Below are 143,687 nucleotides of genomic sequence, written 5' to 3'. Positions count from 1 at the left end.
ACGTATTAATAAAGAATGTGACGTGGGGTATTTTTATTGATATTGAATCATATTTTCACTTGAAAAAGTAAATTTAGATGCAGTGTTATAAAGCATATTTCAGACAAACTGAAAAAAACCTATTCAGTGTATAACATGATTGAAATCTGATTAGATGTAATATAAATGTGTTGCTCTGGAGCAAATGACTTTAATGTTATCAATGGAAAAGGCAAAAATGCTCATTAAATATAATTGAATGTTCATTTCTTCTCTGGTGGGTTTTCCTGATTAACTTACAATGATCATGTATTTTTACCTCTGTTCAGAAACTTGCTTAGAAGAACCTAAAAGAAGGCTAATCTGAAAAAAAAAACATGTCAAAAATGTATTAACTTGATTTTTGGGGGGTTCAATATGATGTACAGTGTTTGTATGAAATATGTAAATTTCTGTCAAGAAGAACCAGGGTGACTCGTGAGCCATGGTCACATGCAGTCGCAGTCTCACTGTTATATTCTGCCCGTCGAATACCTTGATCCAAAGGGGGTCAGATGGGGCTTGAGGAGTGGTTCAGGTCAAATGCGAGGGATATCCGAGTTAGAGGTTGCGCCAGTAACTGCAGATTTATCTCAAAATAGAGTATCGCCAGCACTGGTGTAAACTTAAAGAACATAAATAAAGGCATCTAAAGGCCTATACTGACACAGTGTCACCCTCAAAACTGTCCTCTGAGGCGCCTGAAGAAACCATCTAGCTGTCTCCCGACTCAGAATACAGGGGAGATACATGGCCAGGGTAAGCTCAGGCTGATATTGCTTCTTCCTCTATGGCTCCTCAATCTTCATGACAGCGAGTCGGATCTATATGGGTCTCGAACATTTGATGCATTCCTTAAGCAAAATATTTACGCTTGAACGCAATTGCCCTGTGCTTCACTGGTGCTATGCAGTGAAAATTCAGAATCGCAGGTGAAAGGATGTTTTCCTAAAGCATCAGCCACTGATGCAATGTTTAGTGAAGCATACTTGCAAGGGAACTGAAAATGCATCTAACCACCATCTACATATAAATTAATTCTTCCCAATGGCACACAAAAGTAGTGCAAAAATGTCAACAAAACTATGTAGCCTACCTAGTGATCTGTTAAATTACACATCCTTTTTAGCCCAACAAAGTGCAATTAATTTTGGCTTAAGATGTCACTGTCAATTAAAAAAAATCTGTAATTATTTCTACAAGTCCATTTGGTGACATTTTGCAACCTCTTACAAAATATATTGACAGTTCCTAAAATCCACATGCCAAAAACTATTTGAAGCATCATAAAAATGTTTATGATCAACACAAAGAGTATTACATATTACATTACACATGCATGAAATAGCATGTTTGAGCAGGACAAACAATAAAATGACAAACAAATATTTAGCAAATTACAGACACAAATAATGAATTGGCTAACATGCTTAAAGCATTATCTGCATACCTACTTCAACTATTAGCGGCAGTCCTAACGTAGGTGGCAAATAAAAATTAATATTTCAGATTATAAAGATTTTTTGTCAAAGCCCTTCACCATCCCCAGGCTTTAATATTGTGATCATCATTAACATATTATGTAAATATTCAAAGTCCATGCAACACTAAGATCATTTCTGAAGAGTGGGAAAAATATAGGAAAAAAATATAGGACAATTAACTTATGTTTCAAAAGCCTGATTTCTGACAAATGGAATGGTACTTCACTGATGCTAGGTACCCCAATATTTATTATTGTTAATAAATGTATTAAGGCTTACAAAATCATCATACATTAACAAATAAAAGCATATAAAGGTTTGTTTACTAAAAAACTTGTTTGGCTCTTTTTATTTAAGAGTGACAAATCCTGTTGGTTGAACAAAATTTTGAGTAAAACCATTCCTATCAATGGCATCATATAGATTCGCATATTGGGACATAAACAAACTTTTTTTTTATTACATCATGAATTTGCAACATAAGAGTGATTGTCCTAGGGAGAAAGTGGATCTAAAACCATAACTATATATTTAAAAATAAAAAAAAATCTCTAAGTGCCTTCTACAATTGCCCATATCTTTCCAGATTCATATAGGTTACATGATTATGAACATTCTCAATGAAAACAAAAACAACATATCTTCAAGCTCTGCATGCATAGTGACAAATTTATGAGTCCAATGTAGAACAAAACGCAGTTTCCTAAGCTTTCCAATCTGCAATTATTGTTGGCTCATTGACATAATGTTAAGATCTCTGATTTGCAATATGCTTTGGATAAAAGCATCTGCAAAATGACTGAATGTAAACATATTTTTTTTTACCATAGCAAGAAATAAAAACACCATTAAATAGATTTTTTATCATACATTAAAATTAATGGTCAAGGAATAAAGATGGATGATTTAACATACTTTGGTATATTAGAAAGGGATCTCGCTGTTGTGAGAATATTCACAATAATAAACAAAAACACATTTATGTCTTTGATGCTCAATCTTTTAGCTTACTCTCCAAGAAATCCTGGATTTTGTTGATTTTTTCTTCTTGTTGATCCAAGAGATCCATTATGACTCCCATTGGTGTCTTCTTTAGGCCGACAACCTCAATTTTGTTCTCCAACTTGTTCTTCATGCTGCGAAGTCTCAGAGAAGCATGGATGAGAATCACTGAAGAAGTAAAAGACAACAGTAAGGCACCAGCAACAACTCTCTGAAAAATGACTGCATTAAAGTCAACTTGGACCACACTGAGGGACTGAGGTATTTTCGTATTAAAATTAGATATTTTTTAATACGTTTTTATTCCAGCGTAACTCTGCAAAACAAATAGGCACTTTCTAATCATAAAGACTACTTATCATTAAAATATATGTTTCTGTATGACCTTTTCTGAGGACATACTGTGTATTACCCACTTAATATCTCTACCAGCCCAGAAGGCAGTGCAAATAAGGTAGTAAAACTCCTGAATGGGTTTGATCCTGAATTCATAAAATTTATTCAATCCAATGTCACAAAGCTGTGTTATGAAGAGGTATAAACCCTGAATTTAATTCCATTAAAAGAGCTTACGTTTGGTGAAGGCTCTTCACAAAACAGAGAAAACTAGATTATGCTCAGTTCGAACAGGCCAAACTAACTGTTAACATATGAAGAGGTCATGTCAACCGCTACAGAAATTGCTTTTTTGTAGAGATTACCTCTATAGATTATGCAACACATTTTTTGTTTAAGGGGGCCATAATTTTGAAATGATCCTGTTGAAAAATCTTAATTATTAATGTCTTTCTCTGTATCAGTGGTACTCAAATTTGGCTCGCTATATCAATATTCACGTGAAATTTAGCCCTAACCCAGAAAAAAAAACTGAACAAGCTAATCAATGTTTTCAGGAACAAAAGCTGCAGATTGTTTGGCTCATCAAATTACAATAATGGTTTATCCAACGCGATTTACAAATAAATAAGGTAAACAATGGAAGCAATTTGAACAACATAAGGACATCAAAAAGCATAAGAGCAGTAAAACTGGTCTCATGTAGCCTACCACAGCATACAGAGCAACGTTTCTTTTTTTTAAAGATAGAAGTATGGTGAGATATGGCTGAAACGATTTGTCTAATAAGTCGAATAATTAGAATACGAAAAATCATTGAGGCAACAATAATTGCTAATAAAAGCTTTGTTTAAACCATTTAACTAGAGTACACACAGAGCACCGCGTTTCCCCACGTAACGTTATTACTAACGCACAGCCCGCTAAACTCCATACATGTTACAGGGCTCTAAAGTCCATTCACCATTTTAGTCTGTTCACATGGTTGCACATACTTTCATGCTGATAAATAAGTGATAGCTTATTGAATCGGTGGACTGCTATTTTAATTAATCTGCTCCCCACTGATTCCACTACCCCTCATAACTTTAACTGTAATGCTGCTATTACATTGTTTACATTGCACTACAGGGCTGCCATGCATGACTGAACTGTACACACCAGTACTTCATGTTATCTGCTCTACCTGACTGTTTACACACACATAGCATCATTTGCACTCTATACTGCTCACTTGCACACCAGTAATTACACTGAATGCTCATTTGCACTAATGGACTACTCTCATAACTGCATTACCTCGTCTACTGCACTGTAACTTCAATAACTGCACCAACTTCTCTACTGTACTGTAACTCATCTATTGCATTACTGCATCTATTGCATAACTAACTGCATCTACTCATCTACTGCACTGTAACTTTAATAACCGCATTAACGCATCTACTGCACTGTAACCTTAATAACCGCATTAACGCATCTACTGCACTGTAACTTCAATAACTGCACTAACTCATCTACTGCACTGTAACCTTAATAACCGCATTAACGCATCTACTGCACTGTAACTTCAATAACTGCACTAACTCATCTACTGCACTGTAACCTTAATAACCGCATTAACGCATCTACTGCACTGTAACTTCCATAACTGCATTAAGGCATCTACTGCACTGTAACTTCAATAACTGCACTAACTAGAGGTCGACCGATATGCATTTTTCAGGCCGATACCGATACCGATTATTTCCATGCAAATTAGACCGATAGCCGATATTTTGAACCGATATATATATGGTGTAAAAACGTAAATTTATATAGAAATTAAGAACACATGCTCTGAAACATTTTAAATATTTTTAATTCTGACTGAGAAATCTTAATCATAACACTTATATTAATACTAATAAAAGAAAGAAGGGAGCACCCAGCAGAATTCTGTGAACATTTTGTAAACCACAAGCAACACAGTAAAAAACAACAAGCAACAAATGAAAAAATGAATTGAATGTAACAAATTATATTTATTTATGGAAATAAATATGTTCTGATGACTTTAACATTGCATACAATACTTTTCAATTAATCATTATGCTAATCATTGGATTAACTAGCACAATTTGAATTTATATATTAAGTGTAAATAATTGAATTGCCTTCATAGCTTTATTGTGTATGTTGTTGAAAAGACCGCAATATTTTCATGAAGCTATAACATGAGCATGAGAGCGCTCTGACTGAAGACCGACGATTCAAGTTCTTTATGCTTTAAAATGTCTTGTATTTTTGAAATGGCGTCATTTTAAGTGACGTGCAAAACGGCAGCTATTACATTACAAGAAACGCGTGTGCAGTGTGCTGCTCGCTTGCAGCGCAAATCATTGTTATACTGAGGATGTGAATTATATCTACATGATAATAATGCGTAAATCCCGCGGAACCTACAGGAAACCCGCAAAGCTGCTCCGAAATTCAGGCACTTATTATATTGAAGTGTTTTGCATCTTCAGTGCAGTGGATTGAGATTTATTTCAACGTCTGATGCTGCTTTACCTCATAGAGCATGAACCCGAAGCAGCGCTTTCGGTGTGACAGTGAAAAAAGACTTTCTGTTCAGCAGCCTCCCGTGTTGATTGGCCGGACTCGTGACTTAGTCCCAACAAATCAGAGGGGCAGTGGGCGGGCATTACTCTAGGCAAACCCCTAGAGTGACGTGTTCCGACTGCTCTCGCTAAATCCTTGGCTGCGTCAGAGCCAAAAAGCGCATTTCAAAATTAAATGACTTTATCGGCAAATCGGCTTTGAAAATGATCGATATCGATTATCGGCTAAATCCTTAATATCGACGCCGATAATCGGCCAATTCGATAATCGGTCGACCACTAGCACTAACTCATCTACTGCACTGTAACCGTATAACTGCATCTACTCATGTATTGCACTATAAATTCAATAACTGCATTAACTCATGTACTGCACCGTACCTTTAATAACCGCATCAACTCATCTACTGCACTGTAACTTTAATAGCTAATGTCTGTAACTTATGCACACTCAAGTCCCTTGCACTATTGTATAATCTATATTGTTATCTGTTCATAACCACCCGTACATTAATGTTCACAGTATATAGCCTTCTGTTTATATTGTTCATAGTACATACCGACTGTCATATTTTCACAGTACATGCCCATTGTATAGTATTTTCCTAATATTGTATTCTGTATTTATTCACACTGTATATCCTGCACTTGCTAATTGCACTTCTGGTTAGACCTAAACTACATTTCGTTACACTGTACTTGTATATGTGTTATGACAATAAAGTTGAATCTAATCTAATCTAATTAGTTTTAGTCTTTTTTGTGAGTGAAACTTGTTTTCCGGCTGCATTGAGTCCATAAAACGAGATGAAGACTAGTGGATGCCGAATCCTGTTATTTAAACATGTGATCTGGCTGTTCTGCATGTCTGAATGAATGAACTGCACAGTTTAACGTGCTATACGTGTGATGCTCATGAATTTGTATGCCTCTGTGCTAAATATATTACCATTTATTTAATAGTAAAAAAAAAGAAACAAACTAATTTAGATAAACTAAATGCATCATGCATAAACTGAAGTTAGTTGTTTACCTTTGTAATTACACTTTCTATTTTATTAATGTTTTCTTATTTATACATTTGTATTATATTGCATTTTGATTATTAAATTGAGTATTAAATGGGTTTACTTTTCACAGATTTTAATGTATACAATTTCAGCAATAAAATTATGTTCTTTCTTAAAAGGAAACAAAATAGTTGTTCCATTTTAAAAGACCTGTCTTATGTTATCTTGTAGAGTTGAGCCGGATACTCGGCTGAAACGAGTATCCGGTACGGATAAAGCACTTTTGCCGAGTACGAGTATTATACGAGTCAATATCTGTGCTCGGATTGAATAAAAATCCTCATTGGGTAGCTGACTGTGTCTGCGATCTGTGATAGTCACAGCGCCACACCCCTACACACATACAGATGTATTGTGTTGCTGACTGTGTCTGCAGCTCTCCCTCTCCGTCTCTCCCTCAGTCACTCAGGTTCGCGGGTCTTTTCCGTTAACGTTTAGGGTTTCTTCAGCTTCAGGTTTGTTTTTTATTTCGGTTTGTGGTACTTAATTATTAACCAGTAGAGTTTGGTAAACGTGGGGTTTGTTCAGACGTGGTGCTTGGTAGAATGCGACTCGCGTTGCGTCTCTGCCTGTCTTTTTTAAACCGTCAGCTGGCTCTAACCAGTTTTTAATTAAAAGTTAAAAAAATAAAGTTATGTTGAGATGAAAACTCTTGTTCATTAGATTTTACTTCATAATTGCAACCGCATTTGTTGTATTCATTGTTGCAAAACTTATTCTGTATATAGTTTGTTTGTCATCGTGATCAAAACCATTGATCTGAAGCTCAATGCTGATGCTGTCATGTAAATATTTTTCTAATCAGCATTAAATATAACAATTTCTGATCAACCCATATCAATTGCATGCTTAAAATAACATACCGGTTAAAACGGGGCGGGGCGCCCATCTCAAGACAACCCGACCCAATTTCCGGGTTAAATTCCGCCCACTTCCTGGTTAGGCCCCGCCCAGTCCGAGTACAGATACGGATACAGATAATTCATATGGTTATCAGATACAGATACAGATAATTCTGTACTCGCTCATCCCTATTATCTTGTATGTTTAGTACTTCTCTTTAATAAAGAAAAAGTATTTATTATCCGAACACCCAATTAATCGATGGAAAAATCTGTAGAATTCTCGATTACTAAAATAATCCCTATTGTGTCCCTAATAAAGCCCTATTGTGAGAGCGTGACTGCTTCATGCTTTTGAATTGCTCCTGCTGTTAATGTGATGCGCCAAACAATCTGCATAGCCCTGCATTAAGTCTAACGCAACCGTTCCTGAATCATATTTAATCAAATGTCAAGAAAGAAATTTTGGTTTTTGGCATAAGGTAAAATTAAGTAAACCTCAACAATAAACCAGGGCTGGGCCAGAGCAGTAGTGGGGGAGAGGCATTCGATACTCCGGTTTGAATATAGTTTTTATACCATCCATTGAAATTAATTAGATCACATTGCTTTGTTACTGAAAGTGGCCGTTGTTGTGAAATTCCTCTAGCAAAATTAAAAAGCCGTTTTCTTTTTTGATTGCAATTGCTGGTTAAAGGGGCATAACCTGTTTTTCACTTTCACAAATGAATAGTACTTTTGGCGCTACTTTCATCAGATCAGTGTCCTGTTGTATTTTTCCTGATGGTGCTTACTATGTTCAAACAAACACATTCTATCTTGCTGTTCCACTAAATACTTTCAAGGATAAATGTGATGATAATCATAAGCAGAATAGAAGGATCTGGTACTCACATAGCATGGGAAATGTAATACCAAAGAGAAAAACCATCACCCCTCCACACAAGGATAGCAGGAAGTAGCTGATTCCCATAACAGCAACCACAAACAGAGTCGGATTCTTCCTCTTAAAGTTCTTGATCACAGTCTGGTTCTCTCCAGCCCACACAGAACCCATGAAGACCAGAGCTACAACAGCGCCACCAAGAAACATGCCCAAGGGGTTCAGAACACTGCAGAATTAAAAAAAAATCATTAGGTAATTTAATGCACAATAGTGAAAAACACTATTTAGATATCAACCTGTATGGTCATTTAGCCTGCTTATTGACTGGTTAACAAAAAATATACAGCGGGGAAAATAAGTATTTGACACATCAGCATTAGTAAGGGGATTTCTAGGTGGGCTATTGACACAAAATTTCCATTAGTTCTCTGCATAGATTTTCTATGGGATTTAGGTCAGGTGATTGACTGGCCATTCAAGCAGCTTGATTTTCTTTTTGAAACCACTTCATTATGTCCTTGGCCTTGTGTTTGGGATCATTGTCTTGCTGAAATGTCCGCCCTCTTTTCATTTTCTGCTTTCTGGTAGATGGCAGCAGATTTTTATACAGAATGTCCTGGTACAGTTCTCCATTCATCCTGCCTTCAATAATATGAAGTCTGCCAGTACCCCTTTATGAAAAGCAGCCCCAAACCCTGATGCTTCCACCCCCAAACTTAACTGGTATGGTGTTCTTGGGGTGGTGGGCAGTGCCATTTCTTTTCCAAACATGGTGTGTAGAATGACTGCCAAAAAGTTCAATTTTGCTTTCATCTGACCATACTATAGTCTCACAATAATCCACAGGCTTCTCAAATGCTCTTTCGCAAACTTTAACCGAGCCTCAACATGCTTTTTGTTCAGCGATGGAGTCTTGCCTGGTGAGCGTGCATGGATGCCATGGCGGTTCAGTGCATTGCTTAAAGTTTTCTTTGAAACAACAGTACCTGCTGATGCAAGGTCTTCCTGAAGTGCTGCCCGAGTGGTTCTTGGCTCTTGGAGAACTCTCCTGATTATTCTTTGGACTCCTCGGACAGGGATCTTACATGGAGCACCTGATCGTGGCCGGTTTATGGTGAACTGATGCTCTTTCCATTTCCGGATAATGACTCCCACAGTGCTCACAGGAACATTCAGCATTCTGGAAATGCGCCTATAACCATTACGATCACAATGCTTTTCAACAATAAGATTACGAAGATCTACAGAGATATCTTTGCTTTTACCCATCATGAAGTCTTTCCTGTGTGCCTCCTAGGTAATGAGAAGCCTTTATAGCCCATCAATTAGGACTAAAGCAGCTGATATGAATTAGTACTGATATGGGGAAGGGGTTCTCTCTCAATACTGACAGATTTCAGGTGATCTCCTGGCTTTCTATGCCATTTTGCACCTTGTTACCTTCATGTGTTCAATACTTATTCCGTGTCATTTCACTTTATTTATTATGACTGAACTTGTATACTCAAATGTTCTGATTTCTTTGCATGAATTCAATATTTGGCTTGATGGCTACATCTGGTGGAAATTTTGTGTCAATAGCCCACTTAGAAATCCCCTTACTGATAAAAATGCTGATGTGTCAAATACTTATTTTCCCCGCTGTATATATTTGTGAACACAGTCACATAACAACCATGTTTTGTCATAATATCATATTAATTTGTGTTCCTATACTTTAACTATATCATGGTTAAACCGATTTACACTAATGAAACTATGGTGAATTTGTGGTTACTGCAAAAACTATAGTTAAACTATGCTTACTAAAGTAAAGATATATTTAATTTTCATAAGGGCTTTTATTGAGATACCAGCATATCACAAATTAACACATGTGCATTTCTTAAAATTATGCACACAGGAATTGATCAGAACAGAAGAATTCCGATTCCTATTCTTATCGATTCCAGTCCAATTCCTAGCCTTTCAATTCCCAACCCTAGTCCATAGCCATGGTCTACTTACAAAAAGGACAGAACCTTTTCACAAAGCTACTATTTGTATGAACAGGACCAACGCTGAAATGCTGTGCGTTGTGTAGAATGAATCTAAACTGTTCCCTTTATTTCAATTATTTGTATTATTGTTATTATACTATTCACCTTAATGCACCATTATACTAAATCTAGTAGCCAACTAGTAACAGTGTAGCAAATGTGAACTACAAAGGTTTTGTTTTGTACTAGCAGCATTACATTAAAATATTAAAAGTACGATATATAAAAGTTCTTTGATTTTTATGAGGTGGTAGCAACAGAGCTTCATTCAATACTGTCTTAAAACTAAAATAGTCAACAGAATACTCAGATTAAATTGAGAGACAGAGTTGCATCAACTCCGTTGACTACAATGGAACAGTTTTTTCATAGCAATGCTTTTCATCTCAATAGTTCCTGCAAGTTACTACTACCGCATGGAGCTGTGGCTGAAGAAATTTAATGAATAAAAATGTAAAGAAATAAAGAATCAAAGGAAAAAACATAACTTACTGGAACTATCTGAAGGCTCCATAAATCACGTGATGCTCGAAAAACGTAAACTTCAGTTGCAACTTCTTGTCGCTGGTTCTGGGAATACTGAAATGTGGATGTTTGCAAGCCATTTCATATTAGACTTAGGCAAGTTGTTTTGGTTGACCCATACCAAACTAGTGTTATACCGATTTTCTAAACATTTACATGTAACGCATGGCTCCAGACTGCGACTAAAACGGTCGCATTTGCGACAAAAGTGATTTTTTGCAGAGATCGCAACTGGTGACCATGCAAATTTACTCATCTTTAAATTGTTCCAATTGAAGCGCCGTACTTAAAAAAATCCAGTGTACCGAATGCCTAAGGAAGAGAGAGCTGTGCATGTTAACCTCACTCCCGACCCCAAGAGGTGCTCTAGCGACAGACACAAGAGGCTGCGTTCCACAGAAAACTCCATGAAATTCTGTGGATTTCAGCGATTGTCATTGACAAATATACAAACACAACATGACAAATTGCTATGATGCTCTGTTTGTCGTGACAGATTTTTAGCCTGAGAACGAACAATGTGATATTTGAGATGTTATAAACGAAATGCTGCTCATAGTTAAATACAATACTGGCTTTCTGTTGCAATCGTTCACTTACTGCTATTAGCAAAACATGGTTGATGTACATACAGTATTGTAGATACAGTATTTATGAATGTGTAAATTATAGAAACAAAAGCTTATTGTTTGATTCAGACTGCTGTCTGTATGCTTTCTGTCTTGAGACCTGTTAGACATGTGGCTATGAAGAAAACTTTTCTGGGTTGCTCTGGAAGAACATCTATTATTTGTTTATTAAGAAATTGAAGGTTTAAGAATTGTTAACTAGTGTAAAGCAGGCTTGGTACATGATTTTCAGGGGATAAAAGAGAACTAATGGTTACCTTGTTTTCTGCAGTGAATGTTTTCAAATAAATGCAGTTGTCCACATTTTTGCCTTTTGTTTCAGAATTAGGGAATTTTATATTAACATTTAGATACATTGGTTATTGGCTTCCAGTGTAAAAGAATTATCAGTTATCGGCCAAAATTTACACATCGGTGCATCCCTGAAACAAAGGTTATGTGAACAAAACCTATGAGAGGGAAGATATACATACAACACAATAACTAAAAGTTTGTCATTTAAAAATGTAAATTCATGTTCATGTGGCTCTTATAAAAAATATTTGGTGCTTGTGTTTTTTCTCTATTGGAGCCAATGGCTCCTTAACTGATTTGTCTGGAGCCCTGTTATGTAAATGTTAAGTTTCCCCAGCGTTTTGTAACCTTATTTCTTTAAACATTCTACGCAGATGTATTTGAAACAAATTTATAGATTAAAGTATTGTTAACACTGTAAACATTTAGAAAAGCAATGTAAAATTTTGTTTGTTAAACCACTAAACGTTTTTTGCATGAGAAGAAAATGTTTACTTACGGCTTTGCTATGTGTATTTCTCCCGGCCTGAAATCAGCTACAAAATAAATATCAGTAGCCGTAATTCCACGAAATATCAATGTCAAGTTCAAATGTTTTAGTCCTAAAAGGTTTAAAAGTACCCTTTAACAGACAGATTTGGTCAGCGTTCCAGAGAGACAACAACAGATCAACCAATTTCTGAGTCTCCAGCAGGGGACTGCAACCGATCGACCAGAGTATTGTATAACTTTTTGACTATTAGTGCATTTTGATCAGATATTTGACCCTGGACAACAAAACCAGTCTCATGGGTCAAATTTTCGAAATTGAGCTTTTGACATAATCTGAAAGCTGAAAGCTGTCTATTGGTGTATGAGATTATTAGAATTGGTCGATATCTGGTTGAGATACAACCGTTTAAAACTCAGGAATCTGAGAGTGCAAAGAACTAAATGTTGAGAAAATTGCCTTGAAAGTTTTTAATCAGGGACACTGTGGCAGGCCATCCACTCACAAAAATAAAAAAAAAAATTATATTTACGGTAGGAAATTTACAAAATATCTTCATGGAACATGATCTTTACTTAATATCCTAATGATTTTAGGCATAAAAGAAAATTCTATAATTTTGACCCATACAATGTATTTTTTTTAGTCTTTTACTTAAAATGTTCCCGTGCTACTTAGGACTGGTTTAATACCTGGATCAAGGGTTGCTGTTATATCTCTTTCTGTTCAATGGATTATGCAGATTTGATATGTACAGTTTGTAATTTTTCATAATTTCACTTTGCTAATTTTAAATTAGGGACGAGTGCACGAATGTTTGAATATTTGACCCGCAAAAACTATTCGAATATTAAAAATACTATTTGAATATTCATACTTTTAATAAGAATAAATCTTCTTTAAAAAACACAAGGATAAATTACCGCTACAGAAGACCTTAGAATTGTCACGTCTTATTTATCACTTCTTCACATAATCTGTAATGATTTTATAATATAAAGAAAGAAAATATAATTTGTATATGTTCCTTAGTGCACTCAGATCACAGGCTAGTTTAAATATTTTAAATTACACATCAGGTAGCTTACAGTTGTCTGTCCAACTCCATTCTAATTAGGGATGCACCGATCCGATACTCTGGATCGGAATTGGGGCCGATACGGGTCATTTTTGCTGGATCGGGTAACAGACTGACGGTTCCCTTCAATCTGATCCGTAGCGACACCCGTGGATGTCACTCTAAGCTTCAAAAAGGACTAACTATCATGAAATTACCATAAAAGTTGTCATGCACTGTATTCGATGTCATGTATTTTGATAGCTTTATGTGAGGAATAAACCAATATAGCATATTTAAAAAACTCTGACCTCAGCTGGTGCGGTCTTCTGTCAATCTCAATCCATCATGCGTGTGTCCGGGAACAGTCAGGACATTACTCGTTCCAAAGTTTTCAATATTTATATTTATCAATATAGATCATAGACTTTGGTTTTGTTTAAAATGCATTTTGCCGGAGACTGTACTCGCTGAGTGTAACGTTATTAGATTCAAGCACTGGAAGCCGTCTATGCGTCATTCATACACAATAACTATTTTTTTAACTTTAGGATGGATGCAATGTACTATGATTTAAACACATAACATATCTCTTCTCTTTGTGTTATAACTAATTTGAACTATCAGGGATGCTCGTGAGTGAAGCGGGTGCATTAAGCGTGTCATTATGCGTCTTATGCGCATGACTTTTAATAACGTAGAAGCGAATGTATTAAGCGCATCATTTTGGTTCCAGGATGTGCATGAGCGAGTTTGGAGACTTTTATACTGTGATAGTTTTGTGTAATAAACAGAGATTTATTTGTTAAATGATTAACAATAATTACTTTAATCGTGGCCTATTGGTAAGAGAGTCGACTGGTGATTCTCAGGAATGGCTGGTAATGATTGAGGTCCCCTTGAGCAAGGCACCCTACCCCTACTTGCTCCCCGGGCGCTGCAGTGATGGCTGGCTGCCCACTGCTCCGGGTGTACGTGTGCTCACCACTTGCTGTGCGTGTGTTCACTACTATCTGGATATGTTAAAAGCAGAGGTCACATTTCGGGTACAGGTCACGATATCTGACAAATAGGTCACTTTCGTTTCACTTTCATTTTATTACATAACTTGTTCGGAGTGAGGGTCAAGCCTGTTTACTTTATTTATTATTAACATCATAAACAATCAAGCCAGATATTCTTGTTAGATCTGTGTTTTGTTACTGGGAGCTGGAGAATAGCAACGATTTTTCTTATTGAATTCAGTCTCAGAAGGTTTAATGTTAGCATGCTAACTTGCAAAACATGATAAAACACAAAGTATAGAGGGAGAGCATAGCATACTCTCTATTGCAGTGCATACTCTCTATTGACTCTATGCATGATCAATTCCATAGTTTGTCTCAGCCAGCTCAGTTACCAGTGCAATTAGCACCCATAGTGAACAATGAAGCTTTTCACTAAATCGTTTAAAGATTCACCTAGGATTACGGTCAACAACGTGTGTCAAATTATCCAAACACTACATCATACATCGACAACCAAAAAGGGGAAAGGCTTCAAACTAGGTCTGGGCGATATATCGTGCGATTCTTCTTATGTTTTAAGTTTCTCAATGACTTACGGTTAAATGCCGCCACATCCGAACGCCAGAGGGGGCTCTTGCGCAGAAATTCCGAATATGAGAAACAGAAGAAGAACAATTAATTGCAGGAAATGCCAGTGGACATATTTTATCGCTGTTCTTCAAACCTTTTCAAGCCACCGAAGTTCGCGTTGTATGTGCGCGGCTAGCCTGCTACAACTCCTGATCCCGCTCCCGGGGTCCTATGTCGAGCTTTTAGCTGCATCAATTTTGCCTGTAGTAGAGGTAGTGATCATTTGCCATCGTCTACTGAGCATTTGCCATCGTCTACTGAGCTGGTGATTTTGATGAGTTGGTGAACAGAAATAAATGGACTGCATAACTGTCAGGCAATAAGGCAATGAAGAAAAAAACGCTATAGCTTGGTGTCATTCTATCTATAGGCTTTGATATCTTAGCAGTTTTTTTTGTAATTGCTCGGAATACAATGTGTGCACAACCGTAGGCATTTTTGTTACTTTAGTGATTCACCTTTTGTTCTTCTGAACCTTTCCTCATACATGCTGCAGCTTCTGTGCTTTGGCCTATACCTGCTGCTAGTTTATGGTTATATATGATTTCAATGTTGTTGTTATAAATATTTTTATTAGTGCTCACTTTTATTGTAGTATTTAAAATTGTATTGTGTGTTTGCAGTGTGACAAATATACTTTTATATAATATTTTTGTTATTTTAGCTATTAGTCCAGATATTTAAAAGGTTTTTATTTTAATGTAACAAGTAAGTTTCCACGCTGTCTGCGCGAAAAGGCCTGTGACTTTACATGACTGGAAACACCCAGCTGAAAAAGGGTGGGTCCGTTTTAAAAAACATTCCACATATCAACGACTTTTACAAGAGAATTTCACACGTCATGGTTAACAAAACACAAAGTAATTTGATCAAATTCTGCTTTGAAATACTGCATCGGACTAAAGGGCGTCCTTAATGGTAGCTCGACAAGCTAGATATACACAAATATATTCAATACCAACAACTTTGTAAAATGCTTTAGCAATCCACCAGTAGACAATAAAGCTAACTTGTTATATAGCTATTCAATCTTAACTTACCCGACAATCAAAATCACGACGATGGCAGCAGCAAAATAATTCGTCTGATAATAGAGCAGATTACTGATCACTCTATTATTCCATTTGCTCAAATCAGATACATCAGGTTTAGAGAATCTGTCAACACCCGGAAAAAAATCCTCCCAGGGTCTCAGCGGTCCGATTTCCATCCCTGACATGATGCTACCGGATGCTACCCAAACACTGACACTGTCATTCACACAGCAATGCTCTGACACGCACCATCAAGTGGGTGGAGCTTAAGGTCACGAAAATTGTATCTGATTTATATTTCACTTTATCTTGTCATTTTCTTGTCTGTACACGTTTCTCAGTGCCATTAATATGGTGATTATTTTTTATAAAATCCTGTTCCGACTGTTGCTAAAGTAATAGCGATGATATGTTGCCATGTGGTATCTGTTACATATCTCCACGCTTTCTGGAATGGACGAATCACAGTCGTCTATTAGTACTTCGTCGCATACGTCATAAATATTTTTTTATTTCTGAATATTAACGTCTATATGTGACCATTAGTTTAGATAAGCAAAAGTTGTTGTGATATATAACACATAAAGTATATTTTGGTTGAACAGCGAGAAAAAAAGTACAAAATCCTTAAATTGAATGTACGTCATGTTCATTTCATGAATGTTGTCACCAGTTTTTCACATAATGCGTATTCAGGCCCTGTGAGTTAAATATAAGGATTGATATATAAGATCATTGAGATTTGGTCAACTTTATGATGATTTTGAAATGATGAGCAACTTTCGGGAGCGACTACCAATAGGAGTACAGCTGCGGAGCTCACATCATCCGTATCTCCTCTGTTACTGCAAGTTTGTTTATGAATACTTCTAGGACAACCAAAGCTAGCAACGCCTTCCACAGACCTTGTAGCGAGAGACTGGCAAAACAGTCACTGGTGGTCTGAATCATAGACGGTATCCGCTTCCTTCCATTGTAACGAACATATCGTTAAATGTCTGACGATGGGCGCTTACTTAGCCAGGGCATGCACAGTAGTGGGCACGAAGTGCAGTCCGGTTTCAAGGTCCTGCCCATATTCCCTAGGGACTCAATCTTAAATGAATAAATCATGTTACTGCACAGATTTTTTATAACATTTTATAACATCTTATAACTGAACAGAGCCCCCTGCCCAGCCGCCAGTGCCCGCTCCCCAGGCGCCAGAGCCCGCTGCCCAGCAGGTCCCATCCGACCTCCCTATGATCACCTAGATTCAGCCCAAATCTTTTTGGGGGGACACCAAAAGGGAGGGTTAGCCTGATCGGCTAGATCGGTCGTCGGGCTCTCGGTGCGGCCGGGGCCCTCCAGGCCTCCCGAGCGGCCGGCACCCTTCAGGCTCTCGAGCAGCCGGCGCACTCCCGGCCTCCCGAAAGGCCGGCGCCCTCTGGATCTCCCGAGCTGGGTGTGTCGTCCTGGGGGCCTCCCGTCCCCACACCTGTGTTCCCTGCAACGGCTTCCACGGGGCCCACCCCCACTTGAACCTTTTTAGGCGCGAGGACGTGCCTTTTAGAGGGGGGGGTAATGTCACAGTTGTTTTATGTTTTGGTTGTTTTTTTCCTTCTGTGTCTGATTTCATTATTACTTAATTAGTCCCTCACCTGTTTCAGTTTCCCTCGATTAAGTTTACCCTTGTATTTAAGCCCTGTGTTTTCCTCAGTTTGTTGTCTGCTATTGTTTAACGTTACTGTGTGTGTTGTTCCTGGTTTCATGTAAACCGTTGGTTTGTTTTATTAAAAGTTCTTTATTTTGATTTATCCTTTGGAGTACGCTTTCTTCTACCAGCGCACTTGACACTTATCACTATTACTTTTATTGTTGTTTATGTTGTTAAAGGTGCTGTGTGTAATTTTTAGCGGCATCTGGCAGTGAGGTTCCGAAATGCAACCAAACGTTCACTCCACCCCTCCCTTTCGAAGCTCTACGGAGGCCGATTGAGGATTAAGATGTTGTCACGTTTTCGTTTCTTTCCCGAATTAGATAAAGTATTTAAAAAACAAGTTCTGTAGAGCAGTTTGTCTGTTTAGGGCTACCTTGGAAACAGCATGTAAACAACATGCCATGCAAGGGGACAAACGCTGTATGTAGGTAAAAAATAGCTTCATTATGTAAGGTTTTATACACATGTGAACACATAGTTAGGTATATTATATTGCATTTCTGTCAAGAGATCATCCAGAAAAATACACACTGGTCATTTAAATAACATCAACAACAACTCGTAAAGTTTCGTACAGAACTTGCCAGATCTGACTCCTTTAATAACCTTGCCAATAAATACAGAATCGCTCGATGACATGACCAGCAACATTGGCACTATTTTCTCGAAATACAATAGAAGCAGTCGCACCTATGAAGTCAAATAAGATTAATGAAAAGATCATAGCACCATGGTACAATAGCACAATTTGCGCCCTAAAAAGAGAAACGCGTAAACTGGAGCGCAAATGGAAACAAACCCAATTAGAGGTCTTTAAAATTGAATGGAAACAGAGTGCAAACTGTTATAAAAAGGCACTAAAAGCAGCAAAAGCTGAGCACCTCCGTAACCGTATGGAAACTAACAAAAAATTTTAAGGTTTTTATTTAGCACAATTGCTAAACTAACAAACAAACAGACTTCACCTGACCTGGCAATTTCGTCGCACCTTGGTAGCAATGAATTCATGATTTTTTTTACAGAGAAAAAAAAAAAAGGAGACAACTTAGTTAAAACCCAACCTCCAAGTGTGTCTGATGAATTAGTATCAACAATCGCAACAAAAGAAAAGCCACAGTGTTTTTCACCTATAAAACAGGAAGATTTAATTAAACTTATTGCAACATCCAAACCGACAACATGCTTATTAGACCCCATTCCAACTAAATTATTAAAAGAGTTGTAAATTGTAAAAGACCTGTTGCAATTGAGCCCATTTATAACTGTAACAAAGTTCGCTTGTAAGGAAGAAAGGAGGTGGGGTCGGCGTGGCTGGGAAACGTAAGATTCTTTTTATTACAATCACTTCCGGGTTTACAACTTCTCGTATACACAATCACTTCATACAACTCTTTGTCGAGCACGATTCCTTCATATAATCCTGGTCGCAACGTCTCGAGGCTTCTTTCGTGGTCCGTTTCCCAGCCGGTCTCTCTCTCCTCTTCCTTCTTCTCCGCTGGCTTTTAAAGCGTCTCCTTGCCAATTAATACAATGAGAAGCAGGTGTTTTCAATATGCCATTGATCTGCTTACTCACCGTTCTTCTCCCGTCTCTCTCTCTCTCCGCACAGATCGTGCTGAACCACGTCCCCCTTGCCACAATAACATTATCAACTCAATTAATTAATCTAGGCCATGTCCCAGGACCTTTTCAACTGGCAGTAATTAAGCCTCTTATCAAAAAACAAACTTAGACCCCAATGAACTTGGAAGCTATAGACTGATTTTAAATCTCCCGTACATGTCTTAAATACTCGAAAAAGTAGTGTCCACTCAGTTGTGCTCTTTCCTACAAAATAATGACATACACGAAAAGTTTCAGTCTGGCTTTAGACCGCATCATAGCACTGAAACTGCGCTCGTTAAAATTACAAATGACCTTCTTATTGCATCAGATAAAGGTACCTGTCACGATTCCACCATCATGTCATGTTTATTCTTGGTCTTGTGGTTGAGTCATAGCATTGCCTTGGGTTTTGTGTGAGAAAGACACGGCTTTGTTTATATATTGGCTTTCCATTTGCTTTCTCGTGTCTCGTCGGTGTTACCCGTCCTTTTGTCTCGTAAGCCTTCCCTTAACACCCGTCACCTGCTCCCTATTAATCATCCTGTGTTTGTTCCCCATAAATACTCCCCTTGTATGTACTTGTATGTGCCTGTGTGTGTTTGATTGCCACTGCACATTGTACTGCTATGTATTAGATTCACTCCTTGTCAAGTAAGTCCAGTTTATTGTTAGTTTACCGTGGTCTTGTCAAGTTTATATTTAGTGTCTGTTAGTTTAGCACAGTCTGACTCCGTTCCAGTTTTTGCCTGTTTTTCCTGTTTTACCCCATTGTGGGTCTTTGTTTTGTGTTTTATTGTTTAATAAAAATTGTTAACCCAGTTTTCCCCGCTGCCTGCATTTGGGACCTCCCCACCACGTTTCATGACAGTAACATCTCACTCTTACTCATGCTTGACCTTATTGCTGCTTTCGATACTGTAGACCAGGGGTGTCAAACTTCCTGGAGGGCCGCAGCTCTGCATAGTTTAGCTCCAACCAGTTCTAAACCACACCTGGTTGGAAGTTTCTAGTATTCCTGAAGATGTTGATTAGTTGAATCAAGTGTGTTTGATTAGGGTTGGAACTAAACTGTGCAGAGCTGCGGCCCTCCAGGAACTGAGTTTGACACCTGTGCTGTAGACCATGAAATACTATTAGATCGTTTGCACAATTATACCGGTATTCAGGGACAGACACTACAATGGTTCAGATCTTACTTATCAGACAGATATCAATATGTCCATTTAAATGGGGAATTGTCAAATCTAAGGCAAGTAAATTATGGATTTCCTCAGGGATCGGTTTTCGGACCCTTGCTTTTCTCCATATACATGCTGCCCTTTGGCAACATTATTAGAAAACATGGAATTAGCTTCCACTGTTATGCATATGAAACTCAGCTATATAGCTCATCAAGACCAGATGATTCCTTCAAGCTATCCAAACTGGCAGAGTGCATTGGTGATATAAAACAATAGATGACTACTAATTTCCTTCTTTTAAACTCTTACAAAACAGAAATATTACTTATAGCACCAAAAACGCGTAAACAGAATATCTTAGATTATAACCTGCAAATGGAAGGCTGCACTGTTACTCCAACAAATATAGTTAAAGACCTTGGCGTTATATTAGACAGCAACCTTTCATTTAAAAATCATGTCACAGGTCGGGGCGGGCCAATCAGGCTACGCCCACCCCTGAGACCCGTACCACCCTTGGGGAGTCGGACAGAGGCCAGGCAAAGAAGACAGACAACAAGACTTCAAGTAACGGTACTTTATTGAGTATAAAAATGGATTAGAGATTTAAGAGGATGAGTCTTCTGGGCAGGGTCGTTCCGTCCTGCGGATCTGCCGAAGGCCCACAGAGTGCAGTGTAGGGGGGTGTTCTGGTGAGTGGCTTCGCGGTCTTCCAATGGAAGGGGCCAGTCGGGTATGCAATCCTCTTCTTCTAGCGGCGACAGACAGAGAGTTTACGGCTGGGGAGCTTCAGGCTGGGGAGCTTCGCTGCAAACAGTCAGGTGAGTATACAGGCACGTAATCCTCTTCTTCTACAGGTGACAGACAGTGATCTTACGGCTGGGGAGCTTCACTGCAAAGCAGTCAGGTGCGTATACAGACACATAATCCTCTTCTTGGCTGGGGAGTTTCACTGCAAAGCAGACGGTTAAGCATTCGCCTCATGTGTCCCCTTCCCAATGGGCTGTCAGACAGTACACTCAAATATAGTCTCTCACAAACGATCTCACTGTCCAGCGATTTCCTCCTTCCGGTTGAGTCGGCATGCTCCTTCTCCCAACACCCGCAGCGCAGCGCCGCGCCGCCTGCCAGCCCCACTTCCTCTTCTCCTCTGCTCACGCTTCCTCCGCGATACACAATCCCCAAAACCAACGCCTCGTTGGTCTGTACACTCTCCTTTTATCCTGGCCTTATCACAACGTGTCCCAATTGCGGGGCTTCAATCCCCTCGTGCACAGCTGTCGGCGATTTTGGCTGATTACCCCATTCGCGGGGATTTTGCGCTAACCCGGAACTAGCCCGGTGTTCCATTGTTATGTATATTTTATGTGTTGCTGACGCAGAAAAGCTTATTCATGTATTTGTGACCTCAAGACTTGACTATTGAAATTCCTCTACATAGTGGTCGTCCTGTATCATCAATAAACAAACTACAGTTAGTTCAGAATGCAGCTGCAAGAGTCAAGAAAATACGATCACATAACCCCAGTTTTATCACAGCTTCACTGGCTACCCATTAAGTATCGTATTGATTAAAAAAAAATACTTACAATTTAGCCCCTACCAATTTAACAGAGCTTCTATCACATTACAACCCACCACACTCTCTTAGATCTCAAAGCTCAGGACTTTTGATAACACCTAGAAATAATCCACCAGGGGGTCAAGCTTTCTCATGAATTGAGAGCACCTAAACTCTGAAATAACCTTCCCAATACTATTCAAGGGTCAGACACACCCTCCCAATTTAAATCTAGATTAAAGATACATCTTTTCAGCCAAGCTTTCACGTAATGCATAGTTAATGAACAGCAGCTACGCTAATTATTCTCTTTCTGCCTCCGCCTCGGGATGCCCATCCCGAGGTAGGAAGAAAATTCCGCCAGGTCCAGATGATCGACATATGCCCATCCCCAACTAGAGATTACGCCAGCTACAGCCTTGGACTGACTGACCATCCCAGCTCCATCTAAGGCAATTCCACCACCACCCTGGTTTGGTCTTGTTTTGTGGTCAATGTCGGACAACAGAGGAATAAAGTTACAACATGCCATTTTCCCTGGTTGTTTTCTGGTGTTAACCGTGGAATGGGACCGGGTTGGACCTGCACGGTTTTCGGCGAGTGGGATTTTCTGGGTCGCATATGTTGGGCTCTCCCTCTTCCTCGTGGATATTTGCTCGGTGGCTTTTGGTCGGGGTCACTGAGTGCAGCTATGACACGTCAGAGGGGATCTGGCCCTCCCGGCTGAGCCTGGTTTAAATTAAAAATTGGAAAAGTGAGAATAGAGAGGAAAATAGCAGATTACAGTAAACATAACCATAAGCAATCTCTATTGTACAAGCAGTGATTTATCCATATTATGCATTTAAAAAAACACACATTTAAAGGTTTGACCTTAAAGGTTCTGTAAGTTTCAGAGGCCACTATTGGCGATGTAGGAAATTGCAACCTACAGCTCCGCTACCCCCCTCTCCCTCCCATTAGAGAAGCTACGGTTGCCGTCACAGGACAAAAGGGTTCCGTAAATGATAGCGCCCTTTATCGGTGGTGTTGATAATTGCAATCTACGTCTCACATGCGAACAACAGACTGGAGTTACGGACACAGGACAGAGATGTCGTCGTCTGAGATAGCAGAGAGTAACCTTTGCAAGTCAAGTGACAAGGTTTATTTACAAAGAAATATAAATAAATTAAATTTACTCTAATCGTTATAGTGAATATTATTTTTACTTTATTAACATTGTGTCAGTGATTTATTCGCTTATTTTGCATAGCATTTTTTGGCAAGGTAACTTGGTTCGTAATTTAAAGCCTATTGAAACGGCTTGCTAATGCTAAAGGCGTGTAATCTAACCGCGAAAGTTTTAGCAGATGTTATTCTCATCATCAAAGAGTCAATCAGAGGATTTAACACAGGTAGTAAGAGGGAGAGGAAGAGGGCGGAGAGGTAGGGGTGTTGGAGATGCAGGCAGGGCGAGGAGAGGCAGAGGAGCTAACGTTACCTGCGAGGACCCCACAAGAGAGGATGTGGAAGCTAAGCAGTATTATAATAGAACTTACACCCGATTTATGCAAATTATGATTGTAAACATGATTTCTAACTTGATTTGCACACGGCCATGCAACAAGGACTTATGATACAATTACAAAGTGCTAAAAATTTACAATGAAAAACGCTTCTTTACTTGATGATCAGCTCATCTATTAGCTAAAGCTATCAAACAAACAGTTCACCTATATTACGGAAATTAGACAAACTTTCAGGTCCAGCAGAAAGCTGGCAACTTCGGCGTCGCTTAGCAAACCTGTTTCCTGCTTCAGTGCCCTCCTTTTGAAAAGAACCACACCGATGTTTATTTAGGTTTTCTGCCGTTTTTGTCTTGACTTGGCCTTGTTGCATAGTATTTTCTATTTTTTGACTACACAGATTGACGCTCTGTCAGTGTGCAGAGTATGTGTGGTCCGCGGTCCGCCATTAGCGCAAATTTCACTTCTTACTGCAACAAATAACCGTTTCTATTTCTAATAAAACACACGACAAGTAAATTATGTTATTGTTCTTCCTCTTCTTCTGCTAATCCTTCTATGTAGTGGCTTTGCAAGCTGCCTCCAAAACACAGCCAAAGAAGAAGAACATAGTCCCGTGCATCCTTCCTTTTACGAAACGCCCACAGTTTGTCCGTGTAGTGCTACTACAGAAACATGGCTGTGCAATTTGATAAATTACATGTAAGGGTGTGCCCGCGGTGTATATACATATAATGGCTCATTGTAAGTTAATATAAACGTTTCGGTTCGTTTGTAAGGTATTTCTTCACCACTCACAACATAGTTTTGTATTATATATTACATTTTGGTAAATAAATCCTTCAAAATGCTACACATTGTACCTTTATTATCTTTTACAAATGAAATGTCTTTGTAGTCAGCAGTAAAATCTGCACCTACAGCACCCCTTTACTTGCGGGTTAGTGTCTTGCTTAAAGGCACAATGTAAGTAGATTTATATGCGCAGTATTTTTTAAGGTCTATGGTCATAACACCTTTACCAAAGAGTATAGAATACCAAGAGGCGAAACTCAATAGAACGCTCCATTGCAACATTTCTCGCCCAGTAGCAGCCATGCGTTTCCACCATTTTGGAGTGAAAGCTACTCCAGTGAAAACAAGTCCAATGGCTTTTTGCTGCCGTGACGGCAATATCAGCTGATTTAGTTGATAAAAAATAATAATAAAGCTGAAATCCAACCTGAATTATGAAAATACACAATGACAAAACCTTTAATCTCTAGAAACCATGCGAGTTATCAAGTATTAGCATTATAAACTCTTTAATAATACCAACCAATTAAGGACATGCTTCAGAAAAATGAACGATAAATGGCTTCATGGCTGATAAATGGCTGAATAAATTGTGTCCTACGGTGTGTCATATAAAAATTTAGAAAATAAACAGTTCATATTATATTTTATATTAATAAAATTCATGTTTATATTATAAAACACTATAAGAAAGATCTTTCTCCATTGTTTTTTCCTACATTTTTGCTGTCACACCATAGGACAAATTTAAATATTAATCAGTAAAATTCCCAAATTGTAATGGAAAAATGTAATGGTTCATAATTGTATTTTAATGGAAACCATTAGAATTGGGTTTTCTATAGTTTTTTTCAGAAATGCATCCTTGCTAGAAAAACAATAGTAACCATCACAGAAATTCTAATGATTATTACAAACCATTAGCTCTTTCCACTACAGTACATGAAACATAAGAATACAAAGTAATAAATTCAAGGGATACTTTTTCACGCTGCAATGTCAATGACTACACAAATGTTTGTGTTGTTTTGTTGTTTGTGTTCTATTAGTTTTGTCAGGTTGCGTTTTTGCCTATGATGATTGTAACAGATAAAGAACTAACCACATTGTATGAGTCATCAGTGTAGAAATCCAACTGTAAATTGAGATCAGTATTATTCCCTAATATATCTCCAGCCTTTGTAACATACTTCAAAGCTGGATTTAAAGTGTTACATTGTTAAGAAAAAATATGAACGTTTGTACATTGCCTTATCTCATTAATGCAACAAAATATTTAATGTGTACTCATTACTTAAAACAAACACCTGAAAGACACAGGTGTTAAACTGACTTCCTCCGTAAGCGTGACAGCTCTTTGAAGCTCTGCCCAAGAGAAAGTGTACTACACGGAGAGGAAAGGCCTGTATTGTCCCTGGTTGAGGAGCCACCTTTCATCCTGTATGAAATAGAGTTGTAGTAAACAGCATTCATTTGGCAATCAAGACACTTTTGTTGAGATGCGACAGGGCGGTCACAGTGGCCCAAGCAGCAGCAAACATAAGAACACACCAAACACAGTTGTGACTGGGATTGACATTGATTTGGGCTCAAAGGTATTATCAGACCGGGCTCGTCTGCTGGGGACAAGATGAGGTTTGTGCAGCTGGTGCCCTCCTCCATGGACATAAAGAGGTTGCTATGGTTGTGCCTGTTAGGTCCAGCGTTCATGGCTGTGAGGTTGCGACCCCTCTTTAACGAGGCCCGCTCCTGGGCATCCCGCTTCTCATCCTCGCTGTTCATTGTGAGAAACCTTAACACCACCAAGTTGAGGAAAGCTCCAATGACTGTCAACCCCACAAGGATATACATGAAACTAAATACCACATAAAGTGTCTTTTCTTGAAGGTCCTCCTTCTTTTGAAGAGCTACAAGATCCCCGAACCCAATTGTGGTAAGAGTGATGAAACAGTAGTAGTATGCATGGAAGAATGTCCAGCCTTCAAAGTGTGAGAAAGCTGCTGCACCAACACATAGAGTTCCAAGGCAAGACAAGAAACCCACCAAAACCATGTTCTCCATGGAAACTTCAGTGTGACGAAAGCCTAAGCATCTCTTGACACGGCTTAGCAGGTAACGGACAAAGGTATTCATCCTCTCACCTAGACTCTGGAACATCACCAGTGTGAGCGGGATTCCCAAGGCGGCGTAAAACATGCAGAAGACCTTTCCAGAGTCTGTACCAGGTGCCGCATGTCCATAACCTGCATGATTGCCAAGTCAATCAATTTATTTTGATTAGTCTTACTACAAAAACTAGTGAATGAAATTTACCAAAAAAATGCTAGTAAAAATGTAAGGTTTAAAAATTGTAAAAACTTCATGCATTTTGAGAACTAATAATTACAGAGCCACTGCTAGGCAGTTCCCAAGATGACCTAAGTGGTTGCTAGGTTATTGCTCTTTTCGTAACTATCATGCCATCATAAATTGGGTTGAGTTCTTAAGGGAATAGTCTGCACAATTTAAAAATTCTTACATCACTCACTCACCCTCATGTTTTTACAAACCTGTATGATTTACTTCTGCAGAAATGAATATTGACAACAAAAATGTGTTCCACAGAAGAAAGAGACATGCAGGTTTGCAATGACATGAGGGTGAATAAATAATGACAGAAGTTTTAATTTTTGTCTGATTAATTTGTTACAATAATGACATAATACGAAAAACTATCCTCCATTCAAATCTTTCACGTCAAGGATGAGAAGCGCAATAGTTACAAACGTCTGATTTCTACCGCTTTTGGATTATTCACAAGGCCAAAACTATGAAACTCACCAATCGTTGTGATGACTGTTATGGCAAAGTAAAAAGATCCAGCGAATTTCCATTGTCTGCCTGCGCGATGAGGTTCAGCCTGCAGCACAACTCTCTCGATCTCCCGATAGTCATCTTCGGAAAAGCGATACTTTCTTTTCATGTCGCCGCGTTTCTGCTCTAAGATGCGTCGTCTTGCGCTCTCAGTCTCGGACTCCAAAGCGTCAAAAACCGCGGCGCCGACCAGCAGGTAAGAGAACATGCAGAGGATAAGAGAAAGTGTCCGCACGTTCTGTTTCTTCATTTTTACAGGACCTCAAACAGGTTGTGCATTTCAATTCATCTGTATTTAACCCTAAGTGTTATGTACGTACCTATAACATGGAAGAATAAGAACCCCAGTGTTAAGTCAGATACGTAACCGAGACGGAATAAGCACATCGCTTTCTTGATGGTTGTTTTTTCTTTCAGCCTTAAATGTGCGTCACATATTTGTTTTGCTGTACTAAAACAGATTTGGTATGCTTCGTTTCTGAGAGATCCAACCAAGATAGATAAAAATACCTTTCGTATCTAGCGACCAATTAAAATCTCCTAAAGTCCTTGAGTCAGTCACAACAAGAAATCATCATGCGCTATTTGAGTGTAGCTCGCGTTACTGTAGGCTATGTGATCATACCACGCGCGCTAAAGCATCGGATTACGCCCCGAGAAACCAAAACCCAGACGTTTCGCGTCGCTGTCTGAGGTGCTGAACTTCATATGTGATTAATTTAGTTAAAAAATCGCATAAATGTATGAGGTGGCGAGTGTGAGCCTTTTACCCCACATTGGGGGTAAAAAGCTCACCAGCATGGGAGAAAAGGCACATAGCATTGATATTTTAGATAAATTAATAATGGTTTTAATTGTGTTAAAATAAGTACTTGTTCGAAACAATCATTTTAGCAAAGTTTGTACTTTTTTATTTATATTGATAAATAAAATAATTCATTTTTTATATACTGTCATTAAGATATGTTAATATAACAATATATAAAAAGTAAAGATTTTGAAAGCTTTGGAGATCTCTTTACATTAATATAGATTTAAAGTAGTAACAATTAATTATATTAAATTAGATTGATTAATAAAATTAACATCTGCACTATACAAAATATTGAGCACTGGCTTTTATACTAAACTAAGACTTGAAATAATGGACATGAAGTGAACATAGACAGCATTAAATGTAACTTTTTATACATGTCAACACATTATTACAAATTTTAAAACCAATTATAAGTACACTGTTTGTGTTGCTTAAAAAATATTGCTTCAGTAAATTTAGAAGATTCAATGATTCAAAGTGTTCATTGTCATATGCCCAGTGAGGAAACAAGTTTCCCTAAACAATGCAATTCTTACTTTGCTGTCCACAATGAATGCCAAGACAGTGCAAAGCTATGCACACACATACACAAACTATACATACATACGCACAATGTAAGAAACATATAATAAGAACTGTGCTGAAACATAATAATAAAAACTAAACATAGACTATGTATATGATATCTAGTCATATCTACCTGGTCAAGACACTCTCAACAACACAGCTGTAGAAGTTTTTGAGGATCTAAGGTGACATGCCAAACTTCCTCAGCCTCCTCAGGAACTACAGCCGCTGTTGTGCCTTCTTAACCAGCTGGTTGGTGTTGAGTGTCCAGGTGAGGTCTTCGCTGATGGGGTTCCCCTTGTATTTAAAGATGCTCACCATCTACACTTCAAGCTCTCAGACAAACAGTGGTTGGTGAGTTTTTTCTCTTTTTCCTTAAGTCCACTATCATCTCCTTTGTCTTGTCAGTGTTCATGGTGAGGTTGTTGTCTTTACACCATGACACATGACTGGCCACCTCCCTCCTCCCATCCTTCCTATCACTGCGGTGTCATCAGCAAACTTCCAAATGATGTTGTCCTTGTGGGAGGCAACACAATCATGTGTAAATAGTCTGTAGAGGATTGTTTTGCGTGTGTAAATGTTTTGCAAGACAGAACCTTATTAATTCCAAAGTGATGAAGTAACAGTATACTGATATGCAACCAAAATTACAATTTCACTCTAAAAGAAAATGGTTCTCTATAGCTCTAATGGTAGTTATTGGCTCGTGATCATATGGGCACCACTTTAAGTGCTATATAGAACCATATCTTGGTGCTTCTGTGTATCTTCAGTGGATCTTCAAAGGTTCTTCAGAAGTTCTTCAGCGATTCTTTGGGATGACTGAAGTGCTATATTGCACCGCTTCTGTATAAAGAACTTATTAAGCCCATGTATGGTTCTTTAGCTATTCTATATAGCACCTTAATCATCCCAAAGAAATGCTGAAGAACCTCTGAAGAACCACGGAAACACCAACATATGGTTCTATATAGCACTTAAAGTGGTTCCCCTATGACTTCAAGCCAAGAATCATTTTTAGTGCTATATGTCAATATTGTTTTTAATGGGGTACTGCACAGTGAAACAAACAATAGCTAGAAATCATAGCTTTATCCTTATGAAATTGCAGCTATTGACCAGTTAGTCAGGCTCTTCATGTTGTGTACAGAGATAATTATGTTATCAGATCTCTTTGTGATTTAAAGCAGCTCAGACTAAATCAATTAGATTTAAGGCAATAAGACCACCAGTGATTTATCATACGTTTTCCCCTTCTTTTATTTCATCCTCTGGGGAGTAAGTAAGTTTAAAGCCTGGAAATAAACTGTCATGATCCTGCCCTTCTTGTGGTTGTTTTTCTAGTTTGGAGTGACAGGGTCATGACACTCCCATGTCTTGTGTTTGTGTTTGAAAGCACATGGCCATTGTATGATTCTTTGTGCCATGTGCTTTCCTGTCTTCCGCGCCCCTTGTTTCCTTATTCATTATCACTTCACACCCTTCACCTGTTGCTCTCGTTATCAGTGTTGGGAGTAACACATTACAAAAGTAACGATATGACAGTAATATATTAGTTTTTGCTGTAACGCAGTAATATAACGTATAACTGATACAATTTGTTTACAATGTCAGTAATTCGCGTTACAACAATGTATTTTCTGTTGTGGGTTGTAAGGGCAGGAGTCACAAAGAGTAACACCAGCACAAGAAAGTTATGGGACAGGCTCGAGTGCTTGGCCGTGAAATTATCTGGCAGCTGGTCAAAATTAAAAAAATTCTTAGACTCTTATACATGTTCTGTGCAAACAACCCCGAAGGGAGAGTCCTTGACACGTTCCATGCAGATGACCCCGAAGGGAGAATCCTCTAATCGACTGGGTCTAACTTGCTTAATTCCGAGAGGTCACTGCACTGAATCTTAAATACGTTCCATGCAACAACCCCAGAATTTGAATTTAATCGTGACAATGCCGAAGATGGATGGTAATCCGATCGAATAGGTTGCAAAGAGTGAGTCGGATTCTCCGTGAGAGTGTCTCCAGTAGGGGGATGAACAATGGTTCTGGCAGCAAGGAGATGGGGAGCGGTAACCTCAGGCCGCTAAGGGAAATTCCCCCATACAGCCAGCCAGAAGGAGAACCAAACTTGCCAGGTCAGCACCGGTGTGAGGGAACAGAGGGACACCAAGCAGGGTGCAAAGAGCTCTGAAGCTTGGACATAAAAGAATAGTTAGAAACTCGAAAAGTGGAGAGGTTGTGGAGACCAGTGTGATGTGTTTAACGGGAGTGAATTCAGGTGCGCCATGATGAGGATAATGAGGAGAACAGGGTATACACACAAACTCCAAGCATAAAGAGCTGTCAAACCTTCATGTTCTCGACAAACACTAACATGTGAAAGACAAAACAAAACAAACAGGTGATCAGACCCGGGACCAGACAATTTTCCCACTGAAATTCTTTTTTCCACATTCCATTCCCAGAAAAAAAACAATTCTCTGATTAAAATATAATGATTGTAATACTTTTTCCTGTTACTGAAATCTAATGGTTAAAATGAATGCAACGGATTCTAAACAATATTAGAAACAAAACGAAAGTAAGTAGAAAGAGGTTTTGTGTTTTACCCTGTCATTTGGCTACAGGTTGCGTTATAGTGGCCTGTACCTCTACCATAATTCACCAGATGGCCGTTTGTCTAATTTTGCGATTCTGACAGCAATTATTTGTTGAATTGTGCCATGAGGCTTCTCAGCGCCTCTTATATTTGAGGCTCCATATATTTCACTCGAGTATTGGGCGCTGTGGGGAACGGATTTTTGCACATTGTTTGCCTTGATACGGAATGTCGCTTAATAGTTGTCATACTAGTATTACTTTCGCAGAAAGTCTGTTTAATTAACTTTTTTTTATACTGTAGTATTCCATGGATATAACCCGATAAAGACATTGACACTCGAATCCTAAAGTATTCAGGCCTGCATTGTTTAATGTATTGTAGACAGACATAAGGTTGTAGCGCTCTGATTGGATAGCGGAGTAAAAAACTACATAGATAAGCATAATCATTTTTTATTAAGACATCGCTCTCTACTGGATGTACAATGAGCAGTGATAAACTATATTTTAGCATTTTAGCAGTGACGTGCGGTCAGGGGAGGTTGGGGAGGCAGAGCCTGTCATCATGAAAAAAGTAATAATAATGATAACATAAAATAAAATTTAATAAATTAAACCTATTCTGTTCTATAAATTTGTTTTCTCTATGATTCCAATAACTGATCATTTTTATAGTAAAAATGGTAGAATTTGCACATTTCCTGCTCAGATAAATGGGAGAAATGCGTTGTGCGCCATCGACAACGATGGGTATCACTCACACACTGGGTTGATGTGTGCAATTTGCGCTTGCCTGTTGCTGTTTATTATACACCATGACTTTCAACAGAATGGCAAATATCTTTCATAAATGTGTGTGACATAGAATCAGACATTTATACGAATTTAAAGAATTCTTCTTCTACATTGTCGGATCTACGACGTATGGCAGCGGATCAGACCGACCTGCAGCGACCTTCCCCTGGGCGGTTCCAGAGGTGTTAGAGCATTCTCCAGCGTGGCATGTCCCGCTGTTCTCTTGGGTGCGGAACCCTCATTGAGGAAGGGGACCGACACGATAGCTGCATCAAGTGTCTGGGCGTCCAGCACGCTGAGGCAGCTTTCGTAGACACATCTTGCCCGCAATGCGGGCAGATGGTCATCCAGAAGTTGCGGTCACGGTGGCTGTCTGGCGCCCACTTACTCACAAAGAGAGTTTCCGTTATGCCTGGATGTCCCTTGCAGCCGCTCTCACACTCCATTGGACTGTGTTCGGCAACCCAACCTCACGTCTTGGCGAGGTGTAAGGTCGTACACACACGACAGCCGTCACCACTCTCAAACCGAAAGTTGCTTGCAGCTATTCCGCCAGGCAGGTATGTAAGCGGAGCCAACCTTCCCTCCAGGGTCCCCCCGCGAGATGTGGTTAGCTAAGCCGCCACGGCGGCATACTGATCATAAGATCTCCCGTGCCTATTGGCAGTAAGGGCTCACTCCACACGGGTATAGCCACCTCCTGGGCACTGGCGAGAGGTGCCTCTCTGGCAGACATTTGTAGAGCTGCGGGTTGGGCTATGCCCAACACCTTCGCAAGGTTTTTCAAACTTTGCATAAACCCGGTGTCAGCCCACGTCCTGCGTGGCAACATGTAGGACTGGCATCTGGCGGGGCGTATGCCTGCGAAAGCACCTCCCCACCCTCCAGCAGGTTGGCACAACCAGTGTGCTATCTACCTCCATTCTTACCCAACCATATGGTTAAGAATAGTCATTCCATCCACCTCCCTTCTTACCCAACCACATGGTTAAGAACAGGCATTCTATCCATCAGTAAGCAAGCACCCGCTGGGGGTCAGCTGGGCAGAGCAGCCTTCCCCCTTAGGAACATATGAAATATTACAGATAGCTCTAACCGGACCTAGTGCTACTGGACTTCTGTAACACCCCCTCCGTGGGCTGTTCTGTCTGATGAATCCTCATGAGATGGTTCCCACTCCTGGTAACCCATGACCTCCCCCGGGTGGACCTCCACCTCGCGGTTAACTACTCACTATGCATGTCCCATGCGATGTCCCCTAAGGGCGAGCCCATATCTTTATCCACTGTATTCCTCCCCCCGGGTAGGAAGTGGCCTCTGCAGCGCATCCCTAATCATGGAAGTCGCGTTCACCCTGTGTAAACCCGATCCAGATGGCCTCTCGCCGGTAGAGAGCTAAGGCATCCGTCCGTCCATCTGTAGTGGAGTAGGCAGGGCGAGACCGTGGTTCGAGACTGGTGAGTAATTGTTAATGAGAGCCAGCTGTGTGCGCACCGGTCTCGCATCACGTAGGAGATCGGGAGCATATAAGAGAACGAGCGATCAGACCGTCGTGGAGAGAGGAACAGGGCCTAAACATGTTTGTATTTGTATTTATGTTTTGTTCGCCGGCGGTCGGCCGTGAGGGGCCGGCGGCTGTTATTACTTTATTAAATGTTAAAATATCTTCCGGTTCCCGTCTCCTTCCTTCCCTACTTTGAATCGTTATACATTGGTGCCGAAACCCGGGAGGAAGGAGAGACATGCTGTCGGAGAGTCCTAGCCGCTGAGTGGCCTTGCGGAGCCGGAGAGTTCGGGCTCTGGGGAAACGGAAGTGCACAGTGCGGCCCCCGCCATAGCTTTGGTGCAACGGCGATCTTTGCTGCCGTGCCCCTGGGTCGAGGTGGGGTGGCTTTCGTCCGAGCGGGAGCGGGGGAGTTGCCACCGTCCGCCAGAGGCCGGAGCCTGCGTCTGTCCGCCCAAGGGGGAGGAGCAGGGGACGGGGATCTCGCCCCGACTCCCCGATAAAGGAGGAGCCACCGCCGGCCGCCAGGGGGCGGACGGTCGAGCCGTCCACCGAAGCCCCAGGGCCACCGCAAGGCATTTTTTTCTCTCTCCCCTCTCTCTTTCTGGTCGCTCCGAGGGCTCCCGTCTCCGTTGTCACGTCTCGTCGCTGCATAGCCCCCAACCCCACCCTAAGGGAGGGGGAGGGGGAGGGAGCATGTACAGTCTCGGGGGAACACCCCGGCCTGTGAGGGGTTATGGGGGTATGTATTGGAGTAAGCGGGTCGAGACCGTGGTTCGAGACCGGTGAGTAATTGTTAATGAGCGCCAGCTGTGCGCGCACCAGTCTCGAATCACGTAGGAGATCGGGAGCATATATAAGAAAGAGCGACCGGACCGTCGAGGAGAGAGGACCAAGCCCGAAGATGTTTGTATTTGTATTTATGTTGAAAAACACAAGAGCACTGGGAATGGAAAGTTCGACAGTAGATCGGGTATCCACAGTAAGCAGGAGGACTGTTGGCGTGTGGTTCGGGTTCAAGGATGGTAGGAGTGTGCTGGAGCTCTCCATGGTGAGCTGTGAGTTCTGCCACATGAGCGTTGAGGACTCCGATCTCTTGGGTGGCCGAATTGAGTCGGGTGGTCTGTTGCCCTAATAGTTTTCCCTGCTGGGTGAGGGCTGCGTGTAGAGGGTTGGACCCTGCTGACTCCATGTTGGTCAGATCGTTCTGTTAGGGTTCTGTAGGGAAACTCGGGAGGCAGGGTTAAGGGGCAACTTGATTAATAGCCTCTCAGCAATACAGGACAGGAAAATTACACAAATTAAAGCCGTCACGCGGCAACACTTTAACACATAGAGCCTGTGGGGCACGAGAGTCAATCATAGAGTCCGGGAACTCAAAGGGCAAAAAAGGGTTAGAGCGCTCGGTAGTGTTGCTTTCGTGGGACGAGAAGCAACATAAATGCTGGTCATGTGACAATGAATATTGTAACACGTTTTAATATACAGAAGGAAGGAGACAGGGTCGGATGTGGCTGGGACTCATAAGATTCCTTGTGATCTTTGCGCCAGTGCGCTAACATTCAACAAAACAGAATTCCCTCTTGATGCTTCGGTCTCATGTCCCGCTGGATTGTGAGCTTCCTCGAGTCCTCAGCAGTTCTCTCTCCTCCTTGTTTCACATCAAGGGGGTTTATAACCGTCTCCTCACAGGTGTTTCCAGGCCCCTGTCTGATGCCTCTGTCTGCAACAAAAAGGGGAGAGTAAAGTCAGGAGAGTGCAATAACGGCCCGCCACATAGAGCATCCTTCACCTGGGTAAAAGCCTACTGGCACGGCTCTGTCCACTTTTTAGTGAGGTCAATCAGCGGGCTGGTGAGGTCCTAATAATTAGGTACAAACCTTCTGTAATATCCCGCCAGCCCCAGGAACTGACTCACCACCTTTTTGGTCTTAGGTCTCGGCGAGGTTGCAGCCGCTGCCGTCTTGTCACTTTGGGGACGCACCTGGCCGTGACCCAAGTGGAAGCCCAGATACCTTACCTCCACACGCCAAAATGCTCACTTCTTCAGGTTGGCCTTCAGCCCAGCTTCTCCAGGGAGTGCATAACCGCCCTCAGATGCTGCATATGCTGCTGCCAGTCATTACTATAGATGATCATATCGTCCAAGTAAGCAGCGACATATGCCTTGTGCGGCCGCAGTAGGTGGTCCATGAGACGCTGAAAGGTGGCCGGAGCTCTGAACAATCCGAACGGTAACGGTGTAAACCGAACAGTGTAGTGAAAGCTGTTTTTTCTTTCGATAAGGTAGATAAGGGGATCTGCCAATATCCTTTAGTCAAATAAAGTGTCAAATAAAATGAGCCGCACCATTGGATATGCATCAAACTTCGACACACCATTTACTTTTCCATAGTCCACGCACTGAGACGTCTGTTTTTGGAACTAAAGCTATCGGGCTCGCCCAATCACTGCTGGACTCTTCTATTACCCCTATCTCAAGCATAAAGCCTTATTTCGTTTGAACAACCATTTTCTTGTGTTCAGGTAACCTATATGGCCGGCTGCGAACTACCACGCCTGGCTTAGTCTCAATATGGTGCTCGATGAGGTTAATGCGGCCAGGCAGGGGCGGGAATACCTCCGCAAATTCCGCTTGCAACCTGGCAACGTCAGTGACCTGGGAGGGTGAATAATACAAGTACTTTCTCTCCCGGTCTAAATTTACGTAATCTGGTTCCCTTGTAATATGGCTGGCTTTGTCTGTCCTGGGCCGGTAACAAATTCTCCATTGAGCCGCCCCACAGTGTGTAGCTTTGTTCTCAGGTCCAGGACATACTGAATTTGTTTTTTAACTATGCGAAGGTCCATCCTCTCAAGCTTCCCTCAGGACGTCTAAGACCCCACAGGGCTCACGATCATAAAGTAGCTCGAAGGGGGAAAACCCCGTCGAGGCTTGAGGAACCTCACGCACAGCAAACAGCAACGGCTCGAGCCATCGTTTCCAATTTTTGGTGTCTTCGTGAACAAACTTTCGGATCATTGTTTTTAATGTGCGGTTAAAACGTCGACCAGACCATCCGTTTGTGGGTGATAAGACGCTGGTACGGACCGATTTAATCCCAAATAACCCGTAAAGTTCACGGAGGGTCCGTGACATAAACGCCGTCCCTTGATGTGCGAGAACCTCCTTGGGGATTCCCACACGGGAGATTAATCGAAACAAGGTGTTATAACATCATTTCGTATGATGCTTTAACCTAGACACCGTGTGCGCCATATATTGGACCATATGCAGAGTTTATACATTTTGAAGAAGCCGCACGTGTTACATCCATCCACGTGTTCGCATCCATTGCTCTCTGACCCACAGTACTTCTCTCCCTCTCTTAGTCATGTAACGCATTACGCATTATTATAGGAACATTACATACAGAAAAGCTTTTCCTTTTTAAACACAATATAAACTATTTATAATCAACAATTCTCTCTAAACATTGTATTTTAACCACGTTTCAAAAAACCTCAATGAACTTTACAAATGATAGTAATAGGCATTACAATATGTCTTCCGAAATTTACACTCCCATCAAATTACTATGATTTATGATGAACTTCAATAAATGTTTGAATAAATCTAGTAATTTTCAAAACCAAACATCAGAATTCAATTGCTTGTGTTTTGTACTTATCCATGTCCATGTTAAATTAATACTTCAAATTCCTTGCATTATTGCATTTAGAGATTACCACCACAATTTAGTTGTTTTCTACAAGCACAACTAATTTATGAATTGGACGTTCAAGAATAGAAAAATTATTGTTTTTGCTTTTGCCCTCTTTACTCAGCTTTCTATCTCCTAATTGAATTGTGACCTTTCGCACCAATCCATCTTCATCTGTACAGACATCAAGCACTCTACCTAGTCTCAAGCCATTGCGTGGAATTCCGTCCTCTTGGAGAATGACAACATCTCAGATTTTTACATTTCATTTTGCAGAATGCCAGCGCTGTCTGCGTGCTATGCTATCTACCCCAGAATTGCTCTGTCAAGTACTGGACTCTACGCCACCTTTTTTTGGAATAAAGGTCTTCTGCTTCAAATTTTCCTGGTGGTGGCAGCGGTACAGGAGCTTTCATGGTGAGCAAGTGGTTTGGGGTAAGAGGCTCTAGGCTCTTTGGGTCATTAATGGTATCAGTGGTGAGTGGACGGCAAGTTATGATAGACATGGCTTCATAAAGGAATGTTCTTAAGGAAGCATCATCTAATCTAACAGCACTTTGAAAGAGGACCCAATTTAAGACACTCCTAATTGCTTGATCTGCCTTTCCAAAATACCCCCCATCTGACTGGCATCAGGTACATTGAATGTAAAGGCACATTGTTTTTGGACTAAGTATGCAGTTAGTCTCTCTTTGTCCAACTCGTTTAGTGCCTTCGTCAGTTCATTCTTTGCCCCAATGAAATTTGTGCCTTGATCTGATCGGATCTCTCTTACAGCACCACGGATTGCTATAAAACATCGCAGAGCATTTATGAAAGCATCAGTAGTAAGGTCTTCCAGCATTTCCACGTGAATTGCTCTAGAAGAGAGACAGGTGAATATGAGGCCATATCTCTTGTACTCTTTACAGCTTTGCTTGGTGTGAAATGGCCCGAAACAATCCATGCCACAGTAGGAAAACGGTGGCGAGGGATTAACACGGTTAGCAGGTAGGTCTGCCATCTTCTGTGTTTCTGTAGGCCTACGAGCTCTTCTGCATGTAACGAACTGCTTAATGTAGTTGGCTACAACTTTACTGCCACTAACAAACCAGTAACCGTTAGCTCTCAGTTCGTTAAGGGTTTGCCCTCTGCCTTGGTGTTGAGTTTTCTCATGGCAGTGACCCAAAATTAGACGTGTCACCGCACCATTCTTTGGCAGGATTATTGGATGCTTCAAATCCACCTTTGGTTAAACGTCCCCCTACTCTGAGAACGCCATCGTGCATACTGGATCAAGCTGGAAAAATTGATTGTTATTTGGAAGTTTGCCATGACTTAGTGTTTCCTTTTCTCTTTCGAATGCATCCTTTTGTGCCAATTTTATAAGCATGACACCAGCTTCCTTAAAGTCCTCGACATTTATGGGCTCTGGGGATTTGTTTCCATTAGCTAGTTGATGGATTCGAGCGACCACTTTCAATACTGTATGCAATTTTGAGAACCGACTGAATCTGTCCAAAAATTGTTCTTCCTTTTCTAGCTTGGTTTGTAGTACCTGTGTCACTTTTACTTCAGGATCACCCACCAAGAGCTCTTGAGCGGACTCTGACATGACAATCTCTCTTTCCCAAAAAACTTGGGTCCAGTAAACCAATTTGAACTGAGCAACTCTGACACGCTGAGGCCTCTGGAGGCATGGTCTGATGGATTACTGTCACTATCAACTGTACCACTGTGCGGGGTCTGATGTTTCTCTGATTCTTTGAACTCTATTGTCTACAAAGACGTGAAACCTTCTAGCTTCATTATTGATATACCCCAAGACTACTTTTGAGTCTGTCCAAAAATATTCTTGGTCTATTTTGAGTTCTAGTTCTTCCTTTAACATACTGCTGACTGCTGAAGAAACTACTGCAGCTGATAACTCAAGCCTGGGTATTGTCACAACTTTAGTGGGTGCAACCCTTGCTTTCCCAATGACTACAGTGTACTTTGTCTTCACTCAGCAATCGTATGTATGAGCACTGACCATACCCTTGACTACTCGCATCAGAAAAATGATTAAATTCATTAGGATTTAATCAAGGGTCGTTTCCATTTTTCCAGATGTGATGCATCTTGGAATCTGAAGACCCTGGAGATTCTTTAGATCATTTAGCCAGCTTTCCCATTGTGGCTTTAATTCCTCTGGCAGTGGTTCATCCCATTCAATGCCCTTTCGGCACATCTCCTGTAGTATTTCCTTTCCCAGGAGGAGGAAAGGAGCTAGAAAGACCAGTGGGTCAAACACAGAAGCTATAGTTGAGAGAATTCCCCGCCTCGTTGCTGGTTTCTCATCCAAAATAACTTTAAAGGAGAAGGTGTCACTATTTGCACTCCACTTCACCCCTAACACAGTTTGGACTGCGAGGTCATCATGCCTGAGATCCACGTCATGCACTTCAGTTGCTCGTTCATGGTCAGGTATTGACTCCAAAACTTCTCTGTTATTGGAGATGAATTTATGAAGATGCAGTCTTCCTTTGGCACACACAGTTTGTGCTTCTCTCACTAGGTTTATGGCAGTGTCCACATCTTCTACACTGACGAGGCCATCGTCAACATAGAATTTTTTTTCTTATGAAGTTGGCTGCTGCAGGATAGTCTTTCTCATTTTTGTTCGCAAGATACTTCATTCCATAATTTGCGCAGCCAGGTGAGGATGCCGCTCCGAATAGATGGACTTTCATACGATATTCCTTTGGCTCAGAATTCGTATCCCCGTTCTCCCACCACAAGAAACGTAAATAATCTCTGTCCTCCTGGTTTACATGGAACCTGTGGAACATCTACTCCACATCACAGATGACTGCTATAGGGTTTTTGCGAAACCTGCAGAGCACTCCAGTCAGTCCATTTGTAAGATCTGGTCCAACAAGCAGATGATCATTTAGTGCAGTGCCATCATACTTGGCTGAACAGTTGAACACTACCCTAATCTTGTTTGGCTTTCTAGGGTGGTAAACACCTTGGTGAGGGATATACCACACATTTCCTGCTTCAGGTTGTTGTTCAGCTCTCTCAGCATCACCATCCTTGAATACACCTTCCATGAATTTGACATAGTCTTCCTTGAACTTTAGATTTTTCTCAAGCTTCCCTTTTAACCGCTTCAGCCGTGCTAAATCCAACCGCTTATTTTCTGGTAGGTGTGGGGTGTCTTAAAGGGTAGGGGCATTTCCAGGTGACCATCCGCATTGTAATTTGTTTTCTCATTTAATAGTTGCATGAAATGTATGTCATCTTGTGATATGCTCCTTTCTCCAGGGTTGGTATCCTTGAAGTCTGATTCAAGAGCTCTGATGATGGTGGCTGGTGTCAATGGCGGAACTTCCTTGACGTGTACACAATGGCACTGACCTATTACTTCTGTAAACTCTGCAACCTTTGGTGAGCTACCGACAACACTCCAACCTAAATCTGTCTTAATGGTTTAGGGCTCATCTTCACCTCCTGTGATGACTTGTCGTGGTGCCAGTGCTCTTGAGCAGTTGTAATCTATCAACAGTCCGACTTTGCAATCCAACAGCTTTGGCATTTCCTGCACTATACTGTTTAGATGGTTCCACCTTTTTGCAGTCTGAGAGGTAGGTATGTGTGAACGTTCAAGAGGAATTAAATCTCTGGTATAGGCGGGTGGCAAGTTGACAAGACTTTGAGAGAAAAACCCTTTAAATCTAAGCCCATTGACTCTCTCACTCTGAATAATGGAATCTTTTCCCATCATTTTGGTAAGCTTTAACTTAACTGGCCCTAGACTCGCACCTATCTTTTCACATACTTCTTTGTCTTCAAAGGTGTTGCTGCTTTGGGTATCCAGTAAGGCATACACCAGGATCTGCTTTTCTGGATTTGTAGATGAAGAAATCCACACAGGAACTATCATGGATGTACTCCCACCACAACCTCTGTCAACACAACAAGATAGGAAAGAAGTTGTTTCTTCTGTTTCGATAGCATGAGAGGATGTGTCTGCTGCAGCAGAAGAGCGTTCTTCATGAAGTGGGGATGGATGACGTTTCTTACAAATGCTACAAATTGTCTTGCTTCTACACTCTCTCGAATTATCTCCTCTTCTAAGACAGCCAAAGCAGAGGTTGTTATCAAATATAAGCCTTTTCTTCTCTTCCACTGGCTTATTGGCAAACGTCTGACATTTGTGGATGGAGTGGCTTTCTCCACAACACAGGCATGGAACTGGCTTTGAAAATGGCGATGAGACATTTACCTTATTTGATATCTGCACTGTTCGACCTCATCACTGCACAGAACTTATCAGGTGCCTTTACATTTGTTATAAACGCATTGGCCCTTTGGCGCTTTACGTCTCTGAAGGGCCTTTCTTCTGTTGACTTCAAAGCATTAAAGGAAGTTACAGGGTTGCATGCCACTTCTGCCTCATGCGCCACAAATTCAGCAAACTCTCTGAACTAAGGGTATTCCTCCGTTTCTTTAAAGTGCTTTGTGACATGACGATTCCATTGAGAGGTTACCCAATCAGGGAGTTTTTGTACCATTCTCTGATTCTCTTCACAGTCATTTAACACCTGAAGTCCTTTGATGTGTGGCATAGCATTGTTGCAAGATATCAGGAAATCACTAAATTGTCTCAATTTAACTGACTCCCTAGAACTAATCTTGGTCCAGTTATTAAATTTTTCTCTGAATGCCCGCTGTATTAAAAAGGGATGACCATATCTAGAATTCAATAGCTCCCATGCCTGTTCATAGGCTTTATCATCCTTTCTGAAAAAGCTTCCCTCCAGTACACATTTTGCTTTACCACTGATGTATTTCTTTAGATAGAATAACCTATCAACTGGATTTGTGCATCGTCTTTCAATCAAAGCTTTAAAACTTGAACTCCACTCTAAGAATGTAGGTGGATCTCCTGTAAAGACTGAGGGTTCGGGTGCTGGAAGTCTGGTAAGAACCATTGTGTCATGCAAGGCTTCTGCTAATGATGCATCATTATTAGATTGATTTGGTTGCACTTTGTCAATGTTCATGAAAGTCTGTTCCTTTTTTATTTCTTTAGGAGAAACAATGGGACTATTGGTGTTGTTCTACTTTCGTCACTAGAATCAGCTTCAGAGTATGCTTTAAGCTTTGCCGCTATTACTTGTAGATCTCTTTGGTTTTCCAGTCTCTTTAGCTCCTGTTTTTGTGAAGCTATATCTTCTTCCATCTTAATTTCAGCCTGTTTTGCTGCGAGTTGTGCTGCACACTCTGCTCTTTTTGCTGCGATGCTTAGCTGTTCGGACATACTTTTTAAATGGTTACTTTGAACAGTGGATTTTGTTTTTGTACTCCCAAATATTGAGTTGGCGTACTCTTTATCCAGCACCATATGAATTCTTGCATTTTCTCCTGTAGCATCAAATTCCTCTAACCCGACTTCATAAATTTTTCCTTTATTAGCCTCATTAGGTCTGCTGTTTCTGCTGTACAGGAATCCATCTTCCTTCTAATTTCGGTAGAAGGTGCTGTTTGAGATCGAATTTTTTCATACATTTCTTTTACTTGTGTCTCCAGTCCTTTTACGGCATCCATCATTTTACCGAAGTCTTCATCGTTTGATCTCTCCAGCTTTCATACTGCTTGATCCACTTAATCTCCTTTTGAGAAATTTCTTGCTGCTTAAGCTCCAGCATTTTTTCAGTTAGTTTTCTTTCCCTTGAAGACTTTCTTGGTTCTTTTTTAGAAGGGGCAGAAGTAGAACCTTTCTCAACTTGTTGTATTGTTTCTAACTCTGTCTGACTGGTCTCCATTTGCTCACCTTGCAACGACTTTTCATTATTTGACATTGTGCCTAGCACTTTATCTTTTTCTTGTTAAATTATTTTTAGCTCTACTTTATATACCCTTTGAGACCAAGACAGTGTTTAACTGAAAAATCCCAGTAACACTTAAAATTCCATTTAAGAACTCAAATCATATGGCAGAGCGAGAACATGTACAACAATTGAATTGTACGATGTTGATAATAATAGTAAGTGTAAATGTAATGACAATCAAATCAATGTCCTTTTTAATTGTCCAGAAATTTTAAAGTTAACAGTCAAACCTGATGTTTGTATGATCACACTCTTCTGCCCTTATTGTAACGTAACACAGTAACGCTGGACTCTGAAGTCTTTCCCGAAGATTTTGCGGCACTGTAGTCAACACAGGTAATTCCCGCCCTCTCCTGGTAAGACGCGGTATCTCTAAAGATGCCAGAAACCAACACTCCCGGTTATCTGTCGATCAGCAAACCGAAGCTCCGCCCACCCCAGCGATTTCGTCTTTTCTCTTAGAACTGCCGTCGTTCTTTACTCTGTACTCTCGTCGACATCGGCGGTACGTTTTCACTGTAACTGCACTGATCCAATAAATAACGGCCACGAATCATACAGATGTCTTCTAGACTTTTATTTTGCTCTCTGTTTCCTGTGTCGATCCGAAGATGTCACGGTCTAAGAATGCCACCGTGAAAACTACAAAATAAAGACATATACAACTTAAACCACACCTCTTTTACAAACACAATCCCTTAACAAATAGTCCAATTTGCCTCATTGTTACAATACAGAACACGTTACATTAAAAGCATGAAAGCACATAAACTCAAACTCAAACACAAAAATTATAACAAGAAAAAAATATAAACAAAAACCGTGTGCGCCTCTTGGACCATATGCAGAGTTTATACATTTTTAAGAAGCCGCACGTGTTACGTGTTTCTTTTACGAATGTTTACTGTTTGAGTGAAGCTATCGGCTAACAGAAAAACTGAAGCATCTTCCAAAAGACCCGTCAAAATAAATGTCCATTTAAATTGAATACTTTAGTGGACTATAGTATTTGCTATTGAACATTGTAGTTCCCTTGAAGTAAATAGATAAACACTGTGTACTATAGTAAAGTTCAAAACTCCATAGTATCTAACAATTTTACTGCAGTTTACTGTAGTACATCCTTATGTAACCTGAATGTTTTTTGTCAGTAACCTGCCTTTTCATGAACTGCTCTTGCATAAATATTTTTAATGACAACCAACAATTTATTCTTCTGCTCCCACCGTTTGGCCCGTGCTACCAAACTTTAAACCTTTCTACCTCCAGTGCTATGTGCAAAATATCTTCATTAATTTACAGCATTATGTATGCTACTACAGGGCACTGAGGGCAGTCACTCTTTTCCTGTTGGTTCTTTGCGATGCTGGTAAATGTAACCTTCCAGTTGACTTGCGAAATCACATCCATTTGTTTTATTTAAAAAAAAGGATATTGGAAGTAAATTGGTCTGGGTTATGACAAATACTGTATTTTAATAGTCAGACAGCAAGAAAAAAATATTGTATAGGGAAAAGATGCATCGAGAATTGTTTTATCACCACATCACAGCCCTCGGAATCGTAATCGAATCTCATCATGCCTAGAGATAACCACCCCTACCGATGTCTTCCATGTCTGGAGTGGATGTATACTGAAAGTCATCAGTTGTCGACTAAAACTAGACGAAAATAGTCATGGATAATTCTGACTAAAATGCATAGACTTTGTCGACTGAAACTTGACTATAAAAAGAGTATGAACGTGACTAACACTAATACGACAGCTTGACACAAAGACAAATTAAAACAGGTCGCCAAAAACACCACTAGAGCTCGGCCACAAAAATATGGATAAAGCACAGATGGTTGTGTCCAGCGGGGAAAAGGCGACAGAGCGTGAGGTGCAGAGTTTCGTCCATTTCCTGTGGGAATCAGAAGGCAGGGCCAGAGAAATCTCGGTGGTAAATATCCAGTGAATGAAACAGATCACACCATACAGGTCAGTTCAATAATCCACTTTGAGAACCGGGTTGACCGACAGGAGAATTATCTCCCAATGAGAAACCACTAGACCGACAGGACAAAGATACTTGAATGTAATCCACTTTGATCGACAGAAGCACACAGGGGCCAGTCTCCAAGCAGTTCCTTGAGAGACTGGGAACATGGTAGACGGGAAATCCCTCCAGAGCCTTCTGACCAACCAGCCAGCCAGATGAACAGGACCCGTCCAGCGAGTCCGACGCTGCAGGCAAACAAGAAGACAACATGTGGCAAACATAGCTCAGGAACCTGGACGAAAAAGGGGTGATTAGCATGATACCCAAGACAAGACTAAGCGACCAGTAAGTCTGCAGAAATAACAATGACAACCTGACAAAGAACTGTAGAACAGAAGGGAATATGAAGGGAAGGAAATCAAAACCCAAACAGGAAACAGGAGGGGAGAGAGAGAAGACAACGAGTAAGCCAGGTGAGAGTCATAAAGAAAACGAGACAGGAGAGAAAAGACACTGATTAGCACAGGTGAGAAGACTGAAACAATAACGAGGAGACAACAGGGTAATGAGGGGGCGGAGTTACACCAGACTTAAGGGAAAGCACATGGCAGGCTGTAATCCATAACATGTGCTCAACAAGAGATAAACCATTGACACAAGAGAAAATGAAGACACACTAGACAGGAACCCTGAGAGCCACCTTGTTGTACCATGACACTTTCAGAGTCAGCGCTTTACAGTTGCTTGGCTTCTCTGGGTGGTAGACAAGGCAGACTTATAAATCCCTTATTGACCTTCTCAATCTGATATGATCCCCCAAGGGATAGTTCGATCAAGAATAAACAATTTCATTATTTTCATGATGATGATGTACTTGTTGCATCAAAGAGTGCAGAACAGAACTCTACTCTCAGCCAGTCTTGTCTTTTTGTTCCAAGGTTACTGCAGGATGCAGTTCATGCCCAGACCTGATGGCAAAGCTGAGAATGGGAAGCGATGACCTAACAAGAGCTGAGATGATAGATCTGGATAAAGGACGCGGCAACTTGACACGATTTTTCTACAACATTTCAAATGCTACTAGATTGTTAATGATAATCTTTAATCTATAATTTACCTTATTCGTAAATGTATTTATTTTTTATTTAGCCTTGTTGTGCAAGCACTGTTGAGCTTGTGCAGAGGCAGCAGCTTTTGCCAGAGGGGAACTGGAATCCCCTGGTTGGGCCTGGGTTCTCCTGAGTTTTTTTTTCTCGATTGGAGTTTTGGGTTCCTCGCCACCGTTTGCATATGGTTTTGCACTATTTGCCTGGCCGGGGGGCTGCTTTAGAATTTAGACATAATTAATATTGCATATAAGAATTTATAGTCCGTTTAATATTTGACCTGTGGTTCTGTCTCCTATGTGTGCTTTCACTGTGCGTGTGTGCGAGTGTGTTTGCATGTGTGCGTCTATGTCAATGTGTGTAAGTACGAATGCATATTGTGTGTGTGGAGCATTTGTATGTCTGTCTTTTGTTGTTTTCACCTTTTTCTTGTTTGCACAGGTATATACCTTGAGTTGTTATTCTTGTATTCAATATGTCTCATGTACAGCTGCTTTGTAACAATGAAAATTGTAAAAAGCGCTATATTAATAAAGTTGAGTTGACAGTAATTTGCGTATAGCAGAGATTATGGCTTTTCCATTTAAGAATCTTGTTCTTGGGGAATATAGTTGAATACATAATCTATACTAATAAATTATTTATATATTTAGTTTAGGATGTCATTAAAGATATATATATATATATATATATATATATATATATAAAACATATTTGATGACATCCTAAACGAAATATATAAATAATATATGTACATATTATTTTAGTTTACCAGCAAAGGAAAAAGTTTAAAATAAAATACTAGATCCTAAATGTATTTTCATCTTGAAAGGATGTCATTAAAGATGGCTGACTGCAGTATTGCACTTGTTAAATGAACATTATCTGACTATCATCTTCTCTTCATTTCAGCTGTTGCCATGGTTACCTTTTTCCTCAATAGCAGTCCAATGCTGGGGCTATAGTCTGTACGGTCTCTGGATGGTACTGTAGATGATGCCATTTATAGCCACTATGGTGAGAGGAATGCTAATATGCAGAGATGTGTTAGATATCCTATATGTCAGCAGAGAACACTTGAAGTGTTTAGAAAAGCTAACTATATTCTCATATTAAACTGAAATGTATATATGTAGACCAGACCTGAAAAAAATAACACTAAAACAAATCAAAGGAGTTGTGTATCATTCACATAGCACTGGTAGGAAAAGCCATGTTTCCAAATGACAGAGCCAAGGGATGTCATGTATACAGAAAAGAGCAACGGCCCTATCTACACATATAATATACATGACATCCAACCACATGTAAACCGTAATCCTGTAATGATGGTAGGCGTTCACTTTGCGACAAATGATGAACGCGTTTGACCAATCACAACAGACTACACCATCTGACCAATCACATGACACGAGGTTACCGGGTAGGAGGGGCCTAGACGGGTGAATCGCGTAACGAATCATTTGAGAATCAGTCAAGAAGTAAGGTACGAATAACTGCATATAATTACGAGATTAAAGTGTTTTTACACATTGTATGTAGATAAACTTGTTGTTGGACACTCCATTACCCAAAGTAGGGCCTAAAAAAACATATGTTACCTACTCTTTAATACACAAGTCTTACAATTTGAGTTGAGTTACTTAAATAAATGAACTTTTCCACGACATTCTAATTAATTGAGATGCACCTGTAATTACAAAATAAGCCTGTTATCCGGAAAGGTGTCTGTGGTGCATGATTGGTGTGTGTGGTGCCTGTAGTCATCCTCATCGCTCTGGTTGTAATAGTTCACTATACTCTTCTGAGTCTGACAGAACCATGTGCAATCTTTCTTTAATCAACCTTGTTAATATAGACAACCAGACTAAAAGCTATTAGCAAGATGCTATAAATTTGACTTCATGTCATGGCACGCAGACCGATGAATGTTTGACATCAAAGTACCACGAGAGCCAATCTCCGTGCTTCGATTCACATCATACAATATTCGACCTAACACACACCTAATGTCCAGCCAGCAGACACATTACTTTGTGTAGTTTGTGTACTTTTTCATTGATGTAGGGCCTATGTATTAACGTTTAATTTCTTGGAGGCCTGATATAAACCTGTTCATTTTTTATAAGTACCGGTACTGGAAGTTATTTTAATAAAAATGTATCTACTGTCATTTGTTCTCTCTCTCTCTCTCTCTCTCTCTCTCTCTCTCTCTCTCTCTCTCTCTCTCTCTCTCTCTCTCTCTCACACACACACACACATCAACAAACAGAACACTAAAGTGGTTTCATGTTGCACATAAAAATTCTAGTTTACTGAAATGTCATGTTTTTATAATCGTGAAACAGTAGTTTTGGCTCATTTGCAGAATTAATAAACCAAAACTGAAAATATTCCTCTTTGGTCAAAAAACTTTCAGACCCCTGACTCACATGCACTGTAAGCTGCCTTATATTGAATATTTAAAAAAAATATATAGCACATCTATTTATTTGTTAAGCCATATCAACTGGTCTAGAATAATCACATCAAAGCCTGGTTATGATAAAAAGGAACCATAGAAATATTAGTGAAAAAGGCAATACCAGTCCTACTTTCGCAGTGTTTTTTTTATAATGTCTATAGCGTCTGTAAAATAGCAAATTAGTAGCGTATACATAGATATTATATAAGGCAGCAGTGATGACGGGAGTCCATTCATTCATTGATGAGTGATGATGCTGGGTGCAGTCAGTGAGGTGCTGCGGGCGCGCGGACATCTGCACACCTAATGGAGCTGTGCGGATGCTTTTCAAAATCCATTTTATCGATTACATTTATTAACACCTATTTGAGCTTTCGGGATGGACGACGACCTGGTGTGTGAATACGACTCCACCTGGGATACGGAGAGCGACGGAGACGAACTGGAGAACACCGGTCGCAACAAGAAAACACGGCCCGCATTTGTATGTTGTTTCCTCTCATTGATTACCAAACTGGCGCAGGATGTTGTTTTTATTTTAAACAAATATTAAGACATGAATCTTTAATTTTCCTTCCGGCCAAATATTTTTCTTAGCGTTGCATTTAATGTTTGCGTGACTCTAAGTTAGTTAATAAACGGATAGATTGGCACTTAGCCAACTCCGCATGCGTCTTCTCAGATAACGTTACCTCACTTGAGCTTCACCAGACTATTGGCGACTAAATACATTTCAGGGGCTATCTCACTATAACGTGGTGGTTTTATTTCATTTTTACATTGTATCATTTTAGTGCGTTTTCGCGTTTTAGCACGTTAGCCCGTTATTTAACAGACTAGCTGACCGGAAGTGGATCATTTCCGTATGATCTTCACATCATCTCCTGCCTGCCGCGGGGCCGTGGATGATGTGTAAATTGCGTGAAAAATCTTAAATTTGCATTACATGCAACAATTTATCAGGATTTAACCTTAGTGATATAAATGTTCGGATAGATATTGTAGTTTACCTGTCGGGTTATCTGTTTTGTTGTGAATATTGGTTGCGTTTTATTGCTTAATATCTTCTTTCTGTGTCACGGACTTTGCACGACTGCCTACTAGTGGCGGAGGCGATGAGCGTCCTATCCCTTTTTCATTCCCAAACATGCTGTTGCTGCAAGAAAACAAAAAGTAGAAGAATTAATAATAGTAACATTTATTCTATTAATATGAAAGATTAAAATATTTTAAAATATGAGAAAAATAGACGATTATAAAGGATTTTTTTTATCGCGCGATAAGAGTCTACGCCGTTAACGGCCCACCACTTTTATATTATAATATTGATTTATTTAACATTTGATAAATTATATATTTTTTTCGCAAAATATGAATCAATAAGAGGCTCTGCAGCTAGAAGTAAAGAAATAATAAAGGAACTAGGACAAACTTTTTTGTACCTCTCAGTCAAAAAGCATTTCATAATTGGAAAACAAGCAAAAACCGAATTGCCAATGGTCACAGTGAAAAAAATCACATTTCATGTACATTAAAGGCAAAGCATATTACTTTAAGGTGATTTATTCAGTAAATTGAGTAAAATCCTTTTTCATACAATCTTAACATGTCTGTTTTTGAGTTGCAATATATATTCATAATCATGACACAGTTTGTTGTAAAAATTTATCTGTGTACAGGCCTACATTTTATTCCTAGACATCCCCTGTCTACCGGACAATCAGCATATTTTGGTTTAGTTAGTTCGTTAGTTTGTACTTTATGATCCAGCCTTGGCTGAAAATTGGTCTTTGGTCTTGCTATACAATCAACGATACAATTAACAACACAGCATCACAATACATAACAAAACAATACACAGCATCCACCTCAACATAATAAATTAAATTAAAATGTAAAACGTTAACCTACTAAGCCTTATTCAAAAGACCTTCTGCATTTGGTACAAATGTTTGTTTATACATTGCTGTCGTTTAAGAACCGTGCAAGAAGCTGGAATTTAAGGTTGTGCCTTTATTTTTCCCAGTGGTCCAACTCTTCTTCCAGAAACCTCAGAGCAGCCAAGGACATGCAAAACTACAGACACGGATATCCGGTAAGAGTTTAGATTTTTCACTTTCAGTAATATGAACTAAAAAAGCATGTTGAAGACCACCTGTTTCCTAATTATTAGGCCATGTTGGTCTGATTATCTCCCAGAATATCAATGAAGAAGAATGCCCAGAAGAAAGAATGATTAATTTAAAGTTCTATCTCAATGAAATTAAGTCTTCACCTGACGGTACGGTCCTAAAATTCTCTTGTTGCTTAATAATCCTGAATTTGAACTTTATCAGACTCTGAGCTCATATTTTGTTACGCACTGTATTCTTTAGATGTGTCTATTGAGACATTTCACACAGAGTGGAAAACTGATTATAAAAGGCTGGAGAGAGTTCATTCTTATATTCAGTGGTAAGAATTATGTACATGTTACATATTTTTGTCTTTAGTAATGATTAATCTTTAGTTGGATTTTATATACGAATGAATACATTACTTTTGAAACCCTTAAAGAGTTCTGCTGCTCCTACTGTAGGTTGTTTCCTTTGCGGGAGCCCGGGGTAAACTACATGGCTGCAGAGCTCACAAAGAAGGAAATCCAGGTGAGTCTGTGATAAAATTGGTGAAATGACCTTGAAGTCATGAGGCACAGACTTCTACTATACACTCTCAGATAGGGAATCGGGTGCGGGTATCGTTAAGATTTAACGGTACAACTACTCTTCCAGATACTGCTTATCGGTCCAGTACTTTAACAGTTTTCTTAACTGTTCTTTAATATTTTTTTTATAAAAGTACAGAAATTAAGAATAAAATTAAAGGTCTCATGAAGTGTGCTTGTTTATTGTTTTATACTGTTATATGAGGTCTAATTATGACGTTTGCATGGTTTTCACATTAAAAAATATCAAAATCAATAAGTAATAGGCTATTTTCCAAACTGGTTTTGAGGCCAGGACTGAAAATGCTCTGTTTTATTGGACCACAATACTACTGCTTTGATTGGCAGTTTGCCTAGTTTTAGCCTTTGGGAATATGATTAGAGACGTAATGTTAGGTTACACATTAGGACCATTCGCAGTATTCGCATGGCGTCAGTATTATCTGGAGACCTTCTGTGATTCATAAATTACCTCCCTACATCAGTATTTCATGTGACGCAATCGCACGGCATTATTTTACTCAAAATGACAGATTTTTTTCACGAATGTGATGGCAAGGCTTTGCTTGTAGTTGCTTACCGGAAAAAAAGATAACCGCGTCACGGGTCTCAAATGTTACGAGAGTTTCCATGATAAATAAACAAATGGGAGACTCCCTGTAACTTATAGATATCACCCAGCACCCAAAATAATAACAAAACACTTCAAAACAGCCTCCATTATTCGCAAACGGTGGATAAAACCTTGAAAAATTATATATGAGCACACCAAATCACAGAGATGGCGATTCGCACAGGCTTAAGGTCACAGACAACCTCTGCAAGTATTACAATTCACTAGAGGTCCCCAGGTAATGCTAATCTCGTGCGATAGTGCTCAGGGCACATCAAGCGATCTCTAACAAAGCAAAAGTGATGCATAGTACAAAAATGTTTTACTTGCATAAGATTGCTGCTCCATTCCTATCGGATCCAATATTCACAACATAGCACTGTTTTAAAAAAATTTTTTGTTAATGGCTTGCTCGCTCTATCAAGTTCTACACTAGGGCTGAAACGATTAGTCGACAATGTCGGCAATAAAAAATGTCTACAAATATTCTTGTTGTCGAGTGGTCGTTTGATTACGTGACTTAATTTAAGGGCCTCCAATCTCACAATTTGACCGCTACGGCACTGTAGCGCTAGACTGTAATGCAGTCTTCCCGAATGCTGTCGCAGTAGCTTTCCTGTAGCTCAGTGGTAAGAGCATTGGTTGTGGGTTCGAACCCAGGGGATTGCAAATGCCTATGTAAAATGTACAGGATAAATGTAAGTCACTTTGGATAAAAGCGTCTACCAAATGCATAAATGTAAATGTAGAAGGACACACCACGAGAATTATGGCGGAGTACAAATGAATGCGAACAAGTAAAGTGTGGGAAAGCTTTACCAAATTGAAAACAAAAAATGCGGTTGTGTGCAATGCATGCAAGGCGGAACTTGCCTTTCACGGCAGCACAACCTGCATGCTGGAGCATTTAAAAAGGAAACACCCCGGAGCAGGAGCAGGAGAGAGGTGACTGTACTCCATCTAGAGCTAACTAACTTAGCGGTAAATCTTTTTATGAGAGAATGCAATAATAATAGTAATGATAATAACAACTATAATCATATAATGACAGTAATGTTATTATTTGTTATGCAAAGTATAAAGCTTTGATCAAGCTTAGGAGTCAAGCCTGTTTTGATTATTATAACACTATTAGGTATTACATGAGAGGAAAATGATAGACGTTAAGAGAGGGAGGTTAAGCGAGTTTTATATCTTGCCTTTATCTTTGAAATATTTTCTTCTGTAACTTTCTCTTTTTCATGAATTCTTTCACCACCATTGACAAGTTATCTCGTCATTAAAGCCGAGTTATTACGGCAATCAGTGCTTGTATTGTTATACAGCAGGTGGCACTGTTACACACCTTTGGGAAATAGTACAGAATCCCAGAACCTAGAACGTATATTTCTTATTGGTTTTTAATGATTGTTCTGAGTGTAATCTGGCCGGAATCTTTGACAAAAAAAGTGAATTATCTCAGCTGTTTAATCAAAGTGATGCATTTTTGAAGAAACGTATCCACATCTAAGGAGTGATAAAAAATAACTAATGAAGATATAAGAATACGGCTTCCTTTGTTTAAAAGCAAAGACTGTTCTTTCATTGGACATATTGTTTGTCCATATATTCTTTACAGAAAATGTACTGTGAGCCATTTAAGTTTGGTGAAAATGTTAAAAAAACGCTGGCGTAGGCTGGCAACTTTTTTAAAAAAAGGCTGGCGGGGAAAGAGTTAATCTGAACTGTTGTCATAGAAATGCTGCTTAATGCTTCTGTCAAGAAATTTGTTTACATTTAAAAATGTAAACAAATTTGGTCTGTAATGTACCCGATTTATTTATTTGTATTTAAAAGTTTGTAGAGAGTATTTGTGTGATTCGAGTTGGACTAAATCAGCAAAATTAAAGAGAGTAACCAGTTGGTTCAAGTTCATTAAAACAAATTTCAAAAGCTGAATTGATTTAATTCATTACGTTAATTATGTATAACTCGATGTTTTAACTAGTTGCAAAAGATGAATAATCATTAAAAACGTACTGATAATTCATTGAAATAATAGACGATTAGTCTATTAATCTGTCTAATAATCGTTAGATTAATTGACTATGAAAATAATCGTTTGTTGCAGCCCTATTCCGCACCACTTCAGAATTGTCATGCTCGAACCAGTTGGCGGGGCTAGAGAAGTAGTCGTTTATAATTTTTTTGTGGAGGCGGTGTTGAACCTGTCATAGTTAGGGGCATTGCAGAACCTGCCGTTCGCTGGGCCTGGTGTCAATTAGGGATGCACCAATCCGATACTCTGGATCGGAATTGGGGCCGATACGGGTCTTTTTTGCTGGATCAGGTATCGGACTGATGGGTTCCCTTCAATCCAATCTGTTGCCATACCCGTGGATGTTACTCTAAAGCTTCAAAAAGGACTAACTATCAGGAAATTACCATAAAAGCTGTCATGCACTGTATTCGATGTCATGTATTTTGATAGCTTTATGCATAGAATAAACCAATATAGCATAATTAAAAAACTCTGACCTCCGCTGGTGCGGTCATCTGTCAATCTCAATCCAGCATGCGTGTGTCCGGGATCAGTCAGGATGTTACACGTTCAAAAGTTTTCAATATTCTTCATAATCATTAGATTATAGACTGTGGTTTTGTTTAAAATTTATTTTGCCGGAGACGGTACTCGATGAGTGTAACGTTATTAGATTCAAGCCCTGGAAGCGGTCTATGTTATGCGTCATTCATACACAATAACTCATTGTGCGTCCAAATCTAAACAGAGATTTATTTGTTAAACATTTTGTAAGTAACTGTGCTTTATGAGACCACATTTTTGTTTTGTATGTTTTTTTAAGTTTAAAACAGCACTTAATTACATTTAAAAAATCATTATTTTAAAAGTAAAAATACTTAAGTAAAGGAAAGAGGTAGATTTTAATGTACTCATGGATTAAAAGTTTAAAAACAACATTTATGTATGGACTGTAGTGGAGTAATTATGATGTGCTTCATAAGTAGGGAAGTATTTTTTTGTCCAAAGTACTCTGATAAAGTACAGATATTTTAAAATGTAATTGAAAGTAAACATGCTTAAGAACTATCCACCTCTGGCAATAAAAGTTAAAATATGCAACAGTACTTTGATCAAGAAAAACAGTGCTAGTATCAGATCAGATCGGATCAGGATTGGTATCGACCGATGCACAGAATTTGTGTATCTGAATCGGATCGGCAAGGAAAAAGTACTATCGGTCCATCCATAGTGTCAATAACAGATGTAATCTCAGTAACAAGGGGGTTTTCAGTTATAACACTTACAAGATGTTTGCGTGAATACGATTCCCTCTTATATATCAAAAGCTCGGGTTAACATTGTGATTTTAATTCATCACTCCTTTAACACTTTTTATTTTGTGCAATGCAAAAACATTGTCTTTAGCTTGGACCAGCAGTATTAAACGAACTTTAACAAAAAAGTTTTTAAATATTTGAAAGTGTGACTCAACACACAGCCATTGAAAAACACAGTTGTGACACAATTTGATCTCCTTGCCGCGTGGTCATGTGGTTCATGGCGCTCTCAATAGTTCCAAACTGTCAGTCTGTTTGAATGGGTTTTAGCGTGAGAGAAAGTGAAAGCAGCTGTGTTTGCAGCAAAATACCACATAACACATATGCACGTGTAAGAGAGACAGCATTAATCATTTTTGTGTGTTTAATTTGACTAGGAAGAATGTGTTATAGGAATGCAACAATACAATACAAACAATACAGTTAACCCACGGTTCAATATGTACCTTGGTTTTTACCCACTGGTTTTGGTTCGTTTCGGTTCTGAATGGGTATGGGGTTTTAGACGCTCTCCCTGCATGTGCTGGGTGAGCATTGCGAACATGTTGCTTTCGTATGAAGTGTAAAACAGATTAAATACTCAATTTAATTCTTTATTTTCCAAATTCGGACATTATCACTTTGGTATTAATGGGCATACGATAAAGCTGCTAGTTTTCGGTTCCATTTGTCAGCATTATACTCAACATCTAATTGCATCAACTTACCATATATTTTATCAACTTAACAGCGAATGTGTTTGGGGAAACACTGAAATACCCCTACAGGGTATTTACTTTTAACCCAAAGACCTCTTGTGTACCTCTAACTCTTTCGCCGCCAGCCTTTTTTTAAAAACGTTGCCAGCCTACGCCAGCGTTATTTAACATTTTCACCAAATTTTCGTAAAGAATATATGGACAAACAATATGTCCAATGAAAGAACAGAGTCTCTGGTTTTAAACAAAAAAAACCGTATTCTTCATTTTTTTTTTTTTTATCACTCCTTAGATGTGGGTAGGCTTCTTCAAAAATGCATCACTTTGATTATTAAACAGAGATAATTAACGTTTTTTGTCAAAGATTCAGGCCAGATTACACTGTACTTTTTCCCAAAGGTGTGTAACAGCGCCACCTGCTGTACAACAGTACAAACACTGATTGCTGTAATAACTCGTCTTTGGTGTGGAACCGTTTTTTTAAATGACGAGAACTTGTCAATGGCGGTGAAAGAGTTAAAGGTTCAATTAAATATTAAGGCAGTTAAAAGCATACTCCACCACAAAATTTATATTCTGTCATGAATTATGCACCCCGAAGTCGTACGAGCATCTCAGCATCTCTTCATGACGTTATTCGTAAAAAGGGTTTGACTATACTGACTGTCCAATGGGTACCGGGGGGTGTTTCAGGCCAACTAACAATGATTCAATCAAGTAGAGGAGGACGATATGAAGTCCTGCCCTAAGTTTTTTTTACTTTTCAGAAGCTGTTTCACTCGAAAATACGTCACAATAGGGAAAATAAAACAACTATAAAAGCGATAAGGAAACTTTTTGTGTGCAAACAAATATATAATATTTTTATTTAACAATTTCATGACTTCCGCATCTGTCTCCAACCCGCATCAGGAAGACCACGCAATGGTTACGTTGCTGTCTATGGGGGAGTCCGAAAGCTTAATCTTAATTTGTGTTCCGAATGATGAACCTCATAGGATTATCGTATCATTTCTGAGTAATTTATGACAGAACAAGGATCCCTTTAACTGTACTTTTAAAGCTACACGATTGGTTTAAGATATAATTGGCATATTAAAGAGATCCAATTTTCCATGAGTTGTGCTGTTTTCTGCAGGCATTTAGAGAAAATGAAGAGGCGAAGAGTCGTCTTGTCGATTCTTACGAGCTCATGCTTGGTTTCTATGGAATCCACCTGCTAAACAGAGAAACTGGGGAGGTGAAGCGAGCTGAGAACTGGAGAGAGAGATTCGCCAATCTAGAGAGGTGAGTCACAAAAGTTCATTCGACTGAAGATGTAAGTCATATGAAACATAATATGAAAAAATATTAATTCACTGTAGATTTTCGTTCAGTTATCTCTACACAAAAAGCAAACCTGTGTAAAGTAACATAAAAATAAGTACTCTGATACCTTAAACCTTTAGATTCATTCACACAGAGCAGTAATGCCTATGCCCAACCCACAAAACGAAAATTACTGCAGGCAACCTGGCTTTTATATGAGCCTAAATGTGGCTTATAACAATAACATAATGGATCATATTTACTAATTGTAGTAGAGTAGGCGGGGCGAGACCGTGGTTCGAGTCCGGTGAGTAATTGTGAATTAGCGCCAGCTGTGCGCACACCGGGCTCGAATCACGTAGGAGATTGGGAGCATATAAAAGGAACGAGCGACCGGACCGTCGAAGAGAGAGGACCGGGCCCAAACATATGTTAAGTTTGTATTTGTATTTATGTTTTGTTCGCCGGCGGTCGTCCGTGAGGGGCCGCCGGCTGTTATATTACTTGATTTAAATGTTTAAATGTTTGCCGGTTCCCGCCTCCTTCCTTCCATTTTATGGAGATGTATTACATTCCTCTTCGACGGTCCGGTCGCTCGTTCCTTTTATATGCTCCCAATCTCCTACGTGATTCGAGCCCGGTGTGCGCACAGCTGGCGCTAATTCACAATTACTCACCGGACTCGAACCACGGTCTCGACCCGCCTACTCTACTACACTAATCAATATTGAAATAATGTTGTCTTATAATAATACATGTCTTGGTTCAGGTAACATTCAGGAACTGTGAAATTCAACAAAATGGTTTTCAGGTTAGTGATGAACAGTCAGCCAATAACAGTGAAGCAAACCCCAGTTACAATATATATTTATTTTTGTACTGCTCTTTTACGTCACCGTTTTATTTTGATTGGTGTCTCCAGTCTTTTTGCATCATCTTTGGATTGTTACCTATTCTCAGCCTTTTGGCTTTTAACACAGAAATTAAATGGCCCTATTGGACATCTAAGTTTTAGCCTCTTATGTATGGGTAGTTTTCCCACTTTGCAGTTTGAACAGAGTGGGTGGGTTGGATTCTGTAAGTCCCTTTTGCTTGCACATCAATTTGGTCAGTCCGTGACAACTTGGCCAGAGGTCCCTTGCAAAACGCACAGATTTTTGTCATTGTTTTTTTTGGAGAAACAAAACCATAAATGATGAAAACATTTATATATATATATATATATAATGTTATTTTATTACAAGGCTCCATGGCATGCTTGATTCTAATTGGCCAGTTGCGACGTTTGCAGGTTTGTTATTCCCAGATAACAACCTCATAAAACTAATAACACACGTTAACCCCATGCAGCAAATCATTGACAGTTTTTTTTTTTACAATTTAAGCATAATAATAATTGTGAATTGTGTTAATCCAAAGAGTTTTTATCGTGGGGGGGTTTAGGCATCTACTCTTGAGCGTCTGAAACGTTTTTGGTCCAGCACCTGGATTCGTTTGGCCAACCAGAATCAAGACAACAGCTAAAAGTGTCTCCTTTTTGGTCCTTGGGCCAACCAGAATGAAAATAAAAGAATCATCTTTTTTTGTCCTTGGGCCAACCAGAATCTAGATAACCACATCCTTTCTTTTGGTCCTTGGGCCAACCAGAATCACGCGTTCTAAACATCAACGCAACGTGTAGTCTCTGATAAAGAGAGAATGGCGTTGATATTTATAATTCATTTTGCCCTTGTGTTCGAAACTGCTATGTTATGAGATACAGTTCCCAGCAGAGGTGTAAATTACTCGAGTAATTTTACTTGATTACTCTACTCAAGTATTATTTTGAGGGATTTGTACTTTACTTGAGTACAATTAAAAATGAATACTTGTACTTTTACTTAATTACAACCTTTAAGGGAAAAAAAGTACTTTTTACACCTTACAATTTATTTATACTAAAAAAGTACTAGTTTTTGTAGTCTCACTTTCCTCTATCTTCCCTTACTACTAGTGAATCAACTGAATTGAGCTGATAACCAGTTTAATTTAAATGCTATTTATTAAGCCATTGAAATTCGTTTTAACATTCAATGACAGACATGTCATTGGTCCTTCTAAAGTGACATTATATCACATCAATTACCACAATGCACAGCACCTTGCTTGACCTGGACCTGAGAGAAATAATCGTTGGAAGAAAATGGAGAAATACGATTTAGCTGCTAATACAGCTCAAAATCTGCCACAGGATCAAGAACACCGTGGCATTCTTGTAATGGAATGAATAAGGATTCGTATAAGATGAAGTGTGTTCTTTGTCTCCCTCTCACCAAGGAAATATCTGCCTCTCTGATCTTGACTCTTAACAATTTTGAAAATCAGCTTCTGCTGAAGTTAAAGCAGAGGTTTTACAACCTTGAGGATGTTGGGTGTTGGGGTATGGGGATTTGCGCATCATTTTCCAGGTGGCCAACTAGATCCTTACTCTGCTCTCCACATGCGCATGCTTAATGCGCAGAGTGACCGCTTTATTCAGAAGTTCAGAACAATTCTGCAAGATATCTTTAAAGGGGTCAAATGACACGGCTAAAACTAAAATTATAGTTTGTTTTAGATCTAATGCAAGGTTTATACGTGATTTAAGGTTAAAAAACACTGTATTTTTCACATACTGCGTATGTTTGTATCTCCTCTTTGCCCCGCCTCCCTGAAATGCGTGGATTTTTAACAAAGCTCATCGTTCTGAAAACCGAGGTGTGCTATGATTGGCCAGTTAACCAGTGCGTAGTGATTGGTCGAATACTGCAAGCTGTGACAGAAATTGAATGCCTCTTTCCATATTCGGAACATCATGTTCCCAAGGAATTGTTCTGACAGGTGATAAAATGTCATCTGTTCTTTCCTTTTCAATTCGAGCCCAGTGTTACGTAATGTAGCGTGGCGACCCAACAAAGACAATAAACCCCAATATAAACACATTTGTTGCCTCAAGTTGGAACATAATTATTTGAACTTATGTTGTTTTTTATCACGTGTCTGCTTTTGCAGATCACACTAAGAAACAAAATGCGTACAAACTCTCTTTAGTCCCTAACAAAGTCTTTTTACAATCTAAAACGCCAGACTGTCCTTGCGAAGTTATAATGGTTGGAATTGCCTCACTTTTTAACAAAAGCTTTCATGCACAGCCGGCCTCGATCTCTCCCAGGTTCATGAAGCAATCATCTATGAAATGCGCTGCACACACTTGAATATTCAGATTGTACTGTTCTGGAACAGTATTGTCAATAAAATGTAAAAATTAGTTTTTAGCTGTCTCATCTTTCGGGAGGGCGGAGATGATCCAATACAATTTACAAGTATGCAAACTTTACTAGTGTATAGATATGGGCATTCTTAGTCAAATCATACCATAAAATGATGTAGATTCGTGGGGGTGTGGTTACACGAGGCTTTTCAGACAGGTCTGGGTTAGCATACTCAAATGGTGTAATTTTTATTACCGGTCATTTTTAATCATGTGAGGATTTAAACTGGGTCTTATAATGTTTACAGAAAATTCTGAGTCGTCTATATGTATCCCTTTAAGCCACATTATCTATATGCAGAGTCTAAAATCCAAGATCTAATGACTTGAACAATACAAATGGTTCATCTAGTCCTTGTCTATGGGGTAAAAGCTGTACTAAATACATACATTTAAATGAACCAAAACTGCAACATACTGCGTTTTGAATTACCTATGAATTAACGTATTTTTCCATTTTTGTTTTCAATTATTGTTTAATGAATTATTGTTGATGACAATACAATTAAAAGTAATGAAAACTTCTCAAGGGTTGCCATTTGTAATGCCAGCTTATTTGATATTGGCATAAGATATTTGCACAAAGCATCAACCTATTGGAATAAACATTGTTTAGGTGACTAAACTGCTAAACTTTTAAATTGATAACATCAAAATTTCCAGAATTGTCAGAATTGGTCAGAATTGGGTAGTGGTTGTTTTAGTGTTGCTTAGTGAAAAATGCTTATTCTTGGAAAATTGTTTTAAATGATGTAACACTTAACATTAATGCTTTACAAACAGAAAGGTTCTTAGGATGTTAAAGGTTCCTTGTGGAACCATTTAGACAAAAAAAGGTTATTCTATGGAATCGTGAAGCACCTTTATTTTAAAGAGTGTAATCTTTTCTTTGATAAAAACAAAGGTCTTGGTCTACAAAAGAGAAATGTAGCATAGAAATTTTTCTTTTTTGCCTCAACTTGAAAAAAAAGTTTAAATTTTGTTCTTAACTGTTTTTTTTCATGGTTCAGAAATAACATGATTTTTGACTTCTCTTCTGGTTTAAGGAACATGCACAATAACCTCCGGATTACCAGGATACTTAAGAGCCTGGGAGAACTGGGATTTGAGCATTTCCAGGCACCTCTCGTTCGCTTTTTCCTTGAGGAGACACTTGTTAAAAAGACCCTTAGCAGTGTTAAACGCAGTGTGCTTGACTACTTCCTGTTTGCCGTGCGTGACAAACGTGAGCGCAGGAAGCTGGTCCGCTTCGCATTTCAGCACTTTGAGCCCAAAGACAAATTTGTTTGGTGCCCCAGGAAAATTCAGAAACGCTTCAAGAAAAAGTCAGAGAAGCGGCAAAACTCAATAGTCCCCAACGGAGAGAGTCTGACAAATGATGAAGCTCATGTACAGCATAAAACCACGGTTGAGCAAAAATGTATCCCAGCTGATGTTATAGAAACTATGAAGCATGTTGAAGATGACTCTGGGATGAATGTTGACTCAGAAAAACAGTCTGAATACACCTTTGAAGATCTCGAGAAGACAGACCTAGATGGTTCCTCTGTAGATTTACCTCTAAATAATGAAACCAACATGGACAATGGTGAGATAGACCATTCTAAACCAAGTAGCATTGAAGACCAGTGTTGTGCAGATTCTAAAATCGAGCTGACTGAAGTCACTGAAGCACCTAAACAAATACTCAGGCTTGAATCTGATCAGGAGGCCTCCAAGACAAAGTGGGAGTGTGTAGCAGGTTCTAGCACAGGTTCGGTAGAATGCATCGAGTCTCAGGATGAGATGGGCAGTTGGATCTGTCCAACCCCATGCCAGTTAGACCAAAAGGAACTTCATGAAGTAGCCTCAGGCACAAATAAAGAGAGTACAGTGACTGACAGCCCTGAGAACATCCCAAGGCCAGATTTGAAGAACAGATCTGGAGGTCCTGCCCAGAAAGAGACCTCTGCTGAAATTATGAACGTGAGATCAGGCAAGAGCTGCGAGTACAATAACATTAACTGCAACCAATCACATGTACCAGACAAGGACGAACCAATGGACATGTTGGAATTCAGACCTCACAGTGAATGATTCCAGAATGTGACGAAACCAAGAACTCTGAATCTCTCAGCACTAAAAAGATCTCTAATCAGATATGAATTCACTCTTGTATAGTTTTTTCACCATTAATTTAAGGTGCATTGTGGAATCTTGGCCTTTTTATTGGCATCTATGGTTTAAACATAAAATTGCTAGTTACTTGCCGAGTCCAAACAAAATACGAAATATTATCAATTCACATTTATCTGTAGGTATAGCGCCTTTCAGGATTTAGCTTTATACAAACCTTACAATAATTAATTTATTGTAGGCTTAAGGTGAATCATAGTGAACTGAATTAAGACTTTAAACAGTTTTGGACCCTGCATTTTAATGTACTCTTAAAAAATATACATTTTATGGAAAATCTTCCATGCTTCACCTTTAAAATACTGTATGGTTTTCTGTATGTATCTGTTTAATGGAAATGCTATTGTCACTTGCATTGGCAGGGCCAAATATACACCTCTTTTTTTCTTTTGTAACACGTTTATTCTAGTCTGAGGGTTTATTTGTCCAAATTGTTTTCTGAATTATTAATAATATTTTCATACCTTGTACAGTTTGAAAAAAGAAGACAAATTTAACAACTAAAAAGTCAAAGTCAGGGATGATGAAGGTCATGTATGGCATAAAAACAAAGACTACAAGCGAGCAAAAATATAATGAACCAGTTGATTTTAAAGAAAACGAAATACCATATCTAAAAGCTAAGTCAGGCAGAATCTGATATCAAAATAAGTCAGAAACTTCAAATTTAAACAGTCAGAAAATGCAATAGCATCTGAAAACAATAAATATTGGCAAATGGCAATTGTCAGGGTCCAGGCATTTCTGCACAAAATGGGGAACAGGGTTTTTACTGGATAATAGAAAAAGATCCTGTGATGCAGATATAGTTACATGTGAACACAATTTCCCTTTCTGTCGGTCTCTCGACGTTGTGTCGAGAACGACAGATGGGGATTCGCCCTTGAGAACCAATCAACTCTGACTACTATAGAAAAGGCCAATGAAATTTGGCGAATGAAATTTGCATGCCGGGCTCCGCCCCCCGGATATCCGTTATAAAAGGAAGCCGGCGTGCAGCATTCACTTACCTTATGTTCTTCAGAGCCTTCGCTCATGACTACGAACAGAACGAATTCAATGAATTCCTCTTCTTCTACATTGCCGGATCTACGACGTGTTGCAGCGGATCGTCCTTACCTGCAGCGACCTTCCCCTTGCCGTCTCTGCGATTCCGGAGGTGTTAGAGATTTTTTCTAAAAAAGTCCTTTTCAGGACTGACTGAGCAATCTCCAGCGCGGCATGTCCCGCTGTTCTCTTGGGTCCGGCACCCTCATCGAGGAGGGGGATGGACACGATCGCTGCGTTAGGCGTCTGGGCGTCCAGTACGCTGATGCAGCGTTCGTTGACACATCTGCCCGCACTGTCTTCCTACGGGAAACAGCCAACATTTCGTCTGCTACCTGGGCTGTGACATCTGTGGCTACGGCCCTGATGACCACCCACGTAGCAGCGTTAGTGATATAGGGAACTCTGCGAACGTAAACCCGCCAGCCAAGTGCTCACGGGCAGATCGCACCCTGATTCGCTCTTCTAAACGTTCCCCAACCGGCGGTGGCATACCGTCCGGATCCTCACGCACACACTCGGAAACGATGTGTGACGTAGATGAGATGTCGCTCGCAGCATCGGAGGGAGACTGGCATCCGACTCTGACGAATCCAAGCTCCACCCCCAGCGGTCGAGCTCAGGAGGAAGCAGAAGTGATGTCATCCATGCTAACCCGGGGATGCGTGGTTCCTGAGGTCAGAGCGCGGTGCCATGTTTTTCCCGGAGGTGCATGAGGAGCTGTGTAAAACTTGGAGCGCTCCACTCACGGACCGTTCCAGTGAAACCAGCTCCGGCTCCCTTACTTCCCTCGTTGGTTGGTCAGCCAAAGGCTACGTCGAGATCCCCCGGGTGGAACGGGCGCCTGCGGTGCACGGTAGTGGTCCAGGAGAGACACCCCCGGCTATACCTTGTGCAGAAGAGTGACACCAAGGAAGTCCGCTTTCTTGATGCACTCATCTCGCAGGGTGGGTTGTTGATAACACCGTCGAGGACTGCGCTCAGCAGTTTTTGACGGTGAAGCAGACCGTGGCAATTAGCCAAATTTTTTCACGCCGCGACTCGGCCGCCTACAGGCCTCCGAGATCTCACGTGACATCTGCTTCCCTGCAACCCAGGACCCCTTCGACATCGGCTCCGGTTCCTTTGCACCCACAGGCGGCACCCCGGAAGCAGAGGTGGAGTGGGAAACCTCCACCCCGTCAACAACCTTCTTCCGAGAAGGGGCACTGACGCGATGACCCAAGGGAGATAAACATCGGGCCCTAACCTTCACAGCCACGGCTCTGATCAGTCGGACTCCACTGGACTGTGCACGGCGAACCGACCTCACACCCTGGCGAGGCGTGAGGTCATACACATACGACGGCTGTCACCACTCTCAAACCTACAGTGCGTGCCATCGTCCCGCCAGGCAGGTAAAAAGACGGAGCCAACCTTCCCTCCGGGGAGACCCGCAACATGGTTAGCTCCGCCAGCCGACGAACCCCCCGTTGGAATGATGAAGCAGACCGTCCCCTTGGTCACCCTGTCACAGTCCCTGGGAGCTCGAGAGCTGCCCACACTGTCTCGCTGGCTAATGAGGGCGGTCCGTCTTGGTTACTCGATCCAGTTGACCGGAGACTCTCCCAAGTTTTGGGGCATCATCTCTCCCTCTGTCAGAGGCAGGGACGCCTCTGTACTTCGGGTGGAGGTCACCACCCTTCTGGCAAAACAGGCATCGAGGTCGTCCCTCAAAACCAAGATGTTCAGTGGGTCACAACCATTCCCAAGAAAGACGGCGGGTTGCCCCCAAAGGTCTGCGTACCCTGAACAGAGCAACAGGATTTGTTCGTGGCAATCAACCGGAAGGACGCTTACTTTCATGTCTCGATCCTCCTCGACAACGGCCGTTCCCACGGTTCGCGTGCGAGAGGCGGGCATATTAGTACAGAATCCTCCCTTTCGGTCTGTCCCTGTCTCCACGAAGATCGTGGAAACCGGCCTTTTATCCCGGAGGGGAGGAAGGCGAGCGGGTACTAAACTATCTCAGCCTATCTGGCCTATCTTGGCACACTCGTGAGATCTGTTATGTACACAAAGGGACCTGATGCCCCGGCACCAAGATCGATTGGGACTCCAGGTCAACCAAGAGAGGGGCAAGCTCTCCCCAGTGCAGAGCATCCTCTTTCTTGGTATGGAACTGAACTCTGTCACCATGTCGGCGCACCTGTCCGCAGTATGAGCCCAACCAGTGTTGAACTGTCTGAAATGAACATTTAAGGCAGACAGCGGTCCCCCTCAAATAATTCAGAGGCTCCTGGGACACATGGCGTCCTCGCGGGTTAATACCCCTCGGGTTGATGCACATGAGACCGCTCCAACACTGGTTTCAGAGTCGAGTTCCGAGGAGAGCGTGGCACACCGGCAGCAGGCGCATGGTGATGACTTTGCTTCCGACGCACCATAACCCCTAGTCTTTAATGACTTTTTCGACGGACTCCGGTCCCTCTGGCAGCTAACACAACTTGCTCGACGCCTCCTCCGATGGAGTCAACAGGTGACCCGTTCCCTGCGGGCCACACACACCCCGGGCAAAACTGAACTAGACAGCCGACGTGCTTTCACGCAAGTTTATGCCTCGTGGAAAGTGGCGACTCCAACCCCGCGCAGTCCAGCTCATTTGGAAGCTGTTCGGGTAGGCCCAGGTAAACCTGTTCGCCTCCCTTAACACCACCATATGCCCGCTTGGTATTCCATGCTCTCGGCACGGATATCCTGGCGCACAGCTGACCGCGGGATGGGCGGAAGCACACCTTCCCCCCCCCAGGAGCCTCCACAGATGCTGTGCAAGGTCAGGGAGCAGGAGCACCAAGTGTTATTGGTTACACCACACCGGTCTAACCGCACTTGGCCTCAGAGCCGATGCTCTGGACAGCGACTCCCCCTGAACCATTCCCCTGACAGAGGACCTGCTCTCTCAGGGGAAGGACACGTTCTGGCATCCAAGATCAGTCCTTTGGAACACCCATGTCTGGTCTCTAGACGGGACGAGAAGATCCTGAGATGGCTACTCCCCCTCTATGGCAGAGACCATCACCCAGGCTAGGGCCCCATCTACTAGGCGGTTACACGCCTCTAGACGGCGCCTCTTCTCGTCCTGGTGGCTCTCTCAATGAGAAAGACTTACTGAGGTGCTCGATCAGGATTGTGTTTTCCTTCTTACGAGACTGGAGACTAACATCTCCCCTCCACACTGAATGTGTATGTAGTCGCTATTGCTACTCATCACGACTCAGTCGGTGGAAAGTTTCTAGGGCAACACGACCTGGTCACCAGGTCCCTGCAGGGCCAAGTGGTGGACTTACAGGCGCTCCCCATACGGGAGGAAGACCTAACCCGATCAATGTTGTGTCCAGTACGTGCTGGACCGCACGCAGAGCTCTGAAGCTCTGACCAGCTCCGTGTCTGTTGGAGGACAGCAGAAGGGGAAGGCTGTCTCCAAACAGAGGCTGGCGCACTGGGTTGTGGACGCCGTTACGACGGCATTCAGATCTCAGAATCTCCCATGCCCATTGGCTGTGAGGGCTCACTCCACACGGAGTTTAGCCACCTCCTGGGCACTGGCAGAAGCGCCTCTCTAGCAGACATCTGTAGAGCTGCGGGTTGGGCTACGCCCAAACACCTTCGCATGGGTTAAAAACCTTCGCGTAAACCCGGTGTCAGCCCACGTCCTACGTGGCGACATGTAGGACTGGCATCCGGGGAGGCGTATACCTGCGAAAGCACCTTTCCACCCTCTAACAGGTTGGGTCAGTGTGCTATCTACCTTTTCTTCTTACCCAAACACATGGCTAAGAAACTGGTACCTCACCAACCTCCCTTCTTACCCAGACACTGGTTAAGAATAGGCATTCCATCCATCACTAAGCAAGCACCCCCGGGGGGCTGGCTGGGCAGAGCAGCCTTCCCCCTTAGGCCGGGATACCATGTGAGCTATCACAGATAGCTCTAACCGGACCTAGTGCTACCGGACGTCTGTAACACCCCCTTTATGGGCTGTTCCGTCTGCTATACCCTCATGAGAATGGTTCCCACTCCTGGTAACCCATGAGCTTCCCCAGGTGGACCTCCACCTCGCGGTTAACTACACAGTCCGCACATTCCATGTGTTCTCCTCCAAGGAAGAGACCATTCCTATATCCACCATATTCCTCCCCACGGGTAGGAGGTGGCCTCTGCAGCGCTTCTCTGATTAAGAGTTGCGCTCACCCGGTGTAAACCCGAGCCGGACGGCCTCTCGCCAGTAGACTACTGTTTTAACTACTTTAATCCTTAATTTTTATATTTTTATTAAGCCTTGTTGTGCAAGCACTGTTGAGCTTGTGCAGAGGCAGCAGCTTTTGCCAGAGGGGAACTGGAATCCCCTGGTTGGGCCTGGGTTCCCCTGAGGTTTTTTTTCTCGATGGGAGTTTTGGGTTCCTCACCACCGTTTTCATATTGTTTTGCATCTGCCTGGCCGGGGGGGCTGCTTTAGAATTCATACTTGTATTAAATGTGTCTCATGTACAGCTGCTTTGTAACAATGAAAATTGTAAAAAGCGCTATATAAATAAAGTTGAGTTGAGTTGAGTTGAGAGAGCTAAGGCCTTGTCCGTGAAAGGTTACCGGTCAGGGCTGCACCCATCTTTCTCCAAGAAAGCTCTGGAACCCCCCGACCACCACACTGCAAGGTTACAGTTTCGCGAAAGCATCAAGCTGACACTGCCAGGCTTGTTACCGTCGCTTCGCTAGAGATTGTGACGCGATACAGCGTTGTGGCGTTTTCCATAGGCAACCCCATCTGTCGTTCTCGACACAATGTCGAGAGACCGACAGAAAGGGAACGTCTTGGTTACGTATGTAACCTCAGTTCCCTGATGGAGGGAATGATGTCCCTTATGCCACAAACACGTATCGTATTCTGCTGCAGCCGTGAGAGGCTCTCAGGCTCTTCAGAACAAAAGGTAAGTGAATGCTGCACGCCGGCTTCCTTTTATACCGGATATCCGGGGGCGGAGCCCGGCATGCAAATTTCATTCGCCAAATTTCATTGGCCTTTTCTATAGTAGTCAGAGTTGATTGGTTCTCAAGGGCGAACCCCCATCTGTCGTTCTCGACACAACGTCTCGTTCCCTCCATCAGGGAACTGAGGTTACATACGTTACCAAGACGTTTTCATGAGATGTTAGCTTTGCATGTTAGTAGACCTATACAGCCAATACCTCTTTAGCTGAATCTTGGATCACTTTATGATCCCACTACTACTTTTGCAAATTAAATTGGTCAGTAAAAATTTCAATAACTTGGATAGAATATCTTTCAGACTCCTTAAATGCATATTGTCTATACTGTATGCAGCACCATTTAAACTTGAGTAAAGCTTTTCATTTGACATTTAAAAGCTTGATCTGAATTTGTATGCTTAAGCATACACTGCTTGGTTTTGTAGACAAATTATAATTATGCAAAATTTGTTGTTTCTGTCATTATAAAAAGTATATTTTACCTAACCAAAATGTTTTTGAAAGGGATGACTTGGGTTAAATAATGACAAAGAAATTTTGTGTGATAGGTAGTGAAACCAATAAGAGGCCAGCTAGATGTGAAGTCTTTCAATATTGTTTAAGACGCTGATAGTGCATATGCCAAGACAACATATTGCAAATTCTAGGTAAAGGGTGACTACACTATAGATAAAATGTTATAAAAAGGTTTGATTTCAGTTTTTGCATCACATCAAACTTGCATATTGTAGTTCCCGCATATATGTTTTTATAAATATTAAATAATCCTGGGTTCCAGCAGTGATAAAGGGTGTTTTGTTTTTGCAAAAATCCTTGTCTGGGGATGATGCAGTCCAGGTTTGTGTGAATTGGATGAGTGACCTCGGACAAGTAAAAAATCTTGAAATCTGCAAATTCAATTCAAGTTTATTTATATAGCGCTTTTCACAATGTGCATTGTTCCAAAGCAGCTTTACAGGGGCAAACAGGAAAAACAGAAAAGATAAAACACAGCACAGTGCATGGTGTTTATAGAACAACCAAGATCATTTTTATAAATAATATCTAATTAATAAATAAATAAATAAATGCAGTCTCCCGGTGAGCAAGCCAACACTGCCCTGCTGTGGCAGTGGAATTCATTGAGGAAATCAATAGAAATCGCGGATAGAATTTATTTGCCGGAGAATGAACTAAACAAAATAATAGCATTTCTAACCATACTGTAGGAGGTTAAGGTTAATTGAAGAGAGATTGCTCATGATTGTTGTTGTACAGTCTGGTCTGGTATTCTGTCTGTTGAAACAGTTGATGGTATGCAGACCAAATGATGGAATGGCAATCAGAGCGATAATGATGACTGTAGTCCAAACATCCACTACAGATACCTTACTATAACAGATGCGTCTTGAAGTTGCATGTTGTACTTTTCTTACAGGTTTTCACAAACAAATTGAATGACAATGGGAACCATTCAGTGGTAAGTAGCACATAAGCTCTATTTGGACGGTAATTGTTTTTCATAGGGGCATAAGATATTTTCACCAAGTCAGTAATTTAATTGCCATCTGAAGCGTAAAAATCCACGGTTGAATTAACAGATGACCCATCCAGAATGTTTGAAGATTGCAGATTGATTGAACCATGCAGATTTCTTTTTACAGACGTCCTCTTAAAAATACAATTACCACCTGAAAGCTGTGATGTAATAATAACTAAATGCTCCTTATACAGTGGTTCTCAACAGGGGTCCCAGCTGACTTTCAAGAGAGCCACAAGTTGACTTTTTTCTAACAAAATAAGCATTGAAATACATTTACGAAAACTAAAAAACAAGATATTTCTTATTATTTGGCCATTTTTCTGATTCATAATTTTTTTTTGTTATTTAATTGGGTAGAAATTTAGAGTTTTTGTGAGTGATGAGGGGGCCTTTGAATATTCTTGAATATTTGGGGAGCTTGGAGTCAAAAAGGTTGAGAACCCCAGTCCTAATCCATCTGCATGATTCAAGCTTGTATGATCCTTTGTTGTTCTTTTGTTTCGTTGTTCCACGAATGCAAGACAATGGATTTTTCCTGTTCATAATAAAGACAATTTTTTACATTGAGTGAGAACTGATCCAGTTTCGAGGAATTTCACTGGGGAAAAAAATCAAGCAATTACTGGGGGAAAAATGTTCACTATTAGACATAATGGATTTAGTGTTTCATAGCTCATGCAGGAAAAGTGATGGACTGTCCAGTGAGTTCTATGTCATAATATTTCATCATAAAAAGGACATGTACACTTTGCTTGCAAATGAATAGAAACAGAAAATCAAGCAATTGTGGAAACACATGGCTGCATAATCTTTTTTACTATGACAAAATCTGGAACTGGCTGTGATGTGTTTCTTTCCCAGGACCTTTTCAAAGATTTCTTTCCTCATTAGTCTTTGAGGATGTAGTGGAATTCTGAGCATGTTCTGCAGTGAAACTAGTCTCTCTTGAGTTCATTCCCACCCCCTCTGCTTGACTGAGCTCTGCCCCTTCAGATGCAGCCTGGGCTTTATCTTCATGCTGAGAGTCATTCAGCAGCGGTAACCCAGCGCAGGGCACAGGATTGTGAGGGGAACAGTAGCCATGGCCGTGTTGTCAGCTCTTCAGCTTCTATTTCTGTGCCAGCTGTTAACATCATCTTTTGCCCAGGTAAGACACTCAATGAAGGATGATTTTGGTTGCAGGATTTAAGACTCTTGCTGTTGCTTTAGCTCAAAGTTTGACTTCTATCATGCACTGAGCTTGTTTGCTTGTTCACTTTTGTATGTCTGATGTGCTTGCTGTATGAAACTATATCCCGCCAGTGAGAAATTAAATGACAGTAATATCTATATACATCTGATATGCGAAGGGTCTGGAAACTCCCTAAAGATATATTGTTTAATAATTTATTTTCATTTATATTTATTTTGCTGCAAATGCTTCCGGCTTAATACAGTGTTGTTTTACACTTTCACAATGTACGCTCTTTCATAGCAGATTGAGACATTGCAGTTCAGTCTTAAGTTTAAAAGGTTCGTACTGATCAGTGCCATTTCAAGCATGGAGAAAATTTTGCTTTATGTATATTTGTCTGTAACCACTGCCATCTGCATCAAGAAGAAAATATTTTAAAACAAACAAAAATAAGTGAAATATGTGGAGCTATATAAGTGCTAGTTGTGAATGAATTTGATAAGATATGCTTGATAAAACCATGTTTAACATTGAAGGATATCAGGTTCACATTATGAACTTTAACATGGTTAAGTAAACTTGTCACTGTCCTATATTAAATTTGTTACAATTTTTCGGGATTGTTTGTGTTACAACAGAGGCCAGGTCCGCGTGGTTCACCTGGACTGCCAGGGCCACCTGGACCCCCAGGGAAAGATGGCATTGATGTGAGTTCACATATAGATGTTTAAATTGAAAAACAAATTTGTTTGAGAAGATTGGAAAATAATTAGCTATTTTCCTTTTTCCTCAAGAGGATGTTTTGCTTGGTACACTTTCTGACCTAAGAGCTACTGCAAGTTTAAACATCTAAAGCGGAAATGGGAAATTGTATTATCTTTTGATACGCTTCTACCACAAACATGGTGAATTTTAATGCAAAGCCTTCTTACAACTGACCTTTAACATTAGCTATATTAAGATAAAAATAGAATAAACATAATGTTTTATATGTATTATTAATTTCTTTATTACAATAAATGATTAATTAATATATTCATATATATATATATATATATATATACATACTTTTATATTAATATATATATATATATATATATATATATATATACACATACTTTTATATTAATATATATATTTAAATGTATATAGTTATAAGTTGTTCTATTGTTCTTAATGGGGTGTGTTTTGTTGTCTGAGGAGAAACACACTTTCAGGAATTTACGAAGGTAAACTTTGAATAAAAGGGAATGTTTCCTTAGTAAATGACACCCTGTTTAGCTCAGCCTGTAAAAGTTCAGTGACAGAGGGACCATTCATTCAGCCTTCTGAAATCAAACACAACCCTCCCCCCCAACAACCCTCCACTCCCTGTTTACCCCTCAGTTTTATTCAGGTCTGACTATATCTGTTCTTCTCAAAAAAGTACTAAAATTATCAGTATGTTAATATAAATCTGCATTAGTCTTATTGTCCTTTTTGTAGTGTTTTTATGTAATCCTAAATTAAATAAATCAACAGAAGCTCAGTTGGTATTTTTCTCTGCAGGGTAAGGATGGTCCTGCTGGACTTGCTGGAAAGCCTGTAAGTGTCACTGCTTTTTTACTTCATAATCCAATGCCTTCCAATCATTTATATATTTTTGGACTGAAAGCTAACCTTGAGTCTATCATGTTCGTTTGCATTTGTCACTTCTAGGCGTTACTTGAAGAACCATGTCAACTAATAATTAAGGCACAAATCATATGGTCCAAGACTCACTTTTGCTGTTTTTCATTGCAGGGGCCAAAGGGAAAAGCTGGTAAACCAGGGGCCGCTGGAAGCCCAGGAATACCCGGCCTCCCTGGAGTGGATGTAAGTCCATAGGTTATAAATCCATAGTCTTTTAATTTTTTAATTAAAGGAATATAGAATGTGAAATGTTCTTTTTCGATTTATCAATGTGAATGTTTTATAGGGTTTGACAGGTCCTGATGGTCCCGCTGGAAAGGATGGACCACCAGGAGCAATAGTAAGTGACCTGTTGTCTTAAATTAGTCTCTTCTTTAGTCTCTCTCTAAAACGATCCTCCCACAAACCCCTAAAACACTCAAATATGACATAATGACATCACTAAGAGTATGTTTGAAAAACTAAGCACAATGCCTTCATTTACCTGTAATGCTTTACTCCAGAAGGGAATCTGCCATACGATCTTAAAGCTCGATCTTAAACCTCTTTTCACTTCTTTTTGTAAATGGGTTTGATTCTTGTGACTCTTAACTGGCGCAGGCTTGTACACTCACTAGCGGTTTTAATGAGCATCATGTGACTTTGGTTTTTTAGGGCTGTTATTTTTCTTCATCATAAATTGGTGGAATGTGTAATCTTTCGACCACAGGTTTTCTGTTAATCCTTTTTGTAAATCAGGAAAAATCCTGATTATTCTGTGTGACTGATGTCAGTAAACTGGACATTGGACTGCTTATTCAAGTGTGATCTGTACATTAGATATGATAGGGATAAACCTTATTTGATATTTTAACATTGGGCAATGTTACCTTATTTTATTTAGACACGGCATTGTATTTGGTCTTGGCAGAAGTAGATCTGCTTGGCGAATATGAAGACTTGCTACTGCTAATACATACATCCTGCAGTGAGCGTAGAAGTGATGCAGCAGCAATGTTAGGCACAACATCCCTTAAAGGCTGTGTAGGCAATCCTGTCAAGAAATGTTTTTTGTCATGCTGGCTGGAAGTCTCTAAACATCCTGATAGCAATCAATAAGTAAAGTATTGGTATTTTTATAATTATATATCTTCTGTGAAAGGCGTAGGGTCAAACATGTTGGACCAATTACTGCCCTCGGTTTTAAGGGAATGACACGTCGTGTGTACATTTTCAGTCACCGTATTTTGCATCCCACTGCGCACCCTGTTTATGCAGACACCATACATCATCAGCACCGTCTGGACTTGTTGGAGAAAGTCTCTGCCAGTCTGCAGATTTGAAAAAGTCTGCAAGTGTTTGATGTCTAGTTAGAAAAAATCTGTTCAGATTTTAAAAGTCTTATAGTGTATTTCAGCCATTAGTGGTGAGGGTGTGAATTCCCTTTCAAAGCACTTCGGCGGCTGACACAAGGCTAAGATGTCTTCACGTTTTCGCTTCTTTGCTGATGGAGATAACATATTTACCAAATTAGAGATTAAATTCAAACATTCAAATAAAAGTTTCTCTGGCATCTCCTCCTGCTTGTTGAGGCACCAATTTGAGGAAAGTGACAAACGACTGTCATATGGTTTGGAGAATATGTTCAAAATGATTTAGCTGGCAGATTGAAGGAACATAGGAACTATCAGCCTGCTCCTCTAGAGTTTGGGCAATTCTAGCATTATGGATGTGACATTGGAGTGAATTTGATACCAGTGTACTGAACCATTTGTTAATATTTTACTAAACCCTTGTCGATAGAGTTTAAACATAAAAAAATATAATTCCATGTATGAGTTTTCTATTTTAAACAAGAGAAATAAACATGTGACAAAAAAGGACACAGTTTTGTAGGACACTTTGTAGGATTTCTGTGAGTATAAATGCACAAACCTGAAGCAATAATACCCAACAAATGGAGATGCCTCTTCACAGAACACAAAATATTTACTTTATTTTTATTTTCATGTGCCCTTTTATGAGGAATATGTATCGTTATGGAAGTGACAACCTGAAAATGGAAAACTTGAATAGAGACCTCACATGGGTATTTGAACCACCAAATGTTGACATCTGTGCTGTTAGTCTAGTAAAAACCTTTGATAAAAACTTTAATGTTTCATGGTAAGGTTGAGATTTTCACAGAATTGCCCCTTTATTTTTAATCAAAGCTGTTTAAAAGTGTATTTTATTTAGGTGAATTTAGTTAATTTAGGTTGTATTATCATTAGCTATTGGCATTTAAGGTTAAATGAAGGTAGGTCTTAGAGGTTTTACATTTTACAATACACTGTCATGTAAAGGTATTTTTGTTAGTTTCAGTGAAGAATGATTTAAATATTTTGTTTTGTTTGCAGGGCGAACGGGGACCTCTCGGACCACCAGGACCCCCTGTAAGTGCTCTTAGTAAACCTGGTCCTACTTTTTAACCTGTCTGCAACAGCACAGTACCAAATAATGTTGCAGAGACATAATACAAAGTTTTCTGGTTTACATGCCAGTCTAACCTATCTAATGACTTTGTGAGACCTCAAGTCTCACAAACATGTTAAATTCCAGCATTCACACTAACCATTGATTCAGACCACCACATGAACTCCCACCCTTACGCACGTTTAATCTTCTGTTTACTTCAGGGCAGAGGGAGGCCAGGAGCTGCAGTGAGTACAATCTATCCAAAATAGTAATTTTATCAAGGATTAGCTATGTGTGCACATAATATTCATGTGATAGAATTTTTTTGAAAGATTGACAGTGCATTTAAAGGTCCAGTATATTAAATATAGTGGCATCGTAAGGCTGAAATACACGATAAGACTTGCTCAGATTTTGCCCAGATTTTTAGTCTGGACTTGTTGGAGAAAGTCTCTGCCAGTCTGCAGATTTGATAAGTCTGCAAGTGTTTGATGTCTAGTTAGAAAAAATCTGTTCAGATTTTAAAAGTATTATAGTGTATTCCAGCCATTAGTGGTGGGGGTGTGAATTCCCTTTCAAAGCACTTCGGCGGCTGACACAAGGCTAAGATGTCTTCACGTTTTCGCTTTTTTGCTGATGGAGATAACATATTTACGAAACGCCCTATGTAGAGCAGTTTGTCCGTTTACACTTACTTTTTTTTACTTACAGTCATGCATTCTAAGGTAATAAAAACATAACCCTTCATTATGTGAGGTCTTTATACACCTCTGAAGACATAGTAATGTACATTAGATAGCATTTCTGTCGATATATCCTCCTTAAATTACACACAGAACCTTTAAAAGACACATTTTACCATAGTATGCATTTCTTCGAAAACCAGACCTCAGCAACCTCAGCATTGTTAGTGCCAAACTCTATAGTTAGCTATGAATGACATGAAAATTGTGCTTAGTCAATGTTATTGTTTAGAGATGACAGTTGAGCGGTATGTTTGTTCAAGATATAGTTTTTGCAAATATATTTTGAAAAATAAATACATACATACATACATTAAACATGTCAACTAGCCCCTTTTGTTCTGTACTTATAATTTCCATTTGATTTAAGGGTCTTTCTGGAGCTGATGGTCTTCCAGGTGGACCAGGACCTCAGGGTCCGCCTGTAAGTGTCTGTTTAAAGATTACATTCACACTCTAAGAACCGTATTTTGAAATTGAAAGCAGTTTTAAGCATTTTAAGGGCCAAAGGATTTTCAATGATAACTGTTTTTCATATTTTTAAACATATCAGCATGTTGTGACAAATGTTGTGATTGGTGACACAAGTTTGTGTGATGGGTTGTAGGGACCTGAGGGTCTTCCAGGACTTTCTGGTCAGCCAGGCAAAGACGGACCACCTGTAAGTACCACATACAAAGGCATGTCAGAAGAGGACATAAAACATGCTTTTAAAATATGACAAACTAGCTATATAGCGGGTTGCTTAAAGTCCCGGTGAATTAAAAAATGATAAATCCTAATGCAGTGTTTATTCTTAATAGCTTATCATTGTGGATCTTTCTCTCACAATCTTCGATCAAAATAAAAAGAAATTGTACTTCTGCTCTCTTGTGGCTATCCATCTCTGATGACATCAGTTACAAGGCTTGGGCGAATCATCCGTTAACTCCTCCCCTTCAACTGTCAGTTTGCTGCCAGTAGGGCCGGCCCAAGGCACAGGCGACATAAGCAGTTGCCTAGGGCACAAAATGCTTGTAGGGGCGCCATACAAGAGCACAAAAAGAGGCAGCATGTGAACAGCTTCCTTTATCACGATGAAACTATAATTTTTCATCTTAATGCGTTAGTTATGCATGTGCAACGGAGAATAGCTAGTGTGAGTTGTGTAGGTAAACCTCACTCCCGACTTCAAGAGTTGCTCAAGCGACTGATGCTTGTGTCCGTGGCATTTAGCCTCGTTGTTAGTGCGCCTGTTTCCCAGCAGATTCAGGTGGGGCCGGTGACACATATCGACACAGTTAGTAAATGTATTAGCTTTGCCACATGTGCAAACACAACCATCCATTTTATACAAGATGTGAGTTAAAATAAAAAAAATATCAGATGAGAAAGATTGGAAACAAAATATAGCAATATAGAGGTACGAATTATACGTTTATGTCAGCCATTTTTGAAAACATGCCATATTAAAATAGCTAATTTAGAACCAAATGTTTAAAAAAACTTCAACTTAAACATTATGTAAATAATAATAGTACTTATCATATATGAGTTTTATAACGGCTAATATTAAAATACTGTATTATTGAGGAAACAATCAGTTTAAATAACAAGTTCAAAACATTATTTTCAAACAATGAGAAGGTAATTAGAAACTTTTACTACAAAGAGTTTTTTATTTGTTATTTATTTCCTTCCTTTGTTAATCACGATTCATGTTATAATAAAATAATCATAAATTAAGCTTTTAAACATGTTATTTTTTCAGATATTTAAATTAATTCATTTATTTTGTATTGAAGGGGCAGAAAATATAATCTTGAATAGGGCACCAACAGAGGATGTGCCGGCACTGGCCGCCAGTTCCATGATACAATGCCTGCTGTTCCATATCCAATTATTCTGCAATTGGAAATACAAGCCACAGCCACAGTTTTTTCTCATTTCTCAATATGGCAGAATATGAAATAAAAACAGGCAACATCCGGTTCACGGGGACTTTAAGAGATAGGTCACCCCAAAAATATGTCATCAATTACTCATCCTCAGGTTGTTCCAAACCTGCTTAAATGTCATTGTTCTGCTAGACACAAAGATATTTGGAAGAAAGTTTGTAACCAAACAGTTTTTGAGCACTATTGGCTACAGTAGATCCCACAAACTGTCTTTCACATTCTTCAAAATATCTTCATTTGTGTCCAGCTTAACAAAGAATTGTACACAGGGTTGGAATCAACCTAATGATGAGTAAATGAGGACATAATTTACACTTTTTATAGACCTATCCCTTTAGTTTAAATGATATGTTTGATATGCGAATGAGTGAGTTCAAAAACAGCAAACATAAAAGGCTGGATGGATAGATGATTTATGTAAAAATGTTTAAACATATAATCTGCTTTCTTCTCCATCTTTTTAGGGGCTTCCAGGAACTCTTCCTGAAGGTAGTGGAGACCTGCTGGTATGTTAAGATGATCGCCACTTTTTGCTTTAAAAAACTGCCATGCAGTAACAATGCATTTTAAAGTATGCTGCTTATTTTCACAAGCAGGGGAAAGCAGGGCACAACCAATCACTTTTGGGATTAAGCTCACCCACTCAAAAAATATTTAAGCTTGATTAATCAGATCTGTACACAAACAACACACACAGCTCTGGTTGATGACTTAACGCATTATTCTGTGATTTATAAACTAGAATAATAAATCTGTCTATAATAGATGGATATCCATATATCTACAGTATCATCCAGCCATCCCTCAATACATATGGATAGATAAACAGTCAATACAGTATGGAAAAATGCTGCACAGTTCATAATAAAAATCATAATGGGTAGTTTCCTTGATACTGTAAGACATTGATATAGATAATATAAGGCTAAATTTGGTGACTTACACTCCCAACTGACAAATCATATGATGAAACATATGATCGTAAAGACATAACTGTTTTTTTTTATAAATACTTAGGCAACCCATGATATTATTGCAAATTCTCCTTGACCTGTTAATAATATATCTATAGTATGTATCTATAGCTCATCTGTAAGACTTGCAATAATAACATGAGAGTTGTTGATTGTATACAATCGTTTAACTTTTTACACAATTGTGTTTAACTTGTTGTTTTTCTTGGTTTTGGTTTATTGCAATACAAATTGTTTAATCACTGTAAAAATAAAAATGTAATGTAATTGAAGAAATTTACTTCAAAGCTGCAAATACACTCTTTGTCCAGTATCTCAGTGAAAACCCATCTAAACTTCTCACAAAGGTAACTTTCATTTTGCAATGAGAGAAAAGACCGAAAGCACAGATCGTTCGATCCTATATGACTACATGTCAATCATCCATGTTAGTTTGTGTCCGCTCACCCGTGCTGTATGTAAGGCAGTCTACCCAGCATTTTCTCACAATCAACACAAATCGATGAGCTTTAGTTCAGTTCACAACATTGTTTAAAAACTAAGGGCTTTTGATATCTTGCTGAAAAGGAACAACTGTCAGCTGTCATGATTTTTCTTTGGATGCAGATTGATTGCTTCATTGTCTTGTTTGTAGTGTCCATCCATCTGTCCTCCAGGTCCTCCCGGACCTCCTGGAATGCCCGGATTTAAGGTACTTAATCACAACAGCTCTTTATTGACATTTACACAAGCCTGTATGCTACAAAAGATATTACAGTCATTTCTGAGCTAGTTCTGCGTTCCATTTAGGGTCATACAGGTCATAAAGGAGATAAGGGAGAGGTGGGAAAAGATGGAGAACTGGTAAGGATTTTATTAACATTATAAATACATTATTAAAAAAAAAACAGAATGCAGCTTGTTTTATGTGTTGATGTGATTTTCATATATTCTCTTTTCAGGGCGATCAGGGTCCGCCTGGTCCTCCCGGAATCCCGGGTACAGTGGGTTTACAGGTGGGTTACAGGTGGGACTAACTCACTCCTCCAGAGCACCATGAGGCCAATTGGAATTCAAATGCTTTTAAGCTGTAACAAAACATAAGTCACACACGTTTAAGGTTTCATCACATTTTTCCAAACAAGTGTTCATATACACCTTCAAACAACACTAATTTGCCCTTATGCTGTTTTAGTAGGATAATTGCACTGTGCAATGATGTTTAGCTCGGTCTTAAATCTCAAGACTGAAAGAAGTGACAATAGGTTTACGTTACGTTGCTCAGGACAACTAAACCATCAACAGTAGCAAACAGCAGAGCCTGTTGGAATGAGAGTGGACAAGTGTAGATTGTAGATTGTGTCATTGTAAAAAAGCAAAGCAAGTAAAACAACAAGGTCACTCGTAACCATGAGTTCCACAGCTCTTTGTCTCAAATTAAAGAATTAGGCTGTTTTCCTAGGGTTTACTAGTAATCAGTTGGGGCAATGGTCGAGATCCACCAGAGACTCTAGTTGGGGACATATTATTTATAACCCACCACATTTCATGAAATTTGCATTGCATTTAGGGGCTATTATGTGGATAAAAGCTGGGTAAAAGACTCCAGCGCTGCTAGTAAGAACAGCTTTATCAACTAGGTTATGCCTTAAGAAGAGAGTGCTGTTAAACCAAATATTTTACGAGGTAGCTATATTGTTCGAGAAAAACAACAATGAAGGCCCACCCCAAAACGTAATAGTCGCTGATTTAAAATCAGAACGTAGTAAAAAATTTGAATGACATTCGAAGAATTCGTACAAATTAACAACCTTGTGAAGTATTATCAATTGCCATTGAATTGTGTCTATTACACTATAATTCTATTTTGGTAACACATAATGTGTTAAATTAACAGATGTGAACATTGGAATTGCTTTGTGGAAAATCTATTACATGTATTTTATTATTTATTTGTTCTTGGTATATTCAGGGTCCCCGTGGTCTGAGGGGTGTGCCGGGTCCAGTAGGGCCAGTGGGTGATAGAGTAAGTCCTCCATTATGTCAACAACACTTTTTAAATGTTTCCACGTTTCACATTTCACTAAAATCGAGCATCAATGCAATCATGCAGTATTGTCTTGATGAGTGACATCTCTCTGTAGGGATTGCCTGGCTTCAGAGGAAAACCCGGCATTGCTGGTGTCATTGGAAAAACGGTGCTGTCCTCTTATTCACCTTTATTATGTTGATTTTTCCATTAAGGTGTTTGTTTGCATCAGGAGTAAATCTCATTCATAAATGCGTTTTGTCTTTTTGTATATTCCAGGGTGACTCTGGTGAAAAGGGACCTCAAGGTTTTAAAGGGCCCAAAGGAGAGATTGTAAGTTATGGAAATACAAACCTAGATTTGCGTTCATTTGAATCATAACATGCCATTTATTTTGGTGTAGTTGAAGTAAACTGTACATATTATGAATATGAAAGAGATTTAAAGTTGTCCTCTCAATAGGGAAAAACGGGCCCTAAGGGAGTTTCGGGAGGTGTAGGACCCAAAGGCGAACCTGTAAGTAACTTTTATTTGCTTGTATCTATAAATTATATTTTATTTTCCTAAAATGTGAGTGTTGTTAAATTGTAGGGCATGCCAGGTCGAGATGGGAAGGACGGGACTCAAGGCCTGGATGGTGAAAAGGTGTGTTTCTTGCTGAAACATTTGTACTATTAACTAGTTTAAACAGCAGTATATCTCCAGCAAACCACAGTAATGCCAATGGTGTATGTTTGGGCTTGTAGGGCGATGCTGGACGACCTGGGGTATCTGGTGAGAAAGGACCTAATGGATTGCCTGTAAGTATTATCAGCTGCTTAAGAAGTTTAAATGTTGATATCCCAATGTTAGCATTGCAGGCATTGTATTTGCATGATTCATGTTTATCTGTGTGTAATTCAGGGTTTGCAAGGAAAAGCTGGTAGCAAAGGAGCCATGGGAGAAGTTGTAAGTACATCAACGTACATATCTGTTGAATTTGTTAGTGAATGCATAGACCAGGTCAAGAGACAGCCAGTGACATTTCAAGGATATAACATGTTGTCAAGGGTTTGAAACTTGTTAGTAATTACTATAGTAATTATACTGCAATTTACTACAGTTTAATACAGTACATTTTCCATTAAGGTACATTCTAATGTGGTTAATCATTGTCCTCCATTCAGGGAAAACCGGGGGAGATGGGAAAAAACGGACCATCTGGAGAGCCAGGTATCCCTGTATGTATCTGATGCAAAATCAGTCAGTGTCGAAATACAAAGACATATAACATTTTGAGTCTGAGTTGAATAATAGATTATTTGATCATCAACCATTGGTGCTATTGTCTTGATTTCTGCACTACTAAAGCTATACTGACTGTTACTTCAAAGGGCGAGATTGGCATCCCTGGAGAGAGAGGAGAGGCTGGACCCAGAGGTGTAGCTGTAAGTAAACCATTAACCAAAATTGCTACTCAAGATTTTTTTATTTGGTTTTAAACAGCCTGATCAAGTCTAGAGAAACACATGTTGAACATATCAGTACCTCAATGCCGATCAAAACTCTTGCAACACCATCTTTTACATTCATAACACACTCTTCACAGATGTCTAAGTTTTGAATGAATTTTCTCAATAGCCATGAGTAATTTATTCATAATTTTTGCAACCTTTCATTATATTGCTTTTGCAATGTAGATTTCTAGTCATGTATGTTCTTAAAATCCTATATACAATATACTGAAAGTGCCTCATTATGCTAAATGGCCCGGACAGATATTTGTCATAACGGGGTGGTTTGGGCTTTGGGGTCCTGATTCTTTTTTTAGTTCATGGGATGATGTTTGTATTTGTGTCATTGTTATAGGGTGGCATTGGACTACTTGGAAACGCTGGTCCACAAGGTGTAAAAGGATTCCAGGTTAGTTGAACATGTGCATACTGTTTTATTTTTCATTTTAATTTGCTAAATGCTTTTTCTGATCAGGTGTTTTAACAGGTGATTTATCCCATCCCTGTTGATTTGACTTTCTGCCCTCACCAATAGTGACAAGGCATTTAACCAGTTGTTTGTTTTGAATTTGTCACATTGCTGCATTGCATATTCACAGACATACAGTACATACAGTACCAGACAGACATACAGTAAAATGCATCTGGGTAGCGTTAATAGCGTGATGTCATTGCAGTCTGACTGCATTATGAAGTTTTGCTTTTCTGTTTAGGGTGTTAATGGTGCTCTTGGGGATCCAGGTTTACCCGGCCCGACTGGAATCAGAGGCGGGTTTGGTGAGAGGGTAAGTGATTTTTTTGGACAAATAACATTTATTTACATGATATTTCTCCAGAGGATACTTGAAAAAAGAAAAGAAAAATCGTAAAATAATAATATAGCGTCTAGGTTGAGGTGTGTTTGTATTCCTCATAAAAGGTACACATTGTAATAAAGCACAATACACAAATTGTCTAGGTTATTTTGTCATTGTAAGAAATTATATGTATACCCCCTATACAATATAAATGTATATTATACAGACAAAGACACAATACATTCACGTTGTTTAACACGCTGTTGACAATGTTTAAGTAGCGTTTGCTAAGTTGAGCACCAATGTTACTAGTGTATAGCACCACATTGTTTTCATAAATAATACCTTAAATTGTGAGGAAGGGTATGTTTTCAGTTTCTTTGTTCTGGTCAGCAGACGATAAAACAGTTGGACAAAATCCCATAGATTTTGCTTCTGACCTGAACTGTATCTAAAGCTCTTTTGACTGGCCTTGGCCTGTAAGGAACCACTTAAAACAACCTACATAGCAAAGCAATAACAACCACTCAGAAACATTCTACACTCTTTGGCAAGTTAGAAATCATTCGCAAAATCTTAGCATTCTGGTGGTGATTTTTCATCACTAAAACTAATAATTAATGTAATGTTTCTACTTTTTAATGAATCACATTAGCTTAGTTTTTTAGTAAAGATCTAAAGTGGGAACAAAGTCTTCTTCTGTTTCGGACCCTATGGCTCAGGATACAGAACAAAGACTGTCTGTATTCTGCAGCCACCGGCATCTTTTGATAAACACACAGGCGCACACACACACGCACATACACACACACACACACACACACCTACCTACACAGTGCGCCTACCTTGGCCCATACTTTCATGTTCTATTTATTTTAATACTCTCTCTCTCTCTCTCTCTCCCTCTGAATCACTCACTCACTCACAGGGTCCTCTTGGGGCTAGAGGTCCTAAAGGAGACATGGTAAGAATAATAAGTCCCAGTGTGATGAAATAACTTGACATATTGAAATGCTCAGTGTTTATTAGGAACACTATACTTAAGCTTTGATGCATTAGTCTCAGTTCTTCATGGCATAAATTTCACAAATGTTGGAAGCATATCTTTTAGACTCTGGTCCATGTTTATAATATATATTCAGGAAATTTCTTCCAAAGTCGCATGGGACGACTGAAGAACATTGAACTCATTGTCATTTTGATGAAACTAGTTTGAGATGACCTTTGTTTTGTAACATGATGATGCATTAATATGCTTAAAAGAACCTATTAAGAAAATTGCTGATCAGGATCATGTGGTCAGCAACAATGTGGCACAGTGAAACATTTCATTTTCTTTCCATTCCAATTGTTGATGTGAACATTAAAATTAAGCTCCTGACGCTTAATGTTCATGTGTTCTTACTGAAGTGTTCAGGTGGTTATAGGTTGTTTTGCTGTTACAGTTGTGTGTGTTTGTACGTTTTAGGGTGTGGCCGGAAGTGACGGTTTACCAGGAGAGAATGGAGAGCCTGTATGTAACTCATTCCTATAATTATATTGATATGTTGAATTCATACAAGTCTGTACTTTTTGATAATAGCAAATATTCCTAAATATCTATATATAGGTTATTCAATATATTCAGGACTAACACTATTTCCTTGTATTTTAGGGTCCCTATGGCCCTGTCGGGCAGAAAGGAGAGGTGAGTTCAATATTCTGTATCTCTCTGTCCTTTTTTTCATATCATTATGTATCAGCAACATAGTTTGCTTATTTTAGTCCTTCATGCTGAATGGTCAATACAGTAACACAATTAGGTTAAGGAAGCAATAGTATACATTTTGTTAGCTGAAAGGTAGTCAGCAGTGCTTGAAGTAGGAAAAATGGTTCCAGTACTTTCTTGTGCACGTTGACATATGCCAATTATTACCACATTTGATTTTTTTACAACAAAAAACTTTATTTGGAGATATTACTGGAACATCATATTTATTTACTCAAGGAACAATTCGCCAAACCACTGACTTAATAATGTTGATTACAAATATCCTTTTGAAATACTAATTTCATTAGTTCTGCGGTCTGTTGAATTCTTCTGTTAATTAAATCTAACATATAAATATAGTCATATCTTATGCCTCATATGTTATAAACCTAACTTCCGATAGTATTGTTCTGTCTTTTCCAGTTTGTTTGGCTGAAATTCTAATTGGCCTCTGTACTTTAATTGGCTGGAATTCCGTAAACCTTGTTTAATCGATCAACATTCAGACATTAGGTAGCTCTGCGTTAAACTCACTGGCAGGAAGCATCTTGGGCGTGACTTAAAACAACACACATCTTCCTAAGGTCGGGGTTTATCGTTCTGAGAGTTCAGAGGTCCCATGTCTGACTTCCAGTGCCGTTCCAGACATTTATTTCTGGGTTTGAAGTGGGAATATCCAAAATCCTAGTTGTCTGGAATGCAGCATTAAGTGCTACCTCCCTGTAGTGGGATGTCATCACTATTAATCACACGTATATATACACACGTGACATTATCCATTTAATCTACCACTTCAGAATATGTTGTAAGAATATATATATATATATATATTGAGTTCAAGTACATTAATGGATGTCTTATATGATTATATATTTGCTGTAATAAATTTAAAAGCAGCAAAATATTTAACTAGTAAACATGTACAGTCGTGGTCACTGTGTTGTACATATCTTTTGCATGTTTGACCACTGTCATACAGTGACTGAATGATGTCGTATGATTGTATGATACGCAGCTTTTACAAAAATACAAACTCAATCCTAAAGCTCAAGAAGGCAACACAATATCCTTTATTCAGCTCGCTTTTTGCATCAGCTTTGATTGCCCATGTTTGTTTTTTAACAGTGACGGATGGCCGAGATTCACTTTTTTAAATTCAGTTCAAATTTATGTATGTAGCGCTGTTTTTAAACCTACTATATTGATGTTATTAATAAAATTTGCATGGTTTGGAGGATGATACTTTGATAAATACTTAACATGCTGAACTGGAACTCCGTGCCCCTTAAAATTCCTTCCCTAGACACAGTGACCTGTAACATTTCATAATATTCTTAGAAAACAGTTCTAGTACTTGATTTTGATCGGTCAATAGTTTTATCGTGGGTTTTATTCACGATAAATGCCAACAAACTTCAACAAAGGCCAACAAACATCAACATTCTAAATTCTCATTCACATTGATCCAACACACGTGATTCTGTTTATCACTGTGCAGAACCTTTAGCAACCACCCTTAGTAATATAAACAAAACATTCTGTTGCTCTTTACAGTCATCAGTTACTATTTTCCTACATAAAAGCTGCACTGATCAAAGACAAATTATTAAAAAAAATCTCAATAATATTGTAATGTTTAATACTTTCAGCCAGGGAATTTATGATACTGGGGCAGCCCTACTGTAACTGATGTCAATCATGTGTTTTCTCATTCTCACTGTGTTACAGTCTGGTAAGCGTGGTGAACTCGGACCTAAAGGAGTTGCAGGACCACAGGGAGAAACAGGACCTAGAGGTGCACCTGGAAGAACGGGAACAATGGGATTACAAGGAGAGCAAGGTTTTCCTGGAGTTGCTGGGAAGACTGGTGTTCCTGTGAGTAACTGTCTGATAATGTACTGTAAGATTATATTGATTCTAATATACTGTTATACTTTACAACTTGAACTGATTGTTCATTATGTCTCAGGGCAAACTGTCCAGTGAGCAGCACATCAGGGAACTGTGTGGATCAATGATTGATGGTAAGACATTTACACTACACCACACTTAGTCTACATTATACAGTTTTTTGAAAAGGACTGAATGAGATTACAATCTGCCATTGTCCATTTTAGATCAAATTGCTCAGCTGGCCGCAAACCTAAGAAGACCTCTGGCCCCTGGTGCTGTGGGACGCCCCGGACCTTCTGGACCTCAAGGGAGGCCAGGAGAAGTTGGATCCATTGGTCACCCTGGAGCACGTGGTCCACCAGGTTATAGAGGACTGCCAGGAGATCTTGGCGATTCTGGTCCAAGAGGTGAGTGACATCTTTGAGAAAGCATGCATTTGTTTTTGCAGTTGAAAGTATGAAGAGTACTAGAATAGATTTTCAGTGGGATCAATTCAAATAGGAAATGATACACTGTGGAAATCATACTGTGGTGTCAAATTATTTTAAGACCGCTTATAACTGCTCGGAGGTGGCATGAGTTTAACATTTGGCATGAGTTTAATGTTTAAATTATAGAAACCGCCTCTTAGTTATAAAACTTGCAGTAAATAAAGCATACATGTGTTTTACATGTATTTTTGCCAAACCTACCTAAATTTTCCCCGAAGCTAAGCTTCAGTTTACGTTCCAAACACACCAATGCAAATTTCATACATCTTTAATAAGTATGATTTAAGATGTATGTGAAGCAGAGGGTCTCTTGAATCACACTGAAGAGGCTTATTTTGCGATAACAGTCGGCTACTTGTACATTATCCCGCTTATTACACGGCTACTTGCCACATGAGAAAAAGCTGGCCTTTATTTATTTATTTTATTTAATTTATTTCTATTTATTAGCATATTTTTACCAAATGCCGACCTTCCGTGAAGAAAAGCTTGGTTTTAAGATAAGAAATGACGTTCAAAAACAGGCAATTTGATGTAATCGTCTGTAAATATGATGTCATATATGTTATTTTTAAACACATCTATATGTGGATTGTCAAAAACACCTTCTCAAAATTATTTGCTGCATCCGGTTTATCGGGTGTTATTAGTTTTGAGAGGTTGTTATCTGGGAATAACAAAGCTGCAAATGCCGCGACTGGCCAATCAGAATCAAGCTTTCCAATGAGCTGTGTAATTGGAAATCAAAAAAAAAAAGTTGGACATCACTTTTGACCACTACTGTAGTTAATCACTTCAATACAGAGAGAAAGGGCCATATCTAATAAAAGTTCATATTATATCGTTTGTTCTCACTTTATGTAAGTCAGTTCACTCAGGAATAATCTACCTGCTAACCAAGAGCTTTCAAAACAAAAAGCCCCAATTAAACAAGTATCTGATGTGTTGTTTATAACAGTAAGATTTCGCAGAGCATAATGTAGTTTGTTTTAGGCATTGTTGCTTACACAGCAGCATTAATGGCTTGATTTGTGTTCTGTTTTATTAAAACCTGTTTTGTTCTTCAGAAAACCTTCTGTCATTATTTTTTTGGTATTTGGTATCGCTGGTGGTGCAAAAATGACACTTTATCTTCACATAAGTTTAGTTTTATATCCAGAAACTAACTTCTTACTCCTGTTTCTTACTCTTCAGGGGATTTTGGTGAGCCGGGTGATAAGGGTCCAGTTGGTAAAGCCATCGAAGGGCCTGCTGGAGACCAGGGTGAACAAGGTATGTATATACATGCATTAAAAAGGAGTTCACTTTCAAATTAAAATTTCATGATAATTCACTCCCCTTCCGTGTGTTTATTTCTTTTGTCGAAAACATATTTAGGATTTTGAGTAAAGCTTTCCAGGGTTCTTCTCTATATAATGCACTTGAATGGGGGGGGCTGTTGGTTGAGGTCCACATTTTAGGTTTATTGCAGCTTCAAAAGGCTCTACATGACACCAGCCAATGAATAAGGTTGTTTTCTAGCGAAACAATTAGTTATTTTCCAAGATAAAAAATAAAATATAAACTTTTAAACATGAACTACTCCTTGTAGAGTCCTCATGCCTGTTGTCTCCATGTAAGTCAAATCACCCTTATTTATTATGTATATAATAGCATTTAATACACATTGTTCCTAAGCAATATTGGAGTATATAATAATGCTTTGTAGTAAAGATAGTGAAGTATAAATATTGGACTTTATGCAGTTGTATGTACTCAATAGTCATCGCTTTTTAAAAGACAATAGACAATAATATTCTAAGCTCGATTTGTTCCGAATGCTGATTCAAATCACTTCAAAAGCAGCGCTGATGTTTTAGATTTGTTTCATTATTCTCAAATAAGATCGTCTAAGTTTGCTCGCCTGGCGAGTCAGAAAGCTCCCTTTAAGACCTCAGTAAAGTTCCTCTGCTAGTCAACAAACCCAACTGAGATTCAGTGTCTTCTCTCTTTGCCCAAAAGGTTTGCCTGGTGTGAATGGCGTCGTTAAAGACGGGCGTGATGGAGCACCTGGAGATCCAGGAGAGCAAGGAGAAGCCGGAAGAACAGGACGCACAGGACACCAAGGATCACCTGGAATCTGTGACACGTCAGCATGCCAGGGTGCTGTGGTTCATGGGAAGTCTTCCAATCCCAAGAACCACTAAAAACATCTGCATGATCAGGAGAGACAAGAGAACGAGAGTGAAAGAAATAAAATAATTCACTTTCAGAAGTGTTTTTGAGAGGAATATGTAAAGAAACGTTTGTGGATCTTCACAGGATTTCAGCGATGAACAAACGAGAGTGGAACTGTGTGATTTCGACTCAATCAGCATAACTGATGAACAACCTCAGACTTGAATCACCAGTATGTGTTGATACAACAAAAGACTAAACTTCACTGAGAGACGGGAGAAGCTGACTGAAAGAAAAACTAAGGACTTGATCAAAATCAACAAATGTAGAAATATTTAACGTTTTACTGCACCAGCATTTTCAAATTTTTTGTGTTTTTAATTTTTTTGCTTTGTCTTCCTTAAATGTGTACAAAATCACTCTTTGAAGAATAAAAAAATGCATCGATTCAGATGCTCCAAACTCTTGTATAAATCTTTAGGCTCTAAACTCGATTAACATTATACATTATTTTAAGTACTATTTATTTCCGAGTTACTGTTGTGTGTACAGTAGATTGCTACAGCACGATGTAAAAAATAATAAAGACACTTTTCAGTAAATAATTTCTCTTAGAGCTTGACTCTCTGAACTTTTCAATAATACAGCAATGATGTTTGTTTGAATAAATGACATTTTATTTAATGCATTAAAAAATATTTAGGCAACAAATGTTTTGGTTGAAAGTTGGCAAAAACACCAAGTATTAATAATAAAAATCTCATAAAAAATGGCCAAACAAAGAAATTGATTAAACATTTTACTGATTTCCACATGTATCATGCGAACAAGCATTAGCAAACAAATTATTGTAAAACTGACTGTAAAGAACAGTCTTTATATGAAACGGTTAATCACTACACCTCTGAACTGTGGAAAAATAGGATGTAAAATGGTCATTTCACAAGTTTCTCATAAAACAGCAGAAATAACAAGTTATTTGTGTGAAGAAGGCTTCATATTGTCGTTGTTGGATTTAAGGTGTTGTACCGCTGAAAACAACGCCAGTCTCCTCACAGAATGTACTCTGAAAAGCCTGAAACATTTTATTGCATACATGTTAATGTCATTCAAAGCTAAACAAACACTAAGAAGGGTAAACTATTACATCTTTGAGGGTATCTCCATGTATTTCTCTGATATACTTGAGGAAGCCTAAGGTCCGCTGCAGCGTGGTGGCTTTATCAGTGTCGGATGAACAGAATGGGACCAGCTGATTTAACTCATCACAGCACAGACTGATTCGTCTCCTGAGTAAAAGACCAACATTATTGATAAATGTAATGATTTCTGATTTCTCTAAACGATTATAGTTTCTTAACGATTCTAATAACCAATTTAGAAACATACCGAATTAAACTACCCACTATTTTGACCGAGTTTAGCTATACTATTGAATGTTTCATTCTAAATATAATTATTTATATAAACAGCCAATTGAGTCACATATATTCAATAAAAAAATGATGTTGTTTCTTTATTCTACTTTTCCCCTGATCAGTACAACCAAGTTCTTGTTCCTCAACCCAATGAGAAAGCAGAATAGAGTATGAACACTAAAAAGTTATGTGTTTTGCTGTCTAAAAGAGATAGTTCACCGAAAGAGGAAAATTCTGTCACCGTTTACTCACCCTCAGATTGTTTTAAACCTGTATACAGTTATTTGTTCTGCTAAACACAAAGGAAGATATTCGGAAGAATGTCAGTAACCAGAAAGATCTCATCCCCCATAGACTCCCATAATATTTATTTAACCTTCTTTGGCAGTAAATGGGGGATGAGATCTGTTTGGTTACTATCATTTTTACAAATATCTTTGTTTGTGTTCAGCAGACCAAAGACATTTAGGTGTGGAACAATCTGAAGGTCAGTAAATTATGATAGAGTTTTCATTTTTGGGAACACTATCCCTTTAAGGCTTTAACTGAATAATCAAACCCCAATCTTTCACTTCATAAACCACACCTTCGATCTCGTTCCTTTCTGTTATGTATTTCTCTACGCTGAGTTTGATCCAAACAAGATCTTGTTTTCTTGCCCTGCTTAGTGTTCAAAGCACCAGCAACTGGCTTCCAGTTCTCTGAATGCTGTGTTCTGTTAGAGGACCCACAAATTCTGGTGTAGAAGCGTTTTACAGGAAGTCCAGCTATATCTGCTGCCTCATCTTTAGCAAAGAGAGAAACAAGCCATGTCAAACATAATTTAAACATGTCTCTATGCCTGCCTTAGTGGTGATTTCCCAGACAAGGATTAATTTGAACCAGTTAACCAGAGTTAATTTAGTATATTTAAGTCGTTTTTTAAAAACATACTTTACAAATAAAAACATTACTCTGTCCATTTTGAGAAACAACAATCTCACTGATATATTTTAACATATCAGTGCAAATTGTTTCGATCAATACATCTCTAACATTTAATTTAGTCTGGGACTAGGCTTTAACCCTGTCCGGGACACTACCCTGAATCTTTTGAAAAGCATTAGCATCTGATTCTATGGGCCGCCATACGTAGGACGTCCGGCATATCGGAACTGTGTGAGCCAGTCTGTGTTGCCAAGTCTGCAGCTTTCCAAGGAATTGGGTTACTAATACCTAACCGCATGTTATGAGTGGAGGATTTTGTTATTCAGCTGTCAATCCTAAAATTATTTTATTTTTGAATGCTAAATTCTGTTTTTCGGACTATGGACAGGAGTTTGTTTCACAGATCTGGCAACCCTGACTGTGTGTTTTCAACTTTATGAATGAGGCTTGAATGAGGCATCTAGTTATTTATATCTATGGTATCCACCCCCCTTTCAAAATAATCTATAGCATTTAGTTTACGGCAGTCAGCCTGGAAAAGCTGCATATAACAGCGTGATAACCACAGTGGTATAAAATGCAAACAGACAAATAAGAAAGATCTGTGATTCCAGTGATGTGTCATTTGAAACTGGTAATTTACGTTGGTGCGTGACACTGGCATTCATCTTCTAGACTTCATTCTGAACTGTAGCATGATGTTGTTATTTTTTTGTAACAAAGTCATATCTTCTAAATGGGAATTTTATCAGCGTTTAGGAGCATATCCGTTTATTGATGTCCTTAAGGCTAACACATTTTTTAAAGGAACATAACTTTCATTTTCATTGGTCTTTAATTGCACTTTTGAAAAACCTTATGGTAGGGCTGCAAGATTATGGCAAAAATCACAGCCGTTTATATTATACCCTTGATATTGTAATTGTGATTATTAATGTTGATTCAATTTTACATTGAAGAATTTTCCCAAATGTTATAACTTTCTGTGAGACAAGTTCTTTATATGAACATTTAAAAGAAACGATTGCTACTGGATTATTGTTGTTTGAGTAGTTTCAAATGGTCAACCTTAGTTTTAAACATTTTACACATGCTGGAATTCATATGTAACTACAGGAATTATTTGTGATGAAAAAATGCTAAAGACATCTAGACTAATAAAGTGTCTTTATTAGTCAATAAAAAAATTTCGGTGTATTGCATATTTTACAATATCACAGAAAATTTTGTTTTATAAGTTATATGTGGAGTGGGCAACATGAAGATGAGTAAATGTAAACTATTCCATAAACCATTTCAAAGTACACAACATGTTGAATTAATGAATTATTAACATTTGATTTGACTCATTTTATTTATGATGATATCAAAGCAAAAAATGTTGGCACACCAGTGGCCTAGCAAAGCATATACGTATTTGGATAAAAATATAAATAAAATGACTTCATCAATAAATAGTTCATAACTTTGGAACAGTTACATGGTGCTGTCACCTGAATATGGTAATATTGCTAATATTATGCAAATATATATTTTAATGTTGGTCGTTTGAGAACTGTTTGGTTCAATTAAAAGTTTCCTTCATTTTTTCTCCAGACGACAGACAGAAAGTGACACAGGCAGAGTTTGAAAAGTTGTTATATCTCTAAGCTTGAAAGATATAATAGCGTCTTACTCTTCAGTGTGGCAGATATTTGCTGGTCAGCGTTGTCAGTGCAAATTACTCGCAGGTCTCTAATTACAATGTCAGAAACTTCAACTGCTCTGAAACTGCAGGTCAGTTCTTCAGAAAAGATCAGCTCAGACTGTCCACTGGCCTCCAGTAACTGAAGAAGGTAAAGGCTATAGAATAATACTATGAAACACGCTAAACAGACAGCATAAGTAACCAAACAAAATCAGCCATAAATACTTGAGGCCATTTGACTGAACAGTAGATTATTTATCATCAAAACAACTAATATGAGGAGCACTAATAGCAGTTTCACCATCTTATCTAATTTGCTCCACTTCTCTGTTTCTGCCTGCACTGCTTTTTCTGGGGTGTTTGTAGAATGACACGCCATTGACAAAAATCTGGAAGACAAATAATGAAATAATTACAATACAAAGACAACATTTGGATAGTTTGTCCGAAGAATTAAATGTGGTATTCAAATGTGGAAATATGTATTGCAACCCTATTGGGTAATTCAAAGTCATAACAAATAATTTAGGAAAATGTTCTACTAGTTTTTGTCCACGATGACCTGTGCCATTTCTCTGTGAACAAGAATGCCTGCAAACGATAGTGATCTGCACCTTATTTTCGCACCACAATAAAAAAACATATTTGATGTCAGTTGTGCGAAATGCCACAGGGTCAACATTTAAAAAAAGAATCAAATTATATTTCAATTTGTTTTCCATCAAACCAAAAACATTTGGGATACAGACAAAATTATTACTCACAAGAAATAATCATCATACCTAATTATTTTATGAAGGTTTTATGTTTTGAAGCTTGAGAAGAGATACGTATATAGGCCTACTGGAGGACATTTTACTTAAATTCTCTGTGGCGTTCTTTCTTGTTTGAAACAAAACTGTGTGTTTGAACGACATTGAACGGATGAGGAAATAATGACACAGTTTTTGGGTAAACTATTCCTTTGAAAATACTTTCATGATCCTTGATTTTTAAAGCGATTATTCAAACAATGCAAACTTGAATAGCTGTTTTTAATTACATGAACATAAGTGTCTGACATATTTAAGTTGACTGCGTTTCCCAATGTTGAGTTATTATGACCTTGTCGTATCAAAATAGAAATGGTATTTTACTTTCACTGTGTAGCCTATGTGTAATTGTGTATGCACTGTAAACAGAGAGAAAGTAATTTGAACATTTCATGCAGTCTGTTATGTTGCCGTGTTTGAAAGTAAGGATGAAATAAAGTAATTTGCCTGTAAAAATGGGAGTCGACTCTGAATCACACAAACGAGACGTGGAATAGTTCGCCCGCATATCTACATCACTATACATAGTCCCCGCCTACATTTAGCTGAGACTGACGCGAAAACTACTTAACTCTCCTCCCCCAAATACTGTCGCTCGTTCGTGATGTGTGTGTATCATGTCTAGAGCCTGTGTTCTACGGTGTGAAACTAAGTCCGTCTTATTTCACCTACCAAAGGAAGAACGTCTGAGTGAAAAATGGTTACAATTCATTTTTCAAACGATACCAAGGAGTATAACCCCAGGGTTGTACTGTGCGCGTGTCATTTCACCGAAGATTGCTTTAATAATCTTGGCCCGTTCACAGCAGGGTATGTGAAACGACGATCCTTGAAAGAGGGGGCAATAAACTTTATTTGGACCTGTTAGCTCCACCGAATCCAAACCTGTACGTGTGAGATTTTTGTCTTAACTTCAAGAAATATTTTCGTACCTTATGACTGTGTTTAGCTAATGCATATAACGCTAACATTAGCATGTACTGTTATTTCTGGGGTGTTACAGTTTGTTTATCTGGCTATTAACTTTGCATTTTGACACATTTGCCGCACGGGCACCATAGATATATTTGGGTGATACTACAATCATTTTTCATAACGTCGACTTTCTGAAATGCTCCATGTACCATGACAACGCACAATTAAGACGAAATAATAGTATTACTAACGTATTATTTCGGTATTTTAAGGCAAAAGCACAACATGCATGTTGTCACACTGGGAGTTTTTATGACAAGAGTTGTCACTTGCCACTGACCAACATCCTGCTCCAGTCGGGGTGGAGTTTGTTGTGGATTAGCGTCTTCTGATGCTTCCTCGTCTGACTCGGGCTCAAATTGGTACGGTAAAATCGCCGCCATCTCTAGCTACACATATAATATACATGACATCCAACCACATGTAAACCGTATTCCTGTAATGATGGCAGTGGGGTTCCATTTGCGACAAATGATGAACTCGTTTGACCAATCACAACAGACAACACCATCTGACAAATCACATGACACAAGGTTAGCGGGTAGGCGGAGCCTAAACGGATGAATCGGGGAACGAATCATTTGAGAGTCAGTCAAGAAGTAATGTACGAATAACTGCCTATTATTACGACATTATAGTGTTAAAACACATTGTATGTACATAAACTTGTTGTTGGACACGTCAACCAAGGTAGGGCCTAAAAAAACATATGCTAGGTACTCTTTAAATAATTAAGGCAGCTGAAATTAATGATTTTTTAAAGTGTGGAGATTCCTTTTTCCCCTTGCACAGATGCTTATTTACACTTTCAATTCAAATGTTGATTCCTAATGGTACAACACTTTTAACAATAGAAACAGCATACTGTATGCGTTATGCCTGAGAGTCATATCATCTATCATCACCTAGTGATCTGTCTGGCATTTTCCTTCCTATATGATTTATAGACTATATATGAAGAGTTCATCCCCTCCACAACATACACTGACTGAACAAGTCACTTTATGCAGCATTGGACTGCCCACCTCATTCAGCATCAGTATGCCTCTATTCTGACACGTTAAACAAAGCCTGCTCTCTTTGTCACTTTAAACAGAATAATAAGTTATTTACACTACCTCACATCTGCACTGTTGTATATTTCACTGGTTTGCACTCTATCTGCCATTCCCTATCTACTTTTTCTTTTTTTTAAATATCCCTGCTTGTAAAAGTTGTATTTTAAATGAATATAATCAGTATTTATCTGTGTTTTATGTACATTTTTTATTCTGTGTAGTGTTATTTGTATGCACCATGGGTCTGAGAGTAACGCAATTTCAATCATCCATATGTATGTACTTTACATGTGGCAGAACTGACAATAAAGCAGTGTTTTACCTTTTTGACCGTGACCTATGTGTGGAGAGTATTACTTGCATCTTTATTAACTAAACATAATATTAGATACGATGCAACGTTACAACATGATAGAACTTGATAGTTAGTACTTATAACAGGAAAGTCTGATGATAATATTTCAAGTAAAACAGTAATTATTTATATAAGGGAATCGCAACTGAATTTGTCCGTAAAAAAGTTATAACGTTAACGTTATTCCGCTGAGGTAAACCATTGCCTGACTATTATATCATGAAAGTTAAACATCTGGACTATGAAAATGGACGTATATCTACAATATTTCGACATTAAACTAAATATGCTCGATGAAATTAACTGACTTACATGTCGCAGTTGAACAGTTAATACCGTCTTTGTCTGTAATCCTCAGGATTTGAGGCGATTCACTGAAGTGTTCAGGCGTTTCTCACAGAAGAGTAACGCGTGTCTGGGGGTGTGGCCACGACGCCCTTAAAAAAAACTCTTCTGACCATACTAGCACACAAAATTACACAGAATTGTACTTTCCAGAATTTATATACAATTTGACTCTACTAGTGTATATATACCATATTGATACATTTATTAAATACTATTTAGCTGTGGCCTATACTTTCCACAAACATTGTATCTTACCTATTTGAAATACCTGTGAACATATAAACTGTTATGTTTTCCATAGTACACTTTTGTAATTAGTTTACTGTAATATAATTGTATAAAAGTAATTATGTGTGTAAAAAAGTTCAAAATCTTGTTTTTCCCCAAGTGTCGGAGAACACCCTAACTGAGGTTTTCAGAATTTGTGCTTCAAAGGTTGAAGAAGCCTTTTCTCTTTTCTAACATGCAGCATTGCCCTAAAAGAGTTCAAAGAAAACACGAGCACTGGAAAAACATAAGGGTATGTCTCTGTATGGCAGATGCATATGCATGTGACACAACAGTAGTAATTCTTTGCTTTGCATGCAAGTACCATTAATAATAAAAACATTCATCCCTGTTTGGTAACTCAAGAAGCCCTCCAAATCTTGTTTTTAACACTGAACATAATAGTTAATTCTGCGGTAAACTCCATTATACTTCGAAGGCCAAATTTCCATAGCTGCTTTACCAACCAACAAAAAAATACATATATTAATTTATGATGTATTTTATTTGTACAACAGTGTTGTACTGAGAAACAGTCTAATTAAGAAAGAAAATACAGGAAAAGAAATAGAAAACAGTCTATGGGGGTGGTCCGAAAGCTCTCAGACCTTATCAAACCTATCTTGGTTTTACAGTTGTGGGATTAAACAATACATTAAATTAAATGCACAAAATTATTTTTATAAATAAAAATAAAAAAGTAATAAAATATTTTTTTTTCTTTGGTGAACTATCCCTTTAACCCTACAGAGGAATCCTCTTCCTCCTCATGGTGAGAATTATCACTCTCCATATGAAATATTCTCTCATAGATGCTAAGCCTACATGTTTATTTAAGAGGTTGTAACAGGGTTAAAACTGTTATAGGGCTAGTTTGCTTTAATTGACACACATTTGAGATCAGTATTTATTCAAAGCATCTAATTGAAACACCACATCTTAAATACTAAAAATGTTACACAGAAAAAACTCACAGCAGTCAAACCCAGATGGTTCCGATTCACAGGCTGTGAATCGTTTTTGTGAGAAAAAAAGATTGTTGTGACTGTAAAGCAGGAGCATGTTTGTCTTTAGATGGTGGAACTGTATGAAAGATGTTTAACAACAACATTCAGCCAAGCCCTTCTTCATTATTAATCTTAAATGAAGGTATATATATATGGCAGCCAATACAAACATGGTGATCAAGTGAAATCTAAAATGTAAAGTGTGCATGAATGTTTAATTGATTCTGTGTCTTATTCAGTTTGAAATGCAATCTGTCACTTGAATCACCACATTTTTTTATTTTTATGAAAAAACTGCTGCTACTCTTATGAAGTCTGGAATCCTCGTTAATTTTATTTTCACACAATGAATTTTGAAAAGTTTTTTTTTGACGTCCATTATTCTCCTAATAGCCTACTAAAAAAAGGTAACCAGGAAGATATCAACATGAACTGAAGCTCTCCTACTGTTTTTAAAACATGCTGTGGGGATTTAGGAAGAGTGCAAATAACCCCTAGTAAACTAATAAGTAAAAAATTTACATCCGTGCATAAATTTTACCCTCATCTTTTAAAAATTTAGGCCACATACTTCCAAATAAACTTGTAAATTTTACCTGTGGATGATGGCACTGGATGTAAAAATATTTTTTGCAGCAGTCAAAGAACAGTACAATCAAATTGGCTTTGCAAGTCATTAAACTTATTATTTTAAAATGTTAAACTTCAGCAGTTTCAACTGTTTTATAAGTAACAGCAATTCAGCATTTAAAAATTAAAATAACTTGAAATAACCTGCAAATTCAGTGAGAGACTGAATTTTTTTTTGTAATGTCAAACCACTTGGAACTGTGATTCATTTGCAGTTAGGGTTAGGAACACACTCAACACATTTACAATAATTCTACAATAACTTGTATAGCAATATTTGTGGAAAAACACTATTACACTAGTGGTTTAAAGTTTTTTGTTTTACTAAATGAGCTTGATGAACAGACATTTTGAGATTCGGAAAGACTTACAAACATATAATTAGAAAATAGCTTAAAAATGTATGAACACAAAATGTACAGTTATTTTTATATTTTGAACCAACTGCACAGCAGGAGATAAAATTCTAAAATGTTACCATAACCTTTAGTAGTTTCCACTCACATGTCCTGCTTACATTCTCTTACGTTCTAAAAAACAAAACATTTTCCAAAGGTAACTGAAAGTAGAAATTCAAGTTGGAATAGCAAAATAAAAGTGAACCTCCAAAAGTGTTTTTCTTCCTTGTCTATTCAAACTCTGAACATCTAGGCCCGGTTGCAAGAAACCCCTTAAGAAAATCCTTAGTAAAAATACTGTCACAATTAGAATTAAGGGTTTTCTTACCCTAAGGGGTTTCTTGCAAACGGGCCCTGAACCTTAATGATTACCTATGGTACAATTTTACAGCCCATTATCTAAATCTTAGCTTTTCAACCAATCATTAGAATATCTACTACTATCATTTCTTGCCCTTCCTCTTGTCAATTTCTCTCTCTCTACACACACATACACATTTATATAGAATAATCTCTTTCTCTATGACCACTATTTCCAAATCTCTGCCTTTGGCCAGCCCTTCTGCTGCTGTATCTTCCTCGGGTCCCTCTGCATGGTTGTCCATAATTACTGTCCTGGACACTTTGCTGTCCCCTTCTACCTTCGTAATTACCTCTTCGTTCTTCCGGAACAAGACTTTCTGAGGTATCACTTTGATGAGGATTAAGATTGTGACCCTCCCCATGATCCCAAAGTCCATTGATTTCATTTGTCACAGGACGATGTCTCATGGAAGCTGGTCCCTGAGACCTGGAGCTTACATTAGGAGGCCTCTGTAACCGTGGGATGTTTGGCCTAATTCGACATCCAACTGGAGTGGGTAGTAGTGGACCCGACAACCTTAAAGGGCGAATATTTGTCTGTCCAGAAGGAGACTCAAAAGGTTGCCTCAAATTCTGACTTTCACACGCATTTTGATGTTCTGGCCTTTTAAAATGACTATGAGTTGTGTTGGGAAAACCAGAAAACTCAGAGTCATCTTGAGCTTCAATATTGTCACAGTTTCCAGATGAAGGCATTTGCTCACCATGAAAATCAGGAGATGGTGCATTTTGGTCAATAAACTGTTGCGGTGAGTCAGAGCGAGGTCCTCTAATTTGTGCATTCACTTTTTGACTCCTTGCAAAACCTTTTACCACATCTTGTCCTCTAAATCTAGATTGCAGAGGTCCTCTTTGTTGACCCTTTATTTTTGGACACAGCTGTCCCTCAAACATGCTAGGTGATGCCTCACATGTTAAGTCTTGAGGGTATGGTTCAGACGGTTTTCTCAAACAGGCTTCTGCATCTTCTCCAAATGTTTGGAGAAAAAAAGGGCTATGTGGTTCATACGCATCATGTGGTGGAGGACACCCTCTTGATTTATAAGGGCGGTGATGTAAAAAACCTCTAATATTAGAATGTCCTACATGAAATCTACCTCCTTTATTATGTTCAATGGTAAACTGTCTATATGGAACATCCCCTTTTGGGGATTTACAGTGAGATTGCTGTGAGTTGTGAAACCATCCTCCAGATGGCCCTCCACTATTGACGGGGCACATCACGTCCTTAATTATGTGATGTGAACCACTGTGAGTGTCAGTGCCATCCTGAAACCTAGATGACCCTGGAGATGGACCTCCTGGTTGGATGGTTTTAGAATGTGCAAAAGTACTAGTATTGGCATTCGTGGGCTGAACGAACTTTCTATGTTCCATCACGGACAGAGGCTCTGTTGATGGTTTGCATTTATCAAAACACGAAGGGTTTAAAGGCCTAGGTCTGAAAATATTGATATCCACAGGGGGTGGGCCTAATATGGAGCATCTTTGTTGAAGCTGAGAAGACTCGTCTCTATGAAAATGTTGTCCCTTCATGTATGATTGGCCTTTCTTGTGGCAGAACGGATTTATTTCAGGTTCTTCGCCACTGCATCCACGGAACAGGGGTGCCCTGTGTTCTTGACTCCACTGATGGTCTGTGTGGCTGGGAAGCATTTGCTTATTAAACTGTCCGCGTTCACCAGACTTGAATCCTTCCTGCTTGCGAGACCTTTGCAACTGACTGCTGCATTCTGCATCTGGTGCTAAAAAGTCTCTGCTTTTAATATGAGGTAGTTCTTGGGGTGGAATATCCCTGCAAATTGACTGGCTGTTGTTAGATTGTAGAAAATCTCTATATTGCAACTGGAAATCCTTTTGCGGGTAATCCCCTGCACCGGACAGACTATCTGCCTCAGTCTGAAATGAATTCAGCCAGTGCATTGACAGCAAACCTCTCTTCGGAGACGAATGATTTGACCCAGACATATGTGCTGGTTGGTTATGAGACCGTTGGCAAGGTGATTCTTTCTTGTCATGGTGAGGAACATCTCCCTGAGTTTGGGGAGACTGTAATGTTGGTGTAGTGCTGTTTAAAGTTTGGCCAGTATAACTGTGGGCAGTTTTAACATTTTGCATGTATAGCATTGGTAGTAATCCTTGTTTAGAGGAGTGGTCAATTTTGCTGCTAATTTCAGAATGATTTTGGTTATTATTTAGCGACTTTTCCCCAGGGTCTTGGGATGTGTGAAGTCTCTCGGCATCAGCCTTTGCATTTGAAACTTGCTGAATGGAAGGCTGCTCACAAACAGGTTGTGAAGACTGAGCGTTAAGCACTGATGGCTGTTGGTGGTCAGTATTATGTAAGCGATCACTACAGTCTTTTGAAGATCTGTCTCTCTGGCTCGGGTGGGATCTTGTGGAAGAATCACTTCTCCTCTTGTAGCGTGAGGATGAAGATGCGTCTCTGTGGTGGTGGCGATCGTGATGAATTGTTCTTGATGCCAGTCGTCTTCTTTCACTGTCACTTCGGCTAGACGAATGCTTTGAAGAGTGTCCACTTCTATGGTGTTTGTCTGAAGCATCCTTTGGCACCCTGGATTTATATGACGCTCTTGACGATGCTCTATCATGGCGGTCCGACCTACGTTCATGCAACCTCTTTTTCGAAGACCCTCTACCACTTCCCGTTACACTAGAATGTTCTGAGCGAGACCTTGTACTGTTTTGTAACTGTATAGTTTCAGTGTCTGACGACCCTTCCATGGCAAGTGTTTTATCATTTTCCAATATCTCTTTATTTCTAAACGAAGATGTTACTGCGGTTTGATTCCCTTTCATGTTTGATAATATTTGTGTTGCATTTTTGTCTTTGGGAGCCTCAGATGCATCCTCAGCCTCTCTGCTTGTTTTTCGACAGGTCCGTGGATCCCTTATGTGATTAACTGTTGAAAGATAAGGAAGTTTTTCAATTTCTTCATCTTCATCCCTGCCGAAATTGGGAGGTGGTGACATCAGAGCATGAGAAACAGAAAAATGGGCCATGGACAAACCAATGGCTTCCTTCCGTAGGCGTAGAGTCTCTGTCTGTTCTTCTAGTTGCCTTTTTTGTTCCTCTATTTGCCTATTTAACTCCTCAAGAATTTTTTGCTGCTCAGGCAAAGTTGAATTCAAAATGTTGTCCTGCTCACAGATGTTAAACTTTTGAGGAGTTTTGGCATTACCTGCAAGATAATTTTGCATTTCTTCAAAAACGGTCTCATCCTCTGGATCATAGGCTACGTCACCATTTGCGGTGGAGCTCTCTTGTGTATTTGTAGCGTCTGAAGTTTTGGGTAAATCATTTTTGGCAAAGTCCCCTTTGTCAACTGCATTATACTCCTCCTCTGGGTCATACGGTCTATCATCATATTCAGCCACTGTAGTTTGACTGCTAGACTCTAAAGCTCCATATGTGAGAGCTGGATCATATTCCTCAGGATCGTAAGGCCTATCATCACATAACTCCATTGTATTTGCTTCTTTACATATCTGTAGAATTTGATGAACCTTATCTGTTGCAGAGTTTATTTCACAGTTGGTAGCATCAGGGTTTTGTTTTCTTTGACCAAATATTGTGTCAAGTATTGTCTGAAGTGGTGTGGTACCGGTAGAGTCTCTGGATGGGTTGTCACATGTGATGGGTTCGGGTTCAGATAATACAGATGAGCAAGACTGAGAGCTGGAAATATATAACGGATCTGGATTCAATGAGGTTTTGATGAGGACATTAGGATCAATTAGTGTCTTGGTGTTATGTTGTCCAATATCAAATTCGAGAGTCTTTAAAGAGGTAAAATTGTTTGCTTCCTTACTATCTGAACGGATCGACAAGCTAGGTTTCTTCTGACCAACCTCATGTAGAAATGCCTCAGGCAGCTTTGGTTTCTGACAGACCGCCAGTCCTATTAGAAGGTTGGGATGATTCTGTTCAAGCCCTAATATAAGTAATAACATAAGGTCATTATCGTTTTCATTGTCTTCTGATATGATAACGGTATGTAATCTGTTCATTATTTACCTGGACCCTCTATGGGAAGCAGTACAGAAGGGATGGTCTGCTTTGCACACAATGGAATGAGGTAAAGGTCTTTAATGTGTTTGCAAATATTAGAAACAACCCCGAATCTCCTACGACTGTTGAAGTACGAGAAGAGGGACACATATGCAACCTCTTCTTCTTCAGATCCTGGATGGAACCGGATCAAGGACATTTCCTGTAAACAAAATAAAATACAAATAAATATCATTGAGGGCATTTCATAGACCTGACCATGATGCTGATGACAGAATTTTTTTGTTGGGCATCTCTCCAAGCAAGTGAAAATTAAATTAATAAAAAACCTCAAAAAGTTTGTTAACATTTTCTAAAATGGTTTATACTGCCATCCCATGTGCCCATGATCAGAATCATTACGTTGAGGATTAACATAAGAAACCTGGGTATGATAAAAACACAGTTTTAACAAATGTTTGAATGCATTTTGTTCACTTCCACAAAAGGGTTAAGTAGAATAGCTTTTATATCAACTGTGCGGTAATCTGCTTACCTTTCCCTCTGATGTCTTTATCAAATCAACATATTCCCATACTGTCTGTGGCAAAATCCTGCCACCAATCTGGATAGTGTCTGGCAGGTCCTAAACCGTAACGTACACACATTTAATATATGTCTATCATAATATTATTTACAAACGCCATGGTCTGATTAAAAGGGCTTAACCTCTTTAAGAAAGTCAGGAGAGCCTGATATTAAATATCCTTTTGTGACAAACTTGGCCACAGTTGGCATGTTCAGAAAACCCTTCCATACAGCATCCTGTTTAGATAAAAATTGTCTTGTTCCTTTGTCAGATGGGTAGTGAGATTCCATAAGCCTAAAAATAGAGGCAGAAGAATAACAAAAACCATATTTCAAATACATCACACTGTTATCCATTGTTTATTTTATATATATATATATACATATAACTCTACACACCTTGAAGTGCTTGAGCCAAATGAAGCGTCCAGCCTACAAGCCGATGTAGGTGTTGGTTTCATAAGAATAGATTTTGGCACTATGGGAACAGGCACGTGCGGGGAGGGTTGGACCACCGTTGTCTCTTTAAGAGTTTCTTCTACTTTCTCTGCTGGGGGTTGAAGTTGGGACTGGGGTAAAACAGACTTTGTTTCAGTACTCAGCATCAGAACTTGTCGGAACTGTGCTGTACGGGGATCTCTTCTTGAGAGGGACAAGATGGGAACTGATGGGATCAAAACCGGAGAGAAATCCCTTGATGATGTTGGTACTTCACAATCATCTGCACTGGGAGAAGCCGGGGACTCTGTTATATTGGAATCTTGTACTGTAGCAGGAAGAGGCTCTTCATCCATCACATGATCAACCAACAATGACATCTCTTCCGTGCTTCTCTTTGTCATCTCAATTTTTAGTTTCTTCGTTTCAGGGTCCCTGTCCGAGGATCTCTGGCCTATGTGTAGTAAATGCACAGTTTAGCATTTTCAAAGATCCTTCAGTGCATACAGTACAACTACGTCTTGTTCTGGGGTTACACTAGATTGCAAATTCTTGTGTGACCGCAGAATAAGTCCATTTCTTGTTTACTCTCTATTCAGACATTTTGATCTTTAGTAATTGGGAAAGTTTCAAGGATTGTTGAACCTGTGGTCTGTAATGCTTATCATAATATAGACAGCTGTAGTCCTTGATGGTGTTTGGTCAGTACATGAATCCAGCTTAGCTAAACTACACAATATATTTACAGCTGTCCTGTGCAACACCTGCTTATTAGATCTGCTCAATCTGTCTAGTAGTGCGTCAAGAACTGGTTTGTACTCAGCATTGAGTTTTTCTAATTGCAATGATTTAATGTTTAACGATCTAAAGACACTTTTGTTGTATAAATATTTTTCATGTTATCATAAAAACAAATGACACATTCATCATTTTAATGGAATAACCGTAATTAACGTTTGTGAAGGAGTAAACCCAAAGAGCATTTTTTTTTACTTTTGGGTGATTTTTTTATTAATGAAAATGTATACTCTTGAATATATATTATTGAACATATATATCTTCTTTAAAATCAAGATGTTTAGAAGACATACCTGTACATATTCTGCAATTAAGGTCAAACAGATGGCATTTATGTTGTGATGTTGTGTCTTTCAGCATGCAGCTTATCATGTCTGGGACATCGGGGCTGCATTTCCTTGCCAGGCTCTGCTTTCGTTGAGACAAACATGTTTTCTCATCCTGAGGAAAGACAAAAAAACAAGAAGCTGAGGCGAAGGGACTATATTTGTATCAAAGTTTAGTATGTACAAGAAATTCACACTGTTAAGTAACTAAGGCATTAACTCACTGAGCTAGTGGTCGCATTCAAAGGGTTTGTGCTCTTCACATTGACCGTATTTTCTGTCACATGCAGAGAATGAGAGGAAGATATCTCCTCTAATGTCATTTGATGCACATCTGTTTCACAAGCAATGTCCTGTCGAGAATGGTCAGAGGGTGAAACACTTTACACAACTAACTAGATATACGTTCTTCCTGATTTTTTGAGGTGTGCAGGTTTACCTCAACAGACTTGTCCTGTTCAATCAGATTAATAAGTTTGATTGGAGAAATCTCTCCTTTCAAAAGCTGATGACACAGCTCCTAAAACATGTAAGAAGAAACAGAATACAATTCCAATCTTAAAGTGGTCATATGGCACAAACATGTTTTTCTGTGTCTTTGGTGTGTAATAAGTTGCCCGTGCATGTATTAGACACGTAAAAGTGCAAAAATTAAAGTGTCGGAGCAAAAGATGCATTCTATCTAAAAGTGAATGCTTTCGAGGACCAACCTGAAATGCCTCATGTAACCGCACCTCCACAAATCCACGTCAGTTTGTGGTATGAGTTGACTAATGCTGGGGCCACACCAAAATATTTTTTAAAATCTTATATGAGTTTTAAATGGTGAGAGACCACAAACATGAGGAGAAAACATCCTAGATTTAATCTTTTTGCTACTATAATGTGTGGTGCGCCGTGATGTGACAAAGAAAGCACACCACACAGCCGTTTAAGATCATCGGGACTTGAGAAGAGAAATCGGCCCAATTATCTTTGGGTGTGGCCCTAGCATACGACTGCCCAAATGTATACGGAAGTTAGTATTGTCAGTACACTTGCTTTGGAATCTGATGTTCCAAATATGGTAAGAGGCGTTACATTTCCAGTCCGTTACGCTTGCAGTATTCGACAAATCACTACGCACTGGTTAACTGGCAAATCATAGCACAACTCGCTTTTCAGAAAAATTAGCTTTGTTAAAAATCCACGCGTTTCAGAGAGGCGGGGCAAAGTAGAAATGTATACAAGCACGGAATGTGGAACATACAGCATTCTTAAAAACTTAAATCGTCTATACACATTGCATTACATCTAAAACGAACAATAATATTCGGTTTAGCTGTGTCATAGGACTCCTTTAATCTAAAATAAACCATTTGAAACTTTGTGACATTTACTAAAACATACCTGATTTTTGGGATCTTTCAGGTTATGTATGAGATGCTGGCATTTATCCTTGTACAGCTCATCTGTGGTGTAGTACATATTGAACACGTCTTTCTCAGTGTTCAAAGCCAGTTTTTCAACATCATGCTCAGTAGTGTCCGAATGGTCAATTTTATTTATCCTGGTAATAGAACACATCGCTGTAAATTAAAACTGCCAAAAACAATGTGAATTTTCTAGTACTAATAATATATATTCTTTACATAAAGATACACATACACAAAGTTTGTGAAACCTTTGTGCTCCATCCTAATCTGTGCACATAGCCTGTTTCTAAATCACTTGCTTGCAAGGTCTTCTATAATATTCATCTCTGTTTTTATTTGTTATCGATAGAAACTTTAAAGAGTACATAACATGAGATCATGAAAATTACATTTCACGCAGTCTGGAATGTTGCAGTGTTTGAAAGTAAGCAGTCTGCCAAATTGTAAATCCGAAGGTGAAAGTTATTGTCTTGGAAAAAAGGGAATCACGCAAACAAGTCGTCCCTAGTCCGATTAGCGGATTTACATCACTACACACTGATGTTGTCCCCTACATTTTGCTATGACTGCAGGCAAAAACTTCACTCTTCTCCCCCAAACAGTGTAGCTCGTAAGGCTCATTCGCAGTAAACTAATCACAGCAGTTAGACCATCGGACCATTCACATCACACTAGGCTAGCGGAAAGGAGGGGATTAGACCGATGAACTGCGGAATGAATCAATTGAGTGTCAGTCAAGAAGTAAGGTAAGAATAACTGCCTATTACAATGAAGTAATAGTGTTTTACAATTCTTTGTACATAAACTTGTTGTTGGACACTACATAAACCAAAGTAGGACCTTAAAAATCCCTAGTTATGTACTCTTTAACATTTTACTTTATATTACAGATTCTACTGCACTGGATCTAACTTTAACTGATATTCTGCTGGAGTCAGATAAAATGTTACAAGATCCATAAAAAATGATAATACTACATTAGACCATATATGCATCAGATTTGCCTCAGACTAATTATTATGATTATTATTGCTGAGGCCTAAATCTACTCAAAGTTAGTGATCTGGTTCAATTTCAATGACAAAGATAATGTTAATAACGATCTTTCAAACTTGTTTCAAATTTCTCCAGCAGTTTAGATAAACTTGATGCTCTCGTCTTCGATTACAAAGTGGAATTTTTATCATTTCATCTAAATGAAAAAACCTGTAAATTTACCAAAAAGTCCCCTTTCAGATATTGCAACATTTTTAAAACACAGAAAAAAAAGTTTTCTTTTAAAATGTATCATATCAAAAAGGTATTTGTTTGAGAAAAAAAATCATCTGATTTATTTAGAGAAATATGCATTTGGAGTTCAACATCACATTTCCTCCTCTCACCTTAGAAAGAAAACTTCAGTCAGAGAGCAGCGAATATTCTGCCTGATTTGGAGGAGACTGGAGAGAGGGGCCATGGCATTATCATCTGGGGTGGGTCGAACATCTGGAGGTTTGTTGGACTTCACAACTGACTTTCCTGGAGTTTTACTAAGAGCTACTCTAAGGATTTCCAGCCGTGGAGAGCCTGGCATGGTTTTCCTGGCTCTTCCTGGAGTGGACTTCTTGATGGGTGGGGCAACAGCCGTCTTTTCAGAAGAGGGATTATCTAAATTCATATTTAAAAGCTTGCTCTGTGTGTCGGCACTCAACTCAACTTTTTTTCCCCTAATGACTGGAGGAAAAAGAACAAAAAGAATGCACAATTTATTGTATGTTTGTTGAATGTTACTTACATTGTATTTACACAACCTAGGCATATTTCAAATATTTAGCTGGACTTTTGCTAATTTTGAGAAATGTAGCTTGAGCTGAGCCATCTGATCTCCAGGACAATCCACATAGAGTGACTGTTCTTTCTCAAGCTATGTTATAATAATATTTCATGAAAAAACTGTTACATTTAAGCATTTGAGCCATATTGCTGACAATGACATAATTTAAGCAGATCGGTCTGTGCAGCGTGCGCAAGAAGTTATATTTACATTCATGCATTTGGCAGACGCTTTTGTCCAAAGCGACTTATATGGCATTACCCTATTCATTTTACATGGGTATGCGCAATCCCCTGGGAACCCACAACATTGCGTTGTCATCGCAATGCTCTTACCACTAAGCAACAGGAAAAGTTAAACACCTCTAATAAGCCCAAAACTGCACATTGCTATGGATTCAGTTGTGCTGATAGGGATCGCTTTGTTTCAGCGGGGGAGTGGGTAGGGCAACCAAGATATACAGTATGTAAGTACGACCTTAGCATCAGTGTATTGTGCAAGTTTACGTCTACTTTAGTTGCCGTTAATATTACATAACTAGTAGATGTATAACAAAGATTTTTAGTTATATGGTTAAAAAAGATGGTCTTCTCCCTATTAGATAACCAAAAGAAACGGTTCATAATTATATTTATTTTACTTGTATGTATCTATTCATATTTTAGTAGTGTTTAGTACTATTCAGTGTAGTTGTGATAAGTGACTTTTGTATGCATTTTATTAATAAACAAACAGATTGCAATAGTTTTCCTTGTGTTGATAATACAATAAAAGTTAGATGATCTATTATATACAGCGGGGAAAATAAGTATCTGAAACATCAGCATTTTTATCAGTAAGGGGATTTCTAAGTGGGCTATTGACACAAAATTTCCAGCAGATGTAGCCTTCAAGCCAAACATTGAATTCATACAAAGAAATCAGAACATTTAGGTATACAAGTTCAGTCATAATAAATAAAGTGAAATGACACAGGGAATAAGTATTGAACACATGAAGGTAACAAGGTGCAAAATGGAAAAGAAAGCCAGGAGATCAGCTGAAATCTGTCAGTATTGAGAGAGAAACCCTGCCCCTATCAGTACTAATTGATATCAGCTGCTTTAGTCCTAATTGATGGCCTATTAAGGCTTCTCATTACTTAGGAGGCACACAGGAAAGACTTCATGATGGGTAAAAGCAAAGAACTCTCTGTAGATCTTCATAATCTTATCGTTGAAAAGCATTTTGATGGGAATGGTTATAGGCGCATTTCCAGAATGCTGAAATTTCCTGTGAGCACTGTGGGGGCCATTATCCGGAAATGGAAAGAGCATCAGTTCACCATTAACCAACCACGATCAGTCGCTCCACGTAAGATCCCTGTCCGAGGAGTCCAAAGAATAATCAGGAGAGTTCTCCAAGAGCCAAGAACCACTTGGGCAGAACTTCAGGAAGACCTTGCATCAGCAGGTACTGTTGTTTCAAAGAAAACTAGAAGCAATGCACTGAACCGCCATGGCATCCATGCACGCTCACAACGCAAGACTCCATTGCTGAACAAAAAGCATGTTGAGGCTCGTTTAAAGTTTGCGAAAGAGCATTTGGAGAAGCCTGTGAGATTATTGGGAGACTATAGTATGGTCAGATGAAAGCAAAATTGAACTTTTTGGCAGTCATTCTACACGCCATGTTTGGAGAAGAAAGTGCACTGCCCACCACCCCAAGAACACCATACCAACAGTTAAGTTTAGGGGTGGAAGCATCATGGTTTTGGGCTGCTTTTCAGCAAGGGGTACTGGCAGACTTCATATTATTAACACACATTATAACAAAAATAATAAACACACATTTTTTTATCTTTCATGTCTTAATTGAGAACAACCAAAAAAAACCTTGTAGTGCTTGAGGGAAAAGTATGTGAACCCTCGAGTTAATGACCTAAAAGCTAATTGGAGTCAGGTTTTAGCACACCTGGAGTCTCGTTAAGATAATACGTTTCGAGGTGTGGACTACAGCTACTTTGACTGATAAAAACCCCTCAAACTTTTGCAGTTTGCTCTGCAAATGTAGAATACGCTTATGTGAGCCATGCCTTGCCTAAAAGAGCTTTCAGACGATCTACAATCAAGAATTGTTGATTTATATAAAGCAGGCAAAAGTTTCGAAGTTATTTAAAAAGGCTTTAGAAAGTCTACAGCTAGGCAAACAATCTACAAATGGAGACACTTTGGGACTGTTGCTACTCTACCAAGAAGGGGGCGCCCAGTTAAAATGAAACCAAGAGCACAACGAAGACTCATCAATGAGGTAAAGAAACCATCCCGAGTGACAGCCAAAGATTTGAAGGCATCATTGGAACTTGCTAACATCTCGGTTCATGACTCTACAATACGTAAAACACTGACCAAGCAGGGTATCCACGGCAAGAAACCACGAAGGAAGCCACTGCTTACTAAAAAGAACATTGCACACCTGAAGTTTGCAAAAGAGCACATTGACACTCCATAGTGGAATTGGCAAAATGTTTTGTGTACTGGTGAAACCAAGATTGAACTATTTGGAAAAACATGCGTGTAGAAAGGGCGTAGAAAGGACACGGCATATCATCATGAAAACATCATCCCAACTGTAAAGTATGGTGGAGGAAACATCATGATTTCGGCCTGCTCTGCTGCATCAGGGCCTGGCCAGCTTGAAATCATTGAGGGGAAGATTAATTCCCAAGTACATCAGACAATTCTTTTGGATAATGTGAGAATGTCTGTACGTCAGCTGAAACTGTGTAGAACGTGGGTGATGCAACAGGACAACGACCCAAAACACCGTAGCAAGACCACAACAGAATGGCTTAGAAAAACAAAATCCGCCATTTGGAGTGGCCAAGTCAGAGCCCAGACCTCAACCCAATAGAGATGATATGGATTGACTTGAAGAGGGCCATACACAAGAGACGTCCAAAGAATATGACAGAGCTAAATCAGTTCTGCCAGGAAGAATGGGCTAAAATTCCTCCACAACCATGTGCAGGTCTGATCCACAGCTACAGGAAGTGCATGGTTGAGGTTATTGCTGCCAAGGGGGATCAACCGGTTATTAATTCTAAGGGTTAACATACTTTTTCCCACTGCCATTTTGAATGTTGAATGAGTGCATTTAATAAAGAAATGAAAGATCAGTTTTCAATTCTCAATCAATCAGTTTGTTAATATGCTTGACTTTTTACATTTACATTTATTCATTTTGCAGAAGCTTTTATCCATAGCGACTTACAAGTAGGGTGGAGTGGGCACTCTGTATCAGAGCAGAGCAAACAGGGGTAAGGTGCCTTGCTCAAGGCCAATTCAGGCATTTCCTGGTGGCACTGAGAATTGAACCAGCAACCTTCTGGCTACAAGTCCAACTCTCTAACCACTAGACCACAATTGACCCAAATTTTAATGACAAATTTATTCAGAAAACCATGAAATTCCAAAAGGTTCACATACTTTTTCTTGCCACTGTATATACAGTTGAAAGAAAAAGTATGTGAACCCTTTGGGCTTACTTGGATTTCTTCATAAATTCATCATAAAATGTGTTCTGATCTTCATCTAAGTCACAACAATAGAGAAACACAGTCTGCTTAAACTAATACCGCACAAACATACGTTTTCATGTTTTTATTGAACACAACATGTAAACATTCATAGTGCAGGGTGGAAAAAGTATGTGAACCTTTGGGTTAAATACCTGGTTGACCCTCCTTTGGCAGCAATAACCTCAACCAAACGTTTCCTATAGTTGCAGATCAGACCTGCACAACGGTCAGGAGAAATTTTGGACCATTCCTCTTTACAAAAGTGTTTCAGTTCAGCAATATTCTTGGGATGTCTGGTGTGAATCGCTCTCTTGAGGTCATGCCACAGCATCTCAATCGGGTTGAGGTCAGGACTCTGACTAGGCCACTCCAGAAGGCGTATTTTCTTCTGCTGAAGCCATTCTGTTGTTGATTTACTTCTATGCTTTGGGTCGTTGTCCTGTTGCATCGTCCATCCTCTGTTAAGCTTCAGTTGGCGGACAGATGGTCTTAAGTTTTCCTGCAAAATGTCTTGATAAACTTTGGAATTCATTTTTCCATCGATGACAGTAATCCGTCCAGGGCCTGAGGCAGCAAAGCAGCCCCAAACCATGATGCCCCCTCCACCATATTTCACAGTTGGGATGAGGTTTTGATGTTGGTGTGCTGTGCCTTTTGTTCTCCACACATAGCGTTGTGTGTTCTTTCCAAACAACTCAATTTTGGTTTCATCTGTCCACAGAATGTTTTGCCAGTAATGCTGTGGAACATCCAGGTGCTCTTTTGCAAACTTCAAACGTGCTGCAATGTTTTTTTTGGACAGCAGTGGCTTCCTCCGTGGTGTCCTCCCATGAAGTCCATTCTTGTTTAATGTTTTCCTTATTGTAGATTTGTCAACAAAAATGTTAGCATGTGCCAGAGATTTCTGTAAGTGTTTAGCTGACACTCTAGGATTCTTCTTCACCTCATTGAGCATTCTGCGCTGGGCTCTTGCAGCCATCTTTACAGGACGACCACGCCTAGGGAGTGTAGCAACAGTGCTGAACTTTCTCCATTTGTAGACAATCTGTTTTACCGTGGACACATGGACATCAAGGCTTTTAGATATACTTTTGTAGCCCTTGCCAGCTTTATGTAAGTCAACAATTCTTGATCGTAGGTCTTCTGAGAGCTCTTTTGTGCGAGGCATGGTTCACATCAGACAACGCTTCTTCAGAACAGCCAAACTCAAAACTGGTGTGTGTTTTTTATTGGACAGGCCAGCTTTAATCAACACATCCAATCTCATCACATTGATTGGACCCCAGGTTGGCTGACTCCTGGCTCCAATTAGCTCTTGGAGAAGTCATTAGCCTAGGGTTTCACATACTTTTTCCACCCTGCACTATGAATGTTTACATGTTGTGTTCAATAAAAACATGAAAACGTATAATGTTTGTGCGGTATTAGTTTAAGCAGACTGTGTTTCTCTATTGTTGTGACTTAGATGAAGATCAGAACACATTTTACGACCAATTTATGAAGAAATCCAAGTAAGCCCAAAGGGTTCACATACTTTTTCTTTCAACTGTGTATATATATATATATATATATATATATATATATATATATATATATATATATATATATATATATATATATTTATATATATATATATGCACTCTTAGAGTGATTGAACTTTTAGAAAAATAACTTTAAAGTTCAAATGTGAACTTCTAATAATCAAAAAGGTTCAAAGTTGAACTTATATGAGTTCTATAAGTAACCCTTTGTTATTTGGTATACTGTTAGAAGTTCTTTTTAGAAGCATCACATCCAAAATGCTTGCAATCATGCAGTGAGATTATTTGGATCTAATTTATGTGAAACATAAAGAAACCGTTAAGTATTTCACTGGAAAGCTGTGTTGTCAGACGGGGTATATTTTCATCTCGACTTCGCATCGAAAGAAGAATTCCGTTCAAATGTTTCTCGCGCCTATGGCTCAGCTCACAACCTTTACAAAATCTACTGCGCAAGCGCAGGAACTGAGAGGGAATGGTTGAATAACTGAGGTAAGACCTAACAAAATAACCAAGACCTTTATGAAAACATGAAAATAAAACAAATGAAAAGATTTAGGTTTAGACGTGGTTACTGTACATTAAAATACAGACAGAAGCTCTGCTAGTTAACCAATGTCAACGTTACCTTTCTTCTATTAAGGACAGTGAAAAGGTTATTAAAAGAGATGCATAGGGCTACAAAGGCAACATTTGTGTTAATTTATTCGTCCCCTCACTTTCTTTTAAGTAGAGAAAATGATAAACATATCAATGAAAGGGGAGAGATGCTAACAGACGCAGGTGACAACGCACCTGCAAAATTGATGAACTGCATTTCTAGCAGCACAATATGGACAACAACCAGAGCTCAAGTACTGATTGTAAATTAAGATTTATGTATTTAACGTTAAAAACCTTGTGCTTTCTTCTTGAACAGTCATATTACCTGTAGTCTTCAAGGCACAACAAACATTCATCTTTTCTAGCAGAACAGTCTGCTTATTTAGGTAAACTATCTACTCATTTAGTGGCTATTATAATTTATTCTGTCCAGTACATGAACTAAGCTTCATAACATATTAACATATTAACATAAATTATGACAGAATTTTCATTTTTGGGTGAAGTACTCTATCCCTTTAAGTGTGAAACTTTGTTTGATCTTAATTAAGATTATATAAATGACAAAACTGAATATTTAACTGAAACTAATCTGTTAATTAATTTTTTATGTGGTATATTACTGTATAGCGTTTAATCATTCCATGCATTTTCGGTTAATTTTGTGGCTTTCCAGATGTGTCTCTCTACTGTCATGTTGCCATTAACCCACAACGTGTACAAAGAGTCAAAAGTCAACATAATTTGAATGAACGGAAAATCCTTGATCTCCATTTATGCCTTACCACAAGGAACATGCTAGAGGGTAATGTTTGATCTAAATTGATAAATAGATTATCTGTGAGTAATACATTTTATTGCACTCTACAAATGGCTGGGTTATTTTTTAACCCATACCGCTGGGTTGAGTCCGTTGGGTTGTTTTGTTGGGTTATTTTTCCACATGTTAAACACTTTTGAGGTAGTTTTAGTTTTCAAGGTGTTGGGTTAAACCCGCTGGGTTAATGTGCTGGGTTGTTTCTGCTCACCGCTGGGTTATTTGAAGAGTCTCGAGCGCTTACCGCCCTGAAGACGTTGAGTGTACTTCGCACCTTTATTTTTATAAAGCACAAAGGGGCAAAGTCACTGGCTGGAGCAATTTAAAGCTAAGTTTTTTTTTTACGTTATAATTGAATATTTATTGAAATAAGCATAATTTTTAACGTTTTGCAAGGCAACGGTGTCTTAACTAACATTAGTGATGAAATTTAGACGACCAGCAACTGTTACCTCAGATCACCATTACAGATAAATTGACACCGCATAGTCCTGTGAAGATGCGCGAAAATGCGAATTAATAAAATTTTAGTGTACCCCATCACATGTAAGCTAAGTTATGAATTTTATTGAGAATTTAACAAAATTTGAGTCAAGCCGGCGAGTGCCCCGCGAGCGCGGGCAAGCATTTACGGTTCAGGAACGCCTCTCTCAGTGTTCACTCTGGATATTAAGCGGCCAGTCAATTATATTGCTCCCTCTGTTTTAAACCAAACATTTCAAGGTTTGTGCACATATTAAAGAAAGACGAGCGTGGTAGTCTGAATTTAATGAGTTGATTTGCTGCACGTGTGGTTTCTTAGTGTATTAAGTGTAATTCATAATGTATTATACATAATTTATATGTCTTTAGTTAGTTTTATTAATTGACATTTGTTGCTACATATTGTGGAGTATGTTTACTAGTCATCCATCCATCCATTTTCTACCGCTTATCCGAACTACCTCGGGTCACTGGGAGCCTGCGCCTATCTCAGGAGTCATCGGGCATCAAGGCAGGATACACCCTAGATGGAGAGCCAACCCATCGCAGGGCACACACACTCACTCATTCACTCACGCACTCACACCCTACGGACAATTTTTCCAGAGATGCCAATCAACGTACCATGCATGTCTTTGGACCAGGGGAGGAAACCGGAGTACCCGGAGGAAACCCCCGAGGCACGGGGAGAACATGTTTACTAGTCATTTATAATGTTATTTATAATGCTTGTTAATGTTTGATATTAAACATTTTTATTTATTATAATTAAACTGTTTTCTTTTAATTATGCAAATCTAAAAATATTGCTGTTACTGGGTGTAAAAGTTGACATTTTTATTAACAATTATTTTTACAGTCAAATAAAAATATTTTTTTTAAAAACAGATGTCAATTGTCTTGATTGACAATGAAGTACAGAATAAATTAAGAATAACCCAGCAAGAATAACCCAGAATTAAACACATGAATAGTTAAAATGACTACATTTTGGGCTTTTTCAATAACCCAGCATGCTGGGTTATCATGTGTAACCCAGTGTGCTGGGTTACTTTAACCCAGCATGTGTTCTGTCCAATATTTACCCAGCGCTGGGTTGCCAATTGGGTTGTTTTTAACCCAGCCATTTTTAGTGTGTGAGACACGCTTTTGGCTTGAATGAGTACCTAGTACTCAAGAGATCAGAGTAAAGAGGTTTGCCTTTCTGTATTAGTATAAAGATATATTTAAATGAACCATTTTAATTTAGTAGGCCATCATACACTGTGCTGCAGATTTTTTTCGTGCAAGACGCGGAGCAAGTTTTCCTCAATGATCTGGATTACTATCACAGGTAAATAATATATTTATATAAAGTTTTCTTGCCTCTCTCTCTATTCAGTTTTTCTGGTCAGTTTTAAGGGGATTTGTTTATTATAGTTTCTTGAAACATCAAAATAAAGTTTGTCCAAATCTTTGGACAAAACACAATATGAAAATGAATGAATGATCCTTATCATTACCTCGGGCTGTTGCATCTTTAGGTTTACTGATGAGACTTTTTCACCTGCTGTGATCTACTGTGTGAGATGATGTCACATATAAAATTAGAGTTGAAGATGTAAAAGTTAATTATTATTTGATTCATTTGTCTGATTTTCTTTCTATCAAGTGTCAGTGAAGCCTACATAAGTGCAATGCAGCAGCTGATGAGCAAAAGGTAATTGTAAATGGAAAGAAAGTCAGGAGGGTTTGGAATATGATGGAAAGTAAATGATCACATTACAGATTAATTTGGGAATTTTTGTTTGTTTAAAAAAATATATGGGCCTATTTGTAGAGAAGAGGGGTTGCTTTATTTTATAATTATCTTACTTTGTTTATATGTTATACATATCACAATGAGATGTTAAAAAAATGTATTGTTACTTTGTGTTTTGTCCGAAATTGTTGCATGTACGCAAAGAAATTTAATGGCGAATCATGGTGTTGTGTCCTGCTTTAAATAGTTGTACCTGCTTGTAATAGTTGTATTTGAAATATATGTATAATCTTTTTTATCTGTTTTTATATATATATTTTTATTTTGTGTAAGTGTTATTTGTATACACCATGGGTCTGAGAGTAACACAAGTTCAATCCTCTATATGCATGTACATGTGGCAGAATTGACAATAAAGCAGACTTTGACATGAAATGTAATAGTATAATGTGTAATACATAATATTAACAATAGTAATAATAATACTGCTGGAATGGTGACTAGAGAAGGGTGCCAAAAGGAACTCTGCTGGTTCTTTAATGCACATTTAAGAGAGGGTTCCAATTGAAAACGTTTTAAAAAACCTTTAAGGTTCCCCACAGCTGCCATTTTAGTGGATTTAATTCCTCCATTCTTGCATCTTTTCCTTGCTTCCTTTTCTTAAATCCTGCAAGGGTGGAGCTAAGATGCGAGTAAAGAGAGTGAGGAGAGGAAAAAAGGAAGTGCAAATAGGAATGAACCCTAACAATCTTTTCATTGAACTCTTTGATTTACTTAAAGGGGTAATATGACACGGCTTAAACAAATATTATTGTTTGCTTTAGATATAATGCAATGTTTATATACGATTTAAGGTTAACAAATGCTGTATTTTCCACATACCATGCATGTTTGTATCTCCTCTTTGCCCCACCTCTCTGAAACGCGCAGATTTTTTACAAAGCTCCACTCTCTGAAAAGCGAGGTGTACTATGATTGGCCAGCTAACCAATGCGTAGTAATTGGTCGAAAACTGCAAGCTTGTGATGGTAATGTAACGCCTCTTACCAAATTTGGAATATCATGTTCCAAAGCAATTGTTCAAAAACATTTGGGTGGTCTTTGTCAAATCATACCACGAACAGACGTAGATTTGTGGGGGTGTGGTTAAACAAGGCATTCCAGGCAGGTCTGGGTGAGCATTCGCTTTTAGATAGAATGCATCTTTTGTTCTGACAATTTAACACACCAAAGAAACAGAAAAACTGTGCATTCCTAATTATGACCAGTGACAGGTGAAGTGAATAACACTGATTATCTCTTCATCACGGCACCTATTAGTGGATGGCATATACAGAGGAGGAAAAATGATCAAGCATAAGGATAAGAGCAAGTTTGACAAGGGGCAAATTGTTATGCTAGACGAGTGGGTCAGAGCATCTCCAAAACTGCAGCACTTGTGGGGTGTTCCCGGTCTGCAGTGATCAGTATCAACCAAAAGTGCTCCAAGGAAGGAATAGTGGTGAACCGGTGACAGGGTCATGGGTGGCCAAGCCTCATTGATGCAGGTGGGGAGTGAAGGCAGGCACATGTGGTCCGATCTCACAGACGAGCTACTGTAGCTCAAATTGCAAAAGTTAATGCTGGTTCTGATAAGTCAGATCGGTGTATGCACACGTTTGTGTAAGAATCATTCTCAAGATCATTTCAGTACTGAGACTTTGCAACATTCTTTCATTTGGTGACATTTAAAGGGAACTTAAAAACACTCAATGGCTGTGTAAACAAAACCCTTCTTGCCTCGTCAAAAACAGCTCTGCTCGCAGCAACCCGTTTTGGTGCATGTCTCTTTAAATGTTCTCAGCGGAATAACATGGATTTAAGCGCTTGTCGTTGACAAGTTATATTGTTACACACACAATGTGAAAGAATAACCAGTAAACTGTGAATGATTTGTCAGCCTAAGCACGAATGATTTGAGACGTTCAAAACAAAACTTACACGCCGTGTTTCATCCCTGCTCATAAGTAAAACAAACAGCTTGCCACAGCTAAATGAAATAACGCACATATACGGTTTTAACATTCATACAGTTAAACTCCAGGTGTCCATCTGCACTTATATACAGTAAGTTTAACACTGGTTTTTAACACTGAATGTTCTGTTTAGCCCGTGACTGACCTAGCTCCCTTCGCAATCATGTGCTAACGTTAATATTCTATATATACGGAACATTTACGTCAATTTAGACTTGAGAATGATGTTCTGTCCCAGGTTGAAAAGCACTCCTGCTTGAAGTGATTCGCACAAACAAGCAGGTTTTTACTGAAAAATTAAATAAATCAAACCCTGTCTCTTCCTCAGATTGGACTCTGTGCAGCGACTACATTGCTTGTTGTCCAATAACTTTAGCGTCATGTACACTGCTGTTGCTTGTGAAAACAGCAATGACGGAGCGCGGTGCGTGGAACTGTGTAGATTAAGGGGTGGTAACATTATAATTAAATCCGTTTTGTACATCACAACCGGAGCGAAATTTGACCGGCTCAATTTCTCACATACTTGCAGGGAAAGGCACACCAAAATAAACTCACTGGGTTCTAATTTTTCACGTTTTCTGGGTTGCTAGATGCACTGGGGACCCGATTATAGCACTGAAACACAGAAAAGTGGGGTCCTTTGGTCTGTGCAGTGCCACATGAAGCCGAACAAACCTAATAAACCAGAAACCTAAAATTTAGGAAGAACTCCTATGTGCAGAGAGTACAAAGTGTGCTCAGGTCTGGATGAACAATGTCAGTGCAGCCCTAAAGAGAAATGGGGACAATCGTGCTCGCACAGAGTAAAAGGGAGTCGTGCCTAGTTTACAAGTATGCTAGGGCCCGGTTTCACCGACAAGGTTTACCTTAAAGGTAAAATGGTTGATTTCGGAAAGGTACTAATTTAAATCTGCTAGCACTGAAATTCTAATCCCACCCACTATGCGATTCGCCATCCAAAGCCACGCCTCCTCCAAGCACATGAATGTATTACGTAAATCCACGTAACAAATTATAAACTAAATCCATTAAATTCTTCTCAAAGTATGTACATACCGTTCCAAAAGAAAGAGAGCAACCTAGGAAACGTCTTTCAGACACTTTGCCTGCCAGAGCAGTCTCCGTCATGTAAAAGCTGAGCCGATGTTAATTCGTTAATTTTTTCATCACTGCTTTTTCAAAAACTGACTGATTTACTTGTTGTCAGTTCTGTTGCTGATTGTCACCATTCTCCCTACATTGACAAGAGCACGCTGATGACGTATGATGTCTGCGTGAACAGGGTGCGCAGTAGTATGCAAAATACGTTTGTGAAAATGTACACATGACCAGCTTTTGGCCAGAACGTTATGATTGGGCGAATGTTTTTTGGTCCTAAGTCTTTCACAGATGATATATAATTAAAAAATTATATTTGCCCACTATACTTCAAACAACTCATCGGTTAATTAAAACCATGCACAAGACAACTTTTAAATGGGAAGAATCACAGAAAACTCTGTCTGGGCTACAAACTACATACAGGTAATAATCTGAGATCATGTAAAATGACATGTATTTCCTACGGTTAAAAATGGCAGCCGGCAAGAAGCTTGCAATTTCAAAATAAAAAAAAGAAGCTTTGCATCCATGCTATATGTGCACTGATTTGCCCGTTGCAAGTTTATCAGCAAGTAAAATTGGGGCTAAAATCATCAAAAATAAGAAATCAAGTGTGCTGTCGCAGTTTGACATAGTACACTAATACTTACCCTACACTAAATACCGTCTCGGGTCCTTTTCTAACAGTGCGATCGCAAAGAAATGTAAGTGTGGTAGTGAAGGTATTCATCAGTTTTCCGAAAGCACTTTTTGTGATGTGAGAAAGGACAATGTGAACCATGTGATGCACCTTTAGCTTTCTTCTAATTTCTTAAGTACTTCTTGTTTTAGATGGACAGACACATCAATCTACTTCTACCTACACAACTGCATTAAATCTTTGTGGCAAAGATGAAAGTACTGTAAGGTATCTTCAAAGAATTCATATTATTTTGACATGATAGTATCTCTTGTTCAACTACACCCAAAATGTGTTTTCCAAGATTTTGAGCTGCTGAATGTCTAGGCCACTGAAGTACAGGGAACTCAATATAATGTTCATGAAACTGATTTGAGATGATCATGGTCAGCAACAGCACTTGAGTAGGTTGTTTCATGAAAGATCAATTCATTCATCATTATTTTTTTCTCCGACCCTAACATCTGAATGTCACAGCAGAGATGCAATGGTTTTCCACTCTTCTGTTGTTGAGTTTTGGTGAGCTCTTTTCCAGCAATTGTCCATCTGCTTTAATGTTTGATGTGCTGTGTGTTCGAATGTGTGAGTTACTGTTGCCTTTCCATCAACTGGAATCAGTCTGGTCATTCTCCTCCGACATCATTTATTTTCAGTCCATTCTCTGAAAATTCTATAGATGGTTCCTGAAACACTCAAATCTTCATATCATGTTTAAATCTAAATGTGTCATTTTAATTACTGTTGTAAACTAATATATCCTGAATATGGAGATAAAAATATGGATATTTAAAATATATTTAAATATGTGCCTGCCAGATTTAAATTCAATGTAGTGTTAAACGTGCAACTGCAGTTGTCATCACAGTTTTCACCGCTGCACTCAGATAAACATTCAGTTTATTTTGAACAATGTGGTTGGTTCAGGGCTTACTGCTGGGAACTGGAAGGTTGTTGATTTGATCCAGGAAATCAACTGGTAATAAACAACACCACTGATGAAGAAGTTTAACAGAGGATCATCCTTCTCTACTGAATTTATGGTGGAGAAAAGGATGCAACAACCTTTTTAGCATCCAAACACTTGCACCTCACTAAGCTTCTGAAATTCACAATTTCAGAAGCTTAGTGAGGTGCAAGTCTAGCAAGTCTCCACCATAAATGCAGTAGATATGGATGATCCTCCTTTCACCTCAGCGGTGAAAACTGTGATGACAACTGCAGTTGCACGTTTAACACTACAGTGAATTTTCTTGGCTCGTTTTTAGCTCTGAATTTTGTTAGGGATACAAGTTTTCTAAAGAATATTATTCCACCAGTAAACACAGCCTCATACAAATGAAGTAACATATTGCTCAAAATAAAGTGCAATATATTGGTTATTAAAGTATTTTAGCTATGTCATGTACAAGCAAATTCAGACAAGTATGCTTGTGTTTGCATGCGGGATTCCCGGGGAACAAAGATCGTAAGCAGATGTGGAAAAGGAAGTTATTGAAGGTTTTGGACGCATTGTAGCAGAGTGAAAGAATCAAGCCAGCATATAGCGCTATGTAAACCACGAAAACATAACAGTGACAGAAGTTAAAAGTTTCTGTGCGACAACGATTGGAAAAATAACACCTGTTATTTACTTCAACAAAAGACTAAAAGACACATTACAGACATTGTTGCATCTGCATAATCCCTGCACATTTTCATGCAGACATGAAGTGAGAGATGATTAAAAGCATCATGGTGCTCGGTCATGAATAGCAGCAAAACGGAAAAGTTGATATTGCAACAACACTGGGTAGCAATTTCAGACTCATGACACCAAGGTCTATCTACTTGAATAGGGAAGGACAGATTTCTTAAAAATCACTTACTAATGTCACAGTAAAACAACACCATATATTTAACCTGAACCTAAACTATAACATTAATTGCTTGTTTAACTACACCAGGGGTATCCAAAGTCAGTCCTGGAAGGCCGGTGTCCTCCAGAGTTGTTTGAGCATGCAACACCTATGTACAGAGCCCCTCCCGAAAGTTGTCAGTCTTTAATGTTTGATAATCGGCTAATTTTTTACTGGAATATCCATGGGTAGCGCAGCTATACAGAACAGAAAAGCGGCATGATATTTGATATTGGGACACAACCTGGAAGTTTCTGAATCCCATTGTTATTGCTTGTACTTTGAAAATGAGATCACACAGTGTAGCAGATCCAGAACACATTTTCGTCCATATCTTGAAATGATTTCTGGAATTTGTTATTACAGATAGATTACTGAAGAATCATGATGCAAGCATTTAAATCTTTGAACAAAAGTGCTGTAGTGACGTGACGTGTACTACCTTGTTTGTGTGAAATAAGTAAAATCTCTCTGGGACAAACCCCAATGATCTTTCATGAAGTGTCACATGAAGTGTTTTTATGTCTCTGAATCGAAGTGTCAATACTTGCCTTGAAATACAATCATCAACACGTGTGTAACTCCAGTGGGAGCATTCTGTGTGTGTGTGTGTGTGTGTGTGGACAGTGTGAAATACATACCGGGTTTTTCCTCAATAGTAGCAGTTGATGGCTGTTGCTCAGGGACAGTAACTTCGGCACAATCCACGGACTCCTCTTTCACCATTTCCTGCAAGTTCGGTTTTTCTTCACTTTGTGGACTCTCGCCAACCTTCACCTTGAAAAGCTTTGCAAGAAATGATCGTTTCTGGCTCTGAAATTTGAAAGCATAAGAATGAACCTGAAGTGCACAGCTAAAGCATTGAACAGTTTCACAAATGTACAGATGGATTCTTTGTCTGTTGGAATCAGTAGCTACTATTAAGTTGACTGTATGAATAGGAATTATATCATAATTATAAAAAAATCAGAAGATAGAGTCCAAACAGTGATTGACACCGAGCGAAGTGATCAGGTTAAAAGTCCAGTGTATAAAATCTAGCTGCATCTAGGGCTGAGGTTGCGAACCAATGGTTCACTCCACCACACCACTTCGAAGCACAACGGTGGCTGACACAGAATTAAGATGGCATCACGTTTTTGCTTCTTTGCTGAAGGAGATGACGTATTAACAAGCACTCTGTGGAGTCGGGGACCTGCGGTGTATGTAGATAGAAATAGCTCATTCAATAAAAACATAACACTTCATTATCTAACCTCTTTATACACCTCTGAGGACATAGTTATGTATATTATAATGCAACTCAGTCAATAGATCTTACAAAAAATACACATTGGACCATTAATGAGCGCATTTTTGTGTCACAGACTTACATTTACATTTATGCATTTGGCAGAGATATATATTGCATTGTACTATACATTTGTTCAGAGTATGTTAAATCCCTGGGATTGAATTCATGACCTTGGTGTTGCTAACGTCATGCTCTAACCACTAAGCAACAGGAAAGCCTTAAATCTTTGATCATCTGACATGGCCATAAAAGCCATCCTTCTAGCATTGAATCTTTTCTATTTTAAGGAATAAACACAGTCTTACACAGATTGAGCAGCACAAATGCCCATTTACAGGTCCAAAACAAGGCTTCTAGGATTTATGACACGAACCCCAACAACAGCTTGTTTCGTACACCATACTTTATGCCTTTACGATGTTATTGCTCATCATCGGGCCTTTGAATTCTGACTGAGGTGTTTCCATGGAGCATTTTCATTCAGATTGGACCTCCACACCAGGATACATTGCTCCTCCATGTAAACACAACATTATCTTTCAAGGGTGTGGACACTGATATAGTTAATGTTCTTGGTGTGAAAGGGCCTTAACACCAAAAGCATAATGCATCAACAAATTATTCATTTGTTAAAAATGAAAAATATTAAACGAGTAATTTACTTTAAAATAAGCCCCCATTGACTTTCCATAGTGGGACTAAAAATTACCATGGAAAGTCAAAGGGGGCTTATTCTGAAGCGAATTAGTCCTTTAAGAATGAACAAAAACACACAAGCGCGCGTACACACTCAGTGAAAGTGACACCACAGCCAGGAGATATAGTAAGCTACATTCAGTGTTCAGAAGGAAAGGGTTTTTACCTTGAGTAAGGGTTTTGTAGGCGGAGGGGCAGGTTTTGTTTCAGGATTGGCTTCAGAGAGACACTTCATGGCCATGGCCGCATGCTGCACAATACACCGATGACCACAGTACACAGATTCTGGCAGAGGATTATTACTGCAGCCCGGACCAATACATGTAGGAAGGGCATCCTTCACCTCCTCCAACATTATTATCTCCTCTTTCACCTCATTCAACTTTTCCTTCATCTCTTGCTCTACTGTCTTTGGTTCCTCCAATGTTTCTGCCACAATCTGAGAAAGATTCATGTGAAAAACCCATTTACTGACTGCAAATGTAAACACAGGTATACACATATAGGAGGAACAAAAAGTCTATAGTTGCAGTCTTGTTGTGCTGTGATGCACAAGCTCATCATATCACTGAGTGTACAGTACAGCTGTGTCTTGATGTTTGTATGAATGTGCTCTGCATTATGCGGCTCTGCGCAAATCGTTAAGCTTAAGACATCCATGTAACGCGATTCGAAAGCATACGCAGCAATATTTTAATTTCTTTGGCAATACAGTGATGTTTATAGCCAGATCGGTCTGCGCAGAACCGCATGAAGTCTAACACACCTTTTCTATCAGTTTTACTTGAGGCAAGTGTCACGAAACAGCAGACTACTTCAATGTCTAAAGGCGGTCATATACAGAACGAGACAAGCAGTGCTACGCAATGTTGTGTTTGGGACAACTAACTATTATCGCACACCAGATGTGTTAGACATACACCTTCTTAGTATTACCCAATCTATGTCTTATCAACAATCAAAAACGTTTAAATGTAAAATATTATCTGTCTTATAATTAATTTAAGGTAAAGGGTGTATAGGGTCAATAAAGACCTGAGGTACGTAAAAGTGTTATTAAAGAAAAAACATTTCACAATTTTTTTCTTTTGCTATGGTGACTAAAATTGCATTTAATACATTGGTTGAGTGGTTGGCACTGCTGTCTAACTGTAAGTTTTTTTTTGAGATGTGACTGACTGAGCCATAACGTCTTTCTATGCTTAGTTTGCATGTTGTTCCTGCGTGAGTTGTGTGTGTGTCTGTAAGTGACCTGCAGGGGACTGGTCATATATACATCTATATCTGCCTGTGACTCAAGATGTAAGGATAGGTTCCAACCCTCCGCTGACCTCCGCTAGGAGAAGTGTGTTTGGAAAATGGATGAATGGTTGAATGAATTACAGTCCTCTGACTATAATGGAGTATAGTGTGTAACTTTAACCTTGTACTTTGACATTTTAGTTAAGATCAAAAAGATGTTAAAGTATAACAAAACATGCGTTAATTTATCATTGTGGAATTGTTAATCAAGCCTTAGGACAGTTTTGCACTATTTAAGCAGTTTAGAGATCCAGCTGTGTTAGATAAACATCCCGGGTCACAAAAGACCCAAGATATGTAATAATATTTTGGGAAGCACTAATGCATTTAAGGGTTAAAATAAGCTCAAAGTCTTATCCTAATGGTGAATAGACCAGATCATCTTATTTATCAGTGTTTCCCCTACCATTACCTTGGTGCCCCGACCCCTTTGAAGGTTTAATTTTATTTTTAATATAGAGCGCCAGTTCACAAGAGAAGTCATTTATGGTTACCTTGCCTACAGAACATATCTAACTTGTTCTTTTATTAAACAAATTAAATAGCATTATGGTATTTATCTTATTTACACAGCGGCATGTCATTTCTGTCTCCACATGGTTGGGCGTTTACAATTCTTCTCTGCTCTACGTATCGAGTTCTGCCCTGATGCTCGCACACACACGTGCACGCCCATACACTGGTAAGCACACTCCCACTAGTGGACAGAGAGCGCATGTCAGAAACAATGTTGCATCAACTGCAGGAAAAGCAAGCAGATAAAAATATTTGCATTTTTAAACGCTCCCAGGGTGGTAAAAATGGCAACATTCGTTCTCCTGCACAGAAAAGACACACACCCTGCCCCTGACAAGCAGCAACAGTCTAGTCACTACCGGATGACAGGTTTTCACCCACCTTGGCTTCTTCCATCTGCACTGCTAATCATAAGGAACCATTCGAAACAGACTATTTCTGTAGTTTAAATTAATCAGCGTGTCTACATAACTGAGGTATACATAATTTGCGCACTCCTTTATGTTGTTTATATTTTGCTGCTTTATCTTTGAATATCTTTATATAGCTCCAAACGCACTTTTTTTTTACCCTGTCCACTCCATGAGCGCTTCTACTACCAAAGACGCAACGCATATAAATACCTGCAGACATCAAAAGCAGGTAAAAAATTGACAATTTTCTGTAACACTTAAACGAAATAAAACCCGAAATAAAAATTTATTCACACTGTATATCCTGCACTTGCTAATTGCACTTCTGGTTAGACCTAAACTACATTTCGTTACACTGTACTTGTATATGTGTAATGACAATAAAGTTGAATCTAATCTACTCTAATAAACTTACAGCCTATTGAAACCGCTTGCTAATGCTAAAGGCATGTAATCTAACCGCGAAAGTCTTAGCAGACGTTTTTCTCATCATCACAGAGTCAATTAGAGGACTTATCACGGGTAGTAAGAGGGAGAGGAAGAGATAGGAGAGATAGGGGTATTGGAGATAAAGGCAGGGCGAGGAGAAGCAGAGGACCTAATGTTACCCGGGAGGACCGCACAAGAGAGGATGTGAAAGCTAAGCAGTATTATAATATAACTTAAACCCGATTTGTGCAAATTATGATTGTTAACATGATTTCTTGATTTGCACACGGCCATGCAACAAGGACTTTTAGTACAATTACAAAGTGCTAAATATTTACAAGGAAAAAACGCTACTTCTCTTGATGATCAGCTCATCTATTAGCTAAAGCTATCAAACAAACAGTTCACTTATATAGTGGAAATTAGACAAACTTACCGGTCCAGCAGAAAGCTGGCAACTATGGCGTCGCTTAGCAAACCTTTTCCTGCTTCAGTGCCCTCCATTTGGGAAAAGCCACACTGATCTTTATTCGGGTTTTATTTCGTTTTGTCTCGACTTCGCCTTGCTGCATCGTATTTTCTCTTTTTTGACGAAACAGATTGACGCTCTCTCGTGTGGTCCGCCATTAGCGCAAATTTCACTTCTAACCCCAACAAAATAACCGTTTCAATTTCTAATAAAAAACATGACGAGTGAATTTTGTTGTTGTTCTTCCTTTTCTTCTGCTAATCCTTCTATGTAGTGGCCGTGGCAAGCTGCCTCAAAACACAGCCGAACAAGAACGTAGTCCCGTGCATCCTTCGTTTTACGAAACGCGCTCAGTTTGTCCGTGTAGTGCTACTATAGAAACATGGCTGTACAATTTGATATATTACATGTAAGGGTGTGCCCGCGGTGTATATACAGTTGTGTTCAAAATGATTCAACCCCCAATGCTGTAAATGGTTTTAGGGAATTTAGTGTACATTTGTAATTGTATTCAGAATGAAATCCTACAAGGACTTCTTAAAGAACCATATGCAACTAAAATGACATTAATTAGTAATTTAGGGTTAGTCTGCAAATTCAAGGCAAAGGGCACTGTTGAAACGCTACCTGGTCGTGGCAGAAAGAAGATGCTGACTTCGACTGCTGTGCGCTACCTGAAGCTTAGAGTGGAGAAAAGTCCCCGTGTGACTGCTGAGGAACTGAGAAAAGATTTGTCAGATGTGGGTACTGAAGTTTCTGCTCAGACAATACGGCGCACCCTGCGTAATGAAGGCCTCCATGCCAGAACTCCCAGGCGCACCCCCTCGCTGTCCCCAAAGAATAAGAAGAGTCGACTGCAGTATGCCAAAAGTCATGTGGACAAACCACAGAAGTTTTGGGATAGTGTTCTGTGGACTGATGAAACAAAATTAGAACTGTTTGGGCCCATGGATCAACGCTATGTTTGGAGGAGGAAGAACAAGGCCTATGAAGAAAAGAACACCTTGCCTACTGTGAAGCATGGCGGAGGGTCAATCATGCTTTGGGGCTGTTTTGCTTCTGCAGGTACTGGGAAGCTTCAGCGTGTGCAAGGTACCATGAATTCTCTTCAGTACCAGGAAATATTGGATGACAATGTGATGCGGTCCGTCACAAACCTGAGGCTTGGAAGACGTTGGACCTTTCAACAGGACAATGATCCCAAGCATACCTCCAAGTCCACTAGAGCATGGTTGCAGATTAAAGGCTGGAACATTTTGAAGTGGCCATCGCAGTCACCAGACTTAAATCCGATTGAGAACCTCTGGTGGGACTTAAAGAAAGCAGTTGCAGTGCGCAAGCCTAAGAATGTGACTGAACTGGAGGCTTTTGCCCATGATGAATGGGCGAAGATACCCGTAGATCGCTGCAAGACACTTGTGTCGAGCTATGCTTTACGTTTAAAAGCTGTTATAACTGTAAAAGGATGTTGTACTAAGTACTAAGATTGAATGTCACTTGGGGGTTGAATAAAACTGATAATGATGTGAGCTCAGAAAAGACATTTGTGGTTATTTCATTATAAATGTTATGTTATATTTGTCTGACCTACACGTGCCTCTTTGATTTAATTGTAAGCAGGATGACTGAATGATCATAATCAATGTCAAACCGACCAAAACAATCAATTTCAGTGGGGGTTGAATAATTTTGAACACAACTGTACATAAAATGGCTCATTGTAAGATAATATAAACATTTCGCTTTATTTTGTAAGGTATTTATTCACCACTCACAACATAGTTTTGTATTATATATTACATTTTGGTGAATAAACCCTTAAAATTCCAACACACTGTACCTTTAAGTAAACGATAATGCGATAAAGTATTTCTAGTTTACTGTTTGCCATGTATGTTTGTGACACCAAACCATAAGCTCATGTATCTTGATTTAGCATTAATGATATTAATAATAGCATTAATAATCAGCATGTTGAGAGCATTTCATAATGAATCATGTTTTAAATGGAAAGACTATTTAGAATCAGTTCTAATATGAATGGCATGGAAAGGCTAGTTTTTAGCAACTTTGTAAGTACTTCTGCTCATGATAAATTAATTTCAGTGTCAGTAGTTTTTTAGATATTAAAATAGTACTTTGCTTTAGCACCAGAGGCTACAACACAGTAACCAGGCCTTTCTATGTTTCATAACTGTGTTATCAAAATATATAATAAATGGCCTGATAAAACATTAGATGTTAACCTTTTATATACATATTCGACCGTGCTCAATGAATTAAATATTATTCATTTTAAAAAGTATTGTCCGGACCCCCCAAAGCCATAAATCAGTGAACATTTAGCATTAATGACTTGAGTTTAGAAGTAGCGCTATGCAATTCATCGAAAATTAATAGTTATTGTAAATTTTGGCCTTCAACAATTACAAAAACAAAATAATTAAGGTAAAACGATTATACAGCTTTCCTGTAGCTCAGTGGTAAGAGCATTTCGTTAACAACGCAAGGTTGTGGGTTCGATCCCAGGGGATTGCAAATACCTATGTAAAATGTATAGGATAAAGCATTGCAAGTCATTTTGGAAAAAAGCGTCTGCCAAATGCCTAAATGTACAAATGTACATTGTGCCACATTCCATTTTGCAAGGATCTTCTCTTTTCTTGTGGTTTAAGTGCACCTTTCCGTTACAGTGGTTCAGCTGTGCAAGTTCTTTACATTTATTTTTCAGTTGAATTCACAGTTAAAAAGCAAATGTTACTTGTTTTCGATGTTGTTTTAAAAGTTGATGAGTAATCGTGTTAAATTATCAGGATCTCAATATTGGCCAAAATAATCGTGATTATGTTTTGTGTTATAATTGAGCAGACCTAATTTAAAGCATACCAACACTAACAAATCAAGATCGGAAGATTAGAGTAAAAATGAAAGCTTAGTCATGTTTTTGTATTCAACATTATTGATTATAAATCACAAAGTAAAAATGTTCAGTTTTACCACAGTACACGTGCTGATTTTGTTAGGGTTTCTGATTTTCCTGGTGATGTTATCATCGTCAGAGCATGTGGAGCAGGTGAATTGTTCTCCATTCTTCTGAAAGAGACGACCGTGAGCCTCACTAATGCCAACACAGTCAGTGTGGTGCCACTTCCGGCAAGAATCACAGCAGATCAGAAACCTGACAGATAAGAGACATTCTAAGAATATAACAGCAAAACCGCTTGAAAATGCATTGCCATTTTGATTCATAAAGAAAATAAACAGATCGATTTGTCCTCGCCACATGCAAGGAAACTTTGAAAACATTCTTGAGATTTACACATTTAAACTACTTTCAAATTTTTATTTCATGACCCCTTTAAAGATCTAAATATCCTTAATATTGTTGCAAGATAATCGTTTCCACCAACATAGAGGTGGCATCAGGGCTGGGGAATTTATAAACTGAAAATTAAAAGATGAGATGTGTTGTTGAGAAACGCAGGGAGGCATACAGACTAATGTAGATACTGCTGTATAATCATTATACAAATAAACATGACTTGAGAAAATGTCTGAATGTTTTGATGCCTGTATAATATTTTAACTAGAAAATCTAAAGTCTGCCTGGCATATGATGTAAAGCTAAGATCTCACTGAATGGCTCGCATCTTCGGGCTGAATGCTCAAGTGAATGCGATTCTACACACTGGTTGGGAAAATCCCTTAGCTTTTGAGTGTGAAATTTCATAGGGATCCGCTGTTTAAATTTCGCTGCATCTCATATTCTCATTTTATTATATTTAATATAATAGTATTTACTAGATAGGTAAATTTTCTGAAGAAAATGTGAGTGGTGCTTGCCGCGGCAAAACTGGGCACTGGGCAGTCACTAGGGTGATGACGCTTTAAGCCACAAATTAATCTAATCAACCCTCATGTTAAGATATCTATCTTGACCTTTTAGGTTGCTTTAAATGGTTTCTATGGGCATAGGTTCATGATGATCCTGTGACACTGATTAGGTGCCCGAGTAAAATTAACCCACCCCTTGTCTCTACAACACTGTGCTGCAAATATCTTGACTTTTTTTAATGGAACTCTATGGGATCTGTTGCAAGGTTGCTGTAAATGGTTGCTATGGGCATGGCTTCACAGCTTCATGATGATCCTGTGACAGTCATTGGTTATCAGAGTAAAATGAACCCACCCCCTTGTCACTAAGACACTGTGCTGCAAAGATATTCTATCAACCTTATATAATACCTTTTATGGACATAAAGTCTGTGGGGAATTTCGGTTGGCCCTTACGTCCCAGGGGTACAACGAACAACCCATTGTGAGGTATGTTCTTACATATCCTGCCAGCCTCTTCAAATGTGGATAACCGCATGTTTCTACAAAATCCTCGCTTGGACCTAAGACCCGTCAAAGTTCGACACAATGTTGAATTGTGCATTCATTCATTTATTTAGAAATTAGATATTATTTATTAGAATGATCTTACTCGTTGTATAAACACCATGCACTGTGCTGTGTTCTAACTTATCTGTTTTTCCCGTTTGCCCCTGTAAAGCTGCTTTGAAACAATACACATTGTGAAAAGCGCTATATAAATAAACTTGAATTGAATTAAATCAATGAGATCTTTCGGGTGATTTTTTGTCCCCATCGAACACCTAATTCATGGGCATTCGATGAACGGATGTGAGACATAGTGACATTCACTGTAGTATCTAGAAATTTGGGTATAATTATAAGTATTGTATAGAAAATAGTATACAACAGTATTTGTTCATGTGCACATAATTACAGAGAAACCCTTACAAACTGGTTATAAATGCTAATAAGAGACACTTCAGGGGACCTTAGTTGTCCCTCTGAAATTTGAGACATGTGAAAACATGGAGAGCTTGTCCATTTCAGGGAAGTATTGGGTCATAAATGATAGAAAATCTCAACAATAAAGTTGCAATACGAAATGTTTGCCACTAAATTGCCACGTTTATTTGAAACTATGGCTGTCAATGCAAACCTTGTTAATGCATGCAATTTTTTTTTCAGATGAACGCATTTAAAATATTTAACGCAACATCCATCTGTTTTGTCATCCTGTGTCTAGCGTTACATTCTTGAAACAGTTGCTTTGATGTGTTCAATGAAGATGGATAGCTTCTAGCTGTGGGACGCGGCAAAATGCAATGCAAGGTCCAGTCTGGTGTGTACAGTCACAGGCCACGTCAGTGAACCTTTTTCAGACAACATTAAGTTCCCTTTCTTGTGAATTCAATGTTTAATGAGATTAATGCTAAATGGTCAATTAAATAAAGAATAATTCTCATTAAAGACTGTAAAGTGTAAATTTCCAACCTGTTTCACATCATAGATCTCAATTATACTGTTGAATGGCTATAATTAATGTAAAATAAATAATCAATTTAATGGAGACCTCAGTTGCAGTACTAATATCAGAATGTTGGCTTTCATCAAATTATGCTGTTAAAGAATTATGTTGTTTCTACATTAATTTGAAGATTGTTAAAGTATATTTTAAAACATTAATGTTATGCGCAATCAATTGTGATTAATCACAGAAAAAGTGTGATTAATCGGATTAATAGCACAATTTGAAACATAAAATTGCAGGTTGCTTTACACAGGTTTACGTCAAAGTGTCAATTTCCAGAAAGTCATACCTGAAATATATAAAAAAAAGTTCGCTATTGTTCTCAACAGATTTTAGTTTTTTTAAACCAAAAATGTTACGGATTGCAACTTTAATATAAAGGTACATTCGCCACATGACAAAATTAAGAATTTTAAATCAGTTAATTAAAACCAGAGTTTTTTAGCCAAACGTATTTGTCTTTCAGGTGGCATCTGCATTTAATCTGGGACTCACCTGTTTTTCATTGTCTGTTGACATATACAGCACAAAACAACCCCATCAATCTTCTCACGAGCCTCCTCGCTGTTATTTGTGCTGTCTTCCTCAGCACAGTCTATCTTTGCTCTTTTAGCCGCTGTTTGACCTTCAAAATCCGTGCCATATAACATGTTAACATCATCTTGTTCCCACAGCTGTATGCCTCTTGCAGCGCATTCTGTGTCTTTCACATTATCTTCATGTCCAAGTTCCTCCAGTCGCCGAGAAATGGCACGTTTCCGAATCTCTTGGAGACTGAGATCATCGCTGTCTTCTGCTCTATCTGAAACAGTTTCCCCACTTAGCGATTTCTCACCCGAATTCCGGTCGGCTTCAACACACTGAGGACCCTCTGTCACACCACGAGCTTTATCCTCGTTTAATTTCTCTTCAGAAGGGGCAAGCACAGAGTGTGGCGCACGTCTTCGGCCCCCACGACCCCGTTTTGAGGAAGCAGGAATCACACCAGCCTCAGTGACATGTTTTCCCCTGCCATGACCCCTGCCTCGACCCCTGCCTCGACCCCTGGACTGCCGGGTATCACGGTGTGGGGAGGGAGGGCTGTTGAGCATGGTGCCAACGGCTTCCAAGAACTCCCGTCTGGCAATGGTGCTTCGTCGGAAACGCCAGGTCTTCTCCTTACAGATGGAACCTTCCTCATCCATCTTAACTAAAGAAATCGAGAAAAACATCTTCAGGATTTACATCCAATGGAGCGTATGGATTCCATAACATTTAATAATGCAATTTCTTCAAAAATAAAAAAATACATCCAAATTGTATTTACCTCTGTGTTTTCACAGAACGATTTCAGGATGGTCTTGTTTTTACTTTTCAGCTCAGCACCTGCAGACAGCACAACCATTTTTAAAACATTCTCAAACTTTTTTTAGACCCTACTCCTAATACTGGATATTTGTCGTTTGATGTCAATGGAAAACATACTAAGTAAATACAGTATAATTACTGATCTTTCATGAAAAGGAAGTGTCATCACTTTTTCTTGCACGGTAGTGACGAAGCACCAGAAGGTTCTGTGTAGTAGTTAGAGAGCTTGTATAGTATGTACAGAGTCTGCGATGGGTTTTGGTCTCATCATGAGTGCACTGTGTCACAATTACAAAACATTCACAATATCATGACGGGACTGCATGTGATAGAGCTATCATGTCCTCCGTCTGCAAGAGAAAGAGTGATGTGCCCATTTAAAAAAGTGCAGTGCAACATAAAAGCAGCTCTCCATGAGACCATTATTAGTTAGTTATTAGAAAGAACATTAACTGGTGCAATAACAACAGGACAACCGAAAATATCATGTTTTACGACTTATGTTTTCCTCAATAATTATAGTTGGCAAATAACAAATGTTATTACAACACCTCATTATAACGTAGTAAAAAAAGTGAACACATTGCACCGCCATAAACTTACATCACTTAGACTGAGATCATCATCCCGGCATTCGCAGTGGCGATGTCGCCTGTAACTTAAGTATTTCCTTTCCCTTAAATCTTGCTACGTCTATGCCTAGACGTAGGATACATTAAACATTTACACAGTTGTATACACTTTCATTTAAAGCACACAACTGAGCTACATGCATACTTGTATAACCGAATCTAACTTAACATTGGCAAATGTTTAGTTCAGTCTGCTATTGCTTACACTTTACAACACGGTCTTATTTTCTAAACGTCCACTAGCTAACATTAACTATGAACAAAATGCACTATACAGCGTATCTTTTCTGTTTGTTAATAGAGTGCAATTACCCTCGCTCATTCATGTTGGTTTTTGTGCATTTTATGCATTACAAAATGTTAATATAATTAATAAACGCTGAAGAGGATTTGATCAGTGTTCGTTTTTATTTGCAGTTAACTAATGTTAAAAAATGGAAACGTCTATTATTACTTTGCTATATAGTTTTTAGTAGGTCATGTTTCTCTGCAACATTTTATGCAGACCGAGAGCTAAAAAAACATATGAACAGTTACTGAGTTTATAAACATAAGTTACACTGTAAACTCATACACAGTTCTGTGCACTGGCAAATATGGCATTCCTGAAACTTGTTCAAGATATTAGTCGTAAGAGAAAGAATGCAATAAAACAGAGGCACGAGTTTCTGTTTAAATATCAGCAGCAGTTTAGGACACTCACTCTTGTCGCATGTTCAGTCCACACAGCGTTTACACACACAAAGAAATGCAGAGGCAGACTAAAGTAAAAAGACTTACACAGAATAATAGTATCTTCTGCATTCAAATACACAAACCCTCAATGCTTCTTCCATTTTGTCCATGAGAGAGGGGCGTGTGACGTACTCAAGAACTCGCCGGAAGAAGAAAGACGCATCACTGACAGTGAACAGCGACACCAGTAGATAGGAGGACCCGTGAGACATTTATGGAAAAGCTGCAATTACTACATTATTAATAACAGACACCAATGAAAAAACCCGAACAGCTGTATACCGGAAACGAGTGATGTGATCTGATAAATCATCGAACAGATGTGACAGTTTTGGAAATACGTGTGAGAAGCAGTTTCTCTGCTCGGATCTCTCTGCAACGTTAACACATCACGTTCTTCTGGCTTTCAAACGCACAGACGCCCCAGCAAACACAGAAGGTTCCCCTAACGTTAGTTTTTAGTTGCCTTTTGGATATTTTTTTGGGAACCAAAAATAGCGTTCTAAGAACGTTCTTCTCTGTTGCGGTTTTTGGCAACCAGAAAATAACGTTCCCAGAACGTTGCAGGCTGTTTGCTAAATAACCAGTAAATAACGTTCCCTGATGGTCATTTTTGGAAACTTATTTGCAACCAGAAAATAACCCTGGTGTTTTTTTTAGGTTATTATTTTGCCACCAGAAAATAACGTTATATGATGGTTATTGTTTGGTAAAAAAAATAAACCAGAAAATAACATTCCCTGATGGTTATGTATTGGTTATTTTTGCAACCAGAAATAATACAGATTTGAGATTTAACTTCTATTTTCGTGATTTTCAATTAATTTGACACATCTAAATCAACAGACCATGATGTACGCACAAAAACTCAGGGCTTTTGATTGTTATATCTAAACACGAGCTGCGCACTGTGGTGAGACAAGAATATTGTTAGCCTGAAGATAATGAAATGTTTATTTTTCTGTCAATAAAAATCTGCTAAATAAATATTGTACTGAAGTCCTTGCTATTTTATTTCAATATCTGTAATGTCTGATGTCATGATTCCGCCATCATGTCATGTCTATTATTGGTCTTGGGTCATGGCACAGCCTTAAGTTGTGTGCGTAGGGAGAGATAATGATCCATCGGCTTGCTATACTCTCTCTCCGGTCCACTTCTTTGTTCCCGCCATCTCGTTTCCTTGTTACCTTCCCATTAGTGTCCTAGATAGCAGGGGACTCCGGGCCGGTATTGTACCGAAATCCGACTCCCCCGACAAATCATACTCCCCTCGCGTGCACGCGCTTTATTCACATTTGATAGACGGAGTTAAGAGTTCTGTTTGCTGCGGCTCTATTTCACACTTCTAGACCCAGGAATGAATGTGTAAATTAGTCGTTGTCAAAGTCCTAAATCTACGATCACCAAAAGATGTTAAGCAATGCTAATGATTAAAGATGGGTCAAGTAAATAAACACACAACAGCATGGTAGATCGATTTAGCTCGCTCGTGGAAACAATATTGTCACCGGGTACCGAAGGCGGAACTAAAAATGACAGCGTGTGTTTGTCTGGGGGCATACTTCCGGGCGAACGACACTGTCATGGCCGATCGGACAAGTAAATAAAGGGAAATTGCGGTAGCTGCATCGAATTAGAGTCCGCCAGGTCGGCGATTAGTACGGGCCTGTTAGAATGGATATACAAGCAGGGCTGAGAGGATCTAAAACGGAGCGTTCGGGGGAGAGAAACAGGACGTGACAGACACGAGCGAAAGGAGCGAAGGGGCACGACTATAAGAGCTGGCTGGCTAGAAGATTGTCAGTGGGAATAGAAATCTGGAAGAGAGCTAAGTACCGGATTTCAACTTATTACAGAAATACTTTGTCTGTGTTCATGGAGTTAATAGGATAAACCGGAAGAACCGTGGCGGTATGCTATTCCTTTTCTTTGTGTGGTTGAAGTTGGTGATTTAAGGATACGTTTGTTTCCTCGGATAAACGCTGCACAATTGGAAGCACGCCGCACCCCCCTCTTTGGACACCATATGAGCGGTTGGTGGAGTGGCCCAGGCGGAATGGAGTGAAGGCTTAAATCCACTGTGAGGTACTTTGTAGTGTCGCAGTGCTTACGAATTGAAGTGTTCACGTGTTTGACATACCATTTTGCTCCAAACCTTTCATGGGTACATCCCGCCTTCCAGAAGAATGTGCTTTGGAAATGCATGTTGCTTATAGTTGTGTGCAGGTGCCCATCAGTCCCTAGTCAGCCGGTCGTCTCCACTGTTCTGAGTTGAGTACCGAAGATTCTCTGCTGGTCGATTATCCCGAGCCCCATCGCTATCCTAAGGAAGCAGTAAGCCCACGTCTCCACTGTTCTGGGTTTAGTACCGAAGATTCTCTGCTGGTCGAGTATCCCGAGCCCCATCGCTGTCCTAAGGAAGCGGTAAGCGCACGTCTCCACTGTTCTGAGTTGAGTACCGAAGATTCTCTGCTGGTCGATTATCCCGAGCCCCATCGCTAACCTAAGGAAGCAGTAAGCCCACGTCTCCACTGTTCTGAGTCAAGTCCGAAGATTCTCTGCTGGTTGAGTATCCTGAACCCCATCGCTGCCCTGGGGAGTTAGTGAGCCAACGGCCTACACTGTCCTGAGTTACTTACCCGGGAGTCGTTGGCGTCAGAGTCTCCTAAAACCCTTGGTCGCCCTGAACAGGGGAAAGAGCTGCAGTTCTCCACGCTGATACTATTTTAAGCAAGTTTTAAGACTAAATAAAGCTCATTAAATTATTCTATCTCGTGTTCTGCCTCGTACTGTTCCCTTGGTGTAGCTCCTCAGAGCGGTGGTTTGTACGGGTGGTGTGCGATTTGGGTTCTGCCCCAACCCCGGCCCGTGACAATATCTTCAAGACCACCCAGACAATTTTACATGGATTATCACAGTAAAGAGATAGTAATGCTTTTTATGCAGACTAATTTTGATGCCCGATGTAATTTATCTGTGCACAACTTTGTTCCAAAAAGTAATGTCAGAATATCTTTGGATTAGTGGATGAGGTTTTGCTGTTGCCATGTTACTAATGCACACCGTCTTTCAAATAACTTGTAGGCTGATCATTTACTTTTCCTTTGATACTTGCATATGAATGTCATTTAAAATACAAATATTCAATCATTGAAGTATAGAGAAATACATTTATTCAAGGTTATAATGTGCTCTTATAGAAGACGGTGTTAAAAATGCTTGCGAACGTTATACTGCAAAAATTCTTTCATTTATCTCTATTTTAAGGATTTTTTCCCTATGTTACATTTTGTATGACCAATGAAATCACGATTTAAAGACAAAACAAACAGTTTTCAATTGTCTTCCATTTTGATAACATTAAAAATGAGTTATGAAAACACAAAATATGAGTTATTTTGTAACAGGCTATTTAACAGACCATTCTAGATTCCTCTATTTCTTTTCAGGTCTAAATATTCTATTCAATGTATGTTTTTCTAACCTTTGTGTAGTGTTAAAAAGATGGAACAAGAAGCACTTCATTTCTTTAATATATCTTTGGTTGGTGGCCTCATGACCATTAAGCTTTAGTTTTACTAGAACGAGTTTAATGGGGGAGTAAAATTTCCACAATTTTAAACTTTAACCTAAGAAAAAATTACTTCCCTCTTAATCTCACCTTAATATTATCACAGGCACATCACATATAAGATACTGACACATCTTTATATAGAGGTTGTGTCTTTAAAAGCATTTGACTCTAGCTTCAATACAGTGGGTTTATTATAGGGGGTATAATTTCCACAACAATAACCAATATACCCGTTAAAAATGTACTTCCCTCCTAATCTCACTTTAATATTATCACAGGCACATCACATATAAGATACTGACACATCTTTATATAGAGGTTCACTTTAAGATAATCACAGGCACATCCTAGACATCAGGTGGTCCTATGTAACCTTTGTGATGGTCGGATTTCGGTACAACACCTGTTCTGTCTTCAAACCGCCAAATCTGGTTACAGTCGCATCCGTTTCACTGCTTTAGTACAGATCCAAACTGAGCCTGGTTTCAGTGGGGGAGAACGACAGTCGTTAAGCAGATGCGGGCCGTATCTGTGTCCTGAACGCGCAAAGTTTTCTGAAGTAAAGTGGAGGCAGTCCGCAGCGGTAAACTTAAACATAAACTTCAGTAAGGTATGTCACACAGCGTGTTGTCAAACTGTTCTATTAATGAATTAATTGTTAATTTATTACGTTGTATAACGTTACTGCTTAACTTAAAATAGTTGTGAGTTTTTCTGCATTATATCGGTATAACTCGGATGCTAGCTAACTCGTATGTCATCAGAGCATGTTAACATGAAGATGGCCCAGGTCTGTAAGAATATTATTGGCAAATTTGAACAACTTCTATCAAATTTCACAGCTAAAGTTGAGATAACACTGCACTGTAATTGAGTGATGATATAACAGTTCGCGAGCCATTTACTCAACTAACGTTAAAGAGAATATTTAATGCGCTGTTGAATGTGTGTGCATGCTTGAGGGAGAATTTATAATGTGAATAATATGTTGATCATTCAAAGTAACGTTAATGAAAAGAGATTTATTTTCTGTGTTTTGATTGTAGCGTTGAGTATAATAACACCTGAGAGACAGTGCTTGAGCTAATGGCCAGCTAATCAGAAGTTTAACAACAGAGTGCAGATAGGCCTACGATGTAAGTATGACTCGTTTCCCTTCAGTCGGTCTCTCGACGTTGTGTTGAGAGACACACTGGGGTTTGATTCTGAGAACCTATCATCTCTGAGATCAAACTAAAACGGCAATGGGGATTGGCGAATAGCCCGCCCACGCCAGTCTCCGCCCCGTACATACGGGTATAAAAGGAAGATGGCGGTGGTTATCCATCATCCTTTGTTCTTCGGAACCTGATGCTAGCGGCTAATAGGCTTACGGTATCTTCTCTCTTCGAGACTGTAGTAGAGTAGGCGGGGCGAGACCGTGGTTCGAGTCCGGTGAGTAATTGTGAATGAGCGCCAGCTGTACGTACACCGGGCTCGAATCACGTAGGAGATAGGGAGCATATAAAAGGAACGAGCAACCGGACCGTCGAAGAGAGAGGACCGGGCCCGAACTTGTGTTATGGTTGTATTTATGTTTATGTTTTGTTCGCCGGCGGTCGTCCGTGAGGGGCCGCCGGCTGTTATATTACTTTATTAAATGTTTTCAAATGTCTTCCGTTTCCCGACTCCTTCCTTCCATTTTATGGAGATGTATTACATTGGTGCCGAAACCCGGGAGGAAGGAGAGACATGCTGTCGGAGAGTCCTCGCCGCCGAGTGGCCTCGTGGTGCCGGAGAGTTCGGGCAGCGCGGACGAAGGGCGTCCGCCAGTATAACTCAGAAGTGCACAGTGCGGCCACTGTCAAAACTTCGGTGGAACGGAGACCTTTGCTGCCGCGCCCCTGGGTCGAGCTGGGGTGGCTTTTGTCTAAGCGGGAGCGGGGGGTTGCCGCCGTCCGCCAGAGGCCGGAGCCTGCGTCCGTCCCCCGAGGGGGAGGAGCAGGGGGCGGAAGTGCCGAGTGTGGCCACCGCCTGCCAGAGGCCGGAGCCTGCGTCCGTCCGCCCAAGGGGGAGGAGCAGGGGACTGGGAACCCGCCCCGACTCTCAGATAAAGGAGGAGTCACCGCCGGCCGCCAGGGGGCGGACGGTCGAGCCGTCCACCGAAGACCCAGGGCCACCGCAAGGCACCGCGAAAGAGAGTACTCCGTCTGGTTGAGGAACGAGCGGCAGCATGTCAGGGAACCGGACTGTAATTTTTTTTTTCCTCTCTCCCCTCTCTCTTTCCGGTCGCTCCGAGGGCTCCCGTCTCCATTGTCTTGTATCGTCGCTGCATACCCCCCACCCCACCCCCCCCCGAGGAAGGGGGAGGGAGCTTGCACAGTCGCGGGGGTACCCCCGGCCTGTGAGGGGTGATGGGGGTATGTAGTAGAGTAGGCGGGGCGAGACCGTGGTTTGAGTCAGCTGTGCACACACCGGGCTCGAATCACGTAGGAGATTGGGAGCATATAAAAGGAACGAGCGATCGGACCATCGAAGAGAGAGGACCGGGCCCGAACATATGTTAAGTTTGTATTTGTATTTATGTTTATGTTTTGTTCGCCGGCGGTCGTCCATGAGGGGCCGCCGGCTGTTATTATTTATATAAAAACTTGTTTAAATGTTTGCCGGTTCCCGACTCCTTCCTTCCCTTTTATTGAGATTTATTACAGAGACTTTTACTGCTGGATATACGATGCAGAGCAGCGGACCTCCCCCCTCTGAGAGCGGACTTTCCCTGGGCATTTCGGCAGAGAGCCACAAATCTAAAAGAGTAAAGGCCCTCTTCAGGGCTGCTTTTTCCCACAGCTGCGGGCATGTCTCGTAGCTTTGCCCTGGGGTGTGACAGACTCATCCCTGAGTCAGACGGCCATGATACCTGCCTCATGTGTTTGGGGGTCAAACACGCTGAGGCCGGTTTCGTTGATCTCGCATGTTCTGTCTGCGAGAACATGGAGATCAAGGTGTGGCGGTCACGGATCGGACAGCTACCTTCTGGCATCAGATGCAGA

General features: G+C 39.2%; 6 protein-coding genes across 12 annotated transcripts; 2 read left to right on the top strand and 4 right to left on the bottom strand.

The window, feature by feature from the left end:
• Positions 1-1,835: 1,835 nt before the first annotated feature.
• arl6ip5b (ADP-ribosylation factor-like 6 interacting protein 5b) lies at positions 1,836-16,167 on the bottom strand. Its single transcript, XM_056733503.1, has 3 exons — positions 15,953-16,167; positions 8,250-8,467; positions 1,836-2,672 (listed from the first exon to the last, which is right to left on the bottom strand). The coding sequence occupies exons 1-3, from the start codon at positions 16,129-16,131 to the stop codon at positions 2,497-2,499; spliced, it is 573 nt and encodes a 190-aa protein (XP_056589481.1). The 5' UTR covers positions 16,132-16,167; the 3' UTR covers positions 1,836-2,496.
• An 8,641-nt stretch (positions 16,168-24,808) lies between these two features.
• Positions 24,809-27,401, bottom strand: kcnk15 (potassium channel, subfamily K, member 15). The gene is made up of 2 exons (XM_056732703.1): positions 27,116-27,401; positions 24,809-26,538 (listed from the first exon to the last, which is right to left on the bottom strand). The coding sequence occupies exons 1-2, from the start codon at positions 27,396-27,398 to the stop codon at positions 25,619-25,621; spliced, it is 1,203 nt and encodes a 400-aa protein (XP_056588681.1). The 5' UTR covers positions 27,399-27,401; the 3' UTR covers positions 24,809-25,618.
• Positions 27,402-48,778: 21,377 nt separating this feature from the next.
• On the top strand, positions 48,779-69,521 carry ogfr (opioid growth factor receptor). The gene is made up of 8 exons (XM_056732702.1): positions 48,779-49,031; positions 50,574-50,642; positions 50,747-50,828; positions 50,923-51,001; positions 51,126-51,192; positions 57,040-57,188; positions 61,545-63,481; positions 68,872-69,521. Exons 1-7 carry the CDS (start codon positions 48,927-48,929, stop codon positions 62,572-62,574), a joined length of 1,581 nt encoding a protein of 526 aa, XP_056588680.1. The 5' UTR covers positions 48,779-48,926; the 3' UTR covers positions 62,575-63,481; positions 68,872-69,521.
• Positions 69,522-69,658: 137 nt separating this feature from the next.
• Positions 69,659-90,395, top strand: col9a3 (collagen, type IX, alpha 3). The gene is made up of 32 exons (XM_056732701.1): positions 69,659-71,413; positions 72,079-72,147; positions 72,989-73,024; positions 73,223-73,294; positions 73,398-73,451; positions 75,490-75,525; positions 75,769-75,792; positions 76,661-76,714; positions 76,898-76,951; positions 78,692-78,733; positions 79,836-79,892; positions 79,991-80,044; positions 80,143-80,196; positions 81,153-81,206; positions 81,325-81,378; positions 81,489-81,542; positions 81,672-81,725; positions 81,801-81,854; positions 81,956-82,009; positions 82,113-82,157; positions 82,376-82,429; positions 82,583-82,636; positions 83,058-83,111; positions 83,416-83,487; positions 84,428-84,463; positions 84,968-85,012; positions 85,154-85,186; positions 86,978-87,124; positions 87,219-87,273; positions 87,367-87,549; positions 88,828-88,905; positions 89,635-90,395. The coding sequence occupies exons 1-32, from the start codon at positions 71,348-71,350 to the stop codon at positions 89,817-89,819; spliced, it is 2,037 nt and encodes a 678-aa protein (XP_056588679.1). The 5' UTR covers positions 69,659-71,347; the 3' UTR covers positions 89,820-90,395.
• A 50-nt stretch (positions 90,396-90,445) lies between these two features.
• Positions 90,446-97,470, bottom strand: LOC130409440 (uncharacterized). 2 transcript variants are annotated; one of them, XM_056733421.1, is made up of 6 exons: positions 97,335-97,470; positions 94,124-94,211; positions 93,811-93,961; positions 91,795-91,993; positions 90,938-91,079; positions 90,446-90,865 (listed from the first exon to the last, which is right to left on the bottom strand). In XM_056733421.1, exons 2-6 carry the CDS (start codon positions 94,199-94,201, stop codon positions 90,806-90,808), a joined length of 630 nt encoding a protein of 209 aa, XP_056589399.1. In that variant the 5' UTR covers positions 94,202-94,211; positions 97,335-97,470; the 3' UTR covers positions 90,446-90,805. The 2 variants fall into 2 exon arrangements, with proteins under 2 accessions (XP_056589399.1, XP_056589398.1); XM_056733420.1 differs by having other exon boundaries at positions 90,975-91,079.
• A 2,109-nt stretch (positions 97,471-99,579) lies between these two features.
• On the bottom strand, positions 99,580-137,218 carry si:ch73-181d5.4 (death-inducer obliterator 1). Of its 6 annotated transcripts, XM_056732560.1 has the most exons (17): positions 137,127-137,218; positions 135,674-135,732; positions 134,863-135,556; positions 131,979-132,159; positions 126,019-126,291; positions 124,504-124,675; positions 108,995-109,325; positions 107,587-107,746; positions 106,637-106,717; positions 106,422-106,550; positions 106,165-106,312; positions 105,035-105,527; positions 104,777-104,930; positions 104,604-104,693; positions 104,075-104,270; positions 103,869-103,991; positions 103,438-103,735 (listed from the first exon to the last, which is right to left on the bottom strand). In XM_056732560.1, exons 3-17 carry the CDS (start codon positions 135,549-135,551, stop codon positions 103,581-103,583), a joined length of 3,375 nt encoding a protein of 1,124 aa, XP_056588538.1. In that variant the 5' UTR covers positions 135,552-135,556; positions 135,674-135,732; positions 137,127-137,218; the 3' UTR covers positions 103,438-103,580. The 6 variants fall into 6 exon arrangements, with proteins under 6 accessions (XP_056588532.1, XP_056588533.1, XP_056588534.1 ...); XM_056732554.1 differs by having other exon boundaries at positions 99,580-103,991; positions 137,127-137,213; XM_056732555.1 differs by having other exon boundaries at positions 99,580-103,991; positions 137,050-137,186.
• Positions 137,219-143,687: the final 6,469 nt, after the last annotated feature.

The sequence above is a fragment of the Triplophysa dalaica genome, chromosome 20 (assembly GCF_015846415.1).
Source record: "Triplophysa dalaica isolate WHDGS20190420 chromosome 20, ASM1584641v1, whole genome shotgun sequence".
Classification (NCBI taxonomy): Eukaryota; Metazoa; Chordata; class Actinopteri; order Cypriniformes; family Nemacheilidae; genus Triplophysa; species Triplophysa dalaica.
This window is presented reverse-complemented; position numbering and strand designations above follow the sequence as displayed.

What these genes read in the sequence shown, in the direction of transcription:
- arl6ip5b (XM_056733503.1), bottom strand. Translation starts at nt 16,131, where the DNA reads ATGTCAGGGATGGAAATCGGACCGCTGAGACCCTGGGAGGATTTTTTT. An exon ending in GTCGTGATTTTGATTGTCGG is followed by an intron (nt 8,468 to 15,952) that starts GTAAGTTAAGAT and finishes TTAATTCTGCAG; the next exon opens with TGTTCTGAACCCCTTGGGCA. An exon ending in TATTACATTTCCCATGCTAT is followed by an intron (nt 2,673 to 8,249) that starts GTGAGTACCAGA and finishes TTACTTCTTCAG; the next exon opens with TGATTCTCATCCATGCTTCT.
- LOC130409440 (XM_056733420.1), bottom strand. Translation starts at nt 94,201, where the DNA reads ATGGCGTGTCATTCTACAAACACCCCAGAAAAAGCAGTGCAGGCAGAA. An exon ending in AATATCTGCCACACTGAAGA is followed by an intron (nt 91,994 to 93,810) that starts GTAAGACGCTAT and finishes TCTTTGCTAAAG; the next exon opens with ATGAGGCAGCAGATATAGCT. An exon ending in CGGACCTTAGGCTTCCTCAA is followed by an intron (nt 90,866 to 90,974) that starts GTATATCAGAGA and finishes AAAATGTTTCAG; the next exon opens with GCTTTTCAGAGTACATTCTG.
- col9a3 (XM_056732701.1), top strand. Translation starts at nt 71,348, where the DNA reads ATGGCCGTGTTGTCAGCTCTTCAGCTTCTATTTCTGTGCCAGCTGTTA. An exon ending in CTGGAATGCCCGGATTTAAG is followed by an intron (nt 79,893 to 79,990) that starts GTACTTAATCAC and finishes CGTTCCATTTAG; the next exon opens with GGTCATACAGGTCATAAAGG. An exon ending in TGGAGACCAGGGTGAACAAG is followed by an intron (nt 88,906 to 89,634) that starts GTATGTATATAC and finishes TTTGCCCAAAAG; the next exon opens with GTTTGCCTGGTGTGAATGGC.
- kcnk15 (XM_056732703.1), bottom strand. Translation starts at nt 27,398, where the DNA reads ATGAAGAAACAGAACGTGCGGACACTTTCTCTTATCCTCTGCATGTTC. An exon ending in AACAGTCATCACAACGATTG is followed by an intron (nt 26,539 to 27,115) that starts GTGAGTTTCATA and finishes GCAATCATGCAG; the next exon opens with GTTATGGACATGCGGCACCT.
- si:ch73-181d5.4 (XM_056732554.1), bottom strand. Translation starts at nt 135,551, where the DNA reads ATGGATGAGGAAGGTTCCATCTGTAAGGAGAAGACCTGGCGTTTCCGA. An exon ending in TACTATTGAGGAAAAACCCG is followed by an intron (nt 109,326 to 124,503) that starts GTATGTATTTCA and finishes TTTTTCCTCCAG; the next exon opens with TCATTAGGGGAAAAAAAGTT. An exon ending in TAAAGACATCAGAGGGAAAG is followed by an intron (nt 104,271 to 104,603) that starts GTAAGCAGATTA and finishes TTTTGTTTACAG; the next exon opens with GAAATGTCCTTGATCCGGTT.
- ogfr (XM_056732702.1), top strand. Translation starts at nt 48,927, where the DNA reads ATGGACGACGACCTGGTGTGTGAATACGACTCCACCTGGGATACGGAG. An exon ending in ACTACAGACACGGATATCCG is followed by an intron (nt 50,643 to 50,746) that starts GTAAGAGTTTAG and finishes ATTATCTCCCAG; the next exon opens with AATATCAATGAAGAAGAATG. An exon ending in TCACAAAGAAGGAAATCCAG is followed by an intron (nt 51,193 to 57,039) that starts GTGAGTCTGTGA and finishes TGTTTTCTGCAG; the next exon opens with GCATTTAGAGAAAATGAAGA.